The 114,717-nt window shown below is 31.4% G+C and overlaps 5 protein-coding genes across 9 annotated transcripts; 3 read left to right on the top strand and 2 right to left on the bottom strand.

Moving 5' to 3' along the window:
- Window positions 1-5,106: 5,106 nt before the first annotated feature.
- On the bottom strand, window positions 5,107-26,869 carry LOC134681219 (golgin subfamily A member 6-like protein 7). 4 transcript variants are annotated; one of them, XM_063540734.1, is made up of 7 exons: window positions 26,775-26,869; window positions 15,814-16,397; window positions 11,141-11,263; window positions 9,835-9,993; window positions 8,882-8,997; window positions 7,959-8,058; window positions 5,107-6,136 (listed from the first exon to the last, which is right to left on the bottom strand). In XM_063540734.1, the coding sequence occupies exons 2-7, from the start codon at window positions 16,102-16,104 to the stop codon at window positions 5,945-5,947; spliced, it is 981 nt and encodes a 326-aa protein (XP_063396804.1). In that variant the 5' UTR covers window positions 16,105-16,397; window positions 26,775-26,869; the 3' UTR covers window positions 5,107-5,944. The 4 variants fall into 4 exon arrangements, with proteins under 4 accessions (XP_063396804.1, XP_063396803.1, XP_063396805.1 ...); XM_063540733.1 differs by lacking the exon at window positions 26,775-26,869 and adding an exon at window positions 22,308-22,462; XM_063540735.1 differs by lacking the exon at window positions 26,775-26,869 and adding an exon at window positions 19,238-19,333.
- A 23-nt stretch (window positions 26,870-26,892) lies between these two features.
- Window positions 26,893-39,723, top strand: LOC134681218 (SEC14-like protein 2). Of its 2 annotated transcripts, none has more exons than XM_063540730.1 (12): window positions 26,893-27,032; window positions 28,589-28,658; window positions 30,868-30,911; window positions 31,714-31,867; window positions 32,504-32,598; window positions 32,964-33,039; window positions 33,859-33,939; window positions 35,263-35,346; window positions 36,290-36,396; window positions 37,579-37,721; window positions 38,859-39,028; window positions 39,351-39,723. In XM_063540730.1, exons 1-12 carry the CDS (start codon window positions 26,979-26,981, stop codon window positions 39,569-39,571), a joined length of 1,299 nt encoding a protein of 432 aa, XP_063396800.1. In that variant the 5' UTR covers window positions 26,893-26,978; the 3' UTR covers window positions 39,572-39,723. The 2 variants fall into 2 exon arrangements, with proteins under 2 accessions (XP_063396800.1, XP_063396801.1); XM_063540731.1 differs by lacking the exon at window positions 33,859-33,939 and adding an exon at window positions 34,012-34,092 and having other exon boundaries at window positions 26,899-27,032.
- Window positions 39,724-42,698: 2,975 nt separating this feature from the next.
- Window positions 42,699-64,420, bottom strand: LOC134681217 (SEC14-like protein 2). Its single transcript, XM_063540729.1, has 12 exons — window positions 64,293-64,420; window positions 63,080-63,149; window positions 62,752-62,795; window positions 62,150-62,306; window positions 61,779-61,876; window positions 61,402-61,477; window positions 60,868-60,948; window positions 58,578-58,661; window positions 53,636-53,742; window positions 48,967-49,106; window positions 47,547-47,713; window positions 42,699-46,295 (listed from the first exon to the last, which is right to left on the bottom strand). The coding sequence occupies exons 1-12, from the start codon at window positions 64,344-64,346 to the stop codon at window positions 46,159-46,161; spliced, it is 1,215 nt and encodes a 404-aa protein (XP_063396799.1). The 5' UTR covers window positions 64,347-64,420; the 3' UTR covers window positions 42,699-46,158.
- Window positions 64,421-69,257: 4,837 nt separating this feature from the next.
- LOC134681216 (perlucin-like) lies at window positions 69,258-75,463 on the top strand. The gene is made up of 5 exons (XM_063540728.1): window positions 69,258-69,414; window positions 70,168-70,374; window positions 71,199-71,281; window positions 72,422-72,512; window positions 74,289-75,463. Exons 2-5 carry the CDS (start codon window positions 70,197-70,199, stop codon window positions 74,516-74,518), a joined length of 582 nt encoding a protein of 193 aa, XP_063396798.1. The 5' UTR covers window positions 69,258-69,414; window positions 70,168-70,196; the 3' UTR covers window positions 74,519-75,463.
- Window positions 75,464-111,475: 36,012 nt separating this feature from the next.
- Window positions 111,476-112,554, top strand: LOC134727828 (uncharacterized). Its single transcript, XM_063592218.1, has 3 exons — window positions 111,476-111,761; window positions 111,972-112,073; window positions 112,316-112,554. Exons 1-3 carry the CDS (start codon window positions 111,476-111,478, stop codon window positions 112,552-112,554), a joined length of 627 nt encoding a protein of 208 aa, XP_063448288.1.
- The last annotated feature ends 2,163 nt before the right edge of the window (window positions 112,555-114,717 follow it).

Below are 114,717 nucleotides of genomic sequence, written 5' to 3'. Positions count from 1 at the left end.
TAATGCTTATACATTAAGAAAAACAGACCAAAACAAAATAGCAATGAACTGTGTAAATGAGGTCAAGGTCAAATGAAACCTGCAAGACTGACATCAATATCATAAAATAATTCCATACACCAAATATAGTTGACCTATTGCATATAGTAACAGAAAAAAGACCAAAACTCAAAATATCACGTGGACCACTGAACCATGAACATGAGGTCAAGGTCAGATGACACCTGCCAGTTAGACTTGTACACCTGACAATCATTCCATACCCAATTATAGTAGACCTAATGCATACAGTATAAGAAAAAAATAAAAATGAAAGAAGGAAAACTGACCAAAACACATAAAATTTACTTTAACCACTGAACCAAGAAAATGAAGTCAAGGTCAGATGACAACTGCCAGTTGGACATGTGCACCTTACAATCCTTACACCAAATATATTACATCCAGGACTTCCATCTTCTAAAATATAAAGCTTTAATAAGTTAAAGTCACCGCCAGATTGCTATCTCTATATGTCAAGCTTTCAGAGACAAAAGTCACAGGCTATTTTTACAATAACCATCACTGGAAGATAACCACTCAAGTTTTACCATTTCTATCCCTGTGTACAAGCTTTAGTAACCCTGTAACCTCCAGTTTCCAAAATATTTTATAGAAACACCAAATAAACAAGAATGTGTCCATAATACATGGATGCCCCACTTCCTTATTTATGAAGCCGGAGTGCCCAGAGCGAACCACCAACCTTAGGTAGAAGATCTGACAATCCTAGTCAATTAACAATGGAGGTGAGCACATCTGCCACATGTGGAATTCAAATTCCAATACCTCTGTATTGACAGGTTAGTGATACAGTATTTGGATATAGGATACACTAAACAACAAGCTTTGTCATATGAAGGGTCCAAAATTACTATAGTCGCTGTCAGCTGAAATTCGTAGTGGTTATCGGTAAAGATAATCTAAACTATCAAACACATTCACTAGACTTATAGTTTTTCACATTCCATTCATAAATCGCGAAAAGAAAAACAACTACTGACCTACCTTTTAAGTGATTGCACTGTGATAATCCTGACCTTCACATTTTCCAAGACTATTTTGAATGGTGGAATCCGCCATTGTTTTTTCTGGAAGTGTTTCCGTGGAGTTCAATTTCATAACATTTGCATAAAGCGCGGGAAACCGTTTCACATCAATGAAAAGAACATTTCAGGAAACTGCTTAAATGACGAATGTCACATGTAAACAAATGATCCTCATAGAAATGAAGATGGCGGAATTACAATGGAAAACATTCTTGAAAATGTGAAGGTCAGGATTATTACAGTGCAATCACTTAAAACTTAAAAGGTAGGTCAGTAGTGGTTTTTCTTTTTGCGATTTATGAATGGAATGAGAAAAACTATATCTCAAGTGAATGCGGTTGATAGTTTAGATTATTTTTACCGATAACCGCTACGAAATTCAGCTGACGGCAAATATAGTGTAAAACCATTCAAACGAGAAAACCAACAGTCTAATCTTTATAAAAGACGAGAAACAAGAAACATGTATAAATTACATAAACAAAAGACAACTACTGTACTGTACATCAGATTCCTGACTTAGGACAGGTGCAAACATTTTGGACTACTTAGACCACTCAGCCACAGTGGAGGATAAATTTTCATCTCTGGATCTAAGGATTGGCAATACATGTACATGTGTATAATCACAAAATCTAGGCAAAATTAAATATGAAAATTTTGTTTAACCAGCTTCAGTAGCTGGATGCTGTAAGGCAACATTCATAATATAAACAAATCATAGTTTGTAAGAAAAAATAAAAACATCAGAAACTAAACAATATGTTTTATTTTTCATGTAAAATCACAATTGAATAAATTAAACTAAAAAATTAAACTAAATAATCACAGTCTAGGTTGAAAATATCACAGGTATAAAACAACTACAGTAACAAAAATTACTTATATAGTATAGTACCATCATGACCATATGAACATGCATATGCATGTGATATAGCTTCCTATGTATAGTAAAATGGCGGCTAATTTAAGATAATCTATTTGAAGTAATTTCTTGAGCAATGATAATTATTCTATGAATTAATATTTCGATATCAATTATTTGAATGCATAACAGAATTGCTGACCTTACAAATTAAAATGAAAAGAGTGAATTATGGCATGAGAAGTTCATGATTAAGTTTAAATCATGACAACTTATCAAATTTTGGAATAAAATAGAAGAGAAATTATCTAATTCATTAATGCTGCTTTTTGAGATAAAAACTCACTAAAAACCCACTTGAGAAATCATGTGTCATTTTAATATTTGTTCCATTTACTACTGACATAATCTGAACAACAAAAAGTACATGCTGTGACCACACTGGAATTTTAATTGTCTGATCATATGATAAATTCATGCTTTAGATTAAAACAAAAATATTCCTCTTTCTGACAACATATCCAAAATATAGACCAATTATAAATGTTATTGTATACTTTTGATAAGCACTAAGTATTACACATTACCAAAGCACTACTATTTGAAACACTGAACAGCATTCAAAGTGGCCGATCCAGAACTTTTCATAAGGGGCCCATTGACTGACTTAAGGGGGGCCCACTCCAGTGATTACCTATATAATCAACCAAATTTTCCCGCAGAAAGGGTGGCCCAGGCCTTCCAGGCCCCCCACATTTGACCAAATTGGTAAAATATAACTAATAACATTCAAAACTCATGCAACTTCATCTGGGTCGAGTTCAATATTGTAGCGGCTTCGTAGCTGTTATCAATATCTATGTAGCAGCTAGGCGGCTAAATACATGTTCAATAGTCATAATTCTACATAGTACTATACATAGCTGCTACGATATTGAATGCAACCCAGGTAAGCTGACCTAATAACCTTTCATATGATAAAACTAATCAGCATTTATAAGACTGCATTAGTAAAGTAGGTGTGAGAACACCAATTACTCCCTCCAATTTAGAACTTATGTGAAAGTAGGCCTACTCGTACAAAAAATAGTGCATTTGATGTCATTGGCAGAAATGAAACTTTTGGTGAAAGAGATATATTTTAAGATCATTTAAAGCCAAAATTTACTTGTCTATGAGTTTACATTCAACATTGAGGATTAATGCACACCATAGTATGCTAATTTAAGATTTCTAGAAAACCAGGGGTTATTTTTAGTGGTACCATTATTCAGGAGACCTCTTCTTTCTTAAATGATTTTAATGGTTATGTTGAAATTTGGCAGGTAGAAAGCTGATACATTTACAAATCTGGATATACCTTGTTTCTTTGAAGTTAAGCTTAAGGTAAAATATTTAGAAAGAAATGAAAATTGCAAAATTTGGTTGAACAGATAGGCACTTTTAACTGCTGGTCTGACACCAATTTAACTAATCAACAAAGGGTAATCACACCGTTTTTACGGTATAAATCAAAGTTGTAAATAATAAATGATTACCGGTATTATTTATTTTCTTTAAACATACACTCAAAGTAAATTATTACAATCCACACAAAGAAATCCTAAGTTAAGAACATCAGTGTTCTCCTATTCTGTAATATACATCATAAACATAGAACATTTTGGTGTACATGGATTAAATAGTTTATCTTAACAAAACTGAGAATTCTGTTAACAAAACTTTATAACTGTGTCTTTTTTAAGTAACTACAGAAAAACACACAAATACAGTTTGCAAACATTCTGTGATATTTATCAGGTATGGCCAACTGAGTAGCTTCGTTATATCTGAATTTTCTAGCGAGTGAGATTTTGATGCACTAATTTTGGCCCATGAGTTAATGAGAGATGAGTAAAGAAATAGATGGCACAGGCACTTTTAAAGGCAATTTTGACATTATACATTACTCAATTTGACACATTAATGCCTAGCAAACCTCAATGAAATAAGTTGATAAACTCAACAAATAATTAGGACTTGAGTTGCAAAAAAAATACAATTCTATACAGTAAAAAAGATTGTGATAAATAAATATAATATTGTGCAAAGATGAAAGTGTAAACAAATATTTCAACAAGGAACTGTTTCTATCTGGTTGTAAACGACATAAAAATCTACATCTATGTCAGAACACAATTTAAAACCAACCATGGCAAATCTATTATGGTTTTATTTTGGCAACAAAAAAATCACATAACTCTTTTGAATATTACAATGGACAGGGCTCATGTGTTCTTTAATTATGCTCTTATAAAATACAAGATAATAGAGTGTGTATTCATGTGAGAACTTCTCAATGTTCATTAGTATACTGTAGGGATATTTATCTAAAACTTATATTTGTCTGATCTTTGGTTGGGTTGTTGTGTCCATGTCACATTTCCCATTTCCATTCTCAATTTTATCTTAGATCTCATTGCCTTGCTTGATCAATCATTTTCTTTGTTGAAATTTGGGACAAAACTGTAATTTTGCATAAAATTAATATAGTTCACAATTTTCACCTGGTATAGGTCAAAAGGGTAAAACAGACAGATAATATAATTGCACTCTACTTTTAAAGGCGTAGAAAATATCATGAAAAAGTAAAAGACTGACAAAGTAAAACAATAAACGACAGTACCACATCTTTGTTCCTGATTCATTCAGATATTTTAACATACAGAAAACATTCATTTAGATATTAAGATACAGAAAACATTTCTATTAACTAATTGGCTATAAATGCATTATATGCATAATTTCAAAATGTGGACAACAAAGAATATTTCTTCAATATACATGTACAATGTATCTGTAGACAATTATTTTATTTAACAATATTTAATATATATTATGTTCATTTAAAAGTTCATTCAATCCATGTAATTGTTCTTTTGAAAGTTTCAATTGTCATGACTTGATTGGCTGAAGTTCTACAGTGAATCTTTAGTATCCCCCAAGATGACAATAGTATCAGTGGCGGATACAGAGGGGGGTTCCGGGGGTGCGCACCCCCCTTTATTTTGGCCGATCAATGCATTTGAATCGGGACATATGTTTTGCACCCCCCCCCCCCCCCCTTTTGCCCTGGGCTAGCACCCCCCCTTTCGAAAATTCCTGCATCCGCCACTGAGTATCCATTAAAATATTCACCATTGTTCTATAAAGGTTTATAAATACAGACTTTGGCAAAACAAGGTAGAAAATAAATGTATCTCAATAACAAGTTGTTCTATACAAATTTTGATGATAAAATGCTGATAACAGAAACCAAGATCAGAAACAGATTCAGAAATAAGCCTATGCTCATTAAATATCATGAAGTGTATAAAAGAATGTGTCTGAGTGCATGAATGCCCCTGCAGAAGCTTCAAACAAATGAAAATGGGAACATTGAATGTCTATGGCAGGAAAAAAAGGAATGTGTCCCCAGAACACGGATGCCCCATCCACATTATCAATTTCTATGTTTTATGTACCCTAATAATGGGAGGAAATCTCTAATTTGGCATTAAAATTAGAAAGATCATATCATAGGGAACATGTGTACTAAGTTTCAAGTTGGTTGGACTTCAAATTCATCAAAAACTACCAACCAAAAACTTTAACCTGAAGCGGGACAGGCTGATGGACCCACAGACCAGAAAACATAATGCCCATAAATGGAGCATAAAAATCTTACGAAAGGAGATATTTTTAATCAAGATGTCTCTTTCAATATTTGGGTCTGCCAATGACCAAGAATACAATCTATCACTTTGATCAATAGATGATAATGAATTACAGTGATATTTTTAATAATTCTGTTAATATTTCCTGAACATTTTGTTAATATCTTTGCTCATTATATAATACTGCATACAAACAAAACAGGCACCTCTTCCTTCAATTAAACCTTACACAAAGTGTCCACTGCTGCACATTGTATCACATACAATAATTCATAAATATATATAACAGCTATTAACTATGGTTTATAGTTGACCTTGTGACCTTTGCTTTCACCCAAGTTTTTCAGTAATGCATCTTGCTGATTTAGTTGTTTTTCAAATTTAGTCACTAGAATTTTCAGATCTTTAATTGTTTTGTCTTTTTCTTTGCACTCAATAAAAAGTCTTTCAAGTTTACCATTTGAGTCACTGCAATTTGGACAGGATCCCTATAAATAGAAAAGCAAGGTCATTTTAATATAAATACGACATAATAATATCAAATTACATTTAACTGAAATCTGAAAAATCCGCAGTATTTTAGAATTATGCTAATTTTTATCAAAATAATATTAAGCCCTCAGGTTGGTCTCTGACAATTTGTGACAGGTGCTACATGTGGAGCAGGAACTACTTACCCTTCCAGAGAACCAGGGATCATCCACAGATTTGGTGGGATCTGTGTTGCTCAGTCTTTAGTTTTCTATGTTGTGTTTTTGTGTTTCTATGTTGTGTAATGTTTGTCAGTTTATTTTTTTGAATATAGAGTTTGAATGTTCCTCTGGTATCTTTGCCCTCTCTTTAAATAGACATTAAAAGTGTGCTACATCGACTCAAATATATATATATATATAGCTGTTAATTATTCACACTAGCAGATTAGCTTGTGTAGCTAAATGGAATGGAATAAAGAGCTAGCAGTCATTGTTAGCAGGAAAATAGGAATAGCTGTGAAATAATATGAACTTTTGCTAAAGAATTTACCCACAGGCCACATAATAGAAAAAAAACAATTTATTTAACAGTGCTTTATCTTAAATTAGGGTAGAGATTAAAGAATGTGGGGAACACATCAATGAGAAAGCAACCTTAGGAAACCAAAAGACACCAAGAGGTATGTGAAAATGTGCCGTAAAAAGTCAAAAACCAATTAAAGAGTCTAGAAAATTAGTAGAAAAATTGTTTACTGAATGAATATGTATGGTGAGCCACTCCAAACATATACCTTTTGTTTTATTTTAATTTTGTTGACTTGAGACCTTTAGAATCTTCTACCAATAGCATCAACTGCTCTTGTTGTTTTAATTGAAATTCAAATTTTGTCAATAATCCTTTCAAGTCTTTTACTAATTTTTCTTTCTCTTTATTATCTTTCTGAAGTTCCTCATTTTTTAATGACAATTTGCTACAATTACTGCAAGATCCCTAGAAAAATCATTTAATATCTTTTTTAAAAGTTAAAATATAAATCAAACACCCCAAAAAATGAAGTAAAATAATTGTTTGGCTCTTTTTCAGCGTGGCTTTTTATTATATTCCTAATGTACTTTATTTTACTTTTTTTCCTTTTTCTATTAATGGAACAAAAATTGAACACTGCATAAAAAAGTCAATGTGACAACAACCCAACAAGAACAAAAAGCAAAACACAATCTTACAATAAATCAAGTTTTAAATTGTCTTGAGATGATTCAAAGTGTGAATAAAACAGAAGAAATAAAAGATACAATGAAGTCTATTTTACCTCCCAATAATTTTTTTAAAGATTTATAACACAAATACTTTTAGTATTGTGGAGATTAACCTAAACCACAGAATATGATTTATACCTTGCCAAAATGAAGTTATGTTGCATATTGTTCTTAAATTATGATAATGTTGCAGAATTCACAACCCTACCTTTCTACCCAAATGTAATGTTTCTGACTTTTCTCAGAAAATCCTGTGTAATAAATCAGGTAATCCATTTCGCATTTAAATTATTGGACCTTTTTTTAGTTCAATTACAGCAGATGCCTTTATTGTTTGTAAATATTATCAAGTTTTTACCACTAAAATTTTGTTTATGAAATTATAACAGTTAAATAAAACAAAAATTCTCTAGAGTTGTCTCCCATTACATATAATTTTTAAATCAAATTATTGTTGTTTGCTGAAGATCTCTAATGACATGTATTTCACATTCAGGACCAATATTTCAAAAATTTCAGTTTTTATCCAAGGAAGATTTATTTCAACTCAGTAAAGTTTTTATATGACCTCTGAACTAACCTTTGATTTAAACGATTTTAGTTTCATTCTAAGTGTGTCACATTCCTCTTGTAACCGTGCCAACTCTTTTGTTAATTCCTCTAATTGCTGTTGTCTTTCCCTGTAAATAAAATTGTTGAAAATTGAATTAAAAAAAAAGTGGATCCTCATATGATTTTTCCCACAAAATATAAATATGTGGCAAAAATAAAAAAAAAGAATAATTACTATAACATGAATAAATAAAATAAATTAGGCAAAATTTCAATTAAATTTTTTGTCATTATCTATGGAAGGTTGATGACTACAAAGAATAAGAGCTGATGTTTATATTTCAAATCACAGACTGTTGTCTCTGCTTCAAAATCTCTACTCTCCTTTCTCTGAATATTTTTCTTTTGAAATACAGGAAAATTCGTCAAATTCTTAATTCTTCCACGCAAAGGAAGTTCAGCTAGCTGTGTAAACTGTCCAATTAAGTGACCATTTAAAAGTGCATGGCTTCACTTGACAGTTTCGATGTCAAATACACCGTTAATTAGCACCAATTATTTTCAGTTTAAACTTAACCATATGAAAATATTATGGAAACTGCTCAATAAATAATATGACCTTATATTTTTAAAGTCAAATAGAGTAGATTGTGCCAAAAGTATTGAATTTTATTTCTCCATTTTAACTGAAACTTGATTTAACCATGGTGCCTGAGTTATATAGAGTATTTTGTTTGTAATGTTATGTACATATGTATTTTTATAACATATGCAAATAAATTATGAGGCTTAAATAATTGCTCTTTTTTCAATGACATTTATGGGTAAAATTGCCTTTTCTAACTAGCACCTTGCCCTTTTCAAATCCTTGCTAGAAAACTGAAAAGGTACACCATAAACATGATAAAAGGTAGAGAAAATGGTCTGTTTCAGTAAACTTAAATATTTTACCATGAGTTTCCTTTTAATGCGTCAGCCATTTGTTTTTTCAGTCTGTTGAGTTTTTCATCTCGTAACGCTAATTCCTTATCCTTTAAGTCTGTGATATCTTTTAATTTTTCATCCATCTGTAAAATTAAAGTACAAATGTATTATAGATTTTTAATGACATATGCAGCATAAGATATTTATGTAGGGAAACTAAAAACTCAGATAGCTTTTCATATACACAACCCTGATTAGAATTGCTTTAATTATTTTGAATTCTGAAATTATTCTTTGGACTTAATATTGTGAATTTTTACATGAGTAACAAAAAATCAAGAGTCATAATTACTGGTGTAATACCACCAAATCATAGTACGTCACATCCAGTTGCATACGAAAAAGGGTCGAAAAATATTCTGTTAAATTTTACAGTTGTAGGAAATTAATCCTACATTTCATTGCTGTAAAATATTTCTGGATCAGAAACATATGTCTAAGGTGTTTCTAAGCATATTATTTTTTATATGGCTTTTCTGTAGAATAATTTGAAAACTTAAAAGGTTACATGGTTTCTAAAGTTTGCACTCAGGGAAAAAAAAAAAAGGTGAAATTTGATTGGTTATTAACTTCCAGTGATCAATATTTTCTTATGCAAACAAATCTAATGTGAATTTTTTTCTATAGAATTAAAAGGATAAAACTTTACTCATGCCAAGTATTTCTTTATTTTAAACAAAGATAAGTTCTGCACATTTTCGTGAAAAATGCATATATTTAACAAAGAATAATAGGAGAAATCAATGGTGGTATAAAGTGATTTCAAGAAAAGTTTTTTGCAGACATGTGTATCCGATATCAGACTGGGAGTTAATAGTGCGGTGTCCCATTTTTCACATAAACAAAAAAACTCAGAATTACTTCACATTGAATACTAAGTATGTAAACAGAGCATTTGTCAATGTGACTCCCTATATTACCTCATTTTTGAATTTATTCAATAATTCTTCATTGCGTTTGGCTATGCGTTTGTTCTCCTCTTTACTGGCCTCTAATTCCTTTCGTAAACTCTCTAGACTGTTCTTTGTATTGCTATGTAGTTGTTTTTCTTCATCTAATTTGTCTTTATATGTTTGCTCCTATAAAGAGAAAATGAGAATATTTTGTTTAACCTACAATTATTTAACAAAGTGAAAAACATATAATCTGATTTGTTTAGGTTACTTTGCTTCTTTTTATTTTGTATATATATATATATGCATCATACAACAGTTGAGCCCAGTAATGACATGATATTTTCTGAATCTACATCGATCCATCAATCAATTTTGTGTCGCAAAAAATCTCCTGCGATGTAATTTTTATCATGTGCAGACATACTGCTATTTTAACTTTGCATTGAAATTTATCAGAGGTTAAATGTTGTCCTTGTGTAGATTTTTAGTGATGTTACTCTAATTTTAGTCTGAAATACTGTACTAAATCAACAAAATGCTTGAAATAAAATAAATCTTTGTATGAAAAGCTTTAGAAATAAAATACAAATTAAAAATTGTCAGAAAGGCGTATCATGTTCAGTTATACTTTATGAGTCCGCCACTTAATCTACATTTAAAATTTTATTTCTTTAATTTTATGTTTATACATATATCAAGGCTTATAGCACAAATGTTGGCATGAATCACTATTCTGAATTATTTGAATGGCAAATACAATATGCAATATAGATCATTCATTTCAGTCAGGACTAAATCCGACATAAATATGCTGCTATAAAAAAAATTAAAAAAAAATTGTTTAAATATTTAACCTGTGAAGAAAAGAGTCAGGGCCTGTAATTCAGTTGTTGTTTTTTGTTCCTATATATATCATATTTGTTTTCATCCATTATTTTGCATCTTTAGTTTTCTTTTTTGAATTGTTTTAAATTTGTCATTTCAGTGTCTTTTATAGCTTACTTTGGAGTATGGGTTTTACTCAATACTGAAGGCCATTTAGTGACCTTTAGCTAATAACTTCTTTGTAATTTGGTCTCTTGTGAAGAGTTGTCTCATTGGCAATCAAACCACAACTTATTATTTTTTATACTTTAGATAGATAGATATTAGAAGATGTGGTATGAGTGCCATTCAGACAGCTCTCCATCCAAGTCACAATTATAAAAGTAAACTATTATAGGTCAAGGTACAGTCTTCAACACAGAGCCTTGGCTCACACGGAACAGCAAGCTATAAAGGGCCCAAAAAAATTACTAGTGTAAAACCATTCATAAAAGAGTCCACATACCTGTTCTCTTAACTGATTTTCCAGACCATTAATAGTTTGGTCTTTTTCTATAATCTGTTCTTTCAGTTCCTCTATAATTTTTTGTAGTTCAGCTATTTTCTTCAACAAATCTTTTTCTCTTGCCTGTAAATCATAATCATTAATTAAAGACAATCATGAAAAGTAAATCTATGATTTTGTTTCTGTAATCACAATATTGAAAAGCTATATAGTGTTTAAAATTTGCGTTTTTAAACCACTTTTCATTAGCAGCATGTGACCTGCATGAACTTAAAGAGCTATATATATATATCCCCCAAGCCAAATCAAGTAATCAAAGAGCAAAAAAAAAAAAAAAGCCAATATAAAGACTTAAATGATAAAACAACTCTCAAATGTGCCAACCCTATTTCCATCTATGTTCTTCAGTATAAACTGATACCAACTGAATTTTAGAAGTCTTCTCTAATCTGTGCCAGTGACAGTTTTTGACTTCCTGTAATTTGATTGCTTGATAGTTGTTTGATTGCAATAACATCCAGTGGCAAATATTTAATGACGGTACAAAACAAGATCAACTTACCAATACATGCAGTAAGACTAGTGTATTAGGGGTCAACAGTGATGAAAGTAGGAAACATTAACCCTTACCATGCGGAATTGTTTTTAGAAAATGTCTAATTTTCGTTTATTTGCAAAAATATGCAAATTATATGCAAATGAGCTTAGCCCTGTTGCTGTAGCATATTGAATTCTTTAAATCTAATATAGGTGATCACGGGGTGGGGTGGTCGGGGTGAGGAGGCGGAATTTTTTTGGCGGAAATTTGCCCCAAAGAGGGTCATCAGGTGCAAAAAGCGTCAATTTTGCCGATTTTTCACCCCTTCTCTTGACCCAGAAGACCCAGGGTTGCTGGTTCAGGTATCCAACTGTAGCCTGCGTGTAGAGTGGACCCTAGTGAACAAATTGACCCCAACAGTTGTTAGATCGGAGTGAATGTGATCTTGATTCATCAGTCTACAGAAGGTCATTTGGACCCAAAATACCGAATTTCACGATTTTTGCCGATTTTTTACTTCGAATGGACCCAAAACCGGAAGTAGTTGTTTCCTATGCGTATTTCATTAATAATAATGATCAGTAGTTATATGGCCGTGGGTTTGCACTATCTTTGCCAGTTTTATGCCTCTGAACTTCTTGTGTAAGATACATATGTGAAGCCTACCCCTCCAGAAAACCGAGTTTTAGCCAATTTCAATTTTCCAAGTCCGTATTTGTGCTCAAAATGCTACTTATACATGAGAAACGTGAATATGGATAGCCTCAGGTTGACGGGACATACATAAATTTTAAAATAAGTATCATAAAGTGGACTTCTAAAAGTATGGAACGCCAATGGAGCCAAATAACGGTTATTAGGGTCCGCCCGTCAAAAGACGGTCACCGCATGGTAAGGGTTAAGACTGCCACTAGAAAATGAGGGTCTACCGAATAGGGAAAGTAATTTAGCCTTGTAACAAAAAGAAACCAAATTTCTATCCATTCACTCACCCTTGGGAGTTGCTCCAAATTGAAGACTTCACTGTTATTTGGGTTTTTGAATATCAGTTATAGGGATGTTTAATTGTAAAGAAAGTGAAGGGATTTTTATAATGAATTTAACCGTATTGATAATTTGCTTTCCAAAAAGAATACTCCGCGGGTCAGCACAAACTTGAATGACTTAAGTTTGAACAAAAATCATTGAAAATTAAATCTTGAAATTTTGGGAATTTTCCATCAACAAAAACATGAAAAACCCATTGATGGCAATTTGGTGCTAATGGAAAAGTAACGTCATTTCTTGCCTTGTATGTAGGCAGTCCCAATGATCGCAAACTTTTAATCAAGTAACATTATAAAGTTTCAAGCCAAGGTACAATCAATGAAACCTTCAGGTTCTTAACATTCTTCTATTGAATGAACTTATTATTTGGAGTATAGATTTTTCTCTACAGAAGAGCAACCATCTTAACAAAAAAACGTCAAAATCAATTTACCATTAAATTTTGAAACATTTGCTGTAAAAAATTGGGCAAAACCAAACAAACGCATGTCATAAATTTTGAATTGCATTAGTTTTACAAGCAATCATCTTACGCAAGATTTAAACAAGTTAAAAGATTAAAATCATTTACATGTATCTCGATCAGGTTTCTATAATAGGTTTGTTTACTCATCTATCTGCCAATATTTGTAAATCAATCTCCTGTGAAAAGGTTTATTTGGTATTTCATCTTGAGTACCATTTAAATGTCTCCTAGACATTTTCCTTTTATCTTCTTTTCACTAAGTTTGTTTACCGTTTTTATTTCGATTTATGGTGATGTGACATTTATGGTAAATTTTTTCCAAAAATAAATCGTGCATTATTCAAATTTATAGATCATCTATTTGTCTGAAAGTCATGTAGAAACTTTTATGAAAGTCAAATTTGTATGAATAAAATTCGGTATACATTGTAGATCCATTTCATATATTTTACTGACCGAGTGAAGGATGTTAACGAAGAAATATCAGCAAAATCTTTTTCCCAGTTTGAACTATTTGAGTTTTTTTTTTTATGAGAAATAAATATTTCTTAGATTTCTAACAAATCTTTAATATAGAGGACAAAAATTAAAAGACTTGAAAGAGGTCAATGATTTATGAAAACTTAAAAAAGAACTTTAAAATCTTTCAGTCTTGGTAAGAATTGTGCACCTCGATTTCAGTTTATGTTAATTAGAATGTTAAAATGGGTTTCTCTTACAAAAGCATGGACTTGGCATTTTTTCATCTCTATATGACTTTAGCTGTTTAGTGGGGAATTAGGATGGGGTGGGGATATCATAAGGGAGCTCATCATGTGTTTCTGTGTACATCTAGGAATGGATTGATGTTCATTTTGATAAAATAACTCACTTGAAGGTGTTGATTTATCTTTTGCTTCAAAAACTTTGGTATCTATATAACATATTTAGTATTTATGTCTATTATGATCAGTAATTGCACATTTTGTTTAGGGGCTAGCTGAAGCACATCTTAGAGTGCAGGATTTTCTTGCTGTGTTGAAGACCCATTATCATTGGTGGCCTCCTGTTGTATTTTGCTCTTTGGTCAAGATGTTGTTTTACTTTGACACAATTTCCCCATGCATTTCCATTCTCAATTTTAAAATGATAAAAGTTGTTCATAATACGTTAATGGTCAAGTACAGAAGTTTTTTTCTGTTATGTAAACAATGAGAAATGGAATTATGTTTTTTTACTTATAATTGATCCCAAATAACCCCCCTAAAGAGGGTTGTGATCCAACAAATTATCTCATAATACTTTAATAGACCCTGATCAGTGACTGGGGGTTTAAAGGTTAATATATATTTAGAACATCAACAGAATTAGAATTCTATTGTATAATTAAGTATTTAAGTTAATACCCCTTGTGTATAATGAACATGTTTACACTGATCTTATTTATTTATTTGTATTCGGTCTTAAATCTAATTAATAATAGTCTGATTGAAAGAGGTTCACCAGGGGTTATTTGCATGATTTGGAGGGATTCAAGAATACTCAAATCCATGTTGAAATGGAAATGTAAACCCTCTTTGCACAAGGCAAATGCCAATCGGATAAACATTATGAAAAATTATCCTAAAAACATAAAATAGTCAAATAAAAGTGCCTGAAACAAACCCTTCACCACTCAGTTTTAATCTCATTATAAAATCATAAGTACTTAGACATGTAAGAGTCTAAATGGCTATTTTAATTATACAAATTTCTAAATATAGTTTGGACTCATATAACAGATGTATCAGAAGAATTCTCCTTGGAAATTTCTAGAAAATAGTAGCATTACATCCATGACATATTCTATTAAGGTGGTACCCAACACTTGATCTAAAATTAATTTGGCTCGTTTAATTTTCTTAAAATTTTGACAAAGTATTTACTTTGACCCTTTGACAAAAATATAAAAATTTAAAAAAAAATTTGAACCAACCGTTTTATCAGAAAAATTACACTGGTTATATAGCAGTTTGACAAACACTCATTTTGATCATTGAGAAGCTTAATATCCCTTTAACAACACAACGTAATTAAAACGTTTAGCTGATTTTACAGAGTTATCTCCCTGTAGTGTTAGGTACCACCTTAAGGAACTAATTTCACATACATGTAGCATCACATTACCATGACACTAAAAGGCCCTAGGGAGAACTGTCCCAGTACTATTTCTTGCAGAAAAAAAACCCAGGCTAGCAACATTATCTTGGAATCCATTAATTCTTAATTTAATTGATTTCTCAGCCTAGATCATCTGCCTTTATCATAATGTTTTAATCTTCAAACTTGGAAGCCCCAAAATTAAAACAAAAATTGACTCGGCAGTAAAGTCAGGTACTAAATCATGTTAATATTCTCTATAGTTTTCTGTGCATTTTTTTACTGATTGCCAGCTTTCTTTTCTCTTGCATAATGTATATCAATCTTTTAATTATGAATTTCTATTTCTGCCTTTGTATTAATATATGTATGTTATTTTACAATGCTAAAAGATGTATACTGACAATTAATTGAAAAATTAAGAAAATACAAAAATGTGTAGCTTATTTCTGAAGTATGAAAGTTTTTCATGGTACTTTTTCATTATTGTATAACTTCACAAACCTTTGCTTCTTGCAGTTCCTTTTTATCTACCATATTTTCCACAGATTTTGTACTCGAACTTGAATCCGACTTGGCTGATTGTGTTTTTGGCTTAACATCCTCTTTAGCTTTAGGTGGCGGCACATTCATAGCATTCCCATGTATTCCAACATTCTCCATTTTACTTTTCTCCGCAGATTTGGTAAAAGATGGAAGTTTTGGGATTCTGTCATTTCCTGTATTGTGTTTAATAGAGCCGAGGGGACGTACACCTGCTCTTCCACTAACATTTCGTGTTGTTTTAGTAGCCATAATTCCTGAGTTTAACAGTACCAAAATAAAAATTTACACTGATTTACATCAAGCTTCACAAAAATTCAATTTTAGATCAAATTTACATTCTTTTGATAATACATACTAAAATGTAAGCATTATTAAGTCATGATTAGTAAAAACTTAATGTCCTGAGTTTGAACTTTCAAATTTTCTAAGCACTGATTGAAAATGGCTGTTCCTTCAGTCAATTAAATATATATTATGTAGATGTTTCACTTGATGACTTTTCACACCATATCATTTCCTTTCACCAGTCTTCTATTCAACATCTACAAATAAAAAGCAGAATACTATTGGATTCAGTTATATTATTTTTTTCATCAATAAATTGATTTTCATAAAAATTCTTGTACATAAATATCATATTTGATATGTGTGACGAATTTGCTTTTCATTAAAATAATTAAAATACATTTTTGCTTTGATTTTTTAATTTATATGCAAAGTAAGAATTAGTGTCAATATTTTTTGTTAGTACGTAGAACTTCACATTATGTCAACTTAGAAAAAAAATTATTTCAAAATCCAGGACAGTGCATCATTTATAATACATGTAAACCATCTCAACTTAATGTTTACATTAAAGCCCTGTGAAAAGGCTAATGCATTTGATAAGAGAGTGCCACTGTGTCATGGTCTATGAACATTAAAGAGCTTAGGCCACACTTAAAAATATTTTGGTTTGCCCAAACCCTACCCAAAGGTTGAGACAGTGGGTAGGTAGGAAGCAATTTTCTTTTCTTTTTTTCAAAAAAAGAAATTGAAGTATCAGATGTTTATTAGTCTTCATGCCTATATGATTAAAAAAAAACTTCTTCAAATCCGGACAATACAAGAATTTGAGTAGGCAGCTTTTTTCTAGGTAGGTAGGGTTTGGGCAAACAAACCTATTATTTATTATGGCCTTATGTAATAACTCTTTGAAAAGTAAACACAATGGTTCCAAGGTTTGGTATTATTTCCTTTTCCAAACATGTACTACATTAACTGAATTGTCAATTGAAATTGAAATTTACATCTGTATATAAAAAAGAAGATGTGGTATGATTGCCAATGAGACAACTATCCACACCCCAAAATGACACAGACATTAACAACTATAGGTCATCGTATGGCCTTCAACAATGAGCAGAGCCCATACCGCTTGTATATAGATATAGGAAGATGTGGTGTGAGTGCCAATGAGACAACTCTCTATCCAAATAACAATTTTAAAAAGTAAAACATTTTAGGTCAATGTATGGCCTTCAACACGGAGCCTTGGCTCACACTGAACAACAAGCTATAAAGGGCCCCAAAATTACTAGTGTAAAACCATTCAAATGTGAAAACCAACGGTCTTATCTATATAAAAAAAACAAGAAATGAGAAACACGTAAAATTAAATAAACAAACGAAAAAAATATTGTATGTCTGTTCAGTAAATTCCATGAACTTATATAACATTAATCTCACACTACTCAATCTATCTTGAAGCGAAGAAATTTCAGATATATATATTATCTAGTATCATTTAGTTCAGGTATATATTATTGTATGTATAATTTATTGTACTGTAAATGTAGAACTTTTTCTGGTCTAGTGTTTTGTTTATTTTCTGCATTGATCTTGTAGTAGCCCTTCAAGAAATTATAACAAACAACAATGAACACTTATATTCTAAAGACAAAACCATAAAAATTTAACTCTTTAACAGTTAGGTTATTAATGTTTCTACACATGATCCAGCTTCACTCTTGCTTTTATTTATAGAATATATATTTATACTAAAACTATATAAGTCAGTATGGGTTCCGTGAGAAAAAAAATCAAGTTGTGATTTCATTGAATTTGCTGTAATAAGATTAATACCATTAACAAAAGATAACTGGAATTTCAAGAATCTATAAATACAGTATGAACAGTGCGATACTGTTTCTTATTCTAACTTGAATTACAGACTCATGTATGTTGCCACCTGATTAGACAATATTGACTATGTAGGTTATATATAACCTCCTTGGTTAAACTGAGAAAAGTGGATATAGGGTACTGGTTCAGACATTATTCCCAAGATATACTTAGAAACATAGATCATTCATCCCCAGACAGGTATTGATTATTTTTTTATACTAGTAATCAACTTGTGGTTAGATTGATCTCAATTCTTGAAAGTCAGTTATGATGTAATTTTTTCTTGCCTTCCAGTTTCTTATGAATTTTCTATTGGGATATAATGATAAAAGTTACCATTTTTTTTCAAATTCTGGATGAACACTGCTGAATACTTATATCAGTATGGCTTTATAATATAGTTTTTTAGGTTCATCATCACAAAAAAGTTTTTCAAACTTGAGATTTTTTAATTTCAATAAACATTGTGGAATTTGTGGTATAACGGTTATTGGACAATGATTGATAAGTTCTCTGAAAGGTGATTTCGCATTGAAAAATTGCTTAAATCATTCAATGACCTCTAGAGTGTCCAGTGGCTGATCCAGATATTTTCATGAAAAAGGGGGGGGGGGGGGCAATGACCGCCCTAAGAGGAGGACTATGAAGCCTGGAGCCCCCTGGATCTGTCTGTGAGAACTCTTTTCTAACTCAAGTTGTTGGGTTGTTGTCAAATTGAAGTTTTTATTCTGTTTAATTCACTATGAAAATGTGTACCACAACTTTAAGACCTGGGGTTATAGTCATAAAACTGTGCTTAGTGCTCGGAACACAAAAATCATGAAATCCAACATTTTGATTGGTTGATTTTGGAGTACGAGTACAATAAAACTTACTCAAAATTTTATGACTTCAAGGCCTGCATTGATCATGCTGAGGAAAAATCCTAATACAAAAATAAATAAAATGTCCATGAAAGAAGATCGACATATTTAAAATTCTAACAAAAAAGTAAAGCTCTGAATTAGATCTCAGACATGTATAAAGACAAAACCATTTGAAATCTTTTCACAATTCTAAATTGAATTTTCAAATATCAAACAGTTATTAACAATTTTAAATGAACTTATTTCTATCAATATATCAAACAAATTTTCACCACAAAGATCAGACAAATGGATCTAAATTTGACAAAATATTGCTAGTCTAAATGTATATGAAATAAATATATACTCACATAATAATTATCAAAATTCAAAACCTTCTTATAATACAGTAGTATAATAAGTGTGGGTAGGTAAAATGATAGCGACACAATACTGGGCCTTTTAACTCAACATAACAATAAAAGTTAAGTAATCAGTTTTCAACCAAGTTTTATTGAAAATTAAACAAAAGTTCCAATGTAAACTTACTTTATGAGCCAACACTTAAACAATAAAATCTCATTGTAAAAGTTCAAACAAACTGTCTTTATACTATAAATTTTAATCTTGTATGCTAATTTATGTTGACTTAAAGTAAAAATAGTTTTATAGCATTTGAATCTCTAAATTTAAATTTAAGTGATATATATATATATTAGTACATGTACAACAAATGTACCTCTATATATTTAATATTGCAGACAAACAAATCGAACAGAGTTTAATCTACTTTTAATTATTTTTTTCATTGAAATCTAATTTATTGGATGGGTACACATGTATACAATAACAATTGAGAAAATCTCAAATGTGGTCCATTAGTTTTACAAGTATCTCTTTTGAAAGGGGGGGGACTTTAAGGACATCAGGATATAGCCTTGAGTTTTGCAAAAATTTGGGATTGTGGTGCCTCTTTTTTCGTGAGAATTTGGAGTTTACCCTTAGGACTTGGGATTTAATGAATAATATTTCTTGAAAATCTGGGAAAGTGCTTTATTTTTTTATAATTCAGGATAACACACGCTTCTACAAACCCTCTTTTAAATATATTTTTTTTAAATCACAATTATGAACTTTAAACACATATATAATTTTAGTACCCAATAAAATTAAGTTAATTGATATAATTCAATCTCTTCCCATTTAAACATCATTTAAACAATTTGAAAATATTTAATAAACAGATAAAGGTCAATACAAACTTAAATCTTTATAACAGTATTAATTCCATTACACATTTAAACTTTGGTAAATATAAAATTGTTTACCTAATAAATGAGCATAATTAAATCAGTATTCATGTTACATTTGTCAATGAGGTCAAACGTTCAGAACAAAGTTTAAATCAATTTCAATATACCATGTGAATTAGTACTAGATCATGTAGTAAAAAGATAACAAAATAAAAAGTTACAAACAAATGCAAAAAAACAGTACAAATATAAGTTTGTTCTAAATAAGGGTTATATATATACCATTGGCATTGCATACACAATGAGTTCTGTATAGAAAAGGGGGAATAACTCGCATCACTATGATCAAATTTCTTATCCACAATATTACCCCTGTTATAATGACGGGGGGAGGGGTCTCATTCCGATTCACAAGTTGATTTTTTTGTCAATCCTGATTCACAGAAAATAAATTTCTATGGTTATGGATATTATAAGAAAATATAAAAAAAAAATCTGCAGAAAAATCTGCTATCACGATAGCGAAAATGTGGCGATCACAAAAACTAAATTGTTAAATTGATAAATTGGTGATTAAGCCACTATAAGCAATATTGTACTATGGCGGTCAGTTATTGAGGTGAGGAAGCAGCCTGAGTGCCCTGAGAGAACCACCGATCTTGCAGTCTTCACACTGAGTGGCAGCCCTGGCATGTAAAATTGCTCTCAGGCCTGTAAAAATCTTATCTACAGGCCAACATAATCTAACTAAAAAAAAAATTGAGCGTCAGGCCTGTAGATTTAGCAGTTCATTGTGGAGACTTATCTAATGCAGGAAAGATCAAACTAAAGTACAGAAAAAAGTAAACTACACACCTCGAAAAAAATCACAAACTTTCCAATGAATTTCTCATACTGTCATGACTGTGTATGTAAGCACCTAACCTTCTCTAAGTGAGAGATTTAAAATAGAAATCAATTCCAATGCAATCCATAATTTTTAATAAAAGAAGTGTTAATTTAATTCTTAATATACATAATATATAGGGTCTCAATAGTTACTATCAAGGTAACAATAGCTGAAAACTAACTATCAAACAACTTATATTAAAAAATGTAGCAACAATGACTCAGGTCAGGAAATATATTTGATAAAAAATTCAATATTAAAAATCTTATGGCATATTATACGATATAAAAAGTAGGTACCAGTTTACATGTCTGTAATTGAGAAAGATAAAAAAAATCGTACTAAGGTACCAGTTGACAGGTCTGTTGTTGAGAAAGATAGTAATAAGCCTTTTAATCCATATACATACAATCTGACTACAAACAGAAAAATCTGATATTACAGTTGAATGTACAATATTGGCAAACCTTCTGAAAGTTTTATCGTCTTGTAGATAAAATATATCACCCATAGTGTGAAGAACCTTATATGTATTGGAAACTTTGAAGGTGTAAAGAAACACTTAAACCCTTTGTATGACCATTTAAGTATAGTTGTTTTTTAGTTGTAATAACTGCATTATGTACATGTATGTTAAAACCCATTTAAACAGAGGCTTCTCTCATAGGGAAAGAAATGTTCATTCTTAAGTTGGGCAAACTTTCTGGATCTTCTTAGTTCTGTGCATACAGTTGTTATATTTTTGTTAGACAAAAGGATCATCAATTTTAATTATATAGATGTGTTATGATTGCATGACAAAAAACATCATACAAAGACCAAACCACAAACTTAAGGAGCTAAACTGCTACAGGTCACCATGATGTACTGCCATGACTGCCTTCAACAATGAGTTAAGACAAAATTATAAAGTTCGTGTTAAAAAGGCCCTGGATGACACAATTAAAATAAGATAACCAATAACCTGATTTATACTAATTTTTTTTTTTTTTTTTGACAGACGAATAGAATTAAATTATAAACACTGGATTATAGGATTAGGACAGACATACATGTATAAATATTATGCTCATCATGTTTCTGATTGAATTTTTATCGTTAAAATTTTAATACATGTAGATCTGCATCTTTTTATTTTTAAAGCAGATTAAAGCCAAAAAATTAAAACAACACTTATATGGAATTCATCTGGAATATGTTAACTATATTTAACGGTAAAAATAACCCATTGAAATTTTTTTTTTTAACAATCTATTAACTTCAAATTTAAATCTATAAGGAAAAAAATGCCAAACTTACCAAATAATAAAGCTAAGTTTTCCTAATAAATAAATTTGAGCTTGAACAATTACATTAACACCTTCATGTAAGAAGTGAATTTTTCTACGACATATATAACAGTAGACTATTCAGTCCAAATTCACTCCCAGTATGTCAGTGAACAAAGAACCGATTTAAATCCTGGGGATATTTATGGATTTTAAATTTGTTTATTAATATTGACAAGGCGTTGTTTACGAAAAAGGTAATTAAATTTAAAGTTCGGTGACCCTGAAATACACGGCTGAATAAAAAAGGTTAACAGCTAACATGCTATCTTGTTTTATAGCTTTTCAAAATGATTTGGTTGTAAAATAGTTTGATAGGTTTATACATGTACATGTTGCCTAACACATGTTCTTGTGCATGTTTTACTGACTTTTGTTGACACTTGGAGAACTATCATGAATATGGCATACATGTACAGGTTTTGGGTATGGAGCTAAACAAAAAATTACATACTCAAAATATACATTTAGTACTTGTACTATAAATACATGATATTGGTTATACATGGTGGCCTTTGGTTGTTTTTTGCCCTTGAATTTTTGGATTGTTGTCTCTTTGACACATTCCCCATTTCTATTATCATTTTTATTATATGTGTGACATTTTAGTAATTGTGTCTACTTTCTCTCAGAAATTATGGTTATACAATTACATCATGTACATACTTGTAAATATACATGTTAAAATATTACTTTCACTTTTTGGGTCTTTTGGAAAATGTTGTTTGTGCTGTATTTAGACCTCTAAACCAAGAAATTTGTTCTGCATCCATCGCAATCATTGGTTAATTGAACGTTGTTTTCAATTAAGGCTTGTTTATATTTTTTATTTGGGCTTGTATTATATTAGCCTTCAGGTTAACATGATTGGTTCATCCAATTTCAACTCTTTAAAATTTAAGAGTCTATCCTACATGTCCTAAATTGAGGTAAATTGTATGGCCTTCAAAATACCATTTCAATTCCTAATATTTCTGAAGAGACATAATTGATGAAATGTGGATATGGTGTACTAATTTTTGCACCTTTTGTTTGCAGTAATGGTTGTATGTACCATCTTTTTCTCAAAGTTAATTGTTTTTTGTTTGGTATTAAATTCATAGTTAAGGTGGTATGGGTGTCTTTCGCCATCTTGGATTGTAAAAAACAGAGAATCTAAGGTCCATATTTTCTATCAAGTTAGCAAAATTTGATGCAGGAATGCAGATATTTAATGTGAATTTTCATTTAAAAGTACCAATTTATAAGAATATAAAATAGAAATAATAATATTTTTACAAGTGTAGATTATTTTGGTTGTTTTTGAATATTTTCAAATTGGCATTTTAAGGGGAGGTAACTCTAAAGCAGTGCATTTTCTGAAGGACTCTTCATGAAATTTTCCTATTTTGTCTTTTAGCCTGAAAAAACGTACGGTGACCCTATCTTTTCTTTTGATATTCTAAAAGCATTGTCTGAAAGCTATCTTTTCCTAACTTATTATACAATTCTATCATTTTGTTTAGTTTCTATTCACAAAATTATGTTTTTTCCTGTATAATCCATACAAAATTTGTCATTTTGTCACAACCTGTAGCTTGAGAAAATGCACGGTGACCTATCATTTTTATAATATTTTTGAACATGTATCAATAGATACTACATTTTGACAAAGTATGGACAAATTCTATCATTTTTATTTTAGACTCCCATACCACCTTAAGATCAATTGCGTTACCTCTGGTAATCAGTTTATTTGGCAATCGCCAATGGGAGTCAGCAAAATTATCATCTGGAGTTTTTGCCTTATAACTGGAGATTTTTTATCAACATATTTTGCCTTTATCATGTTGACAATTGCTTTGTCAGAACTCCTTTTGACTTACTGAGAAAAAAAAGTTTTTTCCAGTTGCTGTTTATCATGTTTATAAAACAGTTTTTAAAATGTAAAAATAATTAGAAAACATGGTAAACAGCAATTTAATCATGACATTGTAAATTGTAGTGACAGAAAATTAACAACCTTGACCCTTTCACAATCACAGACAGACAAAAATTGCAATAAACTGTTACTCATCTTGATGAATTTCAATTTAAAAATTGAAATAAATATAGATCTCTCAATTAGTTTTCAATTTTTCAAAATTCCAGACAACCTTTTTGGTCTTTAAAAATTTTGGCTCTTTCATAATATACTCATTTACAATTCATGATTGTATGCAAGTTAATAATGCCTTATCACTATTTGTCTGTAAATTGTCTGCTATTACGTGACATCACAAAGGTTCCTGGAAAATTTTGACATCATATTTTAATTTTAATATAAAATATTTGATCAATGCCACAATGGATAAGTGGTTTTTGTACATTGTATGTCGTCAATAGTTCAACAGTGTTCCAGCAGCACAGATTCTCTGGATAAGCAGTGCAGATTTAAAAAAAAAATAAGTGTGTTGTGTAACAACATTAACATTAAGTGGCCAAATTGATACCTCAATTGAACATGTTGAAGGAAAAATTGATAATTTTCAATAGAAAATTAATGATCTTTTTCCAAAGTCAAGTTTGTTTTCACTAGTAATATTACTATTAGTTAAAGCTCTGAGCGTCTGGGGCCTTCAGCATTTCCAGAACCTATATTGCTGTAACACAAACTTTCTGAGGTGGACAGGTAGGTGTTCAAATTTATTCATGTTTTATAAACACTTAATTTTTAGCTTTCTAGAGCTATACACGTGATGGACAGATAAACATCACTGAAAATGCATGAGGGTAGGAATGCCCTTAAATGTCATGTGTCAAACAATCATTTCCGGCTACCATTAACGTAAAATTGATTAAGGTTTTACTGTAAGAGGACTCAAATTGTTACCATGATTTTTGGAAAAAAATTGACTATCATGACAATCATGACAATATATATGTCTATTTTTTTTAACAGCTAAATGAAAGTGAAAATTTTATCATCGTTGACCAAAAATTACCTTTTATAACGTCATTTGGTAAGAATTTTTATCGTTAATAGTCATGAAGGTACCCCCTCCAATTATGACACTCATCATGTCTCATGCATGAGTCCTCAGAGCACATTCATCTCATTAACAGGTCTATTGCTATATATCACAGATTCTTTGTATATATATACTGAATGAATATAGAGATATAGAGGTGGCTTGAAAGAAAATGAATATGATGATAATGATATTTTATAGGCACTGTCTGCCATGTCTACTGTTACATGGAAATGTAACAATAATAAAAAATATTATTGTTACAATAATAATTGGAGACTAATTGCCGGAATGCAAAGTTGGGTAAGGAACCCATTAATTACGAATGTAACAATAATTATTGAGGCTACGGTTACATTGCGTTATTGTTACATAAAAAACAGCAATATATACTGTAATACACTGGATTTAATAAATTCAAATCTTCTATATAGTTGTATTGCTTAATTCTTTCATACATGTACATGTATGTACTAAATAATACTTGTAATAATGACAAATAATAAATATTATTGTATAGCAATATAATATTTCCCACAGAAAGTAACAAAAAGTTAGCGTGCAATAAATTCCTATATTGCACTAGTGCAATAAATCTTCGAAATTCATGACGTCATCAACGACCAAATCTCAGTTTAAACCAATTTTTACTTTCAAATGTTATGTTGCTATATGGAAATATTACTTGCAAGCTTGAGCATGCAATATAAAATTCTATTGGGACAATATTCCCCAATATTCATGCAATAACCCTATAGTATTGTAAATATAAAATTAATGTTTTCAACTTTTATTATTTAGTACACATTACTAATGCCATTGTACATTGCCGTTTTTTCATGTAACAATAACGCAATGTAACCGTAGCCTCAATAATTATAGTTACATTCGTAATTAATCAGTTCTTTACCCAATATATTTATTGTTACATTGGAGACTAATTGCCAACTTTGCATTCTGGCAATTAGTCTCCAATGTAACAATAATATTTTCATTATTGTTAATATATTTCCATGTAACCGTCATGACCGTAGCCAGTGCCTATTTAATTTTTATACGTTTTAGCACAATAAAAGTCAATATAATTATTATAATTAGTGGGTTTCAATGGGGTCTAAGCGTGACGCAGGATTGCCAATTTTTGTAAGCGACGAAGTGACACGTGAAAGTAAAATTATTGTTGTGTGAAAACAGGGAATGAGGTCTTGCGGGACCCGGGAAAAGACAAAAAAATGAGAATTGCTTACGTACATAGTGTAAGCAGGATACAGGAATCTGACAAAACAGTAAGCAGGATCCTGGATAGGAACCCCCCAATGAGACCCCCTTATTATGTACAATTTCATTGTGATGTTTATGGGCCCTGTAATTTGGGAAATAAAAATATGCTATTCTATTCTTTTCTATGCACAGTCATGTCATAAGTTGTTGATATAAAATGATAATACCTGTGGTCAAGATACACCAAGGCTAGTAGCGAATTACGATGGTGGCGTCCTTGTATCTAAGTTCACACCGAACATTTTTGTTACGCAGCCACTGGTTGGTTAATAGATAAAGGGAGATAAGCCACCTACTTTCACTTTCGTTTTTACAACACAACAAACAGGTCAATGTTTAAAGTTCAAAACTATATTTTATAGCAGGAAATTATGAGTGGTTTTGTGGATGATCTAAGTGAAAAGCAAAGTACAACACTTCAAAAGGTTATTTCACAATTGTCATAGAGTAAAATTCATGTCAAAGTGATCATAATTGCCCTTGGTACCAAACCCTTTTTTTTTAGTTTAACATCCGCATCTATAGTACAGAATAAACATGATAAAGTTTGAAGCTGAAAAAAATAGGTTCAGTTTGATTTTTTTTCAGTGAGTTGTTTTGAATAATTATGAATCAGTGCATGAAGTCAAGACCCATGATAAAAAATTGAAAATATGACTGTATTTTCACCTCAAAATTGTATTTTCACCTCAAAAACCAAACTCTGAAACAGTTGGGACACAATACTTCGCTTCATTTTTGTCAAAAAGGGACGTATGACCCTTAGGATAAGGTTCTATGAAGTTTGCACATAAACTACTCTGTTTACAGACCAACCTGTGCAGTTGGGATAAATCAATACCTAAATAGTGAAATTAATAATGGCCAAATAAAAAAAAAGTTGCTAAACAATTTTTTTCAGAAGAAATTGAACTTTTCCCTGTGCTGTTTGGTAAGTTTTAAGGCCTGGCATCCACTAAACATATGAAATTCAAATGCATCTTGTGTTTCAGAAAGATAAATAAAAAATCTTTTTGGGGATTTTAAGGGGAATTTTGTTTCTGTATATATACCTACAGAAGGTGACTAAAACAAACTATGTTGCCTAAAAAATGCCTATCAAATTCCATAAATGATTTTATCTTTCAGAAACACAAAATCCTTTTATCTTTCAGAAACACAAAATGCGTTTATCTTTTATCTATCTAGTGGATGTCAAGCCTTTAAACTTTTCAAAAAGCAGAGGGGAAAGTTCAATTTCTTCTGAAAAAAATTGTTTGGCCTTATTTTATGTATTTCCTTATTAAGTATAGATTTAATATTTCCTTATGTCAGTATACATTTCAATTCAGTTTAAAAGTATATACACCCATGTTAAAAATTCCACTTAATTATCTCTTGATGTAAGTGGTTTGAAATGGCATATTTTTTATGACAATTATTCTTATAAATTGAATGAATTGTGTCATATCACCTTCTGTTATAATATCATTTCTGAAATAAAAAAAATATATGATATATTATAATATATATATTATATGTGTGGGTTGAGCATATTTCAATAATAGTGTTTATGAATTTTTGAAAAAATTGATTGGAAGGTTCTGTTTGGAGTTATATCATTAAACCTTTAATGCATATCATCGTAGTTCAAAGAATATATCTCTGATATATTTTAATTGGATAATTCATTTAAATATAAAATTCAAAGGAAAGAACTACAGAATTCCGAGAGTGCTCAACTTAGTGTACTTTGTGGTTATCATTATTTTCAACCTGGCTGATTGTAAAAACAGCATTCTGTTTTGTCATCCTGAAAATTAAATAACTCAAAACAATATAGACTTATTGGATAGATCATTCATACATGTATATGTAAAAATGACATTAACATTGTAAATCGTGTTCCTGGAAATTCATAAAGATGTACTCAACCAATTTATGTTATCAGACAACTGGTTACCATTTTAACATTGCCGATCATACTGATTCTATATTACAGTTCAGAGAAAATGTGAAAGATGTACTGGAACCTGAGCATGATGACCACTACCTCTTACGATGGCTTCGTGGTAAGTTAAAAAGAAATTGTGAATGTTGTTCTACAAATCTGAGTATGACTAAGAAATCTGCAACACTTGACCCAAGATTTTGACCTCTTAAACTATTGACCTCATAACAATACTTTTGCATTGTCATACATGATTGTGATTAAAGAGGTTTTCTCCATGATTTATACTGGTAATTGCATACAAATAGCAATAAGGTGTATATATATATGGCAGTCATGGGTACTACTTATTCAAGTTAATTTTATTTACTTGGAGAAGTAAAAAAATATACACATATAATTAAATTTGTAGGATACTTATACTTGTAAGTGAATTTTATTTACTTGTATAGGTAAAAAAAAAATGGCTTAGTTATGTTCTTTAGACATTCAGATTTTTAAACATGTATAAGTAAACAAGTCATCCTTTCTTTTTTTCTTGTATTCTTAAGTTTTCTTTGCTCTAATATAACATGTATAATTTTAAATTGTTTACCCTTTGCAGATGTCTTTACTAATCATTTAAGTGTAATTTCATGGACAATGAGAATCCCTTTTGTCTGTTATCTTCATAACACTGTGCATGCTCATTTACAAGTCCCAAAGGAGCAATTTTTGAAGGCCTTGCCAAATATACAAGATCTTTGCTCAATCAGTTTCTTTGCTGAATTAATGAGATGAAACATTGAACTATAATAAAAAAAAAATTGAGCAAACCTGGGAAAAAGCATTAGAGGCATGATTTTACATCTCAAAACTAAAGGATTTTTGTGGGATTGTAAGAAAAACTTACTTATACAAGTAAATTTTTGAGAAAGTAAAGGGGAGATTATTCAAACATTATTTATTTACTTATAATTTTTTATGTGTATTTTTTTTAACTTAAATTAGTAAATAAAATTAACTTGTATAAGTATAGTAGTCTCCTGAGTGTACGTAAAATCGATATAGGAAGATGTGGTATGAGTGCCAACTCTCCATCCAAGTAAAAGCAAACCATTGTAGGTAAAGGTACGTACGGCCATCAACACGTAGCCTTGGCTCACACCTAACAGCAAGCCATAAAGGCCCCAAAAATTACTTGTGTAAAACCATTCAAATGGGAAAACCAACAGTCTAATCTATACATTTTTGCTATATAAAAACGTTAAACGAAAAACATGTATGAACTACATAAACAGACGACAACTACTGTACATCGAAGTCTGAATCATTTATGGTCTAATCTATAACCAACAGCATTGACCAAAGCACATTCCAAGCCTCAATTAAAAAAATAATTTGGCCAAATCTTTTTAAATTACTATATATGAAACTACGAAGAAGGAATTTTTCAAGTTTTATAAATACATATTGATGCTAAAACAAAGAGTTCTGATTTGATTCCAGTTTTTCTTTTGTTTTAATTTAAGAAATATTGGGTTTAATTGTAACATTATGACAAGGAGACCACCATGACCACACTCTCTCAAAGATGTTGCATTTTATTTGGACTTAAAATATCATTTGAAAACAAAGTCACAATGACTATTATTATTGCCTTCCAATTTTAATAAAGGAATTCATATAAAAAATCCCTGACCTTAAAATTTTATATTGAGATAATGCTGGTGTTCAAAATTCATAAATATAACCTTAACTCTTATGTTATCCTTCATTCATGATTGAATTTAAATAGACATGCAACATAGCAGATCTTTTTATGGCCCCGCAACGAAAATTGTTGAAAATCCCAGTCATACAGACTTTTTTTCTAAATGCTTACAGATATTGGGCTGATATTTGGTATGTGAGTAACTCATGATGAGTTACAGATCAAGTTTAAGTTTTGTTCCACTCAGCTAATTTTTGCCAAAATTAAGAGTTTACTACTTTGAAAATAATTGAAAATCACAGATTACAGACTTTTTTTCTATACACATCCAGATTTTGAGCTAATTTTTGATATGTTAGACTACCATCATGCTTGTGTTCACATGTGTTATTGAAATTGCAAATTTTTGAACTTTTTGAGACAGGGCCATTTGTGTGGCTTTGACACATCTAGTTTCAATTTTATTCCACCAAAGGGAATGAATTTAATTTTTATCATGTTTATAACTTTCCAAAATACCAATCTTCATATCTTAATCATGTTCATCATTAAAAGATAGTCTTACTTGTGATTATATCTATGTACAACATACAACCTTAGTCTTTAAAGTCTTTAAAAACTGAATTTTTATTTTCAGCCAGAAATTTTGACCTCAAGAAATCAGAAGATATGCTCAGAAAGGTATTATATTAAAATAATTTGATGTGTGTTAAAAAAAATCTAATAAAATCACAAAAATACTGAACTCAGAGGAAAATTTAAAACGGAAAGTCCCTAATCAAATGGCAATATTAAAAGCTCAAACACATCAAACAAATGGATAACAACTGTCATATTCAATTACTTTCAAATATTTGCGAAAACTACTTGACCATGTTGACCCAAATTATGCTTGGAAAAAGTACTTGTGATGCTGTAAAACAACTTATTTTCGCAACTTTTGCTAGGATAAATAACAGGAATATAAATTGTCGGGAATATGTAGACTTGGATCCTTTTTTTACCTGCATCAAGTTAGTTTGAAAATTATATCGTTGTAAAGTAGACTTAACATAATAAAGCATAATAAAGTAAAGAGTACTGCCAAAATTACTTTCACATAAAATTGAGAATAGAAATGGGGAATGTGTCAAAGAGACAACAACCTGACCACAAAGCAGACAACAGCTGAAGGCCACCAATGGGTATTCAATGCAACGAGAAACTCTGCACCCGGAGGAGTCCTTCGGCTGGCCCCTAAACAAATATGTTACTAGTTCAGTGATAATGGGCCGACATCATACTAAACTCTGAATTATACAGAAGAAACTAAAATTTAAAATCAGTATATCATTGTCTATTGGTCAGCATCTTTAATTCAGCCACTTCTTTTATAAATATTAAGTCATTAATAGAAAGCGGTTTTCCAATATTTCGATCCAACCACCAAATGCACAATTTTCCATATTTAGCTGTTTGAGATGTTCCCTCCAATATTTTACAGCACTTGATATGGAGGAAGGAAGAAGATATAGACAATATATTGAGACAAAAAACTCCTGATGTTATTGAGAATTATTACCCAGGGGGCCATTGTGGATTTGACAAAGATGGAAGCCCAGTTTGGATAGATCCCATCGGAAATATTGACCCAAAAGGTAATATTGAAGAAGAGGTATTTTGTTACTACCGATAGGTAAATGTTACATTCTAAATTAATGACAATTAGAAAAGATGGATCATGGTACCTATATACAATGGTTTGTTAATTTGCATGTTCCTATTACAAGGAAACAGAATGTTCTATTTCCATTCACATTTATACAAAAAAAAGAAGGAAACCAGCTGACCCTAAATGTAAATTACTATTTGCATCAAAAACACCTCCCTAGCAAGGTTTTGAATGAACAACATAGAGTTAACAGCTAGACATAGAGTTAACAGCTAGCTAGTGATTTCTGTAGATCAACTACTTACACCACTATATGATGCCATCGAAGCTTGGTACAAAATATAAAAAAGCCATTGTTTTTCATTATTTTTTAACCTCCAGTTTTGACTTCAAAGTAGAATTTACAGTAGGGGATCCCACTGGGGGGGGGGGGGGTCTGGGGGTTCGACCCCCCTTGTTTTGGACAACCAATGCATTTAAATGGGAGCATATGGATGGAACCCCCCTATTTACTCAGGCTTTTTAAAATGGCTGGATCCGTCTCTGATTTAGAATATAAAAAGATACAAACTAATGTCATATTTTTCCCTATTTTATGACAACCTGATTTTTATTGTAACAGGATTGTTGAGGTCAGCTAAGAAAAAAGATGTCATCTATAAAGAAATAAAAAATGCAGAATATGTGCAGCAGCTTATGAAACTTCAGACTAAAAAGGTAAAAATATAGTACACACGAGGTGATGTCGCCTATCAAAAAGTATCAATTACTTTCAATATAAAAATGAAAACTCCCCATTCCAGTTGTCTCCCTTGCCATAATTTAAGGAATAATAATATATGTTTAATTGAATTTTAGTTATTTGAATGATAAATCTTTTTGAAATTGTACAAACAACAAATTTTAGGAAATGTTATATTTACACATATTTAAATGTGAAATGTTTTTCAGATGTGTGTCTCATTTATAAGCCAATCTTATGGCAGGGTACTGATTGTTTTAATGTATATTTTGATTATGCCATTGTATAATGTTCCAATCTGTATGTGACACAATAATAAAATAACTTTATTATTTTGCAGCTTGGGAAGAGAGTTGACCAGATAATTATAATATATGACCTTGAAAACTTTGGCATGAAACATCTATGGAAACCTGGTAATATAAGCTAGCTATATATAAGCTATGATAATTGATATAATTATTTGGTACAATTATTCTGCATACCTGTAATTTTCATAAAAATTGAATTATTTCACCAGAGAGTTAAAAAAAAAGGCATGAAATTAATAAAATGATATTTATAGCCAGATGGAACTAAGAATCAAACAGTATTTATTCCAAGTCAAGGGACTTTAGGTTTTCCAAACTTTTTTTCATCATGCTTGAAGATATTGATTTGATATTTGGTGTATTGTTTTATCATGAAAAGTAATATGTGAAGTTCAATTTTCACTATCTACTTATTCAGTAAAAGCCCTTTCTCTTGAACTAATTTTTGATGAAATTCTAAAATTACCCGGTACTAGATTTCTATTCATATGCAAATGACTATTTTTTTTAACAGATTTGTAAAAGACAATCGTATTAAAATAAATGTCATTGTGGATGTTTTTCCTTTTCTTTAATAAATTGTTTGAAGAATTTAGTGGTAGGTTTGTTTGTTATTTTATGTAGTTTACACCATGATGAGTTATAGATCAAGTTAGATAATATTGTTTCATCAAACTGAATGTTTAACTGATAGGGGACTATGTTGGAGATTAACATGTAGAGTAGCTACAGCATGGTTTTTATGCATAAGGAGATTGAAGATTTTGAAAACCTGAAATCTCTTGTAAAACCTTAAATCTCACAAAGCTTGGTTAAACATTTTATTTTTACCAATGACAAAACAAAATAATGTGTGAGAATACAATATTTGACAAACTTTAGTTTTATTATGCTTATTATATAATTGTTGACTTTTGCATAAAGGAATGGACACAGTGGTTAAATTTCTAGAAATGTTTGAAGACAATTATCCAGAAGCTCTGAAGATTGCCTTTATTATAAATGGTAAGAAACGACATTGTTTTAATATTTTTAGTTGATTATAACTTTATTCTGTTTTGCATTGAATTTTTCAAGGACTTGATGCTGTGATCCAATTTCTACTAATATTCGAGGATAATTTCCCAGAACACCTCAAGACTTGCTTTGTAATTAATGGTGAGACAAAATTATATGTCCCTGTTTGCTCCTATTCGGCAATAAGATTCAAGTTGCAATTAGTTGCTAGTATTACTATGTGTGATCACTTTACTGTTTCAGAATCGGATGCAATCTGGGTAATATTTTCAAAATCGTACATAAAAACACCAGGCTTGGCTAATAACGTCAAACAATGAGATATTATTTTCATTTTGAGGTATAAACAATGAATTTATCCATAGAACTTTAGATTATGAAGCAGCAAATTAAATGAACATAATAGCTTTTCTTGGGTAGCTACATTTCACACTCTTGCACAGTGTCTATTATCCACACACTTGCACAGTGGCTATATTTCACTAATTTTGCAAATCCCTATTCATATATGTTTAGGCTCGGGTTATACAATTTTCATTTTTAGTAAGACTCTTTTAAAAAGTGATTTAATTAAGCATAATTAATTAATCTTGGTCAAATATAAAGTTAAACAGTGCTTTATATATCATAATAAAATAGTGATTTTGTGTAACGAAGTTAGCAAGCTTTTTTTTTCCTATTTATTTTGTATCAAAATTTATATTCATATTAAAAAAAAAAGTTAACAAGATACATAAGAACACTTATAACTGCTCTATTCATACCACCTCCTGTATTAATACACCTAATATCGCTATTTAGTCCAATCCAGGAAAAATCAGTCATTTATACAACTTCCTGTTTGGGTAAGGCCGCTGAAAATAGAGGTCTCCAGTAGTGAGCTGAGGGAGGAATAACTTTAAAAAGCAATCATCAAGAAACCTTGATAGAGTAATCAGTATGATCTAATTTTTTAGAAATTAAAATTGAAGTAAAAAATATTTTGTTTGAAGTATTTACAGTAGTTTAAACAGGTCTCATTAAACAGTATCATGCATGGTGAATTGTTTAAACAGGGTCCCAGATAGCTTCAACTAGATGAAAAAAGTTTTGTAGTTTTAGAACTTTTCCTGAATGGAATAAATAGCGATTAGTTGTATAATGTGTACAGGAGCCAAAAATAACAATTTCTGGAATATAGAAATATAGATATCTTGTATAGATTTGTATTAAAAAAAAATGTACATTGTCTCTAAGGGATTAACTGTTTTGCTGTTATATAAATTACTTTTGTTTTCTGTTACAGTATCGCTATCTTTGACTTTCTTTCAGCACCAAGATTTTTTCCTGTTGTTTATAAATTGATACGACCAATCCTCTCGGAGGATACTGTTAACAAGATTAGAATATTTGGAAGTAAGTAGCATTATTGTCCTCCCCTACACCTATATCACTCTGCTCTGTCACTAAGTAATTATCATATCAAGACTTCAAAACAAGACCAGGCATTATCAGTGACGTCACATTGTGAGAGGAGAAATTATCAGCGACATCACAATGCAAGAAGGGACATAATCAAGCTTGCTTTCGTGAAGCGTAAAACTGTCTACGGAAAGGAAATAGACTATTAATAGAAAGATAAACAGAGAATCTGGTTTTCTACGTATAGATATCGTAAAATATCAGCCAATCAACACAATGTGAAACTCTTTAGCTTGTTCGCTACGCTCACTTGTCAAAAAGGTTCACATTGTGGCTCGCAGCTGATATTTCACGATATCAATGTGTAGACTCCGATAATCTATACTTATCCCTCACAAACTAAAGAAAGATAGATAACAATGGTAACCACTTTGATTTTGTACTTGATAATAGCATACTTTTCATATAGATATCAATGTCTATTTTCTAGTATAAAATATTTACATTGAAAGAATTTTTAAAACATTTACCTAAAGATAAAAAAAAAAGTAAAATGTCTACTAATGTTTTACTACTAGCCATTCTGATAGGATACAGATGTTTAAAAGATGGATTATTCTTAATCTATGTAATATTTTACAAATGACATTGAATCAATATCTGGTAAATCTTCAGAATGAAAGAATCACTAAAGTTAATACCTAGGGAATGCAGGGTTATTACTATAAAAACAGAAGATGTGAAAGCAGTTATAACGAATTAACAACAACACTTAAATTAAGAGACTGCTTCACTACTTTAATGAGCTTGATATGTTTCCAGTACCAAGAGCCTTGTTGTTTCACATTGTATATTATATTTTGTTACATGATGTTTTGTTACAATAATCTTTTACTAGGATGTCTCATTGATATTTCACCTATTTTTTTGTCTACAGCTAACTACAAAAGTGAGTTATTAAAGTGTATAGATGCTGACCAGTTGCCTGTTTACTGGGGTGGATCGTTGACCGATAAAGATGGAGATCCTAAATGTCCTTCTAAGGTCAGTTTTCTCATTGGGGCTATTCCAGAAAAAAATGTAGGGGGGGGGGGGGGTTGGAAGGCAGTTTTTGGAAGCACCCGCCACCCAGACAATTGTAATTATATTGTAATAGTGGATTACAGTATGAAAAGTTGCTCTGATATCCATCACCCATGTATTATTAATACAATGTGCCTTTCAACCCCCATACATTTTTTTTTGAGGAATAGCCATTGATACAATGGAATGTTTTACATTGTAATTAGAGATTCATTTAATTTTTTGGTTATCAATTTTTTTAATGATTTGAGGAAAACTTGCATTTTCGTTGATATTTGATATTTTTGTTTTGCCTATTGTAAGTTGCATACATATATAAAAAGCACAAATTTGTAAATTCTTGAGCAAAAGAATTCTTGATTCATCCGTATCCACAAAACCCACGGATATTGTTATCAATTGAATAATAATAATAATTTCATAGTAATATGAAATAGTCTAGCTGAATGATTTAATATTTTACTTTTTTTTTTAACCTTGCCATGTAATTAACAGGAGATTTGGGGATTACTTCAACGAGACATCAACCCAAACACTCAAAAGACCTCTTGGGCTACTGTGGATTCATTTATTTTCGTGGGTATCAATTTTTGTGGAATGCTGAAAACTTGCATATTCGTGGATATTTAATTTCGTGGTTTTGCCAACCTATGTATACAAGACTTATTGAAAATGTGTTTTTTGTTGAACATTTGAATTCGTGGTTCACCTGTTTCCACGAAATCCACGAAAATTGGTTTCCAACAAATATTAATGAATCCACAGTACCTCAAGTATGGATGCATATGGTATTCCAAAACATGACAGCCTGTCTGATATGATCATTATATAATTTACACCATTTCTTTTAGATTATTCATATATAATAGGTAAGATGTTTTTTTTTTGTTGTTGCTACAATCTCATCAAAGGGGGATAATCTTCCAGTTTGAATGAACATGGATTATAAGTTCATCACTATTTTTTAAAACTATTTCAATGATGGTAGCTTATTATAACATCTGGTTCTCACTCTACTCCAACTACAAAAAGCCATCTCAGACAAGCTAGTAGCTTCAGAAGGAAAAGTTTATAAATATTATATAAGATAAATGCTTTATCTCAAACTTTGGAGAATTAAAATAATAAACAGTTTATTTACAGATTACTCTTGGAGGAGAGATACCTAAGGAATATTATCTAAAGATAGCCTCAGAGGAAATGGAGAACTTTACTACAGTTAATGTTAAACGAGGGTCTTCTCTACAGGTGGATGTTGATGTGAAAACAGCAGGAAGCTGTATAAGGTAAAAATATAATGTAGTGGGTTTGCTTCCCCTTAGTACAGGTAGAACATATAAAGCCAGTCCTAATCAACTGAGCTAGGGAATTGATTCTTTGGCTCAGTGGGTTAACGCACTGGCTGTCACGCAGATGACCGTGGTTCAAATCCTGGTGGTGACGATATGAATTTGTAGAGTAGATATGTGCTCTCCGGTTATAATAATATTACATTTAGTAGCCAAGGTTAACTTTCTGAACAATTACAATGTAATAAATATAATACAGTCAACTCTCCTTATATCAAAGTCAGCTGGACCAGAGAAATATTTTGAAAAAATCATTGTTCAACTTAAACTTATATTGGAGGTTTGTCAGAACAAGGGATACATCTCTTGCTTTGAATGTTTTGGCTAAAATATGTATACTGTAAATTCAGAAATTATTGTGAGGTTTTCCTTATTGTGAAAATTGTGACAGAGTTGTAAACGCAATAATTTTAACTGGATTTTAAAATATTTTATATGAATAAATGCAGGGTTTTTCCAAAAATCGTAAAAATTAAAATTGCATTTGAATCTAAAATGACAAAATCGCAATAAAAAATGCATGCAATAATTTCTGAATTTCAAGTATATGAAAATGTCAAGGAGATCAATATTCTGGTCTAAGATCAATGTACCTGTGTGTAATTGTCTTTTATCTGCTCTTTGGTCAGATTGTTGTCTCTTTGACATATTCTTCATTTCCATTCTCAATTTTATTTTATTATTATAAAAGTTCAGTTATTTTTTGTCCCTTATTTATTTCTCTGTACAGTTATACACAGCTTTTAACTTAGTGACAATTTCATGTTGATCTTAGCCAGATTATGAATTTAACAAATAATTATTCTCGAACACTGACATGCAAGATAGGAAATTTTTCTGTTTATTTGGTGTCTTTTGTTGCAATCTTTTTCTCAAAGAGAAAATTCAACATGACAATTGAATACTATTGATAATTCCTGGCACAACTAAGCTCCAGGAAAATTGATACATTTAAAAAAAGATAGTTGGGGTCTACCTTTAGCAACCAAATCATGAAATAAAGTACAACTGATTTTAAAATAATGAAGCCATTATAACATAATCTTGGAATCTTATCTTTATTTGATACACCAGATGGCAGTTTACGACAGAAGGGTATGATTTAGGATTTGGAGTGTATAAGAAAACAAAGAAGGATGAGAAACAGCATGCTGGAAAGATGATACCTGTGGTCCACTCAGAAAGAGTTGACAGCCATCTTGTACCAGAAGACGGTAGTGTGGCTGTTAAAGAAGCTGGGGCTTGTAAGTTGGTATAAAAACATTTTACCCTCTGTAAATTTACTAAAACATAACTTAATGAAGAAAGAGGTTTTAGATACCATGTCTTCCTACTGACTGTTACCTTGTCAATAAGCATGTTAAAATTCAGGCCCAGCAGGGTTTTTATTCATATTGCATTGTCATGTTCTTATTCTGAATATGTATTTAATTTGCCACTTGAAGTTAAATACCCGTAGCCACCTGTCCATCTTACAAAAGTCATAAATTTTATGTCTTTTCTTTTTTATGAAACTTCTTTTTTAATTTACACCAGTTTAAGCTATAGTTTGACCTTATTTTACAGATGTGGTACGTTTTGACAACACATACAGTTACATAAGAAGTAAAACCATCAGTTATCTAATAGAGGTCCTAGAACCAGAGGTAGAGGAGGTCAACGCACACACCTACGATAAAACCAATGCTAAGGGAGATAAATCAGATTTATGTATCGACAGTACCTTAGATGTAGGTGAAGGTGACCTTGGGACAAAGGGAGTAGACGGACATTCTACTGATATGTGAAAGGTTCCCAAGGGGGAAATTGAAGAAAATTGTTAGAATATTATTTGTTATTGGTCATTCACAATAAATTTTCTGTTAAACAGCTGATATGGTCCCCATAAAGTGTCTTTTAGACTTTCCTTGTATTTCAATTTATTTAAAAAAAAAAAAACAACGTTGAAACAAAAAACAAAAAGATTTAACCAAGTACTAATGTTTTGTTATTTATAATATGTAAAAATTATTCAAAAATTGTTTTCATATCAATACAATTTATATAAAAATGGTGATAACAATGTTTACCTGAATTGTCATCCATAACTCTTTTTATCATTTCTTGTCAAAAACTGACAATTTAAGATGGTATGATTAAACTAATAGTATTGTGTTTATTTTATAATTCTGTATTTTGGTTTTTTATGGTTTCTATGTATAACCAAAGAATGTGTCTTTGAAACAGACAATTTTTCTAAGGTTCAATTATTGCACAGCATGTGTGATACGTATAAACTAGAGTTACCAAAAAAAGAAATATTAAGGACAAAGAGCTGACAGAATATTTATTTTGTATGGCCACAGTATTTACATGGTACAAAACACTTTAATATGCTAGTCGTATAAATCATTTTTTTATTTTATATTATATTTTTGATGTATTCAGGGGACTTAATTCCGTATTCAACAACAATGTATATTTTGTTACATTGTAAATTATGCCAGGGCTAGTGTAATATTTAGGTAGTTTGTCAAATAAGAAACTAATGTCAATTCAATTGATTTTCTCAAGTCTTGCCAACAGTTTACATTCAGAAGATGTAATAAAATATATGTAATATTGTATGAAAAATTTAGTCAAATGCAAATAATAAAATTCTAGGGGAAAAAAAGGTTAACTTTTTTATTTTTAAGTTTCACAAAACATCATGACATTTAAGATATTTTGACTAAAAATTAAGTATTTTTACTTTATAAAAAATTTAAAGTATTTTAAATATCTTTAAAAGTCTTTCAGATATTATTACCCGGTAATCAAGATTTTCAGTTCGAAAGATGCTATAAGTTTAATGTTTTACATATTTGCTTAGAATTTTTGAGGGGGAAGTATTGAGTGTATATAAAAACATTATGAGAGGTGCTGCTTTTATTGACAATCCTGTGGTAACATATTGCATTTGTCCTCAATATTGTTCTTTTTTAAAATTCATTTAATTCTGACCATACTTGGTGTTTGTTTTCTGACCATTTTTAAATAGAAATTATAGGAAATTTGCAGCTAGGTAGCATATACATGTATACAAATTTTGGTTCATATATAAATGTTGTATGGTGACTTATAATTGCTTACAGCCACCTCATTTGGACTCTGTTGGATAGCGGTCTCATCGACAGTCATATTATCTCTTTATTTCATACTTATAATCTGTTGGTTATTTTTTTCCAAAATTTATAGAAATTTAAGTAATTTCTGTATAACTTCAATTAATATTTCTCTTTGGATAAAACTATTACTAATTGTATGCTTACTTAATTTTTTTTTGATATTTGCATTTTAGTTCCAGACTGAGACTAAGTACTATTTAGCTAATATATTATTTACCACCAGTATGTTAAATTTATAGTTTTTACTGTTTATATATGTAATAAATAAACAAAACATTTATTTTTTTAAAGAAAAATTTATTGTTATATATCGTTAACCATTTATTGTATAAAAAAAAGAGAATAAAAGTATCTATAAATTGAAAATTTTGTTTTAATATTGTACTCTGGCATCTTAATGATTTTTAAAATGATATTAAATTATAAGTGATTTAAATTTTGGTGGTTAAGTCCATATCTCAGGTACTATAAATAATATACAATAGGTCTACTGTATTTGGTATATTGAAGGTCTGTAAGGTATACATGTTCAACTGGCAGGTGTCATGTGACCTTGACCTCCTTTTCATGGTTCAGTGGTTATAGTTAAGATTTGGCATTATGGTCTGTTTTTCTTGTTATGAATGCTATAGGTCTACTATATTTGATGTACTGAATGATTGTAAAGTGTACATGTCTAGCTGACTCATTTTCATGGTTCATTGGTCATTGATAAGTTTTTGTGTTTTTGTCTGTTTTTCAAGTAATATAAGCAACATGTCTTCTATACATGTACAAATATTTCACATCCAATCTTTTGTGGTAATATTCTTTACAAAGCACAGAAATATCAGTATTCACCTCAAAAGCTTACAAAACAGACATATTAAGAAGGGATATAGGTATGATACTGTTGTCAGGTCATTAAAGCTTGCATATTTTGGCTTTAATATTGATTCACTTATAGGGTCCTTGCATTGGAACTTAACACATTTATTTAAAAAAAAACAGTTAGCATGACACGGATTATGTTCTTCTTATATATTTTATGATAGTATGATACTAAACCTCTAAGGATGGATTGTGCCTGATGTTCATATGATGAAGACATAATCTTTCAATCAGTTTAATTGAAGTCTGGAGCTGGCATGTCAGTTAACTGCTAGTAGTCTGTTGTTAATTATGTATTACTGTCATTTCGTTTATTTTCTTTTGTTACATCTTCTGACATCTGACTCAGACTTCTCTTGAACTGAATTTTGCGTATTGTTATGCGTTTACTTTTCTACATTGGCTATAGGGGGATGGGGAGATCTCATAAACAAGTTTAATCCCGCTGCAATTTTGCGCCTGCCCCAAGTCAGGAGCCTCTGGCCTTTGTTAGTCTTGTATAATTTTTAATTTTAGTTTTTAGTGTATAATTTGGAGTTTAGCATGACGTCTATTATCACTAAACTAGTGTACACATTTTTTAAGGGGCCAGCTGCAGGATACCTCAAGGTGCAGGAGTTTCTTGCTACATTGAAGACCCATGGGTGGCCTTCGGCTGTTATCTGCTCTATGGTCGGGTTGTTGTAGCTTTGACACATTCCCCATTTCCTTTCTCATATTTATCTTCTTAAATCTGTTTACATGTAACCCTACAGGTTGAGCATTGACCATGTATGTTTTTTAATATCTTTTTTCATTGGGTTGAGTTGTTGTCTCATTAGTTTTACCCACTATTCCTTTTATTCATATCCTCTTTATAATTCCTATACTCTGATTTCATGCCAAAAGAATAACACTCTAATTTGAAATGTTTATTAAAGTTAATGTAAAATATGTGAGAAGACATTTAATCAGAAAAAAGATAAATATGTGTACAAATAAAATCTCTCGTATAACAGAGCAATAAAATATAATCATTGTCATAACAAAAAAAATATCAGCAACTTATAACTCTGTAATTTTTTGAAAATGAGAGTACTCACTGAAAATCTATCACATAAATTTTGTATTTATCAACATACTGAAAATTCAGAAATTATTGCGAGGTTTTTATTATTGCGAAAATTGCAACAGAGTTGTAAACGGAATAATTTTAACTTGCATTCTAAATTATATGAATTAAGCAGGATTTTTTCCAAAATTGTACAAATTTAATAATCGCATTTTAGTCTAAAATGACAAAATCAAAATAATAAGTGCATGCAATAATTTCTGAATTTACAGTAATAAAATAATAAAAATCAACCATATTTTACACATTACTTTGAGTTATCTAGTTCCTGTCCTGTTGGTCTTGTGTATACCTTGAAACCATTTGTGCAAAAACGAACCTCAATACATTTTTTTTAATAAAACAGTAAACATCAAATACTCAACTATCATTATGAGACTTGCATTTTGAAAAACAAATCTATGATGAAAACTTGTCAGAATGTTATTATTCTTAAAACAGATAGTTATTCATGGAAATAAGATGTAATATATATATATATAAAAGTAATATCTTTTAATATCTTGACTTAGATTGATTGATTGATTGATTGATTGATTGATGGTATATTGAACACCCATTTTAAACACACTTGGCTATATGATGGTGGCCAGTATTTATTGTTGTAGATAACCTGAGTACCTGACAGAACCATTGGCCTTTGGAAAGAAAACTTGCAATCCTAGTCAATAAAATATAAGTCAAGCCCATCTAACAACAACTAAGATTTAAACTCACAACCTCAGTGTTGAAAACTAGATGAACTTCTTGGACCAATCCCGTGGCAGATCCAGGAATTTTCGTAAGTGGGGGGCCCACTGACTGCCTAAGGGGGGGGCCCCCTCCCGTTATTCCCTATATAAGCCTTTTTTTTTCCAAAAAAGAGGGGCCTGGGCCCCCTGCCCCCTCCCTAGATCAGCCTCTGCAATCTGCCACTGAGGCCCACAGCAATGGGATGTCTTGACAAAAAAAAACACAACACAGTTTTAAAATAACTTATACATGCTTACACAATTTAATACAAAAAACAATTTACCTATCAAAAGCAGGGAACCAACCTTAAGTAAATTTTAAAAATTAACAAAACAGGCAGTGATTTTTGGTTTATTTGACCAGGCAAATAAAACCTAATGAGTTCACAACCAAAGAAAACAAAATGTTTCTAGTGGTTAAGTTTTCACCAATAATTATTTTAAAGTATTTTTAACATCAGTGTTGAAAAGGCAAGTGATACTGCAGATTAACTACATAGACCACTGGACTGCTGATGAATGAACAAGGGAGATAATTACTTTGATAAGTGATTGTGGTAAAAATATGTGCATCTGACCATATGAATAAAAAAAGATGAGTGGGGTTCATGTTAATTAGAATCAATCAAAAGATAACTTATTTGATAAAAATTGCACTGTGAGTAAAATTTTAAATCTTATCTGTATTTCTGCCAATTCCATCGTTGATGGTCCAATTATTTGTAATAACATGGTGCAAATGCAGTAAATATTTGAGGTATTTTTTATTATGAATATTTAAGAGTATTGTATTAAAATAGGAATAACAGTAATATATATGAAAAGTTGCCACTGTTAATTTGGGAATTGATGGTTGCAAATACTGTTTAAGCTCTGCTCTGTGCATATCAAATCACAAACTGAAGGTAATAAATCTTCAAATATTGTTCTGTTATTTCTTAAATTCCAAGTAATTTGTCAATCGACAGAAATGACTAATCATATTGTCTACATTTGAAGAAGATTTTTCTTTTACAATAAATTATAAATAACAAATACAGCTTTTTAATTAAATCAAAAGCTCTATAGACAATAACAATCAACATATAACATAACATAACATTACGATAAATTGTTTTGATTGAATCAACTATTCAAAACATAAAACATAAATATCACAAAATAATCGAAGGAATATATAATATAAAGAATACAAAATATTAATAAAATATTAATTAAATATGTCATGGATTTTTGATTTATTGCATTTTAAAGTTTAGAACTAATGAAAAGTAATTAAGATTATCAAGCTGTTTTATGAACCTGCAGTTAAAATGAAATCTTTGTCAATTTTTTCAAGTTTTCCGAGTCAAAGTCTTAAAATAATATTTTCATAAATGTAATTTCACAATAATGACATTACCAACATTTTTGAAGAACTTGTCAACCTCTTTCAAATATAACCACAAAATGTGTGTCAGAGTATTCCTTGGACAAAATATTTTGCTGGCATTCTCAAAATAATTTAAGCAGAAATGGCAATGTCCATGTTTTAGGTTGGTAAACCTAAACACACACTAATAAAATATTAAAATAGCAGGGCACAACTTAATGTCCTGTAGAAAAATTTGTGCAAGTGTACATGTGATGCAGACAACAACAATATAAAAAAACTATTAAAATAATAACAATGTGTCACTACATCTTTGCAGTCAGTCTAAACAATAATACTGATAATACAAGACAATGAAGTATTTTGAAAATGATTCTATCACCATTTTGATGTAACCATATCTTAATTTAAAAAGTATGAACATCTATTTAATTAAATTTTTATTGATTGAGGAAAAAGCACATTTTCATGTTTGTTTGATTTTGTGGTTTTCTTAACAAATATTTCTTAAGTACATGTCTGCATTGTGAACATTTTAACTTTGCTTAACATTTGAATTTGTGATTTATTATAATTTTAGTATTAACATTGATAAATGTCTGGAACACTTCATCTAGCTTATAACTAACATCATATCATATGACTATTCACAAAGAAACTTTCGAACAATACAATTCAGAGGATTTCTCTTAATACCATAGCCAAAATGTCAAAGATATTATGCAATTATTATAAAATATAAATTTAAAGATATTCTTTAGGTTTTTAAGAAGTATTGTGCAATTAAGGTGTACCTAACACTTTAGGGAGATAACTCTGTAAAAATCGGTAAACCCCATCACGTTGTATTGTTGAGGAAATATTAAGCTTCTCAATGATAAAAATTAGTGTTTTTCAAACTGCTATATATCTATCCAAATTTTTCCAAGAAAGTGGTTGGTTCAAAGTTTTTCCAAGAAAGTGGTTGGTTGAAATTTTGATATTTCTATCAAAAGGTCAAAGTAAATATTTTGTCAAAATTTTAAGAAAATTAAATGTGCCAAATTTATTTTCGTCAAGGTGTATGGTACCACCTTAAGAGGAGTCAACTGTATCACTTAAGAATTGTTATTGTAAGATTATTTATGAAATAAGTTCCATGAAACTAATTCTGGCTTGATAAAGACTGACTACTTGATGACCCTGGTATACTATAGCCATCCTCAGGTTCCAGAACTTCTATTAAATATCTGATTGTTTTACTCCTGGTCCAACTGTAGGTATTGTCAAATCTTATAATATCTGAAATAAAATATAATTATAGTTTCAATCTGGAGTGAAAATCAGAGAAGCATAGATCAAGTAAACACATGACTTAGACATTGAAAATACATGGAAATTAACCAGACTGGGTTTGATTGAAATTTAAAACTATTGGCATAAAAGAATTATCTGAACATTGCTTACACACTACAACTCAACAAAAGGCTGTAGATCATAATTACACTTCAAATAAGAATGCCAGATTTTGATTGGTTGATAGCCAATATATTTTACCCATATTCTAACATGTTTTCCTCATTTCAAATGAATATGCTTGTTTTTTACCACTGCCAGTGATGGTTTTTGCATTTTGGATATCCCTTTTTTTCCATCTCGAGCATCTTCCCGCCAAATTTTGTTCAGGTACGATGTTACATAAAGAAAGAGAGCTAACACATATTTTTACATGTATAATTCCCGCGGTTATAAGACAATATCCACTTATCCTCAAAATTATGCATAAACATGTTTAGGAATTACAGCGTACACATTTAAAAAAAAAATCTTTACCTGCACAGAGAAATATAAACCTAATAATGGTTTAATTTTTAAATTGTTATTTGGATGGAGAGTTGTCTCATTGGCACTCACACCACATCTTCCTATATCTAATCTTTTTGGTGTAATCATACAGATATATTATGTAATGGAGGGGTATTTGGGGAAAAAAACAGTCTTGGAACCGAATTTTTCTAGACTAGCAGCTCGAGAAATTCAGTCGCTTGACAGGTCTTTTCCCAAATACCCCTCCATAACATAATATATCTGTTCAAAATTTCTGTTTGAAACCGGCTAAGAAAGTTTATAAAAAAGATTTCTATCAAAGATCTTTCAGACAAAATGACAAACAGAGTAGAGCAGGTACATGTACTGGCAAATCATTGTATTACAAAATTCATTATATATGTGTTTAATGCGAGTTTCTCAAATTTATGTCCGTTTGTTTTGTTCACACATCATTGTCAATATACTGAAATTTTGTCTGACTGTCATACCAGTGAGAGGTTTAGCTTTCTATAAACCCAGGTTTAATCCAGAAATTTCTACTTAAGAAAATCCTTGTACCAAGTACCAAGTCAGGAGTATGACAGTTGTTATCAATTTGTTTAATGTGTTTGAGCTTTTGATTTTGGCATTGATTAGGGACTTTCAGTTTTGAATTTTCTGCAGAGTTCAGTATTTTTGTTATTTTACTTTTTGCAAATACATTTTGTGTATGTTTGTACTTACAAGTGCCTGCCTTACTACAGACAATACTACCATCCTCTAGTATCAGGTGACTATTGACTCTCTGGGAGGGGAATACCTCCTCCATGTCACCAGCCTTCTGTCGGGAATCTTTGGTCCTTCTATATATACCAAAACCTATATCAAAACCTTCGGTTGAAAACTGCCATCTGAAAGTATACAATCAAACCTCTAATATATAAAATTAATATAGAGTGGTTTTCCCCATTGATATTTAGCAAAACCCTACAAGATATGGGCAGGGATCCCAAAATACTCTATCTCTTTCTCTAAAAAACAAACGGACATATACAATCTAAGTTAAAGAGAAATCCAAAAGCAATTGATAAGCAATATCAAGCGGTCATAACCAACTAACTTGATACCTTGCTCAAATAACTTATAGGCAATAACAATATCATAAAATTTTGTGTAGTGCATTTTATTTTCATTTTAAAAAGAAATATTAACCACCATCATGTAATTTCTTTATTAGTAAATTTCATCACTATAGTAACCACTAATTTCAGAGTTTTTCTTCCAGCTGACAATCGCCATAAATGGTTTACTCTTAAGTTTTCAAATTCTACCACAAAAAGGATTAATTTAGTTGATAATGTATCAAATCAGTTAAAGGGGGGCACTAGCTTTCAAATTCATGTTCACTGATTTTTATCGAATTCTCATATTTGATTTCTAACAATGATAAACATTTATCTAAACTATTATAAGTCTAAAATAAACAATAAACAGGACACTGGCATGAAAATATGTAGCTTTGTTTCATGTGTATTTTAGTCTAGACGTCATCTAATTAACCATCGAGTTGACCTCTAAAGTCATCTGATGACCATATAAGCGATGTAAACAAAAATATAGATATAAATAGATTAAGCAAACTCGTGCTGTTGGATATTTCTAGGTCTATTTAATTTTATATTAAAGATGAAAATAAATGTTGATCATCGATTTTACCTTATAAGCATGATTTTTTTTGTGGATCAAATCAGTCAATCAAATGATTTACCGCTGTTTCACTTTCAATGTTGATATTCTTTTCATTTAAATAACTTACACATACATTTCAGGTATCATCCATCTCAAGCTAAGGGGTTAAATTGAAGTTCACATGAATACGGATTCAATGAGGTCCAATTATTCACTTGCAAGTGAATAATTTTAAATAATCAATGTTTTTTAGCTAATTTTGACAAAATTGAACCATACTGGCTACTAAAAGCAAACTATTATTTCACTATTTGCATTTCATTATAGATTGAGCCAAAAAAATGATATATTATTTGTTTTTTTTTATATCTCGTTGCTAGTGCCCCTTTTAACAACATATCAGTATTTTTAAAACACTAGTTAAAAATAATATTTTTGAAGTTTATAAAATAAACTATTTTTAAACAAACTTTACCGTATAATACAATTAGGAACTTTGACAGTATAATCTAATTGTAATGAAGAACCTCTTCCCACCTCTACTGAGGTTAAATTCTCTGCCTCTAAATCATATTTCCTGTAATACTCTTTTGGCACAATTCCTCCTGGACAGATCTACAAAATAATAAAATTGTCAAAGGTCATGACTTGTCTATCCTGTGTGAACTTCAATAGATTAAATTCTATACTGTTACTAATCTAGAATATCTGATTCTTTTCAAAATTTGCAATTACTTTGTTATGAATAGAATAGTGTTTATAAGCTTCAATAGATCTATACCTTGACCTTTACTTAAGGTCAAAATCTGCATAAGCACAACTTCCGTCCCATTGGGTAATAGTGCAAATTCATTTATGTTCGTGGGTATTAATTTTTGCAGATTGAGAAAAACTTCTATTTTCTTGAATACTTGATTTTGAGGTTTTACATATATGTCTGCTTACAAGGTAATACATGTAGTGGGAGATATTATAGACATAATTGTGCAAATTGTGATACAAGCATGAAATTTGGTATAAAGGTGGACTAAATGATAATTAAAAGAAATCAGGTGCTGGCCATCAAAACATTTCATTTTTTCAAGATGGCCACCGATCATTTTGCAAATGGCGTGATATCAAGTTGGCTACATTTCGTTAATCCTTGAAAGCTGCGTTATAGGTATAATCCAATGTAAGGTTTTATAAAACGTAATTACAGTATTTAAAGTACGAAAATACAACAAAAAAATGACAAAAAAGAGTGACTTCCGGTTCGAAAATGGCGGCAAATTTTTGAAAATGTATTTTTTTTATAATTTCCATCAACTTAACATGACTTTGTGATATCACATTCTTTGTTAAGATTAAATGCCTAATTTTGTTCGAAAGACAGGTTGGTTATCTTATAATTATCTGACAGTAGCAAAAAAAAAAAAAAAATGAAGGACAGAACGGTAGCATTTACAATCACCAACACAGCTGGATTTCTTGCCTCCTCATTTCAAAAGATGCAACTTTAACGGCGACCGAAGAAGTCCTTTTTGGTTTCCAACTGTCATCGATTATTTTCTTTCATCTAACCCAAGTGTTCATGAATTGGTACATAAATCAGGCTGAGCCCAAACTTGATCTCCTTGATACGCTGCTCTTTGGATGTGCTCCGGAAAGAAACTCTTGCAGACGGAACTACATCACAATGCCGCTGCTTCCTGGGTAAAAAATTACATCGTGCCACGTTAACAGCAAATGATAATGTTGTTCTGTCATACATGATGCAAACAAATGCTTCTATTATATCCATGTATGTGTCTTGATACTTCAACAAAGAAAACAATACGCCCCTTACATGTTGAAATACTTCCCATGTCATCCAAACTGACCTATTCTCTTTCCCACGAAAATCCGACAACGTGTCTTATCCACTGAATAAAATTGAGAATGGAAATGGGGAATGTGTCAAAGAGACAACAACCCGACCAAAATAAAAAAACACAACAGCAGAAGGTCACCAACAGGTCTTCAATGTAGCGAGAAATTCCCGCACCCGGAGGCGTCCTTCAGCTGGCCCCTAAACAAATATATACTAGTTCAGTGATAATGAACGCCATACTAATTTCCAAATTGTACACAAGAAACTAAAATTTAAATAATACAAGACTAACAAAGGCCAGAGGCTCCTGACTTGGGACAGGCGCAAAAATGCGGCGGGGTTAAACATGTTTTTTGATAAACATTCCTAAAGTAATGAATTAGAGCAGTTCTCGCTCGGACACACACTCCATAATCTAGTATATTATAAGAGCATAAACCTGAAGCACGGGGAGGCACTCTACTGCCTCCACACGGCACTAAAGACAAACTCTGTAAAAAATAAAATTGAGAATGGAAATGGGGAATGAGTCAAAGAGATGTATGAATGAAAGGAAGAGTAGCTACACGAGGACCAAACGCATTTGATATATCACCGTGCGGTACAGGAAGCCATCAAAAGTCTTCATTCCTGCCAAAACCTATCCACAGTTTGTTCCACCATATTTTTAGAGTGCTGCAATTCTTAATACTACTACATCTGTGTCGGTGCTACCTCAAATTACGGTCTTAAAAAATTTTCATAATCATGCCGAACATGGACAAACATTCGTATATCTGCTTCTCCATGCTTACAAAAGGTAGCTGGAAACTATTTTTATTAGTCTCTGAAGAAGCATTTCTGTCGGCGAGACACTTAAAAATTTCGTTTCGTTGACATCTTCATAGAGAAACCTACTCCAGAACCAACTTTTGTCTTGTCACATCTAGCCTTTAAGTTATTCATTTAGTAAACATCTAACACAATGTCTACTCTTGAATACTTATTGATGCACGATTTTATTTAAGGCAGTATGATACATTTGCAAAATAATCCAATATTGTTGTCCAACAAGGTGGCCTGGAATTAACCATTGCTGACCCCTCAACGATAAATGCGTCAGAATTTGGATCTGCAAATTGAAAAATGTTTCAAGTTTATCCATTTGCACCGATTTAATATCACTGTTTAAAATGACATCCTAAGACAAAAACGGAGGAGTAGTTTGTCTTTATGGATTAAGAAATATTATATTCAAATTTGTCTTCTGCGACAAGAAATAAAAGTATATAAAAGATATCGCAATCACTTGTAAGGTTCTCCAGCTTTGTTTTTTGACAAACACGTTTACAGTTTTATTTTACCGACATAATAGTAAGTTGTTCTTTTTGATCTGGTTATAAGAAACAGGTTCTCCTTCGTTTTGCATTTGCTTCAAACGATCTTCGTAATATTTGCCTTTGATCTTTTTAAAGAAATCCCTTTTTGTTCATTAAGTCGTTCATCTGTTATAGAATGCCTCAAACCACTAGATCTTGCAAATTCATCTGATAGTCTGCTGACCTCTGGTCCAGCTACCATCAATACGTCTAAATGGGGTCTTCGGTTAAACCTATGACAACACATCGCCCTTTACAATTGCATTATTTTGGGTTTGTTTTGCCTGATCAATTGTGCTATAAGAAAACAAATTTCTGGTCTTATGTACAGTGAAATTATCATTTTCAAAATCAATTGCCTCCTGTGGGTTTATCTCGGAGAAGGTCGGTAACGATCGAGAATATGTTACACGATCAAGACCGATGTAAATACGGTATCATTCTTTATATGGACTGTTTGTACAAAATCTGACTCATGAAATGAGCATACTACCAAATTCACAAGAAGTTCTTATTCTATAATTGAACGCCAGGAGTTAAACTGTGGTCGAGATGAATACATTTTCTTACACCAGTCTATCAAATTATTGAACGTCACAGAGTCATGACATGATTATAATTTCTGTGTTTAGCTTTCTTGAGGCGATATATACCATTCAAGCTAAAACACATAGAGTTATATGATGCGCGTGCCTAGTCCTAGGTACATTTGAACATACATACAAAGAATATGCCGTTCTAGGTGTTGCAATATTGGTTTTAGTGACTGGACACATGGCCATCTACTATCACGTAATATATCACCTAGAATTTTATAACAAGTCCTTTCAATGTGCAATCCACCTCACATGGCGATAAACCTATCTTCTCTGTTCAAATCAGGCCATTCCCACTGCATATCCATTACCAAAAGTGGCTGATCTGCCGTTACTTTTGATTTAATCTCTCGTATTAACCACATTTTCCGTCTTATCCATCAAATACCTGATCATTGCAACTGAATGGGCTTGTTTTTAAACAGTGGCATCATAGATTTTACACTTACTTGAACAGCTCTACAAGAGCCTTGATTTTAAGAGTAATGAGATGAACTACGATTTATACCAGTTTGCCCTGGTAGTGCATACAAATCACTCATTATGTCTATAAATAATTTGCGCATGCGCAAAATTGTGAAATCATGTGTGTCATAACCTTGAAAAATGTTATCACATCAAATCATAATATCATTAAAAATCCCAAATGACTTATTTTATAGTAAATAGTTAAAATGTTTTTTAATGAATTTTGTTACATTTTCGCGCATGCGCAAACCCTGTATATGTCAAATACTCATATCTAGTGAAAAACAGCTGTTAGGAAGGTAGCCACCAAACCTAACAGCTGTTTTTCATTAAAAGAAGTTAACGAAAAGTTTTGCAGAAAAAAATCGGTATTTTTAAACTGAAAAATACGGCCATTTAAGAAAACGGCGGTGGCCATCTTGAAAAAATGATTTTTTTTAATGGCCAGCAGTTGTTTTTTGAAAAGTATATAATAATGATGCTTTGTGGTAATTTTGATGCTTGTATCATCATTTGCACAATTCCCTCGATTTTGCCTGCTAATATCTTCCACTAATGTAGTACATATGAATTTTATCGGACATATTTGTGGTTCACCTGTACTGATGAAACCACCAAAGATTGGTATCCAATGAATAATAATGAGTCCACAGTACCATATTTACTAAAACAAAACTAACCTTTGACCTAAATTTAAAAAAAAAGTCACATTCTTAAATTCAATCAAAATGAAGTTTGCACCTTGATTAATGATCAAATCAAATCAAATAATTTTATTGCCATCTAAATCAAAAACATGATATGTGACAAACATACATGTAACATATATACAAAAGTACACAATACATTATTAAAATAGAAAGACCTTACCTTTGAACTACATTTAGGGTCACCATCTGGATCTACACCTGTTCCACCCCAGTGACTAGGTAACTGGTCTTTGTCTATATACTTATACAATTCATCTTTGTAATTACCTAAAAAACAAGAAAATAGTATAACTTATCTGAATGAGTGTTGCATGTTTCTGATGTTTCATACCATGCCAACAAAACTTACTGAAATGTAAGAACACAAGCATTTTTCATTTAACTTTGCAATGTCCATTGTAGAATATTTCAAGTTAAAGGTTATATCTCTTTTCTCCAATATTTTTATAATCGGAAGCAAATTGAAAGATATTAAGTACAAGACCTGTAACATGTTTAATGTCTATCTTCATCAACATCTCTATTAACCCTTCTATCACTGCCACTTGTTAAATTTTAGTGGAACAGTTCGTATGCAACAATCTTCCTCAGAGCATGATATCAATAAAATGGAAATTACATTGCATTTCACCTGATCACTCATTAAATACCAATCAACTTTCTGTATGTTTTGCTACTGTCCATTCTTCACACACACAGAAAGAGTAGACCAATTGAGACATAAGTGCAATAAGTAAATTGATATAAGAGGGAAAAGAAAATCATGTGTTACTAAAAGCAATTGAACTTTGCTATTACAGCCTGTTCATTGTGAATTCCTGTACGTCAATTATTGATCATGTTTCAGTATTGTCAGTTCACAACTACAGTAGTGTTATGAAAATTGTTAAAAATTGACTAAAAAGGGCAATAACTCCCTAGGGGTCAATTGACTATTTTGTTCATGTTGATTTATTTTTAGGTCTTACTTTGCTGTACATTATTGCTGTTTACAGTTTATCTCTATCTATAGTAATATTCAAGATAATAACCAAAAACAGCAAAATTTCCTTAAAATTACCAATTCAGGGGCAGCAACCTAACAACAGAATGTCTGATTCATCTGAAAATTTCAGGGCAGATAAATTTTGACCTGTTGAACAATTTTACCCCTTTGGAAGATTTGCTGTAACTGCTTTGGTTCTTGAGTTATAAGCCAAAAACTGCATTTTACCCTTATGTTCTATTTTTAGCCATGGCGGCCATCTTGGTTGGTATGCCCAGTCACCGGACACAATTTATAAACTAGATACCCCAATGATGATTGTGGCCAAGTTTGGTTAAATTCGGACCAGTAGTTTCAGAGTTGAAGATTTTTGTAAAAGTTTACGGACGCCGGACGATGACGGACGCCAAGTGATGAGAAAAGCTCACTTGGCCCTTTAGGCCAGGTGAGCTAAAAAGTAGAAATAAAGCTACCCTAAAAAAAGATGCAGTTTTCTAAGCTATAAAAAATAAGATTTAGGGAAGCATAATCCTTCTTTTCTTGATAAAATCCCTCTGGTTGTTTTGTTAATGTGTTGCAATGCTGTAGTAGACAAGCAGACAAAATTATTGCTACACTTTTAGGTATATAGAAACTAAAATTCTAATTTTTCATATAATTCCTCAATATCATTTTGATAATTATCTTAATCAATAAGTTTAAGCTTAACTAACAGTTTGTTATATGAAGTAGAAAATGAGCAATTTCTGAAGTTTAAGAGAAAATTGTGACCAAAGGGAAGTAAATCACAATTTTTTAAACTGTATAATAAATTTCATTTAAAATAGAAATTTGAATAAAGAACACACATTCCGTTCATGTTTAACCTCACCTTAAGTCCTTAACAATATGCATAAATTTCAATATTCAATGTCCCTATAACCATTTTACTTTTTAAAAGTGACTCCTTCATTTGAGAAATTTAAACAACTTAGGTTATTTTGAGTTATTTCCCTTTAGCATCTGAATGGAAAATATTCTATGAATAAAATTCTAACAAGCATGATGATGTTGCATTTTATAATGAATGGGTTGTATTAGGTGTAACACCACTAATTCGGGCCCGGCCAGAAAGCACATACCAGAAAGTAGTACATATTTAACACAAAATAGTTCCTACGCATGAGTGTAACTTTCAAAATAAGTAGAATATTTAGGTATTTTTGGTATCAAATGAAAGCTGAAGGACTGGTGATCATTGTAGAACACTTTTGGACTTTTAATTTTGAATATTAAAAAAACTGCACTAAATTTTAACAAGAGGCTCTCAAGAGCCTGAATCGCTCACCTGAATTTTTTTGGTTAAATCTCTCATCAATGATTATTTTGGCTTTTCAATTTATTTAAATGTTCTTTGAATCGTCCTATTTTCTTTAAAAGCAAAAAAAAAAATCATTTTCTCCTATGTTCTATTTTAGCCATAGGAGCTATGTTTCTTGACATACAAGGAAATGAAATATAAAATTTATACTAGATACTCTGAAACTCATTTCGCTTAAGTTTGGCTGAAATTGATACAGCAGTTTCAAAGGAGATTTTTTTTTAAAGTAAGACAACATGATGAACAAATTGTGAAAAAAGTCTTTAAAGGGCAAGAACTCCTTAAGGGGTCAATTGACAATTTTGGTCAAATTGACTTATTTGTAGATCTTACTTTGCTTAACATTTTTGCTATTAACAGTTTATCTGTATCTATAATAGTATTCAAGATAATAACCAAAAACTGCAAAATTTCTTCAAAATCATCAATTCAGGGGCATTATACCTAAAAAACCAGTTACCCAATTCGGCTGAAAATTTCAGGACAGGTAGACCTTGACCTAATAAATACTTGAACATCTTGTCTTATTTGCTCTAAATGCTGGATTTGAGATATAAGTCAAAAACTGCATTTTACCCTGTGATCTATTTTTAGCCATGACGGCCATGTTTTTTGACGAAATAAAAAATAAAGCACAAACTTTATTTTATACACCCTACTGATCATTCAGTAGAAGTTTGGTTGAATTTAGTTCAGTAGTTTTAGAGGAGAAGATTTTTTAAAGTTAGCAAATATGATGAACAAATTGTGAAAAATTGTCATTAAAGGACAATAACCCCTTAAGGGGTCAATTGACAATTTTAATCATATTAACTTATTTCTAGATCTTACTTTGCTGATCATTTTTGCTGTTTACAGTTTATCTTTTTCTATAATAATATTCAAGATAATGACCAAAAACTGCAAAATTTCATTAAAATTACCAATTAAGTGGCAGCAACCCAACAATTGGTAGTTTGATTCATCTGAAAATTTCAGGGCTGATAGATATTGACCTAATGAACATTTTTACCCCATGTCAGATTTGCTCTAAATGGTTTCGTTTTTGAGATATAAGCCAAAAACTGCATTTGACCCCTATGTTCTATTTTAAGTAATGGCAGCCATGTTTTTTGACGGATCAAAAATCTAAGCACACACTTTGTGCAGGATAATCTAAGGAACAATCATGCTAAGTTTTAACCAAATCCATTCAGTAGTTTCAGAGGAGAAGATTTTTTAAAGTTAGCAAATATGATGAACAAATTGTGAAAAATTGTCAATAAAGGACAATAACCCCTTAAGGGGTCAATTGACAATTTTGGTCATATTAACTTATTTGTAGATCTTACTTTGCTGATCACTTTTGCTGTTTACAGTTTATCTTTATCTATAATAATATTCAAGATAATGACCAAAAACTGCAAAATTTCCTTAAAATTACCAATTAAGTGGCAGCAACCCAACAATGGTTTGTTTGATTCATCTGAAAATTTCAGGGCTGATAGATCTTGACCTAATGAACATTTTTACCCCATGTCAGATTTGCTCTAAATGCTTTCGTTTTTGAGATATAAGCCAAAAACTGCATTTGACCCCTATGTTCTATTTTAAGTAACGGCGGCCATGTTTTTTGACGGATCAAAAATGGAAGCACACGTTTTGTGCAGGATATACTTAGGAACAATCATGCTAAGTTTCATTCAAATCCATTCAGTAGTTTCAGAGGAGAAGATGTTTGAAAAATTGTTAACGACGACAGACGACGGACGCCAAGTGATGAGAAAAGCTCACATGGCCTTTTAGGCCAGGTGAGCTAAAAAGAGGGTACATTTTGTCTGTTTGTCAGATCTGAAGTACCTGTTTTGGTACATCTGAAGTTCCGGGAACCAGTTCTTTCTTACATTTATATGCAATGTAAGGTATGTTGATTTTTTCAGTACAAGACACCATAAAGTGTTGCTTTGAAATGTAATCATTGCCACTTTATTTGAACTTAAAATAAAAGAGATGTGCCTGCTTGAAACGGAGGAATTTAACATAGAAAGCAATGGGACCATGAATTAGTGGTGTACTTCCATTAGGTTTTATATCTCTACCTTGCTTTAAACAAGTTCAAAGGGTGACATTCTCCCTACAATTCAATGTTAGTCATTTTAACTCTATCTATTAAAAGAATATATACTGAAACATTTCAGAAACAGTCTCAAGAAAAGTTTATAAGTAACCACTGAACTTGATGTATGTAACCTCTGAACTCTGTGTATGAAATTTCTAAAAAAAATTACCGGGGGTAATGTAACCTCTGAACTACATTTATGTGAACTCTGAGTATGAAATTTCTAAATTTGTTTAATGTAACATTTGAACTCTGTGTATGAAATTTCTAAACTTGTTTAATGTAACCTCTGAACTAGATTGATCTGATCTCTGAATTCAGTGTATTTAACATCTGAATTGGTGTAAGGAACCTCTGAACATCAATTTTCAGTGTACTTCTTTTGTTGAGTTTCTGTCAAATTAATCTTGCTAAAATATCTTCATTTACTATCATACTCATAAACTTGTAATAAAAAGCCAAGTGAGATACACACAAAAATGTAGACCAAAAGAAATGAGCAGTGCCTTTTGCTATCCTTAAAAGTGTCCTGCCCTCCTCTGGCACCCTGCCCCTTTCAATTTCTAGCTGGAGCACTGACATGGCAGATGTTTTTGCATTACACAGGTTCTTGAGGAACTAAATAATTACTTCTCTTCTTTTAAAATAACACAACTTACTTCCAAAGATATGTATTTTTTTGGCAGTTTCTTCAGCAAGGAATGGTTTGACTAGATGAAATATCACAGGGAATATTCTTGGAGCTAAAAAATAAAAGCAATCATCTTCAAACATGTACTGCATAGTATGTAGTAATATATAATTACAGTACTGTGGACTAATTTATTTTCGATGGTACCAATTTTTGTTGATTGCAGAAAACTTGCATATTCGTGGATATTTAATTTTGTGGTTTTGCCAATCTCTGTATACAAAGCCTATAGAAAATATGTTATTCATTGAACATTTGAATTTGTGGTTCACTTGTAACCATGAAACCTATGAAAATTGGTATCCAACTAACAATAATGAATCCACAGTAACTATATCTTTGCTCTTTACTTTTCATCTTTGTACTTTATTTGGCCATAAAAGTGTCACTAATGAGTCTTTTGAAGACAAAATATCTGTCTGGAGTACAAAATTTGAATACTTGTACATGTATCTTAGCAGAGTTTATGAAACACTTGATGGGTACCATAATGTATTGCTCATATCTTAATTGTAAAAATAAGATGATGCTGTATTACAAATGTCCACCAGAAACCAAATGAAGTGGAAGTGTATCTTATACAACAAAAAAAGGGATTGGGTATGATTACTGTTATGTTTACATGATACATTACTGTGAAAGTACTTTAATTCGTGGGTATCAATTTTCGTGGTTTCAGCAACATTTACATGTTCGTGGGTTTTTAAATTCGTGGATTTAAGTTTTCTAAAAAAAAAATTAAAAAATTGAAGCCTTTAGAAACGAAGGTTACACATAGACTGGATTGAAGGAAATTGCAAAGTAAACATTGACCCGTGTAAAACGTAGTGACAACACTAATTTACCAAAGATAATGTGATTAACAGATTAAGGGCCATCAAAGGTGTTAATTAGTCTATAAACTTGTCACCTACAGAAATCAGTATCATAAACAAATGCTATAAACGTATCTTGAATTGTCAAATAATTCTTATTATTAAGCCCAGCATAACATTATTAATTTCCCATATGTACGAGAACTATGAAAAATGAACTATGTAAAATGAACACTTTATTATGCTGGCATATCAATACCGGAAATCTGACTTTCATCGAAAAATTATATTTTTATGGGAATTAAAAGATCAAAAGTTGTACAGTTTAGGTTATTAAAGATTAAATGGGTATAATGCTGCATGTAGTTGTAGTTCTGTGACTGCTATTAAAGTATTCTCAGATTCGAGGTTATTCAAAAAATTCTCTATATCATATCAGAGACATATATATGTATATATGTCTCTGATCATATCAGTAGTCAAACCTTCATAGGGATCTTTCCATGTCTTGATTTCGACAATGGTTTTTATTCCGTTGGACACTTAAATTCGAGGGTAAAGTCATCCACGAAAACCACGAAAATTGGTACCCCACGAATAAAAGTACTTTCACAGTATCACTTTAATAGTTTAATTGGCTTATAATTAATACTGACAGTTAGGAATTTATAATCATCAGATTAGCGGATGTTTCTGTCAAAAGACTATTATCTCATCTCACCTCTTCTCTTAGTTCACAGCTGCAGTATTCTGTGAGGTTTTATGGGCATAACTTTCCCATGTCATTACACTACTCTTTGTTTTATATAAACTGATGTATTGCAAATGTAATTATAGTGTGTGTACTTTAAAAACATGTATACTCTAATGAAATAGTCGTCACTGCAATCCACGATAAAAACATAACAATTACCAATGATACAACTATCCACAAAAACTCAAATGAAGTGGATCCAAGCAGTTATAGGCAACCTTTGAAGTTCCATATTTTTTGTTATTTTACTTTTGATATCACATATATTCATATGTTTATCGCTATTTTACGAAATTTTCTTTTAATCTTACTGACTGATAATTTCCTTTATCAGCACAGAGTATTCTTAAATATTATTGCTAGAAACTAAGGGCGCATGTGTGGTTGTCAATGAAATTAACAACGTCTTCATATGTTCAATATCTATAAACAACACCGATTCAAGCGAGAAAATCAATCTCGTCGAAATGACTAACAACAATCTATAAGAATCACATTTTACCTCCATGCTTTGTGATATCTATTTTAGTTCATAATTTTTGTTCATTAGATATATTTACAAGAAGCTTTTAAAACATCAGCTTTGTAACTATAACAATACAAAATAGGTTAGGGACAAAATCTTCGTGAGATTTTAGACCACTCAATCGTCTACCTACATCATACTAATAAAACAATGCTTTACTTACCATTAATTACAAAAGCTATTTTAAGAGTTTCAGGATAGTTATCTTCAACCATGGCAACTATTTCACAGAAACAATCAAGACCTAAAAATAATATACAAAGCTAGAGCCTCAGTGGATTAAAACCAAACTAATCACACATTTGCATATTAATAAGTACTATTTTCTCTGTTTACAAGGATTACTCACTTAAAATTTGATAACTTATGATTACAGGTTTCAAAGAAAAGATCAGTGGTCATAGATCAAATAATTCAAAATCTTTTTTGGAGCCTGTTATTCAAAAATATTTTCACCCAGCCCCCACCTCCCCCCCCCCCCCCTTTTCATTGGAAAAAATTGGTTGATTATATAGGGAATCATTGAAGCATGACAGGAGCGCGCCCCCTCTTCGGTCAGTCAGCAGGCCCCCTCTTAGGAAAAGTTCTGGATCCGCCACTGGAAATTATGTTACATTTAAGTATTTCTCCATCTTTCCAAAAGTCTAGTTCTACAGCTTGAACATACAATTTTCTGTCTTTTAGAGCATATACTCACCAGGTTTCCATAGATGTCTTCTGCTACAGTTCTCTAAATCATATATAACTACCACTTGGTCTACTCTAGAACCAACCTACAAAATATACACCTTACAATTATACATAGTCAAACATTTGTTAATGGACATCTTGTATTATTTCTAAACAAGACCAATACCACTTCTGCATGCAATTGATTGATGTAATTTTTTTTAAGCTGTCATTTCTGGGCCTTTTATACATGTAGCTGACTATGCTGTATGTGTTTGCTCCCTGTTGTAGGACGCACTGGGACCTACATTTATAAACTACAATCCCATTTGGTCTTTGGAGGAGAGTTGTCTAAATGACAATCATACCATACTTCTTATCTTTATATTTTATGTATTTTGTTACCTTTTGTGTTTGTTCTTTGAACATCACACTATATAACTTCTCTAGTATATAAACTTTACTCAGAACAGCATCGGATTTCTTGGCTGATCTCAATAAACCTAAAAATAAAGAAGGCATTCTATACATATATTTATAAGGTTTAAAATGAAGGAGGACAGAGAGCTTTAAAAAGAAACACATCAACCCAGCAACACATTCATATGACTCTTTCTAGTCATGAATTTAAATAGTCAGTGGTTGTCCTTTGTTATGTCCTAATGATTTTGAGATTTGGTGTTGATTGCAGATCTTTGATTATTAAACTCTATTAAGGGAATTCACAACTTTTTCAGAGAGATGAACTTGGCCAACTTTATAATATGCTGTATTACCTTTTAAATCAATATTTCCAAATGGATCAATCCAGATTGGAGAGCCATCTTTACTAAACCCATGCAGACCTCCAGTGAAGTATTTCTTTAAAACTTCTGGTTCTGAGTAGTCCTGTAAAATCTTATCTGCTGACACTTTCTTCCTCCATTCAATGTGCTAAAATAAGGATATAATAGTTTTACATTACTAATTTTCGGGGCTGTTCGATGTGAGCTAAGGCTCCATATTAAAGGCCGTACATTGACCTATAATGGTTTACTTTTATAAATTGTTACTTGGATGGAGAGTTGTTTAATTGGCACTCATAACTTCTTTAATCCATGAAATGCTGTAAATTTTGAAAAAAATCCTGTTTTTATAGTTGCAAAAATAAAAAAAAACATTCTAAATGTTGAAAGTATAATCTATAGGCAGCAATTAATGCAATTGCTATAATTAAATTTGCATTTCTTGTTCCTAGTTCAACAATCAATATAACAATAAAAGTACATTTTTTGTACTTACAATAACAATTCAAATTTCTGAATCAAAAATTTATTTTACTATAAAGCCCAAAGTATGACAAATTGAAGAATTTATGATAATCAAAAAGGTAACTTACATTTCTAAACATGAGTTCAGACTTCTTCAAATCAAAATTTCTGGCTGAAATAATACATAAAATTAATATTTATCGAAATTCTATTTGCAAATCAGTTGTATTCATTAAAAACATATTTCAAATATGATGCTTTTAGCATCAATCACAATGTACAGTTTTCATTCTAAATCTGATCTGTTTACAAATATAAAAACAGTATGCTTTACTTTGTGATAAAAAAAGATTTATGAGCATGATGAGATATTAACGAAGAAAATAAATGATAATGAAAAGTATCTAAAATCATGCACATGATGCAAATGTTCTTTCTTTTTTAAATATTGTATACCTCTTAGCCATCTCAGTAGGTAGAAATCATCTTGTTCTGGACATAGTAAATCTGAAACTGCTTCTTTGAACTGAAAAAAATAACAAATTCAAGTTACTATATAATTGATAAGCACATATATTCAATTTCTACAAAGATAACAAAGAAGATGTGATATGATTGTCAATGACACAACTTTCCACAAGAGAACAAAATGATGCAGACATTAACAGTTATAGGTCGACCTATGGCCTTCAACAATGAGCAAAGTCAATACTGCTTTTGGCTTAAGGATATCCTGTCTGTAGCTGCATATGTTTCTTGGTTGAAAATTCAATACATGACAGTACAGTTGTTGTAAGTACCTTTCATGAACTAAATGTACTTGATCATCAATTACGCAAGACCTAAATCATGTTAATAGCATCATTTACATCTGTATCCATAGTATCACTACGACTACACTTTTTTGAGGTTTCAGTCATTTTCAGGATCACCTTTCTAGCTGTCTAGAAAATATTTATGCTCTGGAGTCATGTGAATCTCAATTCATGTACAACTGAATGGAGGATTACCAACTTATTAAATTAAATTCTAATTACCCATCCCCAATACTCCATGCAAAGTTTTTCACCCATTTGCTCCACATGTATTGGAAGTGACAATGCATACATTTTTGTCATGTGGCCATGTAAGTCACATGACAAATAGTATAACAAACTACTATATGATGTGTAACCGGAGAGTATGAATTGCATTACAAGTTCATCTTTGTCTCCCCGAGGAATCGAAACAATTGGGATCTCTGTACATGTGTTACAAGGCAGCGTGTTAACCCACTGAGCTAAAGAAATGCCCGGGTTTCGAGTCCGTGTGGAGACATGCGATTTTGCTAACAATTATGCTTTCAAGTTGTATACACCTTATCGCTATTTGTCCGCCATTACCTGACGCCACAATGGAAAAGTGATTGTTGTATGCGTCAAAAGTTCAAGTGGCCGGGTATGAAGTAAATGTGAAAAACGTTGCTTTGCTTGTTTTTATTAATTCAAAATATCTAAAGCAACACGGATCCAGCATGATTGTTTCCTTAAATACAAGTCTAACAAAAATGCGAAAACATGATACATGTACATTAAAAATTTATAAGATAATTTATTGGTTGTCTATGAAAGAGAAATCAAGAGGGGCAATTCAATCAACTCCGATATATTCAGCTAAATTAAATAATTACTTTCTGTAATGCTATTGCTTGTTTCTCATTTAGGTCACCAACATGACCACTCATTCTACAATGCAAGTCTTTTCAATATATGTAAACTGTCACAAACACACTGTGTTGACATTTGTATCCATTTCCGGCTCAAAAATAATAACACAAGGAACAAAGACTGTTTTGTAAAACCGGCTTTTTGAAGATTGATCAAGATTAGACAAAACAAAAACAATCATGCTGACATCAAACCACGTGCATCAAACTCATTGTCAATTTTTAACAGAGTTGTTATTTTATCTTCTTTATCTTTATTTTTTTAAATTTCAATTTTTGAAGATTTTCAGGACCACTACTCTCACAAAATCACGTATTACATTGTAACATATGCAATGCTGACTCAAATTTAATTTAGTCAAATTTATTGATTTTCAAGATTTTATTTTAACACTCAGACACAGATACATGTGTAACATGAGGTCATACATAATAGCATTATATAAACATGACGAAGTAATTATGTGGTATCAATGACATAGTATAAAGATATAACAATAACATACAACATGTTTTTTTTTTTAACATTTTCAGAACATATTGGCAATGTTTTTGATAAATACAGAAAGACGTTTATACAATTGTACATTACATATTATAGAGACATGTGAATGAGCCTCCTCGTGAGTTTTTTGATTATGTAATTACTTGGCCGTTTTTTATAGTGATTATTTGATTACTGGCCAAATATTTCATGACTGATTATTTGATTATTTGTTAATTTGGGACTATATTTTTTATTATTTGATTCTGAGACCTCCATGTGTTATACATGTTATGCATATGATAAGTGAAAAACTATGTGTGCTGGACAAAACAGACTGGTATGAAGAACTTTTTGATGACCGTCGTAATAAAAATAAACGGAAACAAATTGCGCACTTACAGATGTTACTAACAATGTGTGAAAACAGAACCTTATGTGCTTTTAAACATTTCTAAACAGGAAAGGCGTGTTATGGCTCTGTTTCGGCGCTCCGGGGATCTACCGCTAACGTACGAAACTGGGACTATATTTTTTATTATTTGATTCTGAGACTTCCATGTGTTATACATGTTATGCATATGATAAGTGAAAAACTATGTGAGCTGGACAACACAGAATGGTATGAAGAACTTTTTGATGACCGTCGTAATAAAAAAAACCGGAAACAAATTGCGCACTTACAGATGTTACTAACAATGTGTGAAAACAGAACCTTATGTGCTTTTAAACATTTCTAAACAGGAAAGGCGTGTTATGGCTCTGTTTCGGCGCTCCGGGGATCTACCGCTAACGTACGAAACTGGCAGATACTCCAGGCCGCCTACACCCGTAGACTGAGATAGGCGTTTTACCTCACTTAGATTATTGTTGTTCAATATGGGGAAACTGTAATAGATTTCTATTAGATAGTTTACTAAAACTGCAAAAAAGGGCAGCAAGAATAATTTTAGACGAGCATGATTACACCAAACCTTCAAGAGAATTATTTCACGAATGTAACACTGTGCCAATCATGCAAAGAATACTATATCACAAATCATTACTAATGTATAAGGCAAAACATGGCTTAGCTCCAGAATATATGTCCAGCCTTATTGTATCAGCTTCTGCAAATCAAAAATATAATACAAGATTTTCATCCTCTGATAATTTTATTATTCCAAAACCAAATACACAGTTGTATAAGTCTAGTTTCTCGTACACTGGACCAAAAGTGTGGAATGCTCTTCCTAATTCAATAAAGAAATCAAATACAGTATCTGAATTTAAACATAAATACAAATCTATGTATTTTTAACTTTACCATCATATTTGTACTGTAATGCTATATCATAATTGTTTATTGTACTTTAAATTGCATATAATTTTTATTTATCATTATTATTGAAGAATTGTTTATTTTTAATGTAATTATTATTGTATTAAGAGAGCCTTATTGAAAATTGGTGTAATCCAAATAAGTTACTCTCTCTAAATAAAGATATTATTATTATTATATAGACTGTGTTTGCTTTGTGAAAGTTGCAGTGTAGAGACTGAAAAACATTTTCTGATGGAATGCACACTTTATGGCGATATTCGGTATAACCTTTTTCATGAATGTTCAAAATTAATTAAATTTTTTTTTAGCCTTGATATAGATTGTAGATCTATAACAAATTTATTGAAATTATGAACTGTTCTGATATACAATATTTCCTATGCAAATTTTATAATTTTTCTGGCGAAGAAAATTGTTTAACTGCTCTTTATGAAATTTTTACTAGCTTCAGAGTTTTATTATTTTAATTTTACCAGGAAAGTCAAATTTCGACAATTTTTATATACATGTATATATATTTATTGAATATAGTGATTTATAATTTTGATGGTGATTTGTTTTGTGACTTGTATGTTTTTTACGGAATATGTTTGAAATTTTTATAGAATTTTAAGCTTTTTAGTGTCTCATAAGTCATTTTTATGGCTGGATATTGATTGTTTTATGTGTAAATATTTATATAATGTTGCTTATATTTAATTAGGTCAATCAATATGTGACACTTTAATAAACTATTTACTTACTATAGTAGTCTTAGTTTGATTATCTTGTTATAATAAAAACTGAAAAATAATAAATGAGTATGACTTTTGTTATTATATTGGCACACAATTTGTGATTATGTGATTACTTGAACAACCCATGGGTTAACGTTATATCAGTTGTATTTTAGACTGGGTTTTCAAATTCCGACGACATAGCTGAACCAAAGTCTATCAATATAGGAGAGGCGGGAGGGGAGTTCGTGGGGAGTCCCGGTAGGGCTCAACTGTAATGACAGCCGGGATAATACTGTATATAGCAGTTGGGGACTAAATTTGTAATATAGTGTAGCGATTTTAGTTTGACTGAATAATTATTATTATGTAAGATGTCTTTCTTTTAAATACGTTTGGGTTAAATTACATTTCTATACGGCAATGCCCAGTATTCTTATTTATTTGAACAGTTTCTTTATTATTTAAATTCACCGCCCGGTATCTTAAGAACCGCCCGGTACCCCATCTTTAGAACCGTCGGGGTACCGTCCGGTAACCCCGTCTTGGAAACTTTCAGGGTACCGCCCGGTAGCCAATCTTTAGAACCGTTAAGGTACCGCCCGGTATCTTTAGAACCGCCCGGTACCCATCTTTGGAACCGTCGGGGTACCGCCTGTAATTATGTATATAAGGGGATGCGTAAGAGAATATAGGGAGAAAAGAAGAGAGAGAATAGATGGATTGTTAGTAAGAAGTGTTGAGAGTAATATTGTGTTAGTGAATTAGGATTATTGTTCAACTGTTTTATTATGTCAAACTGATAAACATTTAACAGATTACATAGTGATTTGATTTGAAACTTTGTGTTGTGGTTTGTTTTCTTTGTGCCATTTGAATATGGATTTTACGTAATTTACGCTACCAAAATAACACATCGACAAACACGAATGCATACAAAAACGACAACGCTACAAATGGTGGCAGCGGTGGGCCGGTGGGATAGCCATACACGAAGTTTGAGATTCATAACGAAGATAATTGTTGGAACATTAGTGAGACTTCAAATCTTTGGATACATGTTAGAATTTTCAGTACAAGTTGTGTTTTATTATTAATGGAGATGGATCGAAATAGAACTGACTATAATACTTATCCAATGGATTTTAAAAACATTGAAAAAGAGCAGACTGTTCCTGGAGAACACAACTTTATGAACAGAAGCCACTAATCACCAGGTATATTTTCACCATCTCAAGAATTCCAAGGGGTACCCGATTCCATTCCATGGACACCGGGAGATGCCAGAACCGCACACCGGACGGTCCCTGGAACCCCAGGAAGAAGGAGAAGAAGAAGAAGAAAGAAGAAGAAGAAAGAAGAAGAAGAAAGAAGAAGAAAGAAGAAAAAACTTGCAATTAGATATATATATATATATATATATATATATACACGAAGAAGAAGAAGAAGAAGAAGAAGAAGAAGAAGAAGAAGAAGAAGAAGAAGAAGAAGAAGAAGAAGAAGAAGAAGAAGAAGAAGAAGAAGAAGAAGAAGAAGAAGAAGAAGAAGAAGAAGAAGAAGAAGAAGAAGAAGAAGAAGAAGAAGAAGAAGAAGAAGAAGAAGAAGAAGAAGAAGAAGAAGAAGAAGAAGAAGAAGAAGAAGAAGAAGAAGAAGAAGAAAAAGAAGAAGTTATTAAGACGTATCGCAACTCAGTTTTCGACTAATAGATATCGCAATACCGCGATACGCGGACTTTTGTCGAAATATAAGAAAAAAAACTACATTCAAATGTCGACTTTATTTCATCGGAAAAAATAAAAACCGACATTTATATTTTCCCATAGATATCGTTATTTTTTAATAGAATGAAGAAGAAAAAACACAGAATGCGACATGTCGTGATTTAACGATAAGCATATCCGAGTTCTTCATATACATGTAGATATCTGCTTATCGAAAAATCTGACTACGACATATCGGAGTCGATTTTTTACTTTTCCCGACGGAGAAAAAATAATTATCCCCGATATAAATACACCAAGAAAATTATTGATCACAATAAAAGAACAAAAAAATCCGCAAAGTCGACAAAGCAGACTGAACTCGAAATGAGGTTTACGCGAAAATATGTTTTCGAAATGCATCCTTTGCATATTCAAACTACGGATGACCTTTTTAGTTCGGTTTATAAAATTGAATTGTTGAGATTACAAACTAATCGACAAAGTCAAATACTTAACATACATTCTTTATTAGTAATATGACCATGATTAATATCTATTGGGACTGAAGAGGAGATTTTTTTCTTTAAGTTTGTATGACGTTAGACAGCACTACATGTTATCGCATCCGGGATATCCCGACACTCGTTTTAGAAGGATGTAATCACTCTTCTCGTAAGGGTAAATCTGCATACTTGGAGACATTCCTGCTCTCATTGATAAATTGTTTTCTCCTCCAATCAAATCATTCCTTTCAAAACTGACTCACAAGAAAATATAAATAAAGAAGATTACAATAACTTAGTAAAGTATTGCTTAGGCTAATTGTCTTTACGATATTGTAAAACATATCGTCTCGAAGGTAAGAATCTAGAAACATTTATTTCCGAAAAAAAAATAAAACATTGTTTTATTCAGTTCTTGAATTGAAAAAAAAGTTGTATTAATGAAATTTTGGTTAAATCATTTTTACACTCAGCATAAAAAACTAACAAAAAACATCGTATAAATGTAATGATATAAAGTGTGAATGAAACAAAACTGTCTCATATAATTTTTCAATCTCATGTCCTTCTTTTATTCTTATTGTACTATACAATAAAGAAGCCATGATACATCTGACCGTCCGTTTTCTCTTTTGAATTGGTTCACATTTGGTCTAACCATGGCCTTTTCTAGTTGGCGATACGATTTTGCCCACTTTAAGAGCCGTAGTCAGTGCCATTCAGACGGCTGTTAACGCACAAGCCTTTTTGTCTCTGGTTGCATTGACAATCTTGACACGTCTTTTTATATCAAATGAGCTTTATTGATGCTGCTAAAGAACTATAATAAACTAAGTTTCAGAAGAGCCAAGTAAAATGACATTCATTGAATGGCATTATTTATTTACTTATTTGTATTACAAGAGAAAGCAATTAAAGGACAACAAAGGACACAAAATGAGAAAGCAAACTTAAATGAAATACTAGTTAAAGTAACAGCGCTTTCGTCTTTTTTTTTGCATTCATACATGCAAAATCCATGAAAACAGCTTATTTGAAAACATACGTTTTTGTAAGACATTTTAAAAATTCTATGAAAAATTGCGAAACTGATGTGTTTTCATTTTCAGAACAATAGAACTCAGAAACAGTTTGCATTATGGGGTTTCTAATCATATCCCTATTAATTGGCGTTGGTGGTTTCGCCGTAGTTCTTGCTCGTGAGTTAAGAATACCTATATCCGGTACCATTAATATAGATGCCAGTATTTTAGACGATTATATAGAACAGAAAATAGACGAGGAGTTTGGTGGAATTAGTGGCATGAACGGAATAGGTAAAATAGTAAAAAAAAAAAAAATTAACACTCAAATCAACTTTCGTTATTCTTTGGTCGAAATGTACTATTTTATTGTGTTTTTGTCTATATATCTGTCCTGATTGTTCTTGTTTATATATGTACTTTATTCCTGTCATGAAATTTTGTCATTTTTGTTATATATTTAACATCACACCAAAAGCGCGAGGTTTGGCTAGCCGCAAAACCCACAATTTTGTTTTCATAAAATGTCCTATACCAAGTCAGGAAAATGGCAGTTGTTATCTTATAGTTCGTTTTTGTGTGTGTGTCTTTTTTTGTTGCATTTCAGTATTTCTGCTGTTTTGTTGTTTTCCTCTTTAAAAAGATGCAATTTGATGTGTTTTTTTTTGTAACCCATATTTTTTCCTCTCAATCGAATTATGACTTTTGAACAGCGGTATACTACTGTTGCCTTTATTGTTTTATCAAACATAGTTTTACACCATGCTTGCTATAAGGAAACATTAAATTGAACGTTATAAAAAAATCAAATGTCTTGTTAATGCTGTGTGTAAAGGATTTAATGAAAACGTATTACACTAATGTCGAAAAAAGTAACACGTGTGAAACTATGTTAGATGTATAATACTTAACCTATACCAAACTAGCAATGTCTATAACAAAAGAAAACATTTTGTAATTCAACTCAATGGTTAAAAGCACCATTTAAATATAGTCTTGAATATCATTTTACAAAAACTTTTCAAAGTCATTGTTTTGCTTCAAAACAACATAACTCATGAAGGTTGTTACAGAAAAACGTGTTGTGGGCAATACATAATTTATATTATATGTTGTAGGAGACTGTGAGCCAGGATGGTTAGAATACAAGGAACGGTGTTTCTTCATTTCTACAAATAAGAAATCTTGGTTAGATGCGCAGGTGAATAAACTTTACATATTCTGAGTTTATTTGATTTTTCAAACTTTCACCGGTGGTTCATTCAAACTACAGCCTTTTAAGTAATTTATCAATGTTTTGATGACAATAGCACAATAACAATGTTTAACATTTATACCACTGAAAAAGAGGGACGAAAGATACCTAAGGGACAGTCAAACTTATAAATCGAAAATAAACTGACAACGCCATGTCTAAAAATAAAAAAGACAAACAGACAAACAATAGTACACATTACACAACATAGAAAACTAAAGAATAAACAACACGAACGCCACCAAAAACTAGGGGTGATCTCAGGTTCTCCGGAAGGGTAAGCGGATCCTGCTCCACATGTGACACCCGTCGTGTTGCTTATGTGATAACAAATCTGGTAAATAATCTAATTCGGTAGGTCACATGATAGTTATTTCTACAGTTCATAGCATATTTTCTGTTTGATTGTACATTACTACAGTGACACCAATAATACTAAGTCAGAAATATGGTAGTTGTTATCAACTAGTTCGATTCTTTGTGTGTTTGTTTTTGTTGCACGTCGGTGTTCATTTGTTCACTTTGTTTTCCTCTTATAGTTGTTGTTTTGCACTTGATTTTGGTTTGTAATCGTGATTTGTATTTCTCCATCGATTTATTACTTTTGAACATCGGTATACTACTGTTGCCTTCATTTATATATATCTAAAATAACTAATATGCCATTAATTTTTGACACGCTCATCTGGTGTATAAAAAGGTACAAGTAATGTCATTATATTAGCTAGAGTAAATAAATAAGTTCATCAAATATAATGTGTCTCAGTTACATTCATATAATATAAAGAAGAGGGGCGAAAGATACCAGAAGGACAGTTAAACACATAGATCGAAAACAAACTGACAACGCCATGGCAAAAACATAATTAAAATGAAGACCGTACTTTGACCTATAATGGTTTACTTTAATGAATTGTGACTTGGATGGAGAGTTGTCTCATTGGCTCTCATGTCACATATTCCTATATCTAGCTAGATAACACAAATGATACAGAAATGAATGAAATAGCAATTCAAAATTTATCCACAATAAAGAACCTACAATTGGCATAACGATCATCATTTTAATTTTCTTTTCATTCCAAGGATTACTGTTGGAATTTTGATGGATACCTAGCAGAAATTCGTGACAACCAAACTGACAAATATATCAAATCTCTTCTAGAAAAGGACGAAGGTAAGAATAAGACCAGGAAAGAAGTTCAAATTATAGAAAAAATAAGAAGATGTGGTATGAGTGCCAAGGACACAACTCTCTATCTAAATCATATTTTGTAAAAGTAAACCCTTATAGGTCAAAGTACGTTCTTAAACACGGAGTCTTGGTGGTTTGTGATTAAGGTGATCTTTATCAAAATAACAAAAAAAAGTGACTTGGAAATGTGAATGTAAAATTGTGTTATACACCTTTGCATTAACATCAGTATAATGAATTTGAAATGAGCAGCTGACAACCGCTGTCCATTAGTAAACCAAATGAAATATTGTTTTATAGTTCTTAGACACATTTTACATGAATAACGTTCAGTAGATACTAAACACTAACGGTAAAACGGAAAAATAATATCCGGGAAATGAACGAGACAATCAACGACAATAAAATAGATGTACGGATAAACAAAAACAAACGGAACACACACAATAAAGCATTGAACATGTAACGTTTTATTGATAACGATATTAATTATTGGCTACAAGCAGGATAACGCTCGAATGTACAAATATGTTTGTACAATGATAAAAAATCAACTTAATGTTTTCCTTTTAATATGCTTATGAGCTAGGGGCTTATTTTGAAAACTTTTCCAAAAAGAAATACTTCGGTTTTCGAGCGTTTCTTAAATGTAGATGTCTTTAAATGTGTAATTCTACAAAATTATTTGTTTAAATCAATTCACAAGAAGAAAAAACAAATTAATAAATTATGTAGTAAAAAGTGAAATCACGAAAATACTGAACTCCGAGGATAAATTCAAGACAGAAAGTCCCTAATCAGGTTTCAAAATCAAATGATAAATAAAGGCAACAGTAGTATACCGCTGTTCAAAACTCGTAAATTTATGGACAAAAAACAAAAATGGGATAACAAACTAAAACTGAGGGAAACGCATTAAATATAAGAGGAGAACAACGACACAACATTAAAATGTAGCACAAACAGAAACGGACTAGGCATGAGACAAAACCCAATGAGAATAACAAATATAACATCTAAACCAAATACATGAATTTGGGATAGAAAAGTACCGTGACACGTCTTATAGTAATGTGAATTCGCACTCAAATATAAAAGAAAACAAACGACACAACGGAAACACAACGTTAAAATTTTACACACACAGAAACGTACTATGATATAACAATGGCCATTTTTCTGACTTGTAACAGGACATTTTTAAGATAAAAATGGTGTGTTGAACCTGAATTTGTGGCATGCCAAACCTCGCACTTTAATGTCAATGTTAAATATAACATTGAAATAGAAACGCATGATTAATAGATAACAAAAGGCATAAGGTTTAAAATTCAATACGCCAAAAACGCGCCTTGTCCACACAAGACTCACCAGTGACGCCCAGAAAGTGAAAAAAGTTCAAAGTTGTACAGCACTGAAGATAAAAAGTTGAAAAAGATTGTGTCAAATACGGCTATGTTTTTCTGCTTGGGATAAGAACATCCTTATTATTTAGAACAAATTATGCTATTGCAAGCAGTAAATTTTATCAAATGAATATAAAAGATAAAACACATCAAACGACTGTACAACTGTCATATTTCTGACTTGGTACAGATATTTAGAAAATGGTGGATTTAACCTGGTTTTAAAGCGCTAAATCTCTCACTTGTATGGAATAACCTTTTCATATTTCGACCTGTTGCATATGAAAAATATTGTAGACAACTGTTACAACAGAATTTGAAATTTTAAACTTGTATTTTTTTTTTATTACAGACAATAATCAACGGATTTTCTTTATTGGTGCCAGTGACTTAGAAGGTGACAATAGATGGATATGGGCAAATTCCAGAAAGCCAGTGACAAGCACCTACCGTGAACACTTCAATTCCTCTGGAGGCCACTGTGCTGCTGTTATGGAGGAGGGTCAATCTACCTTTCGTTTGCATAATTTACATTGTGACAGAAAGTTAAGATTCATTTGTGAAGTTGACAAAATGTATTGACACCTGGCAATTTTGTTTTCCTTGGATGTATGCAAAAGCCAAGACATTCACCATTTAACAATTAAGTTTTTTGTGTTCAATGCTTCTATGCACGTACTTTATTCAACTTTGTACTTTATTCGGCTTTTTTTTTTTGATTCGAGCGTCACGAATGAGTCTTTTGTAGAAGAAACGCGCGTCTGGCGTATATACAAAATTTAGTCCTGGTATCTATGATGAGTTTATTTGGTACCAAAATGTGTCTATTTGATATAGTGTTGCTTCCTAAATCATATTAGTGTACTGTTATTTTACATACAATACTGGGTTTGTGAGAAAGTTCATTTATGTACTGTTATCGTTTAGTACAATCAACATAATAATCTTGTTTATACTAGTTCAGTACATCCAGATGCTGCACTTTCAATTACATTTCCTTTCATTATCATTGATTTGGTTATATTCATAAACTTTTCACTGTTTACAAAACATTGAATTTTAGAAAAACTAAGGCTTTTCTACCTTAGATTACCTTAGCTGTATTTGGCAAAACTTTAAAAAAATATTCGATCCTCAATGCTCTTTGAACTTTATTTTGCTTTTTGCACTTTTTTTTATTCCAGCGTCACTGTTGAATATTTTGTAGACGAAACGCGTGTCTGGCGCAAATACAAATAGTTATAATGAGTTGATTCATACTAATGAACAGTGTAGCTATATGTGTGCATTGCTACTTTAGCAAGTACTGTATAGTTACCCACATGTGCTCATTTGAGAAATTTTGATTCGTTCATTGAAATTATTGTACTATTTCAATACCATTATTTTACAATAACGGATATATGAGTAGTTTCAAGAATCAGTTGTATACTGTTATGTTTAAGCTCAATTATTCAACAACAAACATAAGTTCATACTAGTTCTGTATGTTGATATTTTGATTTTCAGTAAAATATTCTATCAGATTGTTTTTTCTAAAGCATGATATATTTATTATACTTTTAAAGTAACAATTAATCAAAGTACAACACTTTTACTTCATATTTATGATGACAATGTTGTACTGTAAAATTATTATACAAAAATACCCCTTTTAGATAGGTAAGTTAAGTCCTTCAACCCTCCATTGAAAATGTCGTTATTGAAAATACAAGGTGGCCTTGTTTCTAATGTGTTTTCCAGTCATATTGCATCACACATGTTTGACTGTCCCTTTGGTATCTTTCGTCCCTCTTTTACTAGATATATAATAAACTTTATCCAGTACGTACAGAACACAAATCATTAGGTTAAATAAAGAAGGTTTTTACTGTTCTGTTGAATAAAGTAAGGTTTAATGTTGTTCTCTGTTATCTGCAGTCATCATAAAACTTAAACTATGTTGAGTCATGTGTACTATTGTTTTTCTGTTTGTCTTTTTCATTTTTAGCCATGGCGTTGTCAGTTTGTTTTAGATTTACGAGTTTGACTGTGCCTTTGGTATCTATCGTCCCTCTTTTAATACTAGATTGTAAAGGAGCCGCACTATACAACAATTTATCTCCAAAATCAATAGAAACAAAATTATCTCATAACTATATGATACAATAATATATAGATTCCACCACAAGTGTGTTGAGATATTTCTACCATCGAGATAGTTGAATTTCACTATTTAAAGCGTGCGGCTTTTCGAGCGTTCAAATATTTGAAATTTATCGTTGAGAGATGAGTAATAACGTAATACATGAGTTATAGGGGCGAAAAGTTTCTCTATTGAATTTTATCCTTTTTTCTCAAAGATATGCAAGAAGTTGTGTTCTTTATAATTGATGTCATTAGGCGTTGTCGATGTTTTCGTGGCGTCACAATAGGAAATTCAATAAAAACTAGTACATCTGACTTCATAATTAAATTTCGACCCATCATCTGCCGAGGACAGATATTTCCCTAGTAAATATTTTCTCACACCGATCAAGAAATGTAAAAATAGCACAAACATTAGAGAAAAGTTACTCTTCATCACCTATGAAAAAATTATATATCAAAATGACACCGTAATATTGTTTAAGATTCATCAACACTGTAATGGTTTTAATCGATCTCTTTTCTGCATGTATGAAAATACCAAAAGTAAATTGAAATTTTGGTCTTACACAGTGGGAATGTAGCTGCAATCATTTTCTGGGTATATCAATTTTAAAAATAATCAATACACATGTCTATTGCTGTGTTTTGTCGTTTAATTGGGTTTTCATTGGCGTGTACCCTATATATACTTTCACGATTGCCTAGTATAATGTTGCTGCCAACAGAATTAAAAAAACATATTCGTAATATTGATTTTGTCCAATTTCACTTGCACATGAAAATCAGTCAGAGCTTAAATTTAAACATATGACAAAATATGCATAATACATGATAAGAAGAAAAAAATCATCAAAGATAGTGTTAATTAACTGGACTTTATTTATCTCTACTAATATACTTCTTTTAGGAGGTCCCGCTATCAAATATTCTTTGATAATTGTTTATGTCTTTTGGCATATTCGTCAATGAACTTTTGTCTAATAGGAGTTGGTAATGCACCACAGTACGGTAAGAAGTGTCTACGTTGATTTCGAAAATTCATATTTTGATGTACTCCTGCAGGAAACTGCGATGTTTTCAAATCTTGAATATCAGTTCGTCTATGAATCAAGTTCATCTTTGATTGCATTTCAATATCTATAAATGAAAAGAAACTTAGTTGTTTGCTTCAAATAACCAGGCGGAAAAAATCGTCTTTTAAGCTTTAATTGGGACTAATACAAAAGAAATGAAAAATAAAACTGTTATATTCAGCAACATAAATCTAAAATTAATTCTGCCAACTTTGAAGATGTATTGGCTTTACAAAGCTCGAATAAGTACTTAAATATGTACTGTACTTACCATTCTTTCAAAAAAAGTAGATTGTTTGATTAATTAATTGTTGGTTGCTGAACGTCAAGTAATTGAATATTAATTCATGGTGAAAACGACTTAAATCTAAAACATATGGTATGGGTATAAATGACATAAGACATACAAATGACTTGAATGTAAAAAGATTACGCACAACAATTTATATTACGGATTACAAATTTGTCGAGGTTTGTGTTTGGATAACAACACAGAGATGTCAGTATATATTCAGGAAACTGCTGGGGTATATACGACGTTTTTATCCCCAATTAGAACCTCAAAAACGTCATCATAACACCGGTTACTATGTGACGTAGTCAAAAGCTATCAGACTGTCAGAGGCTCTCAGAGGGAAAATTATGACGTGCTTCAGTCAATAATACATTTTTGATACAAAATCACGCAATTAACACTTTCAATACTTAAATTTAATGTTAAAAGTGTTATAATAAATTATTACATACACGATAAAATTATTTTCACAGCAAATAAGAAAATCCTTCACGTATGCCGAACATATCAGGTTGGGTTTTTCAACTTATAGATATGTGTTGTCAACAAATACCTGCACTGGGAATTAACATTAAGTCAAGGGTAATCCATAATATATGTATAATTCAGGTATCAGAAAGGGTATATACTATGACATTCCCGGCTTAGGGCTTATATCCCCTTCGCCGTCGGCTCAGGGGATATAAACTCTATGCCGGGAATGTCACAGTATATACCCTGTCTGAGACCTGAATAACATATAAAGTAGCCTTGCTGTCTCATTATATTTAATTTGAACTTTACAGAAGTCAACTTCAAATTATTTTCTTTTGAGAAAGAAAAAGGAATTATGTTTAAATAAAATCTTTTCGGTGCATGTATTGAAACTAGTTCTTCATCGAGCCACATACAAATTTGTCAAAACGTGATTTCCCCCTATTTGATCGTAAATCACAAAAAAAACGAACTCTTACTAAAATTCAATACGGAAAGTTCCTTATCAAATGATAAAATTAAAAGCTCAAACATATCAAACCAATAGATATCAACTGTCATATTCCTGACTGGGGACAGTAATTTTCTTATGTAGAAAATGGTGGATTAAACCAGGTTTTATAGCTAGCTTCAGCTCTCACTTGTATGACAGTCGCATCGAATTCCATTATATTGACAACAATGTGTGAGCAAAAGAAACAGACATGATAGGTAAAAATGTCACAAATAGGGTTTACAGCATTCAACCATGTGTTATAAACTTTATCACTATTATGTTACAAAGAAGCACTACAAGTCATATAGACAAAGCACATAAGAAAATAATTAATCACAAGAATACAAAATTTACAATAACACAATAACACAACAACGGGATATAAAAGTACAGTTGTACGACATATCAATTTACAGAATGCTTGGAATAAACTTACGATTCGCAATTCTGGTTGTGCCATATACTAAGGATATTCCGACAAACAACAGACAACACCAACAAAACGCTTTTAATAACATCTGAAAATATCCGTAACATGTATATAGAAGATTGATTTAATAAAAAAGTTCATTCTTTTCTTATATTTGTAAAATTTCATCATACATCATTTGTATGTACGTTTATATTTTCCATATCTTATGAAATTAGGAGGCTAGTTAACAGTGAACATGGCTCATTGTTGTTTATTATTTGTGTAGGCAATGCTTTACTTTAAATTCAAGGAATAAAGTTTGGTTTTATTTGTATCAAGAAAATAAAAGTTGTCCTGTGAATATAAATAAAAATGTGGTATGAGTGTCAATGAACGACCTTCATCACAAAGCATTGGTCACACCGAACAGGAAGCTATAACGGGTATTAAAACGCTGATTTCTGTAAGACTGATGTCTATTCTGTGGTTATTACAGATTTATTTAGCCCTTTTAGAGCAAACCTTACAACTAACTCTAATAGTTTAAAGTCCTGTGTAACTACTTTAAATGATATTTGCATGAATTTATACATATATTGAACTTGAAGCTGAAAGCTTACTGTATTTTTACATTACAATTGTGTTCAAATAAATTGGTTATTAAAATACTTGTAAATATAAATAATAACTTTGACATTAATTATTAAAACTGGAAAGATTAAAAAGGAATGAATATATTTTTTGCTATCAACTTTAAGATGAAGTCGTACCGTTGAGGCATATAAGATGAATATTGATTGCTACAGATTTCATAAATGTGGTCTTTATATCAAATAAACATTACCAAGGGATATGTTGATTTAATTTAAAATATAACCTCATGAATCAGAAGGACGTCTGTTCGTGATGTTTCAAGAAATTTTGAATTATTCTCTTTGCATTGAACCAAGATTAATTGTAATCATATATCAACGCATTGTTAAGTTGAAGAAAGAATTTAAAAATATTGAGTATTATGAAGATCCAAATTTTTTATCACGTAATAAAGCTTATATTAAACACCTTCAGCGAATAAATCGTAACTTTGGTAAACCTAGATAATGCTTCAACCAGTTGCTACTGTTGGTCAGAAAAGATCACCTTATAGTAAGTATTTACTTTATTTCTCATCTATAACTTTGATTTAAGGTTACATGTCATTTTGAAGTGTTTTTGTCAATATTACGATCAGTCAATGATAACACATTTGTTTTCTTCATCATTAACCAAACTCGTATGAAGAATTATCGAAAAGACCAACACGTTGATTATATTAAAAAAGTATTCTTCCAAACTTCATTGTTTAATGGAATTGCTCAACTGTAGGGACTTGAATTCGGCTTCTCATCATGAATTTGATTACTGTAATAAGACTCCAAAACTCGTTTCGATTTAGAGCGAGATACTGTCAATGAGTTTTTCTTATAACCTGTTTTGAAAAGGATCGTAATGCTTATATAAGTTTAAAATGTTCTTGTGTATCGCGTTGAAGCCTGATGTTTCTCTTTTCATAATTTTCCAGCTATTTTCTCTTTCCTATTCAATAAAAGACCCCTGCCCCGCGAAATGTAAATAATCAATTTTTGTATATTGTACCAGCACTTACACAGCAGACTGTGTCTTTTTTGGTTATATTCTTTGTTCTCTTGGAAATGATATGAATTTCATCGTCTGCAGACAGGCATATACATACACCAACACTGTTTTTGTTTCAAAATCAGCTCCTAAACAATGGATAATCCGATCTAGAATCACAACGAGTTTGTGATATTTAATTCTCCTTTGGCTCTCAGTGTTCAAGAGAAGCTTAATATATTAAGACAGATAAGGATTTAAAAAAAGGCAGGGGGTATGTCTGATGCTGTTGGCAAGATCTTGGACATTATTGTTAATCCAATAGGAAACACATACCATAATTTATGACCCAGACGATATCTTATACTTCAGTAAGCGGTAGATATCTGATTTACAAGGATTTATGTAAACATTACTCAAATTCTGACACGATATATTCCTTAAATTACAGAAAATCAAGGGCCTTCATATATTCAAACAAATGAAGGCAGTCAGGAAAGGAACAAGATAAACTGAAATATCTACAGTATACGTAATGCAGCTTTTCAGGACAGCCCTATTCCAAATGGTACGTATTGCAATTTTCGATCAAACAAATTTATATGTTCACGTACATTCAACCAACCCTATTTAAAAAGTTGACTTGATCACTAAATAAGAAGAAATTTATGGAGAAAGCACTCATCCACATTCAGAAATTAAATGTTCTCTGACATTTCACTTTATTCTTTTGAAGTTAATATTAAACTAAAATCACAAAATAATTTTTCTTTGAGTATTTTCTTTTCGCTTTAGTTCAATGCCTTTCACAGAAAAAATATCGTTGAATCCTTCAGATGGAGATATTCTCTTTGTGCAACTTTTCTCTTTTCTCTTGTATCTTAATTTTTAATTCTTGCATTTCTTGCTAGAAATATTTTCACTAACTACAGCAAAGTCTATATTATAGGCTAGATTGTTATGACTCTATCCTTTTGATGCTTGGATTTATAGCGAACTATACGGTATAACTAATTGTTTCTATGCTGAAAAGCAAAGTAAGGTTTATTACAATCAAGTCATGTTTGTCATTTTGTTCTATTTGTTAAATTAAACGTTTACAACTCTGCAACATGTGAAGTAGAATGTGCCTACCCTTCCGGAGCACCGGATACCACCCCAAATGGTTTGTGTAGTTCGTATAGCTAAATCTCAATTTTCCATTTTATGTCTTGTGTACTATTATTTGTCTGTTTGTCTTTTTTAGCGATGGCTTTGTCAGTTTATTTTCGATCTCAGAGTTTATGTGTAATTCTTGTATCTTTCGACCCTACTTTAACTGTTTGATATAGTTAGAAATGTATTACATAAGCTGTATTTAACAGACCCTTTTGGAATTGGGATCATCAAGGCTGTTGAAACTCGCACTTTTTTTTTACTATATAATTCGAGTGTCCATGATTAATCTTTTGTGGGGAAAACCTCTGTCTAGCGTATAAAATTGTAAAACGTTATTTGATAATTACGATTATTTTTTCTTTAATGTCTGGTTGTTCGTGGTTTGTTTTATAATTTAAGCAATACTTTTTTAATTGTGATCTTTAGTAGTTTTTCATTTGATGCAAATAAATGTGTCCTCGTGGTATGTCATGTGTGTCCCTGAATTGAAAAAATAATATTGACAGCACACCACCTGTTGATTAGAATATGACAATGTTACGACTTGTCCAATGCATAAGCGGAGAACTTTCGAAAAAAACATGTTTTACAGTAGTTTAACCCTGAGCTAATAATACTATCCAGACTATCAGGCCACCAGCAACTGTATCGACCAAGTGAAAAACAAAAAACGAAAATAAAATAAATGCATGCATTCAAAGAGTTACTATTTAGTTGCTTTGATTTTATCACAATATGAACAACTATACAACGTTTATTAGCTAGTGGCAAAATTTGCCAATTGAATTTGATGCAATTCCAAGAAATAGAAAAATATCAAGATGTAATAGTATTGAACTGCTGTGAAGGTTCGATTCCAAAAAAACAATTGGGAAAGGGATATCTCATATAAGTCAAGTCTTCATTATTCCAATTATTTTGATACCAATTGATATATTTACAGAATGTCATGATTGGAACGGTTTCAATGATGTTTACGATGTTTCAGCAATATCTCATCGTTAACGATATACAAAAAGCGTTCAAGATTTTTCACGACCAGAAATATAAATTATACATGCTATATATGACTTTTCCTCTTTATGCAAACACTGTGAAAGAATGAAGCTTTGCAAACCTTATTTGGGAGCCATTGAAATAGACAATAATAGTGCATCGACTTGACATATCAATGATATAAGGATGAGACTTAGAAACGAAGAAAGCGAGGCTATACCGAGCATTTCCCCGTTTCGTGCCGAATCCTTATATCGTTGATATGTCAAGACAATGCAATATTATTGTCTTTATACTGCAATTTAAAAAAAAAACGTTTTCGATTGTTGTTTAATGTGTTAATTTTATTATTTGATTTAAATATTGGGGAAACTCCCCTTTTATAAAAAGGCCTCATCTCATGCAGGCGGAGTATCAACAATAAGCATAAAACATAATGATTTAAGTGAAATATTTTTTTTTCTAAAAATTGTAACAGCAAGAAGTTTGAGTTGTTGTATACATTGGAAACACAAATAGGTTGAATAAGTCGTATGACTAATATCAACTTCGGCAATTTCTATTTAAATATTCATGAGAAAAAGAGATATCAGGTCAGTGACTGTGTATGACATAGAATTATACAGTCAACGCATTTTTACTGCTCAAATAGAACGAGTGCAGTATAAATATATTTATATAGATCGTCGTCGTCGTGTTCATATAATAATTGTAATGTCATATCAGGAATGAAATACTATTTGCACTTGTTGTTTAGTGGTTGTCGTTTATTGGTGTGGTTTATAAGTGTTTCTCGTTTCTTGTTTTTGTCGAGCCTTCGACTTTTGTCGAAAAAGCGAGACTAAGCGATCATACATTCCGTCGTCGTCGGCGTCGTCGTCGGCGGCGTCCACAAATATTCACTCTGTGGTTAAAGTTTTTGAAATTTTAATAACTTTCTTAAACTATACTGGATTACTTCCAAACGTGGACAGAAGCTTGTTTATGATCATAAGATAGTATCCAAATGTTAATTTTGTAAAAATTAAATTCCATTTTTTCCGTATTTTACTTATAAATGAACTTAGATTTTCTGAGGGGAAACATTACATTCACTCTGTGGTTCAAGTTTTTAAAATTTTAATAACTTTCTTAAACTATCCTGGGTTTGTACCAAACTTAGACAGAAGCTAGTTTATGATCAAAAGATAATATGCATAAGGAAATTTTGTAAAAAAATAAATCCATTTTTTCCGTATTTTACTTTTAAATGGACTTAAATTTTCTGCCAGGAAATAACATGTTCACTCAGTGGTTAAATTAAAAAAAAAAAAACTTTCTTTTGCTACTTTTAATTTGTACCAAACTTAGACAGAAGCTAGTATTTAGAAGGAAATTTTGATAATATTTTACTTATAAATGGACTAAGTTTTCTTCCAGTTAACATCACATACAGTCTGCAGTTAAAGTTTTTAAACATTTACTAGTATCATAAACTATCCTGGATTTTTACTAAACTTGGACAGAAGCTACTTTAAATCAAAAGATAGTATATTTTTATTGATTTTTTTCCTCATTTTGTTGCACCTGTGAATTTCCGCAAAAGTAGGCGAGACACTGGGTTCCGCAGAACCCTTACAAATTTTTTGTTTCTCATTTCGAGGTATATACATTATTAAGACCGATGTTTGAATAGGTTTAGACATTGTTTTACTGGTAATTTTAAAGGCCTATATAGCTTCCTATTCGGCGTAAGGTAATGATCCGTGTTGAAGGTCAAACTTTGACCTATATATGTTTGCTTTTATACATTTTTAAAACATTTTGACAAATATGGTCTCCAACATCTTCTTATTTCTAATACCCGGTAAGCATTTTGTATGTCTTTAAAATATTTCGTAGGTTTCGTAAAAAACAGTGAATAATTTTAAGGAAGCTCGCTTGGCATGTTTTTGAATTTGGTAAGATTATCAAAATTCTCTGGTCTTATCTATTTGAATGCCTTAAAAAATTTTGCGCGGTGACCCCCTTTTTTTCTTTTTATAAATCTTTTACATGAACAATGATAAATTGTCTGTTAAAGTCTTATAAAATTTTAATTATTTTTTAATATTTTATGAGGACTTAAACTTGTCAATGATAAAGCTACGAACAGTCAAGAGAGGTAATTTTCCCACCAAAACTTCAATGGATAATATCTCGAAAACAAGCACGGTGACCTATTTATTATTTTGCTCTTTTGATTCCTTTATGAATTCCTGATCAATATATGCTAGTGTTTTGAAAAGTTAATTATTTCAAAACTGTGAAGCCAACTCCTTTAAATGTATTTTTTTTTCAGATACTGATCGTTATAATGCTTCATTCCAATAATTGTCTTTATATTTGATATATATTAGATAAACCATATTTTGCTTGTGTATTAAATAATTCGACACGAGATATAACAAAAACAGTTTGCTATACTTGTCCTACAACAATGAAGTGGGATGCTAGTATCGTGTGCATTGTGCATTATCGAATTATTTTCTAGCAGAATTTCAATAAGGAAAACACTTTCAATATCACAACTCGATAATATATAGATATAAAATATATAAGAAGATGTAGTATGAGTGCAAATGAGACAACATCTCAATCTAAGTCACAATTTGTAAAAGAAAATCTTTATAGTTCGAAGTACAGTCTCCAACATACATTTGTACATACAAAATTAAGAGTAAATATGCAAATACTACAAGTTCTAACACTGCTCTTGTTACCATGATTATGCTAAAAGGTTTATTGTTTTGATATGTTATTCGATCCTGAGTAATTAAATATATCATTGCTCATTTCAGAATGTCATACTTATTGGAACGTTATTTGTTGTCGTTCATTGTGCTTGTAAGTCTAAAGGTATGTTATATATCATAATTTATTCGCAAATTTTAATGTTGATAGACGAGAATATCTTAAGACTTATCTTTGTTTTTTTCTACCATTTTTGTAATGATCGACGAATATTTATTTTAATTCATTAAGTAAGAATTGATAATTAGGTATACCCGTAATATTAAAATTAAGAAGTGTTAAGGGATAACATGTAGTATATAAATCAGGCATATGTATTTAACTCAAACTAGTTTATGCGCATAACTCATGTGCACCGACTTAACGTGAATCTGATTTGAATCTCACGTAAATTACACATGAAACTCATGATATTAAAATCACAGAGATTTATTTTACGTGAAATTTATGTGAATTATCAATATAAAAGTATTTTGAAAATAACTATATTTTCAAATTGAGTTAAAAGGAATGGGAAGATTTTTTCAGGATTTTGTAGAGTTCATGTGTAACCAAATAAAACATTTCACATGACCTTCAATTGAATCCAAATTCCTGAGGAACTCAAGTAGCCTTTTTTAGGATAAACAAAGGATACACGTATAAGCCTTTTTTAGTGAATTTCCAATACGATTTCCTTATGTGAATTGCCCGTGAGATTCATGTGAAATTCATGTGAGAAAGAAATGATTGTGTATTTTTTCCAATGAGATAACCCTCTAAGAGAGACCAAGCGAAGTAGAATTTTGCAATTCAATGCAATAACTTGCATTATACAAAAGGCCACGGTTTTATTAATGAATGAACGTGAATTTCAGAAAAGATTTTTTTTTAGATGAGAAGATGTGGTATGAGTACCAATGAGACAACTCTCAATCCAAGTCAGAAGTTGTAAAAGTAAACCATTATAGGTACGGTCTTCAACACGGAGCCTTTGTTCAAACCAAACAGCAAGCTATAAAGGGTTCTAAAAAACCTCGAGTGTAAAACGGAATTTGTTTTTAGTTTTTGTTCGACTTTGAAGATTAAATGTACGTTTAGTAACTTCAGATTCTCCTATGTAATTTTCGGAAAATGAATTAATGACTAAGCCATACTTGCATAGATGTTTATTTATTATAGCTTTTCTTGTCAAGGTCAAACATACCAAACTAGAGACATATTCGTTTACTTTGGATTCATTTATTCGTGTTACCAATTGTCGTGGAATGAGAAAAATTTGAATTTTCGTAGATATTTGATTTCATGGTTTTGTCAAATTCCCTATACGAGCCTCTATAAAATTTGCCATTTGTTAATCATCTGAATTTGTTGTTTACCTGAAGCCAAGAAACCCACGACAATTGGTGTCCCACGGTTAATAATGAATTCACAGTATCAAATATCAATATGTTAAATGCGTTAACAAAAAAGGGAAGCAAGCAAACAGTCATGTAAAATAGTACATTACAGGTGGCAAGAAAACGACAACGACACAAAAATTACCACTCCAAAAGCTAATTACCACACAAAAGGGTACCGGATATTCATATTCAAATGCAACGAAGATTCAACCAAAACAAAGTCTCACACCAATTCGAACAAAATTTCAAGATTGTTCCAGATGTCCAACACCAAGTCCAGTTAAATGTCCTGGACCTTCTCCGTGTCCAAGTTGTCCAAGTCGTCCGGTATATCCTACCTGTTCACCATGTCCTGAATGTCCAGGTATACCGACTCCATCACCGTATACTATATGTCCAATTCCTCCAACTCCAACACCGTGCCAAGGTTGTCCATTATGTCATACCTGTGCACCGTGTCAAGGTGTACTGACTCCGTCACCGTGTACTGTATGTCCCGATCCTCCTACTCCAACTCCACAAGCGTTGCCGATTGAAATGAAGCCTATTGGACCTGAATCAGAAGGTATCGAATTCTAGATAATCATTGTTTTTTTTGAAAATTTAAGACACGATAATATTTTTCATTTTCTGTTTTAAAAAGTTTATTTCGCTTCAACGGAAATATGTGAATGAATAAAGCTGTCTGAGACAGTTTTATATTTAAAGCATTTGATATTTTTTAAAAGACAAAAATGAAGAATAAATTTATTGAGTAGTATTGTAACTTTTGAAAAATACCCAATGGTAGAATTTATGTAAATATAAAACAATTTGCTTTTTGAAGTCAATAATGATATAGCATTTTTAAAATCATGTATACTATATGATTAAGAATTGTCACAAATTGTTAAATTCGGGTTTAAAAAATAAAATGGGGAAAATCAATTAAATACAATGCATATTTGTTTTTTCAATTTCAGATGATTTATCTGAAGATGATGCTGATTGTGATTATGACAGCGGAGCCGAGCATTTCAAGATTAGTTATTTAAACCTCTTTGTAATTTATGGGATACTATCCACCATGCACTCGTGTATCATAACTTGAATACCAATTTTTAAAACAGACTTTTAATATTAATTATTTTAAATGACTAAATAAATTTGTTTTATTATTACGTTTAATCCACTCAAAACGTAACTATCTTACAGAAAGTGTATTGAAAACCAAAGAAAGGATAATAAACAATGATGACAAGTTTATAAATTTTGAACATAATAAGTCGTAAGACATAAGATAAAAAGTAACTTTAAATAAAACGAACTGTCCAAAAATTTAAATCACAAAAATACTGAACTCCGAGGAAAACTCAAAACGGAAAGTCCCTAATCAAATGGCAAATGCAAAGGACAACACACATCAAGTGAATGGACAACAACTGTTATATTCCTGACCTGACACAAGCACCCTCAAATACAGAAAACGGGGAGCGAACCTAGCCCCAAGAATCCAAGAATTTTGTAAAGTACAGAAATTATATAATCACTTTTCAATATGCATTTTAAATCTCGTACCAATCAAACCATATGAGATAGCGAATTTATACCTCCCTCACTGTCAAACGTCCGTCACACTTTGTTTTTCTTTGTCTAATATGTTCTCCTATTTATTTGTATTGTAGTCCTGTAATATTATGTTGTCATTTCAATGTTATATTTAACTTTGCCATTAAAGTGCGAGGTTTGGCATGCCACAAAAGCAGGTTCAACCCACCACTTTTATTCCCCTTTAAAAGTGTCCTGTACCAAGTCAGGAAGATGGCCATTGTTATATTATTGTTCGTTTCTGTGTGTGTTGCATTTTAACGTTTAGTCGTTTGTGTTTTCTCTTATTTTTTTTAGATAAGACGTGGCACGGTACTTGTCTATCCCAAATTCATGTATTTGGTTTTGATGTTATATTTGTTATTCTCGTGGTGTTTTGTCTGTTGCTTGGTCCGTTTCTGTGTGTGTTGCGTTTCGGTGTTATGTCGTTGTTCTCCTCTTATATTTAATGCGTTTCCCTCGGTTTTAGTATGTTACCCCGATTTTGTTTTTTGTCCATGGATTTATGAGTTTTGAACAGCGGTATACTACTGTTGCCTTTATTTGACAACGGTTAAACAGCCGGTAGAGGTATAAAGAGACCATTGGTCTTTGCTCCACCCCCCTGATAGTCGTCTAGACCGAGAGGTCTAGGGTTTTGAAATTGATAACCTTTGGTTGTGTTTTGGTATATATTAATGTTGTCTGTTAATTAGGAAATTAGATAGCGATTGCTGTTTAAAACGCATTGTATGAACACTTTTTTCTTCTTTGATACCTATTGATTTTTTATGTCTCATTTCAGTAGTCTCTAATTCTTTGATTTTTATTGGTTGTCTGTTATATTTTTTTTTTATGCTAATTGTCATAAACCAGTCGTTATTTTTCTCGTTTGAACAGTTTCACATTTTTTCATGTCGGACTATTTTATAGATAACTGTACAGTGTAGATGTTATTCATTGTTGACAGCCGTACGGTGCCCTATAATTGATATCATTTACGTAATTGAGACTGTGGTAAATAATTGATTAGCTTGCAATCATACCACTTTTCCTTTTTTTTATATGCATATGCACAAACATCAATCATTATCGAGCAACATGAAGCGTAATAAACTTTCTATGACAGTTGGCCAATCTGAGAAATAAAATTTCTATAAATATGTTCAAATGTTATATCATAGACAAAATAACCCTATAGTACTTATGCCTTAACGCAAATAGCATATTTATTGTAGTCAATAAAAATTGAGATAATAATTCAAATTAATCTTTAGTTTTATCTTAACATACTGTTATACTCGAATTTATATTCACAATAACAACACAAAGAAATCAACAGCGAGGATTTTTTTTTAAAAGTATGTTAATTTCAATACTTTTCAACTTGAGAAGACATTAAGTATGTATACATTTGAAACAAAACAGAGAAAATAACAAAAGATGACAAAACACTATTTGTTCCGATGGAAACGAAAAAGGTCGTACCTACACTTTCATATCTTTATGATACAGTATCATACACTCTAACAAAGTGATTTAGATAACAATTGGTGGACTTAAAGAATTGAACATGAAAAATTCGTAACTTAAAGATTTTGCCAATGATCTGGATAACTAGCTATGACGACGAACTATAATTAAGACTTGATTTTTTTTATTTATTTTTTTTCTGTCAGGATTTTACATCATCCTGTTAGCACTACCTGACTAAGGGTTTAAAGAATATAACAACAAAATACTATCGTTTTACAAATAAATAAATTAACTATAATATGAATCGTTTTTACATGTGCTGTACATATATTGCATGTTGTTTACATTTCTTGTTGTCTCAACTTTCGGTTAATCTTTTGTTGAACGTTTATGTTTTTTACTATTGCGCTCTCACTCAGTAATCCGGAACAGTGTAATGCACTGTCATAATAATGATAAGCGGACTGTAAATCGCCAGATGCCTCGGAACATTCTCCAAGTATCTTAAAGCATAAAGATAAATTATTTGAAGCAACGTAATGTTTAATATCTACTGCCGTACGTAAATCGCGTAGTGCTTGTTCCCTGTAAAAGAAATCCTTGGTATGATGACAACAAAGATAGCGGAGAAAAAATGCCATAACTACTGTTGGTACTTGGAGTTTTCCATTGGTTGCATCATAATGAAGTTTTTTAGGTACCATTATTATACCCCCGCTTTAAAAAAAGGGGGGTATTCTGTTTTACCTCTGTCTGTCCTTCCGTCAGTCCGTCAGTCCGTCAGTCAGTCCGTCCGTCTAATGAATATTTTTCGTCGCATTTTTCTCCGGAACTACAATACAAGTATTTCTGAAATTTGGTTTTAGAATTTATCTAAGTCAGCTATACAGTGTGACGCGTTTTCAGATTGATCACTTGACAACTTGCTGTTTACCGAACACTTGTATGATTTTACACATGATAGCCTAGTTGAAAATTTTCGTCACATTTTTCTCAGGAACTACAATACAAGGATTTCTGAAATTTGGTTTCAGGATTTATATAAGTCAGCTATACCGTGTGATGCGTTTTCAGATTCATCACTCGACAACGTCCTGTTTACCGAACACTTGCATATTTTTACACTACTAATATTATCCACTTGCGGCGGGGTATCGTCAGTGAGCAGTAGCTCGCAGTTTCACTTGTTGAATAACTTATAAATATGATATCCCTTAAAGTTATCATTCTCATTTTATCTATAAATGTTAAAGTCTGTTCTGCGTTGATAATATTCCAATGCAGCCGAACTGTATATGACTTTATTTAGTGGGATCATATTTTCGGAGATACAACATGTAAGAATGTATATTTTTAGTGCCACACTGTAATGTTCTAATTTGTATTAATAAGTTGTATATAACACCCAACCAGTTATTGAATCAGAGAATGTACCATTTCTGAACAGTTTACGGAAAATATTTTAAAAGTACTTATTAGATACTAAGGATATCGGTACTATCTGTATGATATGCTGACTTACAAAGGCATGATAAAATTTACAAACATCCTTTATAAATATTGACGATTCTTTCTTTGACAATGTTTTTAAGAAACGTAAAATTCCAAAAGCTGTTTCAATATTATTACAACTATCAATGTTTAACGTTCTAAAAAACAATGTTTCTAATTTAGTTGCGGATTTTATTTTTGTAAGCGAAGAAAGCGCTTTGCTATCCATTCCACGCAAAAGGTGATATAGATATAGATAGCAAGATAAAACTATTTTATTGAGGTATTTGATATGTTGTGTGTTTTCAAAATGTTGATGTTTTATTTCATATTGTGCACTACCGTTAATGGTTTCCTTTTAGAGAGCCAGCAAATTAGTGGAGGAAAATCTTTGCCGCCCAATCAGTATATGACACTGTCAAAGTTTTTTGAAGAGGAGAAACGACTGCAACAGACAATAGAAAACATACAACAGGACACTACCTTGCTTCGCCATAATCTCCAGCAAGACACAGCAACACTTCGTCATGACATGGACAATTCATTTGTTCTGCTTAGCAATCAGCTAAAGCAGAAACTTGATATGCTGGATGCAAAATTAGCTGTTATTGAAAAGAACAATGCGACTAACCAGGACATACTACTAGAAAAAAATAAAGCTCTGGAGCAAAGTTTCAATAACTTAAGAAACGAAAACGCTATGTTGCAGACCAAATACACTCAGACTGAAAATGAATTTCAGCTATATAAAAACAACACGAAACACCTCAATGAAGTGCAAACAGGATTATATAATGATATTCGTACGAACTGTTCCATTCTAGGTAGAGAATCGGCAGTTTTAAGAAACAAATCTATTTTGGTTGACCAGGAAATTTCGAACTTAAAGCAATTAGGTAGTATTAAACCACTCCAAGAAATCAAAACTTTACAACAAACGGTACAAACAATTTCCGCACAGACAAATTCTTTGAGTATGAAGGAACATGCACGTAGTCAGGACTTTCTAGCGTTATACAATATGACTACAAATTCGCTAAATGAACTTGATGTTCGCATCCAAAGTAAATTCCTACAAGTAGAGACTGATGTAGATCAACGTGTGGATAATCTTACGACTGAAACAAGGTTTGCACAAAATAGTATAGGTATACAGCTTAGAAATATCTATAAGTATCAAAGTGAGTTTGCAATTAAAATGCAGGAAATCGAACAGAGGGAGAATCTGATGTTTTCTGGTCTACAAAAACAGATCAATGATAGCACAGAACTAGGTAAATATGAATGAGTTTTATCAACAAAAAAACTTTCTCTGAGTGAATATTTTGTTCTGTACATATTTGCTTCGACATCAATTCTGACGTTCTCGATTTCCTTTACCTTGAAAGATATGGTTGCCAAAATTGTCAAAACAGTAGTAAACCGGTGTTCAAAAGTCATAAATCGATTGAGGGAAAACAAATCCAGGTTACAAACTAAAACTTAGGGAAACAAATCAATTATTAGAAGAAAACATAGGCAAGATAGGGGAATAACACGAACACGGAAGTGCATTAGAAATAAATATATCCATACATAAAAACGACGAATTTGATAACAACTGCCATATTCCTGACTTTGTACAGAACATTTTAATAAAAAATGGTTAGTTGAACAGGGTTTAATGGCTAGCTGGTAACCTCTAGCTAAATGACAATGTTAAAAAAATCGCTAAACGGACAACACTCCAAAAACACAGCACAAACACTTGCACTTGTCCATTCAATACATCTACTAAAACAAACATATGACTCAGAAAGATACAATTACCTACTAAATAATAATAAAAAAAAATAACTATGCTCATAATCGTAGTTTTCGATAAGTTTTAACAGATTTAAAAAAAAAAAAAAAAGTATGTCACAATTATTACATACATTATCAATATCATGCAAACTAGCAAACGTTTTATGGAATAAATGTCTTTTTCAGTGGCAGTGACAGCTCAGCTCATATCGACTACAACCACGACACCTAGCATACTTAAGTTTGACAACGTCAGGTTGAGTGTCGGCATTAATGACCTCGCAGCTTATAAAAGTAGCGGCAAGTTTGTTTGTGAAAGAAAAGGATTGTATATGATTTCTTCTTCAATCAGGTCCGATTCAAATTATGCGCAATACTACATTTACTTGAATGGTAATGTGATATCTAAGACAAATATTGGGAAAATCATTAATGATCCTTCTTCAATGCGGCATACTGGTTCTGTTGTTCTAGCACTACAGTTACGTCCTAATGATAGTTTGTGGGTATATAATCCTGGGTATTCTATGAGTGGAGGATTGTGGTCGACATTAACAATTGTGAAAGTAAAATAAGATGCAAAAAACATATATAAGTAGTATATCGATAGTATTGTTTAAGAAAACAAATTCTATTAAAGTCTTTAACTACATCTATAAAATCAGACTTACCTAATTTATAATGATTGATTTCTCAAATACGCCTGAAATGAATATCTACATTTGATGGAAAAGTGAACTGTTGCATATTTGTAAGACTAAACTCTATGGCGGGTTCAAAATTTATAGCAGATTCCAAATCTGTGGCAAATGTGACGTTACAAACGTCACACAAATCAAATCAGTGGCAGATTTTTGCTTTTTCCAAGTTATGGTAGATCTAGAAAATGTATAATTTTCCGGAAAAAGAACTACATATAACGTCATTATTGAATTACGCCATATTACACCATCGCCTCCACTGACGATGACGGAATCAATAGACCAGAACACCACTCCAGATTAAGATTATTCCTTCACATTAATGTGCTGATTATTTTAAAGTAGATGTGACCTATTATCCAGAAGAGGGATAAAATGTGCTCACGATGAAATAAATATTTTTTTCACATCATTGCAATCTTAAAGTCTTATTAATTATGAATTCATCATCTACGAATTCTTTGGTTGTCATTACCGTTTGCTTGACCATTAAGGAATCTTTATTTCACAAAACTTTATGGACATACTCCCGTTGTCGTACAATTCCACTGGTTTAAAACAAGTCCTTGGTCGTATATTCACTGCATTGTTATGCATTTGCACAAAATTTGCCAATGATTTGGGAACACAAAAATTCGCCATAGATTACAAAACTTGCCAAAATAAGGATTGTAAAAAAATTGCCATAGATTTGGAATGACATGACGTCACATTTGCCATAGATTATGAATCTGCCTTAGATTTGGAACCCACAGTAGATTTTAGTCCTACATATGTATTTAAACTACAACACGTTCTTCTGTGTAATAATCTGAGTAATTAAACCAAGAATAGAAAGATTCAAGGTTTTGACAAATTGTATCAGTGCTTGTGAAATAAAATGGCAACAATTCAGTTTCTTTAAAACAAGAAAAAAAATCTTAATCTTTTATGCTCGAAGTGATTTGAAATTTTATATAATATATGATAATTTATTGTTAAAGAGTATATCACACTAATACACCCCTTGCTCTTGTCTAATTCTGTTAGTACTTATAAAGAAAACAAATTCTATAAAGTTCTTTAATTATAGACCTATATAAACTAACTTACTAAATTTACAATGGTTGATACATTGTATATGAAATGAGACAAAGAATGAATAACAAATGGATAAAATTCTTACATAAATATGTATCGAACGGAAAATAATATCAATACATGGATTTTTGTGAAATATAATTACATTAAATGCAAGTTTCATTATTTTGATTGGCTAACTGCTGCACATCACGTGTTATTCCGTAAGCAATTGCATCACTCAAAAAAAACTTATCATTCATGATAACACGTGGTCCCGCAATAAAGTGCACAGGTGAATAAAATATAAAATTTATAAAATTCGTGTTTTCATGATCATAGCTTAAAAGTGTATTTATAAATATTGAATGCTTCTTGTTGTAACTTTATAGGATCGTAAAAGCGTTGACCGTGCGCACATTTTTAGCATGAAGCGCTTCCATACAAAATGTACTTCGGTCAACGCTTTTACACCCCAATACATTTACAAAAAGAAGCATTCAATTCTTAAGTATATCTCAATATGATAGAAATGTGAACAGGTACATGTGTTTTTGTTATGATACATTTAACCAAAAAAAACAGAGATTTTGATAAATTTTACAAGGGATAGTAACTGAAAAAGGCAAAAGTTTGACTTCTTTAAAAGAAAAAAAAAACTCAACCTTTTATTCTCGTAGTTATTTTAAGTTTTATAAAATATATGGTAATGTATTGTTGGAAAGCATATCATACAAATTGATCCATAGATCTTATTTGTGTCTGAGGATGTCTGGTTTTGTAAATATAAAATGTCAATAATTGTCAACTTAATATTGTGATTCTTATTCCAGAAATCATTAAGTAATTGTATCATAAATAAATTTAATTATTTCTTTTACAAATGAACTTGTACATGTTGTAGTAAAGATGTGATAACTGTACATGCAACCATTTTAAAAATATACCAATATTGTGCATTTGGCTTTTGTTTTTATTTATATTCCAAAATGTTAGTAATGCAACGAATATCACTGTTACAATATGACCCTCAACTAGCAAACTTCTCTTTTGTTCATGACTTTGATATCTGTGAATTGTGTCAAGCAGGGCACGATCATCTGTCAGAATCTGTGTTTGAAGGAGAGTCGAAATATATCAAAGGTATATTAAAACACAAGTCAAAAACAAACTAAGAATGTCATGGCAAGAAAAGTAGACAAGACCAAAATAAAAACAACTAAAGACTGAGCATCCATCACAATCCCCACGGTTGGGAGTGGGAAATATTAGGTCATCAGAATAGGGAAGCATATCTTATAACACATGTTACACTTGCTGTTTTGTTCGTGCATAAGAAGATTAGTCCAACTATGAGTTTCCTGTAAATTAGATATAACAGAAAGATGTTTAAAGATATGCCAAAAAAGATATATGCGTAAGTGAAAAGAACGATATCGGCAACCTCGGGTCAACATACGATTCTCAACGAAAGACATGTGTTTTATTAAGAAGTACAAAAACAATTGAATGGAAATATGTTTCAATATACGTATCCGTACTTAGTCTGCCAAATTGGAAGTGCTTGATTTTGTCCTTGAAACAAGTTTATATAAACAGGCGATTATATAAGTTTCTTTTTTAGGAGAATAACAGAACAAGTATCTGATTATCAATATTACTTTAATCAGACTATAATAGTCTAACAATTGGGTCTCAAATTCATGACTTACATATATACAAGAAATGTTTGTCATTCATGTTATACAGGTATCAGACTTATTAGCACAATAACCGTAAAAAGAAGAACGATTGACTTTTAATCAAATCTTTTAAGAGGAAGGATATTATTCATTAGAGAAACATATTCCATCAATATAACTCGTGTTAGGATACTTTTCCACTCTCAGCAGTTAAACTATAAGTATTAAAAAAAATCGTCAAGCCTCGCGCTTCAAATATTAAAATTTAATTGTTTCGAGATCACAAATAAGGTCGTATGACACTCGTTGCAGTGTTGAAATTTATATTTCAGACAGCCGATTAAATCTTTTGTTGTCTCTTCAATCTAACGCAGTCCATTTGTTTGATGTGTTTTATCATTTGATTTTGTCATTTGATTTAGGGACTTTCCGTTTTGAATTTTCCTCGGAGTTCAGTATTTTAGTAATTTTACTTTTTACATTCTATCATGCTAGAAAGTAGAGTAACTAGACGTCATTTGTTGTTTATTCTTTAGTTTACTATGTTGTGTCATGTGTACTATTGTTTGTCTGTTTGGCTTTTTTCATTTTAGCCATGGCGTTGTCAGTTTATTTTCGATTTATGAATTTGACTGTCTCTCTGGTATCTTTCGTCCCTCTTCTTGTACAACTTTGACGTCATTCGATATTAAAAGGTTTTAAAGGCCCGTAATCGTCAAGTGTCAAACATTCGATTTTCGCTACTATTAACGTCAGAGAGGAGCGACGAAAAATACCAGAGTGTCATTCAAACTCATTGATGAAAAAAACAGAAAAAGACAAACAGACAAATAATGGTACAGGAGACAAAACATAAAAAAAACTAAACATTTAGCAATATGAACCTCACCATAACTCGGGCTGATCTCAGGTGCTGCGAAATGGTAAGCAGATCTTGCTTCTCATGTGGCATGTTGTTACAAACCCAATAAATAGTCATATTCGCCTGACTTACAGACGCCATCTTAATTCTGTTTCTATATTGTCATGAATCTCAGTTCATGACCAAACTCAGTAAAGACCCATCATTGCTGTATTTGGTTGATACATTAAAAAATACCTACCGTTATATGGATGATATTTTTTCGTTGAATAATCCAGAGTTTAATAGATTGATTATATTTCCAAAATTTACCCAAACAACTTACTCTAACTAAATCTTACATAAACAACAGCAGTTGTCCTTTTCTAGATTTAGACATATCAATTTCAAACGGGAAACTTCATACTAAAATTTACGACAAAAGAGACGATTTTTCATTTCCTATTGTTAATTTTCCTTCTTTAGACGGCGATGTGCCTTTGACTCCTTCATACGGTGTTTATATATCCCAAATCGTTCGGTTTGCCCGTGTGTGTTCTGATGTCATAGATTATAACGAATGTAATCAATGCATCACTGGAAAATTGTTGTGTCAGGGATTTCGATATCATAAATTACTTAAAACTTTAACTAAATTCTTTCATAGATACAAAGATTTGATAAAAAAACTTATTAAAAATGGAATTTCCCACCCGAAATTTTATGGTAATATTGTATTTAATAGCAAAAAGAGAACAAGACTATTGTTTTCAATCCAGATATGGCCAGAACTTTTGTTTTAGGCAAGAATCAGAGTCATTTTTTTCTCTCTCAAATAACTCACTGCCTCCCCTTATCAAATGGTTCGTACCTGAGACTTGAAATCTTTCTTGAGCTTATACTTAATGGGGATCATTATTCAACTTTGTTATTTATAAAACAGGCTGGAGCATTTGGGGTTAAAAATGTTTTCGTAGGTAAATAATATTGTGGAACGTTTTGTTTAATGAGAGTGTAATAGTCTATGAAGTCTATGGAGTATATACTATTACTTTCTGTTTCGTGGAATAGTGAACTAGTAGTCAACACGTTCTTGCTCAATCCTGTGTCGCTTTGAAGGTTTCCTGATTGTCATGACATCCTCAGCCTAAGCAATGTTTATTACTGTAAATTTAATTTCAAAATGACCGAGTGCCGTTTATTTAACGCACTGGTTAACCCCACCATAGCAAATCACATGACTTTGAAAATCAGTAAATACTAGCGAAAAAGTTCTTTATAAGTAAAGAATTGTCGTATACAAATTAGATACTCGGGAAATGGCAAAGTTAACGAAGTCTAGTATGATTAATGAGGGGGGATAGGAGAGTTGCTGATCCCGAAATCCCGGCTTTAAAAACATGCAATCCCGAAATCCCGGGGTCCCGAAATTCGAAAAAAAGAATACCCGGATCCCGAAAGGATCAATCCCGAAATCCCGAGCTTAAAAACACCCGATCCCAGAGTCCCAATAAATGTCCTACCCCCCTCATTAATCATTCTATATATATAAAAAAATCCGAACAAAAGGGGGGGGGGGCGTACACCCTCTACTCTCCACTCTGAATCCGCCATTGGATAATGTTAAATAAGGTGTGAAATCTGTTCTTTACATTCTATCTGAAATCTGAGACACTATTTTGTAGATAATGGACAAAGGAACAACATATATATAATAAAATCAACCCCTAAGGACTACCTATACGGAAGCTTATTTCATTTGAAATCGGAGAGTTGGTGAAAAATATTTTAGACACAGTTAACATTATAATTGGTTACATAATTGTTGCATAATACTAACATTGCATTAATTTGAAAGAGTGATATGTTAGCTATCTAAAACTACTACTTTTATAAATTTTCGAGCAGTATTTAGAAAGTTACAGCATTTTAAAACTTTGAAGTTGGAGTTATAAAATCTTTGTATTGTGCTACCTTAAAGAGAGGAAATCACTCTGTGATCCGTGTAAACTTGTCGAACCTTTAAACAAAATTATAAGTAAGGATAATTGTACCAATATTGTAATTAGATCTCTGAATATAGTTAACATTGGCACTAACATCGATTTGTATATATACAAATGTAGATGTAAGAACATATTCCCCACAAAATGTGGTGGGGTAGAATATTTAAAATATTGGATTAATATAGAAAAATACTCTGAATGTTTCTTAACCCCTGTACAAAAAGTAAAAATGTATCAGAAATGGCATTTGTTAGAAGCAGCTTTTATTTAATTAATTTGAATAATTAACAAAATCTTTTTGTAATATTTATATCTATATCTTATTATATCCATATGACTTAATTGATTTATCAAGTATTACTTTATTTTTAAAATGTGTATCGAATACTGTAGTATGTAATTTCACATGTCTCATCATCAAAAATAAAATAATTACAAAAAAACATCGATTTTGTCATTAGCAAATTAAAACATAACTAAATTGTATCTTCTTTTTATGCGGGATGTATAGAGACACAGACACGTTAATTTTCATCTCTATAGTATTCGCTCCTCACTATTCTACTTCCTGTCGATACATTTATTTTTGGCATTTCACAATTCATGTCTTCTCTGACTATTCATGACGTTAAAATACTAAATCCCTGGGATGTGTGTTTGTTGATTTTTTAGTCTCTGATGCATGATTCTTTATTATTAATTGTTTTTGGCTTTTAACTAGCTGTCAGTAACTGCGAGTACTCTCAAATCGTATTTTCTTGTTCAGTCTACCTGATGATACTGTTTATAAGGAGATTTTAAACTTGTCTATATACTAGCTTTGATTATTTGGAATATTTATTAATTTTCACTTACTACATACATACATATGTATAACCTTCAAGGTTTACCTGTATTATTAAATCCGGTTTTGTTTCAAAAGTGATAATTTCCGAAGGGTTGAATATTTTGTAGTGGTGTCTTGCCATTACTTTGTTTGAACTTGTTTTTTTGCTTTTTGGTCTTGAATATTTTTTAACTGCATTAATTACATTCATAAATCGCAGATTAAATTTTATTCGTTCATATTGTATAAATATACGGTTTTTGATTGGGTTAAGTCTGCCAATTGATATTGTATCGTGTGTTTTTCTATGTTGTGATGTTATGCTATTGTTTCAGAAAAAGAGAGAAGGTTTGGATCCATTTAAATATTTATTCTGCTGCAAATGTTTGCACCTGTCCTAAGTCAGATATATGATGTACAGTAGTTGTATTTTGTTCATGTTATTTATACGTGTTTCTCGTGTCTCGTTTTTTTATATGGTTTTCCCGTTTGAATGGTTTTACACTAGTAATTTTGAGGCCCTTTATAGCTTGTTGTTCGGTGTGAGCCAAGGCTCTGTGTTGAAGGCAGTACATTGACCTATAATGGTTTACTTTTTTTTACAGTGTTATTTGGATGGAGAGTTGTCTCATTGGCACTCACACCACATCTTCTTATGTCTTGGTATAAATAATACACTTTTTTTTAAATACATAACCTGGTCGTTCCTGGCCAAAAAAAGGGCTAAATCTAATGTTATAATTCTCCATAGTTTTATTCACAATTGTGTCTCTAAGGTAGATAAAGGACAATTTATTAGATAGCTGTGGTGTTCAATCTTTTAACCTCAACAGTGCCATCTTAATTTGAGTATTTGAGTGAAGTTCTATTCTTTTGGTTATAGAATCATTCAAATGATGAAGTAGTTGGAACTTTCTAGTGCATAAACATAGTAACAATACTTAAACTTTTTGAATGTTATGCTTTAACTATATTTTGTGGTGACGTGCGTACACGAGGGAGGTCTTATTCAGAAACGCTTGTCGTGCACACGCTTATCACGTTTTGATGATATTGAACCTTCAATTAACATGTGGTCAGTATGTTTTTCATTTCATCGTCAGTAGGATCAATTCAAGGATGTCTAGGTTTCAAAATGAGGTAGTTTTTCTGCCGACCCAGCGTCATTGATCGTTTTTGAAACCATGTTTATCCACCATTTGCTACATTAAGAAAATGCCTCAACCAAGTCAATATGACAATTGTTTTCGATTTGAGTTTTTTGATTTTGACAATTTCTAAAAGACTTTACGTTTTGAGGTTTCCTTGAAATTTATATTTTAAAGAGAAAATGGCAACTTAGACCAAGTAAGACCTAGCACCAACCTCTGCATATAGTTTAGCGCTGTCAATTGTTCAGAGTAGAGAGCCGGAAGAAATCAAACTAATAGTTCTAGCGTTGATTGTAAAGAAAAAAAACAGTCCGATACCGCTGACAGTGTTGGGCCTCGTGTTAGGAAGTCTATAAGAAAAATCAACTAGTGGCTCTGAAGAGCATGTGCCGCTCACCTTCGTCTATGTGCATATTAAACAAGGACACAGATAGATTCAGGACAAAAATGTATTTTGGTGTTTGTGATGTGTTTGTAGATCTTACTTTATAGAACAATTTTGCTGCTGATTGGTCTGAAAATTTCAGGGCAGATACCCCTTGACATAATTTACAATTTTATCCAAAGCAGATTTCTTTCTAAATGCTTTGGTTTCAGATATATGAGCCACCAAAAACTGCATTTTACCCTATGTACTACTTTTAGCCATGTCTGCCCTCTTGGTTCACAAGCGAGGTCACCGAACACCCTTTTAAATCAAGATAATGATGATTGTGAGCAAGTTCGGTTTAATTTGTCTGAGTAGCTTCAGAGGAGAAGATTTATGTAAAAGATAACAAAAATTTAGAAAAAATCGTTAAAAATTTACTTTAAAGGGCAATTACTCCTTAAGGGGACAACTGACCATTTTGGTCATTTCACTTATACATTATACAGTTGTTGGCATGACACGGATACTGTTATTCTCATATATGTGATGATGGTATAATACTAAACCCCTAACGGGAAGGATTGTGTCTGATGTTCATATGATGAAATCATAATCTTTCAGTCAGTTTAATTGAAGTCTTGACCTGGCATGTCAGTTAACTGCTAGTAGTCTGTTGTAATTTATGTATTATTGTCATTTTGTTTATTTTCTGTGGTTACATCTTCTGACATCAGACTCGGACTTCTCTTGAACTAAATTTTAATGTGCGTATTGTTATGCGTTTACTTTTCTACTAGGGGGAGGGTTGAGATCTCACAAACATGTTTAGCCCCGCCGCATTTTTGTGCCTGTCCCAAGTCAGGAGCCTCTGGCCTTTGTTAGTCTTGTATTATTATAATTTTAGTTTATTGTGTACAATTTGGAAATTAGTATGGCGTTCATTATCACTGAACTATTATATATTTGTTTAGGGGCCAGCTGAAGGACGCCTCCGGATGCGGGAATTTGCTGTTGTTTTGTTTCTATGGTAGGGTTGCTGTCGCTTCATACATATTTTTAAAATTCTGGTTTATTGTGTGAAGAACAAGCAGGGTTCAGAAAAGGTTATAATACGACAGATCATATTTTTATCTTTGCATTTCCTATCATGATTTTCCAATCATGATTTTCTTGAGAGAGGGTTACTGCTCACAAGGAAGCTATTAAACCAAGAGTTCCAAATGTTGAAGTTGAAATCATCCCTTCGTAAATTTTACGGACGCCATCACGAGTTGGTTGACCGTTATGGAATAACCGTTTCACAAATGATATCAAATATGTTCCTTACGTCGTAACTACAATCCCCTTCCCTTTCATGAATGTGACCTACCAAATTAGACTATTTACCGGATTTGTAATCACATAAGCAACACGACGGGTGCCACATGAGGAGCAGGATCTGCTTAACCTTACGGAGCACCTGAGATCAACCGTAGTTTTTGGTGGGGTTCGTGTTGTTTATTTTTTAGTTTTCTGTGTTGTGTCATGTGAACTATTGTTTTTCTGTTTGTCTTTTTCGTTTTTGGCCATGGCGTTGTCGGTTTGTTTTGGATTTTTGAGTTTGAATGTCCCTTTGGTATATTTCGTCCCTCTTTTAATTTGAAATGCTTGATTGATTTATACTTACATAGAGGTAGGAAATTGTATTGTGCATTTGTTGACTATCAAAAAGCTTTTGACTCTGTCAGAAGAGTATATTTATGGGAAAACTGTTAAAATGTACCATTGATGGCAAAATGTTTAAGATTATAAACAATATGTTTAACAATGCAAAGTTCGCCATTTTTCTTAAATGACTTGGTCGAATTTATGTCACATTCATATAATGGTTTAGTTAATATGAGTATTGCAACACGTCTTCTTGATACTGATGAAGTCGCTGTATATTTTCGTTTATATTTGTTATTGTGTGCAGATGATACTGTAATTTTAGCCGAATCGGCAGCAGAGTTACAAGCCTCATTAAATGCCATGTATTTATATCGCAAACTTGGAAAATGCAAGTTAACATATCTAAGACAAAAGTTGTAATATTTTCAAGATCAAGACTTAACACAGATAATATGAACTTTAAATATAGTGGTGAAAGCCTCAATATTGTTACAAATGTTCAATACCTTGGTATTATATTTTCATGTAAGGGTAAAGCACATCTTGTACAGCAAGCAAGAAAACCCATGTTTATAGTCTTAAGAAAGGCTAGGAAGTTGAATTTACCAATTGATATGCAATAAGAGCTATTTGATACAATGGTTGTACCTATTTTGTTATATGGTTCAGAAGTTTTGGGTTTTGAAAATTGTAATATTATAGAAAACTTGCATATGCAATTTTGTGAAATCATTTTGAAGGTTAAAAAAATACTGCTCATTGTATGATTTATGGAGAATTGGGTACAATACCATTACATATTCTTATCAAAGCTAGATTGTTGGTTTCTGGCAACGTATCATGTGTGGTAAAAGAGAAAAAAATACATATACACTGTATTCTATATTGTATCAGCTTAGTAAAAGGGGTATCTACCACTCTTAATGGTTGTTAGAAATTAAAAATACTTTATATGAATGTGGATTTAATTTGATGTGGGATGATCAAATAATTGCTAAATCTGATAATATTAGTAAGAATGTCAAGAAATGTTTCAATGATAAATTTATGTTGAACTGGAGTAATAATGTTATGAATTCTGCAAAATGTCTTAATTACAGAATATACAAGTCTGATTTTTGTATTGAGAAATATTTATCGGTGTTACCATCTGATCTAAGAATGTATTTATGTAAATTCCGTTGCCTTAATAGTAAATTGCCCATTGAAACGGGTAGTTTTTTTTAATATTGATAGATCTGAAAGACATTGTAATCTTTGTAATGCTAATGAACTTGATGATGAGTTTCATTACTTATTCAAATGTACCTTTTTCAATAATGTTAGAGCTAAATGTTTACATTTAAATATATGTAAACACCCAAATGTTTTAAAATTTAAAGAATTGATGAATAGATCAGATTCATTAACACTTACTGGAATAGCAAAATTTTGCAAAAGTGTTATTAAAACCTGTAAATACATGTGCTTATTCATGTTACTATAATTTGTACTTCCTGTCAAACATCTGTATTAATTATATATACTATTATTGCACCTTTGTTAACCATGTTGTTCTAATTTAAATATGTTCACATTTTATTGTTTGTTAAAAAAATGTTGTACTAACATGCCCCATGTGGGGGCTTCAATGAAATAAAATGTCTTATGTCTTGTCTTATGTCTCTTTGACACATTCCCCATTTCCATTCTTAATTTTATTATTTGTAGATCTTACTTCGCTGAACATTATTGATGTTTACAGTTTATCTCTATCTTTAATATTTAAGATAATAACCAAAACCGCTAAAATTTCCTTAAATTACTAATTTAAGGTAGTAACCCAACAACGGGTTCTCCGAATCATCTGAAAATTTCAGGGCAGATATATCTTGACCTAATACAATTTTATCTTTTGTCAGATTTGCTCTAAATGCTATGGTTTCAGAGATATAAGCCAAAATCTACATTTACCCCATGTTCTATTTTTACCCAGTGTGGTCATCTTGGTTAGTTTTTCAGGGTCACCAGACAAATTCTTTTAAACTTGATACCTCAATAATGATTGTGGCAAATTTGGTTCAATTTAGCCCCGTAGTTTCAGAGGAGAAGATTTTTGTAAAAGATAACGACGACGGACGACGGACGCAAAATTATGAGAAAAGATATGCTGCTTCATACATTAACTTGATTCACGAAATGTAAAGGTTTTAATGGTTGAAGTAGAATTTGAAATAAGATCTTCCGGGGAATAAAATAGTGTCTTTTGCCTATCTCTCACCACTATATCTTTGGTGTTCGTTTTGATCAATTTTATTCTGATGGATTTATTTTCATCACTCTTGTTCTCATTTCGATTTCTTTTAATTTCCTTTGTTTTCTTTTCGGAAATCCTTTGTAAAAAAAAAAATATGTCTTCAAAAGGTAATTTTGTGATTCAAATATTTTATGGCATAGTAACTGGTTTTACTAGCTGTTTAAAAAAATAACCTATTATTCCAAGTCAGGAATATGACAGTTGTTATCCATTCGTTTTTGATCTTATAATTTTGCCATTTGATAAAAGCCTCCGTTTTGAATTATTCTCGGAGTTCATTGTCTTTTTCTATTTTACTTTACTTAATTTTTCCTTTCAATGACTCAACGAGTGGTCTGTAGATGGCTTGTTTGAACATGTGAAAGATAAACTATTCCCATTTTATAGTGGCAGTCAAGATGTTCTTTACCTTTATCCTGGACGGCCTCTGTTACAGAATATACATATAGCCACTGGACGTTATGGATAACACACTTGAAATAATCTTATGCGAATTAAACTTTGAGATGTGCTGAAAACCTTTCGGAGAAAATAAAAATAAAATAGTTCAACTATCATTATTGTTGTTGTTGTTTTAACATTTTAATATAAGTATATCAGTATCTGCGAAGCATCATCGTTGACCTCCGAATCGTGCCAAGCTTGTTGGTCCAATATCTCCAAGACATAGAAGTGAAAAGACCGTTAAGGTTGGAAGTATAACAGGATATATACCACCATGCCCCTTGAGACACTTTAGCACAGTTTGAAGAATGACCATCATGGTCTCTGTCTTTGGTAGAGAACTTCATTCCATTATGATAAGAAAAACTGTCACCTATAATCAAAACAGAATGCTTTCATGTTCGTTATTCATTCAAAATAACTTTACATATTTGCGTTAGACACATTGATTCTAGAATATTTATCTTTTTAATATCATTAATGTCCGTAAAAAGTAATACAATTGTATTGGATATTAATATTTACATAGTGTGTTAGTGACTTAAGATGATATATACGGGGTCAATAAATTCCATATGGGGTGAGAGCATATAAGGTCACTTGCACACTATGTAACAAATTTATCTGACCTACTACTAGTATTTTTATTTGTTGAATTTAGACTAGAGTTGTCTTCTCTGCTATCATAAAACATCTTCTTATTTCTATATTAAAGTGTTCAAGTGTTTAGTTTTAAGAACTTTCTTCAATTTGTCTGCACTAAAAAAAAAAATGCAAACAATAACTTTTTTATAATCAGCAACCTGGATATAACAATATTAAACACAACTTTCAATACCTTTTAATAATCGAACAATTCCAAAGTCGTAAATCCACTACTAACCGTATATTGAATTAAGCCCCGCCTCCCTACTTACCTAATATTGAATATACACGGTCTCCACGTGGGCTTTTTGAACCAATCAAACTATACGCGCATTCGCGTGTAACTATTTTTTAAGATAAATATTGAAAACCTTTTAGTGCATTTAGGGAGTTTTTCTGAATTTACCTTCGTCATAATCGCTCCTAAAATAACAAAATAAAAAAGACACTGAAAATATGAGTAGTAGAGTAGAATGGAATTTTATGTTTTCAGTTTTAAAACATTTTGGATTTAATGAATCTTTTATAAGATGGGTTAAGACTTTATATAGTGATATTCAAACATGTGTAATGAATAATGGTTGGATATCTGAGGTCTTTAAAAACACAAGAGGTATACGTCAAGGGTGTCCTTTAACTGCATTATTATTTGTTTTATCTGTGGAAATTATGGCTTCCAGATTAAGAAGCAATACTGATTTTAAAGGTATCAGAGTCAAATTAGATTGCAAAAATCATACTATAAAAATTTCGCAACTGGCAGATGATACTACTTTATTTTGTTGTTCTAAATATGATGTTCAAGTAGCTATGAATGACATTGAAATTTGTGGTTCTTATTCAGGGCTGAAATTAAATAGAAACAAAACAGAGGGGTTATGGGTAGGAAAACTTAAATCTTGTAAAGACAAAATTGAGGGAATCAACTGGAGCAATGGACCAGTTAAGACTCTTGGCATTTACTTTGGGCATTGTACGGAGGAATGTGATAAACTAAATTGGGAAAATAAGATTGAAAAGATGAATAAATTATTTTATTCTTGGCAAAAAAGAAATCTTACTATTTTTGGAAAAATTTTGATAATTAAAACATTAATTGTGCCCATTTTTACTTTTGTGGGATCTGCTTGCAGAGTTCCAGAGAAATTTTTAAAAGAAATAGAAAAAAGTTGTTTTAAATTTATTTGGGATAATAAACCAGATAAAGTAAAAAGAAATTCAATTATTAGTCCATATGAAAAGGGGGGTTTGAATATGATAGATATCAGAAGTTATTTCACCGCTCTAAAAGCTATGTGGGTAAAAAGATTAGTAAATGATTGTGAAGGAAGTTGGACAATTATACCTCAACACTATTTTTATAATTTTGGGTCAAACTGGTTAGTGTTTCAAACAAACATTGGGGATAAGACAGACGAAAGCATTGAAAACATCCCAGAATTTTATAAAGATATTATTAAATGTTGGAAATTAACTGGTGGAGGTCTAACAAAAAAAAAACAGAAACATTTACAGATATAAGAAAACAAATATTATGGAACAATAAATTTATTAAATTTGAAAATAAAGCTATATTTTTAAAATATTGGATTAAAAGCGATCTTATTTATGTAAATGATATCATAGATGAAAAAGGTTGTATTTCCCAAGACATAATTTTAAATAAACTAAAAAATAATTCAAACTGGATGGCTGAAATTGATTTAGTTAAGAAATCTATACCAAAAGACTGGGCAGCAATTTTAAAATCGGAAAATTCTATAAAAAGTATTGTTAATATAAAAAGAAACCAATTTATATTGGATGGTTTACCTATAAAATTAGAAGCATTAACAAATAAACTTGTATATAAGTCTCTGATAAATAAAAAAAATTGAACCAGCTATTGGACCCAAAAAAATGGCTGCGTATATTTGATATAGATGATGTGTTATATCAAAACTATCTATATAAATTTTTATTCAAATATTTAAAAGAAAATAAACTTAGAATTTTTAGATGGAAATTACTACAACATATTCTACCTACAAAGAAACTTTTATGCAGGTGGAAAATTGTAAACAATAGTTCTTGTAATTTTTGTACACAAGAAGAAGATTATGATCACTTCTTTATACTGTGTCCGTATTTAAAACTTTTTTGGAATAAAATAAATGAAGTTTTAAATAACAGTAAAATAACTTTTAAAGTAAAACTAAGACACTTAGTATTTGGATATAAAACTTCTGAAGAAGAATATTTTGACTTAAACTATTTTATTTTTTAACAATTGTGGGCTTTTCAATTTATAAAGCCTACTACATATCTGATCAAAAGACAAAAAATGTCAATGTTTACTCAATTTTTTGCAATGAGTTCAATAGAAGAGTATGTTTGAAGGTTAAAAGTAATGTTTTAGCAACTATTAGAAAACATATTACGTGATTAATCGATATTATCTAATATATATATATATGATGTAAAAAATGTAATATGTATTTTGCAACTAATCACTACCCTGAGTGATTAGTGGATTGTAACAGGGAACATCAGGAGCAGCTTGGACTCTTGAATGATATTGTAACAAGCCAATATTTGAAATAAATATTTATTTATGTTGTAAAAAAAAAAAAAAAAAATATGAGTAGTTCAATACGCAAGGAGTTGTAGTATAACCAAAGCGATACATATTCAAATACATCGATCTAAAGGACAACAACCATGACTGAGAAATATAACCACCGCCTAAAGTAGGTTTTATATGCTCAAATATTTAACCGTGCTTTGAAATGTTATTCCTGTTTCCCCAGCTAGAAAAAATGCTAAAAGCATTGATAATTGTCTACAACAGTCGATTTTATATTATTTCAAAATAAATGTTTAACTTTAGATTTTTATAAAATAAAAATGACAGTTTATTGATTAAAAACATATTGCAAAATCTATGGACTTTGAAAGTTGTTTATATATGTCACCATAGCTATTTATTACAGTACATTTATATACTAGTACTACACTATACGTTGTGTGTACTATCTATTAACTACGTTCATTCATACATTCTTACATTCATTCATTCATCCATTCATTGACGGACAGACTTTATTCTATACTACTCTGCACGAAGTTATTATGCTTACAACCCCGCCACTTTTTCTAGCACTAAAAATACGGTGAACTTGCACTAATGCGAGTTTCACACACTTTAGCACACACGCTACATAGGGACATCTTACTTTATTCCCTTCTTTCAGGTAAGCACATTTTCTTTTATGCTTTATCATGCATGTACTTATATCCAATTAATAGTTCAATTTATAAGGAAACTTCAAGTTAACATTTGAAATAAATGTTTATTATAATTATGTACTTTCAGTGTGAATAAATGGTTTTGCTACATCGTTATTCGTCACAATATTCAACGCCCTAATGATTAGACCAAGTGGCCATATTACCCTGTGACAATTTGGAGGTTCCACCGAGATTATTAAAAGCAATCCTATAATTACTTCATGCTGTACCATTATTGTTTTATGAAGTCCGTTGTCAGTTTTGTATTCGGCACAATATAGATGTCTGGTTACAGCCTGTCAACTTTACTCCGTTCGTCTCCACATTCCGTCAAGTAACAGTTTCTCAGTTTTACAACGAAAACAACGAAAACCGTTTGACGATAAAAATTATACATGCCAGCCTGATGTTGTATTATTATGGAGAGTATATTTTTAATGTGTTCCAAGGTACGCAAAAGTATAATTACTATAGTGTTTAGCGCATACCTTTATAGAACGATTTGAGAATTGTTTCAATTAGTTTGAAATTAATGTTAGTTTCATGTGTAAATGTATAAATCTAACATATTAAAAAGTTTGTGAATGTACTACATATGATGTGCTTATCAGTATATCCGTATAAAATGTATTGATTGTGAAGTGAACTTCATTTATTATTTTGTTTTACTACGAATCTACTCAACCGTAGGATTGATTACGACTACCTATATATAAATGAGGATCAACTAGAAAGTCACGTGTTCAAGATAAAGATAAACAGAGCAGTGTATTTCGTTTATTCAGACTATACAAAGAAAATATAACAGTAAATTTGTTTAAAAATATTTGATATTGTTTATGTATTGAAATTTATAAATATTTAATACATTATATATATCATTAACTCTTTTAACATATTTTTCAGTATATCTCAATAGTAACACAGCACTTCAATATCAAGTCAAGAACCCTGCACGATTCTGTTTCAATTTCTTTTGCACTTTGACCTTTGACATGTGAAAAGTGAGTAGTCATTATTCATGATCATTTTATCATTTTCATTATTTCTGTTTGTATTGTCCTTGTATTTGTGTATATGTTTGTATTGTCCAAGTAGTGTTACCTTGTTCTTGTATAGAACTGAATATTTTACTAAGACACAGTCCGCCCAGTTTGAATATTTATTAAGTATCATGGCTAGTAATAAATCCGCCGAGGATGGCGAATTAGTCGAAAATGTGTCTAAAGTAGATATAGACAAAATGATTAAGTTCTTACATACACATACAGATTATAAAGTTATAGTACCCCAAAGATGAAAACTGAAGGTATACCACCAAGGCCCCCTCCCCCTACACCCATAATATGGTCTAGTTTTTTACGTACTGGTGGGATCAAAGGTTTTGGAAATACGTTAAGTAGTTTCAGTGCATATCAGCGACCAAGATTCCCAATTTTTTCTGGTAAAGCTAAAATGTAGCGACTTTTGATGTTTGGATGTTTGAGGTTAAGTGTGTTTTACGTGAAGGGAATTATTCTGATTCAGTTGTATTACAGTCTGTTAGAGGGTCATTGAAGGGTAAGGCACGAAGCCTGTTGTTGTCTTTATCTGAGCATGCCTCTCCTCAGCAGATACTTGATAAGTTAGAGGGTGTGTATGGTAATGTATATACTAGCGAAGCCTTACTTGAGGAGTTTTATAAGGAGACCCAACAACAAAATCAGACAGTAGCTGATTTTGGTATGACTTTGGAGTCTATTATTCAGCCTGCTGTTGAGAAAGGTGATATCACTTTTAAAACAAAGAATGAAATGTTTCGTTCTAAATTTTGGTCCGGGATAAGAGATCCACTGCTTAAAAATTCAAGTAGGTATAAATTTGACACTGTTAAGGACTTTGATCAATTAAGGAAAGAAATCAGGGCTATTGAGCTTGAATTGTTAAATTCAGAAAAACCTACTAGCATTGTTTAGCATCAGCCTATTTCTTCAGATTCGGTCAAACTTGATGACATCTTGAAAAAGATAGATCGTATGGGTAAAAGGTTGGACACTCTTGAAAAAAAAACACCAGAGGAAGCACCAAGGACTACAGGTAATAATCAGTTTAACAATGAGTATTCTCGTGGTTATTGACGTCGAAATAATTCACGGCGATATGGTCGAGGTAATAGATATCAGAATGATCGGGGAAGTAACCGAGGTACTTATCAAAGAGAGTCTGGGCATGCAATGCAGTATACAGAAGATAATTTAAACGAGTAGGAATCTCCAATGAGGGACAAATTGGGGATTCTAAACTTGTTGATGTAAAACATGGTTCCACATTTAATTTAGCTAAATCTAAAAATGATATGGTAAGTAAGCCTAGAACTACATTATTAGATAGAATGATTGGAAAGTCAAATGAAACACATGTATATGTAAATGGAAAAAAATGTAAGTCTTTGATAGATAGTGGATCTATGGTTTCGACTATTAGTGAACCTGCATTGAGATATTTACATCCAGTTCCGACAGTAAAAACTCTAGATGAGTTTATATTATCAGTGCGAGTTGCTGAAGGTTTCCAGTAACCATACCATGGATATGTTGAGGTAAATATAAAAGTACCTTTCGATACTGAATCCATGATGGTTCCGTTATTAGTTGTACCAGAAACAGATTATAACAGATATGTTCCTGTTATTATAGGTACAAACGTATTAAGACCTATAAAGTCCACATTAACATGTGACTCTCAGGTAAATATACCACGTGAATGGGAAACAGCATTTTCAGCTATGGATGCTAGTATTACAAGTCTTGTCAAATCAACAAATAGACGTCCTATTAAGGTAAGTCCAATGTCTATCATGACTGTTACTGGTTTATGTAAGGCAAAGTCGGGTAATCAGACAGCAGTTACCGAGTGTCTTGATGATAATCAAGGTAGTTTAGGGATATGCCCTAGAGTAGTTAGCCTCAAGCCTACTGGTAAAAGCAGGGTACCAGTTAGGATATTTAATATGACAGCAAAGGCAATATACCTTAAGCCTAGGAGTGTTATTTGTGGATTAAATGAGGTAAAGATAGTACGTCATGCTGATTTAGACAGTTCAGATGAAAATACGGAGTCCTCAAAGAAAAGTGATGAACAAGATAAAGGTAAAGTACTAGAAAAATTAGGAGTGGAATTAACAGAGTTGACACCAGAAATGAAAGGTAAGTTGGAAAACCTTATCTGTAATTGGAAGTCTATATTTTCGACTAGTCCAACAGGTTTACCACTCTAGTAGAACATGAGATAAATCTCACAGATGAAAAACCGTTCAGCGAACCCTATAGAAGGATACCACCATCAATGTTTGGCAAGGTAAGGGAACATATTAGAGAAATGATAGAAGCAGGGGCTATACAGGAGTCGTCTTGTCCTTTCTCTAGTAATGTAGTGTTAGTACGGAAGCCAGATGGGTCCTTACGCTTTTGTATTGATTTTAGAAAGCTTAATAAAAAGACAATTTTGGACGCCAGAAGTTTGCCAAGAATAGATGATACGTTGGACTGTTTAGCAGAAGCCAGGTACTATTCAAAATTGGACCTTCGCTCAGCCTATTGGCAGTGCGGGGTTAAAGAGTCAGACAAACATAAAACAACATTCAATTTAGGACCTTTAGGGTTCTACGAATGCAACAGATTACCATTTGGGCTCACTAACGCATGTTCCACCTTCCAAAGGCTTATGGGACGAAGTATGGGTGAGTTACATTTAAGAGAATGTCTAATATATTTAGACGATATCATTATTTATTCAAGGACAGAAGAAGTACATCTAAAGAGGTTAGAATCAGTTTTCTCCAAATTAAAGGAACACAATCTGAAGTTGAAAGGTAAGACGTGCGAGTTTTTCAAGAAAGAGATCAAGTATCTGGGTTTTATTGTGTCCAAGGAGGGTATAAAAACCGATCCAGAAAAGATCTCTGTCGTGAAAAATTGGCCTGCCATTAAGAATGTGAAAGATCTGAGAAGGTTTCTTGGTTTCACATCATACTATAGACGTTTCATAAAGGATTACGCTAAGATCGTAAAACCTTTAAATGACCTTTTAATTGTTCATTGTACACAGAAACAGAAATCTTAGGTAAAACGCAAGAAGGCACCAACTAAGTGGTTTTGGGATGAAGCCCAACAGGAAGCTATGACAAAGGTAATAGAGAAATTAACCTCTTCTCCTATACTGGCTTATGCTGATTATACCTTACCGTTAACTGTGCATGTTGACGCAAGTAATGACGGTTTAGGGGCAGTACTTTACCAGAAACAGGAAGGCATTGACAGAGTTATTGCTTATGCAAGCCGTAGCTTACGAGGAGCTGAGAGGCTGTACCTAACCTAAAAAAGAGAGTTCTTAGCTCTTAAATGGGCCGTGACAGATAAATTTCACGAATATCTATATGGTAGCAAATTTGAAGTCAAAACGGACAATAATCCGCTGACATATGTATTTGATCGAGCGAAGCTAGAGGCCGTTGGGGATAGATGGGTCGCTTCCCTTTCTAACTATGACTTCAAATTGACCTATAGAACAGGTAAGTCCAATATAGACGCCGATGCGTTATCTAGGATACAGCCGGTGACTAAACAGATGTTTAATGATGCAATAAAAGCGTTATGTACATCTTGTATTGCTTCACCCAGCCCATTTATTGAGACCATTTTATTGACTTAGAATGTCGTGACTGAGGATTTACATGAGGTAG

Source organism: Mytilus trossulus, chromosome 8, assembly GCF_036588685.1.
Source record: "Mytilus trossulus isolate FHL-02 chromosome 8, PNRI_Mtr1.1.1.hap1, whole genome shotgun sequence".
NCBI classification, from domain to species: Eukaryota; Metazoa; Mollusca; class Bivalvia; order Mytilida; family Mytilidae; genus Mytilus; species Mytilus trossulus.
This window is presented reverse-complemented; position numbering and strand designations above follow the sequence as displayed.

What these genes read in the sequence shown, in the direction of transcription:
- LOC134681219 (XM_063540734.1), bottom strand. Translation starts at nt 16,104, where the DNA reads ATGGCTACTAAAACAACACGAAATGTTAGTGGAAGAGCAGGTGTACGT. An exon ending in TGAATAAATTCAAAAATGAG is followed by an intron (nt 8,998 to 9,834) that starts GTAATATAGGGA and finishes TTAATTTTACAG; the next exon opens with ATGGATGAAAAATTAAAAGA. An exon ending in TAAAATCGTTTAAATCAAAG is followed by an intron (nt 6,137 to 7,958) that starts GTTAGTTCAGAG and finishes TTCTATTTATAG; the next exon opens with GGATCCTGTCCAAATTGCAG.
- LOC134681218 (XM_063540730.1), top strand. Translation starts at nt 26,979, where the DNA reads ATGAGTGGTTTTGTGGATGATCTAAGTGAAAAGCAAAGTACAACACTT. An exon ending in CAGAAGATATGCTCAGAAAG is followed by an intron (nt 30,912 to 31,713) that starts GTATTATATTAA and finishes AATATTTTACAG; the next exon opens with CACTTGATATGGAGGAAGGA. An exon ending in GATTGCCTTTATTATAAATG is followed by an intron (nt 33,940 to 35,262) that starts GTAAGAAACGAC and finishes ACTTTCTTTCAG; the next exon opens with CACCAAGATTTTTTCCTGTT.
- LOC134681217 (XM_063540729.1), bottom strand. Translation starts at nt 64,346, where the DNA reads ATGAGTGGTCATGTTGGTGACCTAAATGAGAAACAAGCAATAGCATTA. An exon ending in CCTACTGAGATGGCTAAGAG is followed by an intron (nt 62,796 to 63,079) that starts GTATACAATATT and finishes GTATTATTTCAG; the next exon opens with CCAGAAATTTTGATTTGAAG. An exon ending in TCAAAGAACAAACACAAAAG is followed by an intron (nt 61,478 to 61,778) that starts GTAACAAAATAC and finishes TATATTTTGTAG; the next exon opens with GTTGGTTCTAGAGTAGACCA.
- LOC134681216 (XM_063540728.1), top strand. Translation starts at nt 70,197, where the DNA reads ATGGGGTTTCTAATCATATCCCTATTAATTGGCGTTGGTGGTTTCGCC. An exon ending in TAGTGGCATGAACGGAATAG is followed by an intron (nt 70,375 to 71,198) that starts GTAAAATAGTAA and finishes TATATGTTGTAG; the next exon opens with GAGACTGTGAGCCAGGATGG. An exon ending in TCTTCTAGAAAAGGACGAAG is followed by an intron (nt 72,513 to 74,288) that starts GTAAGAATAAGA and finishes TTTTTATTACAG; the next exon opens with ACAATAATCAACGGATTTTC.
- LOC134727828 (XM_063592218.1), top strand. Translation starts at nt 111,476, where the DNA reads ATGTTTGAGGTTAAGTGTGTTTTACGTGAAGGGAATTATTCTGATTCA. An exon ending in TCAGCCTGCTGTTGAGAAAG is followed by an intron (nt 111,762 to 111,971) that starts GTGATATCACTT and finishes CTATTTCTTCAG; the next exon opens with ATTCGGTCAAACTTGATGAC. An exon ending in GGAAGCACCAAGGACTACAG is followed by an intron (nt 112,074 to 112,315) that starts GTAATAATCAGT and finishes CATTTAATTTAG; the next exon opens with CTAAATCTAAAAATGATATG.